We start from the raw sequence: 144179 nt of genomic DNA on the forward strand, positions 1-144179 counted from the left end.
AAAAGCAAGACAGATATTTCTGGATATCTACCAACAGTTTATTCTTTCTTAGTGTTTTGTTTTTGTATTGTTCTTGATTCCCTTTACTTATTCCAGTCTCCTTCAGCTGGACAAGCACACTGCTGTCAGAGGATTCGACTTAAAGTATAGTTCATAAACCATATCACGCTATGAAACATTAAAACATTCTCCTTGGGAAAAACATGAACTCCTTTAGATGAAACTACACGTGCTCAGAAATCATGATGCAAATGCCAAACTACTCTTCCAACTATATTTACTGTTTCTCCTTTAGTCTACTCCTACGTTCCAGCTAACTCAAATGAATACCTGGCCTCCCAAGACTACTCCCTGCTCAAACTTCTCTAGGCACAAATCTCTCCCTGCCCCACTATTCGATGGTCTCCAACCTTGAAGAACTGCTTAGAAAGACAACCATCCATTAAGCCTCTCTTGATCCCCTTGAGAAGATATGTGTATCTCATGTGCTACTAACTTCTTATCATAAAGCATCGTCTTTATTACATTCTCTTGACAATTGAATATATGTAATCTTCCATTCAAGATCATGAAGAAGGTTACTAATTAGCTTTTTAAGGTGAAAAACTTGGCAAATAATTTTGCATTTTGTTGTTTTGATCTAGCTCTTCTAAATACCCTTCCTTCTATGAAGCTCCATAATTATGTTCCCCAATAGATTTCGGCCTTTTTTTTCATTCCCAAAGCATTTAAGAAAAATCCCAGTATATAGACTGTACAAGTTCAAAAGAGGCTGGCTATGTTGATGTTAATTTTTTTTAATGGTTTTTATTTACTTTGAGAGAGAGAGAAAGGGTGTGAGTGGGGAAGGGGCAGAGAGAGGAAGAGAGGAAATTCCAAACAGATTCTGACAGCACAGAGCCCAACACGGGGCTCCATCTCACAAACTGTGAGATCATGACCTGAGCCGAAATCAAGAGTCAGACGCTTAACGGGCTGAGCCACCCAGGTGCCCCATTTTGCTACTTTTTTTTCAACCTTTAAGAGGGGGATGTGAAATACTAATTAAATGGAGAAGAGATTTATAATAAATTCAAATCCTGGTTCTTCTGTTCTTTCTCTAGTTAACAATTTGCCGACTGGGCCCTCTGTGCCATGAGCGTGACAGAGAGAAACAAGCAAAGAGAAGAAGAATGCGTAAGTAGACAGGATATCAAAACGAACTTGTTTCAGCAGAGTGGGAAGAAACTGAAACTCGCTTTCCAAGTCGTATACATTTAGAGACTTTTAAAGACTTTATTTATTTAACCTCCCTCCAGAGCTGGAATCTGACAGGACTCATTTTCATCATTGAAATAGACAAACTTCATAATAAGATAAAAATGCTATCATTTATTTCACCACCAAAACATCAATAAATTATTCACCATTACTTTAATTAAGGTAACAGGAACCAGTATCAGATTCTGTCATTTATAATGATATTCTGAAGTCGAGGAAAATCGATTCATGGGATTTTTTAAAAAGCTATCAAATTTGAGAAAAGCCCAAATTCCTAAGGGAAAAATAGAGAAAAATTAATGCAACAGTTTACGTGAATATTCATTCAGCTTTTGTCAAAGACCTAACTTTATTAAACACCAAGAATGGCAGTTTATGGAGTCAGACCCATTAAAATATTTTTGGTGGAAAAAAATAATGCAAAACAGAAAAGCTGGCATTTCCACAATGTGGACTGTTCTCCTTTAAAAGTTCAGTGACATTGATCTACAGTTCTGTTTATAGCCACATTTCAATTGTCCGAGCAAATGCAAGTGAATGATAGAAAATCAAACATTACATAAGTCTGCCTGGCAATATGATACCTAGAAATTGCACGTATATAAAATCAGCCCCCCCCCCCAAACAGTATTCCCCAATCGGCACACCCATCTCGAATTAGGCAGGTGAAATGCACTTGGACAAAAGGAAGAGGATGAATGCAGGGTTTCACAGGTGTTGCATATAATCAGGATATGTCTCCTGGTGTTTGAAAGTTAATTCAAAAATACAAGAAATAAAAGGAAAATGGCTCTTTTCAAATTAACTAATATAGTGTGTAATTATGCTTTTGGAGAACATCTTACGGAATTAATAAAGCACTTGTGTAAGTAATCTTTAAATTCACTTTATCAAAAAATATAATTATTTATTAAAATAACTGGATTTGAAACATCTTGAAACATCTTGAGAGTCTTGAAACATCTCATTCCTTACCTACAACGTGTCTCCCGATTGAAATTGGAAGGTTGATGTTCAGGTGACAGGGTCTGACATGCCAGTAAATGGAAGTGTTTAATATACTGATAAATTTCAGTAGTGGCTTTTAAGAAGCCTCCTCCAAGGGCCTCCCAGGTATGGTGGACCCCCACGATCTCAAGCTCCAGCATCCAGGGTTATTCCAAGGGCCAACAGGATGCCTCCAGGTCCTAGCCTTAGCTTCGTCACTACCTTCTCTTCTGATTCGTCAAAACCATTTTTAAGTATCTTTAGCATGACCACCGAAAAGACCTATCCTTCATTAGAAGTATTTTGCCCCTGGAGCTGCTGTGCCTCAAATGTACATAAGAAATCCATCTTTAGCAATTGACTTAGTGTGGTTGGACTTTTCATTGTTGCTAACCTCCTTTAGCAGATTTCTGGTGCAAAGATCTTTTCAGCAGTGAACCAACAGATCAGAAGCATCTGCAGATTTAGGAAGAGCTGCCTATGGACAGCTACAGGGCAAGTGGGTCACTTAATTTATTTTCCTTTGTTTTCTGTTAGAAATAAGTCTTGAGATAAATAAATAAATATGTGTATATATATATATTTATACATTATATATATGTATATATGTATATATAAATATATATATATATATATATTATAATTTTGAGATTATTCATCCAAATAGTAAAGGGCCTATGAAGATTTCTAAAAAAGAAAAAGTAACATAAACATGGTTAGCAATCTGTGGATGCATTACATTTGAATTAAAGGGCATAAGAGTTGGCCTGAGATTAAATAAATCAGTCAAGTTAAATAATAAAGGCTACATTATGACATAAGCAGTATGTATAAAATATGTAGCAAAACAATAAAAATAACATTTCTTTATCATGTCCGGTATTTTTTTTTCTATTCATCAGTTTATCAGATGCATGGAAGTGACTACGTATATTGACTTTTTTTCAATATTGATTATTCAGAATTGCTATGATAATTCTTTAACGTTTCTATCATGAAGTTTTATTTTCTTTCCCATTTAATTGTTTTTGTAGCATATATAAAATTTAATTCCTAATAAGGATGTATGCAAGTAAGTCATCTATGGGTTTGTAAAGCCTGCTTGGGTCACAAAGTTTGAATTGTGATGGACTAGATTGCTTTACTATTCAAAGGACAGAATTCTATAGAATTCAGCAGTTTGGGCGATGTTGGTAAGCAGATTGATAGTAATTCTGATTTTTAAAGTTTATTTTCTAAGAATACACATTCAATATTAAAAAGTACCCATTCACTAAATCAAAGTTTATAGAGTGTGTATATAATTCAACAGCAAGTAAATATATCATATGGTTTTACTTTATTTATATTAAACACATCATGATTAGTAAGCTTTCAGGTAGTATTTTGCGTCTCAGTATGAGAGCAACTCAGAATGGTGTAATGTGGGGGCATAGAAGGATCTGTGATTTCAAAGCATTTAAAAAGATTTTCCTATTCTAAAAGAAGAACATATTCCATAAAATTTTCGAGATCAAATTTTAGAGAAGTAAGCCTCAATTCTAAAAGACATCCTATATAGCCTAACAGGTAGAAAGAGTTGATATAAAGTGAGCACTTATGTTAAGTCAGGTGTTTTTTTTTTTTATCACTCTAATAGAAGAAAACATTTTTCTTAACTCAAGTTAGGAAATTATTATACATTTTTATATATCTTTATATCAAAAGTTACAAGTAGCAAGCATATGACACAAAGAAATGGAAGTGTAACAGCAGTATTCAAGAATGCATGCTTTTTACAATGTGTCTAACAAAAAGGATATTTTTCCAACTCAAATATTCAGTACTGACATGCAGGATAGTTTCTCACACTGCCAATTCAGTCATATTGCTAAGTGCTTCATCAAAAAACATTTCTATTGAAGGGTACGAATGGTAAAATACCTGATTTCAAAAACGATTTCTGAAACTTAGTGTCTTCCTTCGATATAGAACAAAAAGGAAGTTGGGGGAATTTGGGAAAGAACAACAACAAAAAAATGAGATGTTTCTTATTGCAGTGTAGTTATTTTTGCTCAAGACTTTCGGCTGCGTTTAATCATAATCCAACAATAGATGGTTATAGTCCATAAAACCTCTAGCTGGTGTGTCCATGGTCCATATTTTCACTTCTTAACTGTAGCATGTTCAAAATCCCTCAGGAGCGCACTATTCTCAAGCAGTCTATCTAATGAAAACAACGTACATGTAACACAAAGTTCATCCACAATCGTATTTTTCACGTATCACACAACGTACAATCATATAACGAGGACATAAAACAACATGGAAACAAAGTGAAACTAACAGTAAAAATAAAAATCGGGATGGTCTTAATCAGGAACTAATTTCTTCTTCAAGTTTCCAGTAAATCCCAAAATGTGTTTAAAACCTAAGGAGCACTTGGTGGCCAGCAACCAAATTACGAAATGAACATATCATTGTGCAGCGGGGATGTCTTGCTGAAGGAATAACAAATGTCTGCAATTCTTAAGATTGGATAAAGGCAGTGGAAATGAATTTAGAAATATGTCCACTTTTCACAATTCACTATAGAATTTTCTTTTCACAGTCCCCATCTTTGTATAAATAGTTCTTCTCTGAAAATAAAACACAGTTAAAACATTTTCTCCCAATGAAAAATGCATACAAATACATCAATTTATCAAGGTAATATAGAGCATGGAAGTGCATTCACCTAATTCAAGAATAGTTGATAGGCTTGAAGTGTTTTGAAGAGTTTAGCTGTCAAGCAAATTTAATTGGAGACAGATTAGTCTAATACAGATATAGATTAGCGAGTGCTAAAAGTAAAGCTGCTATGATATTTGATCACAAAATAGATGTACACGTAGACCACTGGTATTAATGGAACATTTTACACTGTCAAGCATTCAAATTTTATATCATAAAATTTGACTTCATAGATTTTGACGTAACATGCTACATTTAATTTGGATGAGATAAGCTATGTATTCATGCAAAAATAAGAGTGCACAAATCGCATAAGTACCACCAAATACTTAGCGTAGGAGACTGAGTAGAATATTGCCAAAGGAAATCAATCAGGAAATTACCAACTTTATATACTGACTTCGGTTATATTGAGCCAATCCTCAAGTATTTTTATTATGAAAAACTCGCATTTCTTCTGCTCTTTTTAAAGAGAGTTGACTAAGTTTCGGATTTTAACTTTAAACCATGTAAAATTTCACTTCCTGATTTCACATCATTTTAATAACACTGTCGTACAATGCTTGATGGTAAGCAGGTGAACACTGTTTTGAAAGATATGTCTACGGCAAATCATCATTCCATCAGCATTGAACCCATTATATTTCTGATTACGAAATATTACGAAACATGTACCTCAAGAAATTATGAATAAAGAGCACATTCCTTAAAATATCAACAAGACTACTGCAACAAAACAAAACAAAACAAAACAGAATACAACAAGGTGGGAGAAGGAACCAAGGACATTCGCTTACCTTGAATTTTCTTTTTAGACCCTAGTTGTGTTGTATTCAGATTCATGTTTGCTTAGAGACCCAATGAGGCAGAACCTGGAATGTTATGGCTATTTCATTCAACAAAGTAATATTTGCACAAAAAATAAATATTCATACAAATACTTACTTAAAAGCATTCCTAAAAATTCTTAAAACTGTGGAAATAGGGTTTTTTTTTCCATCAGCATGCAAAAATACTAAATCAACTAAAAATATTTTAGGTTTTAAGATGCATTAATGAATTAAAAAAGTATGTACATTCATAAAACCAACTCAATGCTAGTAAACATGCAAAATAAAACATATATAATTTGGATTAGGGGACTTAAAATCGATTTTTTTTTCTAAATTAAATTTTCTTTCCTCAAAAGTTTTACTAATTTTATGGCTAATAATTCGATACAGATAATAGTATCTTTCTGTTAAAAGGAACATGAACTAAATGTTGCTACTATTTTTCTCTACATTTAAATAGAAATATTTTGTAGTTTAGCACACCATACTATTATATGCAATTTGTAACATAAGTATTATGTGATCTGTAGAAAAAAAGGATTTCCGTAATTTCACTGTCATACAAAAAATAGAATACATTATATTGCAAAATATGCTATTTTTAATTAAAATTATTCAACAAGATGGGTTAACCATCTTGGTAAGGCAGTTACTTCCAAATATCATTTTATATCTGAAAATATATTGAAAGTTGACGAAAGCGGTATTTATGACCATGTGGATGCAAATTAGCAAGTCGTATTTATGATAGAAATTAAAACCCTAATCTGTGTAGAAGTGAATGTCATGTACGCGTGGGAATAACTGAACTACCTTTGGTCTGTGTGTGCTCACACACAAACACATGTGTACATAAACAGGGTTCAGGAAGCCTATGGATGACACGGGAAAGGAAAAGGAGAGGAAAAAACTCGAGATCCTATGGTTTGAATCATTAACAAAAAAAGAAAGTGAAAAATGCAGATCGACTAGAACACAATATTCTTGGAGGCATTTTGGTCCTCAGGTTATAGTCGTCATCAAAAAATCTACTGATACTGACCGCTGCACGGCTTTGTCGTGTCGGGACAGCCTGTGACTCGTCGTGGGCACCTCCTCAATCTCGTCGATGTCACAGGCGTCTGCGGCATCCTGCGAGTAGCTGTGTTTCATGACGAGGATATTTCTTCTGTTCATGGGCGGGATGAGGGGTTTGATGGGCTGTGGGGGCATCTCCGTCAAGACAGAAGCATCTCTTGTGCTGAGGTTACTGCGGCTGCCCTTCGTACTGGACACGTGGGACCCACAGTGGTGGTCGTGAACACACTTGGAAGAGGATCTCCGCAGTTTGTGGTAGTTTTCAAAGTCCTCTGCCACATCTGTAAAGTCAGCTGTAGCTCCTGTCCCTCTGAGAGTGCATAACTCATAATGGGGAGGTTCAAACACCTCCTGGAAAACTGTCTGGTCAAAGTCCGATTTCCTTTGCACATATTTTTTACGAGGCTGTTTGATCTGCACAATGACAGAAATGATAATAAGGATGATCACAATGCAGGAAGTCACTCCAATGACAGTCCCACTGGTGTTGGTGAGCTGGTCCAGCAGGCTGGCTTTCCTCTTCTCTACAGGTTGAGGAGAGTGAAAACAACAAACAAAACAAGAAACAATCCACCGCGTATTAATATGGTAGTCAAGGCGCATAGGGAGAACTTTAATAAGACGTACGCTCAGCATGGGACTCTTACAGGCTTCGAGTGACAAAAACAAGTCTTTAGAAATAAACAAAACCTTTCGCTTTTCACAGGGGCCCTATCGTCCGGCCTTAGAGACAGCCCTCCCACTGCCCGGCACCCCTACTTGAAACATAAATATATGCGTGGAGAAGGTCTTACAAGACCTTCAGCATGACATTTGGGAACGGATTAGTAATGTTAAAAACGGTAAATCATTTTCCTTCTCATAGGTGTAAGGAAACATCCCAAACTCCACTAGTGGGAACACAGACTTACCTATATGGTTTCGAATTTATTCCTGACATGGATAATTGAACTCAAAATAACAACAATATTCTGATATCAAAAGGTAATTCAATTTCATGACAGAACTTTCTGGAATGGTGGCATGATGTCTTCCATGGGCCTCTTCCCCAGTGAAACAACCATAACTGGTAAAAGTGATTTAAATAAATAAATATAATATATGTGCATATATATTTTTTTTCTGGAAATTATCTGGAAATGTATCTGGAAATACTATATATATGTGTGTGTGTGTGTGTGTGTGTGTGTGTGTGTGTGTGTGTGTGTGTATAGTTTCTGGAAATTATCTTAATGGAAAGAGCAAATGGAAGTACATTTATTCAAGAAAAGTTACTAAATTTCGTTAAGAACAGTGAGAGTCTGGCCTTTGAACCCATTTCTCCCAACCCCACCCCAATTCACCATGATGGACACTTAGGGAGGTTTCAGACAACAGCACAGAGTTTCCTCCTCCTAAGCCTTCCCTCCTACAGCTGCAGTGTCTCCCCAGGAGGAGCAAACCTCTAGCATTTCTCACCAGCCCCCTGAATCCCTAGTGCAGGTACTCTATCCTAGGCAGGAGATGCTGAGTTATCAAGGGCTTTTCCTCCTCTCAGCCCCCACTGGTAAGATAGAAGCTCTACAGCAGGGCAGCAGGCTGGGAATGCTTGTCTCTGAGCACACTTGCCCAAGCTCACTCGCAGAGTCTGTCCGTCTGCCTGGAGGGGCAAGCTGATAAGCCAGAGGTTACCACCCTCGGGCAGTACGCTATTCATAAAGTAGGGGTGTCACTCCAAGACAAGTAGGTCACGGCCCCTGCCTCCCTCCATCACTCAGAGCAGTAATGCAGACGTTTCGCCCACGAAGAGAGGTAAGTCAAGAACAGAGAGCACCAGAGCTTTCCCCAAAGAATGTTACGTTGTTTGGAACAGTGTGGAGAAGTTCAAGCCTAGGGATCTCCAAAACAACAGACGTTTTCTGGTAAGCGATTAAGAGGAGACGATCAAGCTCTTCAGTAGCAACTAGCCAGACCTGAGAACAGGTAGCAGTTTAACGTAAAATGTCCGGAAAATAACTAGTAATTTAGAATAAATCATAAAGGCTGAACTCAAAGACTAACCCCACAACACAATGGAATTGAATTGGGTCAGACCTTGGAACAATTTATACTCCTGGGAACTGTCCAAAACAACAGAGCAATCATTTGGCACTTGGTGGAGACTAACAGCTGGGTGTGATACCAACAAAGACACATAAATAGCACAGGCAAAAGATGGTCAGAGAGCGCCTCACTAAATCAGGACCATCTGAGACCACGGCATGGTCTCCGTGGAGGAACGTCAGGACAGACGTCACTGAAACAGGCCAGCCTGGTCTGTGCTCACAAACAAGTCAAGGAGAAAACAGAAGTAGCAATAGGCCCCGGGGAGGGAGGAATCAGTATCCAGAATTGCTACAGCACATTATTTAGCATGAAGTTTTCTTTTTTTATCTTCTTTTCTTTTTTTTAATGTTTATTCATTTTTGAGAGACAGAGACAGAGCATGAGCAGGGGAGAGGCAGAGAGAGAGGGAGACAGAATCCAAAGCAGCCTCCTGGCTCTGAGCGGTCAGCACACAGCCTGACACGGGGCTCGAACCCACTAACTGTGAGATCATGACCTGAGCCGAAGTCGGATGCTTAGCTGACTGAGCCACCCAGGCGCCCTTAACACGAAGTTTTCAACAAAATATCACAAGGCATGCAAAGAAACTGGAAAATGCAATTCATACAGGGGGGTTAAAAAGCCTTAGAGAGGGCCAAACAGCAGACTAGGAAGACAACAAGACAGTGATTGCAAAGCGGTTGTTATAAAATATGTTCAAGGAACTAAAGGAAACGATGGTTAAAGAGGGTAAAGGAAAATATGAGGAGAAACCCTCATTGTATGCAGAATAGCAATGAAGAAACAGAAATTATGAGGGGCACCTGGGTGGCTCAGTCGGTTGAGCGTCCGACTTCAGCTCAGGTCATGATCTTTGTGAGTTCGAGCCCTGCATTGGGCTCTGTGCTGACAGCTCAGAGCTCAGAGCCTGGAACCTGCTTCGGATTCTATGTCTACCTCTCTCTCTGCCCTCCCCTGCTCACTCTCTGTCTCTCCCTCTTTCAAAAATAAATAGACATTAAAAAACTTAAAAAAAAAAAAAAAGAAACAAATTCTAAAAAAGAAAAAAGTGAAAAATCTAGAGTTGAGCGGCATGGTCACAGAAATAAAAACTGCATTTGAGTGACTCAGCAGTACATTTCAGCTGGACTAGGAAAAGAACAGCAAATTTGCAGATAGGTGAAGGAACGTTATGCAATCTGAAGAAGACTAAGAAAAAAGGATCCAGGAAAGTGGGCAGAGCCTCAGAAAAATAAGACAAGCCATCAATGGCGCCAACATCATGGGATGGGAGTAAAGAAGGAGAGAAAGAAAGTGCAGGACAATAATCACACACATAAAGGGTGAGGACTTCCCAAATTTGATGAACAATCTAAAATCCAAGGATTTCAACAAATTCCAAGTAAGATAAATGAATTGAGACCCACACTCTGACATATGAGATTAAAGATGTTGAAACAGAAAATCTTGAAAGCAGCAAGGGGGAAATAACTCATCACACAGAAAGGACTCCCAATCAGATTAACAGGTGATTTATCGTCAGAAATCTTGGAGGCCAGAAAGCAGAGGGTCGACAAATTTAAAACTCTGCAGGCAAAAAACAAAACAAAACAAAAACTGTTGATCGAAATCTAATATCCAGCGTGACGAACTTTCAAAAATGGAGATCAAATAGACATCTCCAGGTAAACAGAAATAAACATAATTTAATGCTGAAAGAATTTACGGCAGTAAAGGAAATATTAAAGGAAATTCTTGGGATCGAAACCAAGCAACTCCAGACAGTCATTCAAACGCACGTGAGAAAAGTAAGTACAAAGTGAATTAAAGGGGCAAATAAACATTGCCGATAAAGGCGATCATATACGTAACTACCAAGGACAGTATAGTTGAATATATATTCTGCATTCTTCCCTGAACTTTTTAAAAGAGTAATATCATATGCATAAAATTGTACTATTGGGCCTTTAACTTGTAATATATTTGGTATTAATAGTACAAGTGAGTTTAGTAGGAGCAAAACTGTCTTGGAATAAGGAAGTGTCATCAGATGGTAATGTGAATTCACAAAAAACAAAGGAAAGAATGAGAAGTGGTAAGGAGGAAAGGGTTATATAATGAATTATGTGAATACATACTTGCTCTAAAATTATATAAAGTAACAACAGTGATGTATTCTTTGATTTGTAATGTACATAAAAGTAATATGTACAATTGTAATAGGTAAGAAGGAAGAGAGAACAGACCTACATAAACAATGTCATTGGGATTAAATTAGTATAAACCTGCAATATATTTTGGGAAATTAGGCTATATGTTATAACCCCTAAAATAACCACTAAGAAAATAACTCCAAAAATACATTAAAAATCACTAAAGGAATTCAAATGCTACACTGGAATATTTTCACTCGATGCAGAAGACAGCAATAAAGAAGAAAAGAGGGATAAAAAAACATGGGACACAGAGGGGAAAAGAAAGTACAATGGCCGATGTAAATCCAACTATATATCAATACCAGCATTGAAATATGAAGGGATTAAACAATCCAATGAAAAGGCAAATGTTTTCAGAGTGGATCAAAAAAATGAGATGCAACTATATCCTGTCTATAGAAGGCATACTTTACACCCAAAGATATAGATGGACTAAAGGTCAATGGATGGAAAAAGATTGCAATACAAACCGTATTTATAAGAAATCTAGAGTGGATGTGCTAACATTAGACAAAATACTTTAAAGCAAAAAGTTATTAAAAATAAGAAGATCATTTGATAAAAGGGTCAATCCATCAGGAAAGCACAATAATTTCAAACCTGTACAGACCCAACAACTAAACTCAAAAATACATAAAATGAAATCTTACAGAAGTGAAGAAAGAAGCAGTTCAACCATAATCATCAGAGGATTTTTTAAAAGTAGATAAAACATGGTAGGAAATAAAAACAGAAATGGAAGACAAACAGTGCTATCAACCTACATCTATCGCACAGTTCACCTAACAATGGCAAAATGCATTCTTTTCCAGGGCACAGCGAATTACTTAGAACATACTGTAGGTTAGTACATGAAACTAACTCCAATAAATTACAGGCATACCTCATTTTATCGCACTTCATCTTGTCCTTCACAGACACGTGTTTTTTTTAAAAATTGGAGGTCTGTGGCAACCCTGCATCGAGCAAGTCTATCAGCACAATTTTTCCAACAGCATTGGCTCACTTCTTTTCTCCATGTCACATTTTGATAGTGCTCGCAACGTTCCAAAGTTTTTCATTATTATTACATTTATTATGGTAACCTGTTACCAGAGATTTGGACTCGCTGAAAGGATTGATGACGGCCAGCACTTTTTAGCAATAAAGCACTTTTTAAAAAATTTTTTAATGTTTACTTATTTTTGAAAGAGAGACACAGCAGGAGTGGGGACAGAGAGAGCAAGGGAGAGAGCGAGGGAGACACAGAATCTGAAGCAGGCTTCAGGCTCCGAGCTGCCAGCACAGAGCCTGACACAGGGCTCGAACCCACAACCCATGAGATCATGACCTGAGCTGAAGTTAGACGCTTAACTGACTGAGCCACCCAGGCGCCCCAAGAAATAAAGTATTTTTTTTAAATTAAGGTATGCACATTGTTTCTACAGACATATTGCTATCGCACACTTACTAGACTACAGAATAGTGCAAACAACTTTTATGTGCACTAGGAAACCAAAATATTCGTTTGGCTCACTTTATTGTGGTGGTCTGGAACTGAACCCACAGTGTCTCTGAGGTGAGCCAGTAACAACAATCAAACCTGTAAAGGTGTGATCCCCTCTCAAAAAAGAATGAATCAGAAATCAAAATAGTGGTTCCGCCACCTGGAGAAGAGAAACCTGAAAGCTCATAATGCATATCTGTTCACATTCTCTTCTGTCCACTCTCATGTGAAATAGTCCCTATACATGTGGGAACCAATCCCGTTAGACAAATAAAGCTTAGGACTACCAGTCATTAACAGTGCCGATTTAAGATTCTACTGCACAAATTACGTAATTTCCTATCTATCCATTCAGAAGTGGCTCCTTGAATAATCACCTACTCCTATCCTCAAAATAATTGAGAGGCTGGGCCTTTCTCACTACGTCAACCAGGGCTAGGGTGGCGATGCCTGTCTGCTTCTGTCCACAGAAGATGGTTTAATAGACAACACTGGACTTTGAACATGAAAGAGTTCATTGCCTGTTCCTTTTTCTTTGCCAATCAGGTAATATTGAATGTGAGTAAAAGAATATACCTGGCATTTTCAGGTAAAACACATAACATTCATAGCCAAGCCGAGGATTGCTATCCAAGTAAACAGACCTTTGTGTACAGGCTAGAGAAGGGAGCAGGGGCGCTGGAAGGTATTTTCATGGGAAAGGAAGAAAAGCATTCGGGGAGCAAAATTGGAAGTCGAGCTAAGTGGCTGGGAGTACCTGAAAGCACAAATGTTCCTTGAACGCACTTGACCTCTAGAATGTGTGCTTACTATCCGATGAAGACATTGCAATAAGGGAGAGTTGCAGGCAGAGATGAAGGGCACCAGGTCTGATAGGAAAAACACACTGCACTAGACACACTAAACACACTGCACTGCACTAAACACACCGCACTGCACTAAACACACTGCACTGCATTTCCTCTCCATGGCTCTGCAAGCTCTCATAAAATGTCTTTAATGAGCATCCCAGTGTTAAGGATACTCTACTATGCATCAACGAATGAGGAAACCTCTGGTGAAAGCAAAGACTAGGGTTTACAAATGAAATACCAAATACACACGAAGCTTGAGACAGTTCATAGACAGTCCATTTTTAAGTCTGATACATCCAAGCACTGTAATAAACTTCTTCCCACTCTACAGGCAGAGGAATTTTGCAAATTTTAAGAACCGGTCTTTACCTTTACAATGATTTTCGTCCCAAGGATACACACAGTTCTGGAGTCCATTGCAGACCAGTGTATTGTTAATACACATGTTGCTATGGCAGAAGAATGTATTGCCTTCACAGGGAGCTAAAAATAAGAAGAAGAAAAAAAAGCAAAGAAAAAAGTCATAACGGTGATTCAGTAGTAAATCACTCTGATTGCAAATCGAAAAACAAAAAGATGAGAATGATAATTTGCCATCAAATTGAGATAAACGATCCGACATTCCATTCTCAGGGGTTGCTACTGTGGTAATTATTTCCCATGTTGTGAACAGAGCTGGCCCTTCTCTAGATGTGCTTAGCTTACAAAACTAGCACAGGAGGGTTTCCATGATAACAATGAAGTACATTATCTATATGGGTACGTTCTTTTTTTTTTGTTTTTGACTTGCTGCATTCATGTAACGAAAATTAAGTGCCCACTACATGCATAACGTTATGCTTTACACTGGAATTCTGTATGTACAAATTTAGTTGTATTATGCAAAAAGTCTTAATTTAAGTAATTAATATTGAAATAATTTTGTAAAGCATATGTTTACAAAACACGAACGAAGAAAGCAGACATTAAGCAAATCTCTCTTGCATTATTTCAACAAATGAACAAAACAAAAAATGTCATGGAAATTCAGAACAAGAGAAAATTAATCCTGAACAACATAAAAATATATATTATTCCCATCAACATGATTGATGAAATTAACCTACTTTCATGTATTTCACACATTCTAGTAACATTATGTTACAATGGTCCATGATCGCCAGATACAATGCGCATTTAGGGTGCTGGGAGATAAAGGAAGGATGCCCAGAAGGTATACAATACAAAGATAGGAGAAATAGTACAAGTTTAATGTAGCAACGTATAATGTTAGATAGGACTTCCATATTAGGAAAATACATTCCTTTTTTTTATCAGAGTAATAGGATGTTTAGAAAAATCAGTCTCTAGGGGCACTTGGGTGGCTCAGTTGGTTGGGCGACCGACTTCGGCTCAGGTCATGATCTCGCGGTTTGTGAGTTCGAGCCCCGTGTGGGGCTCTGTGATGACAGCTCAGAGCCTGGAGCCTACTTCGGATTCTGTGTCTCCCCCTCTCTCTACCCCTCCCCTGCTCACACTCTGTGTCTCTCTGTCTCTCAATAATAAATAAACGTTAAAAAATTTAAAAAAAAGGAAAAATCAGTCTCTAGAGTAATACTGAATTAGGGATTATAGTTCACAGACCGTGCTTTTAACTTCACAATGATCCCACATATCTTATAAAACGTAATTTCTGTGTTTCGTGTTTTTGTTCAGTAATTGTTCTAAGATCCTTTTAAGGATGAGTATCCTAGAAAAGCATATTAGATACAAAACACATAATTTACAGTGGTTAGAAAATCGGTCAATAAAGATTTACTAATGATCAGTATTGTCTAAATACCACAGTCATGTTGTAATGATTTTCACACCTTCAAGACTATATATCAACAGGTATTTTAGAAAGTTACCTTTTTTAGGTACATTTGCTATATTAACCACAAGTGTCACACAAATAATTTGCATAAGGCAACTTGGTGTATTTTAACACTCTTAGAGAAATCCTAACCCAAAAAACAATACAAAACAAAACAAAATGAAACCAAACAAACAAACAAAACACACTCAAGTCTTGAAAATCAGAAACATGGTAAAGATGTAGCTAACTCAAGCAAAGGGATTCCTTCTGGCTCTCCACACCCTTCCCCCTATCCCGCTTCCAGAAGACTAGTTCCTTCTTTCCTCGGCTAGAGTTTGAGTTTATGGTCTTAAAGTCTGGCAAAAGATTTAAAAAAAAATGCAAGAGTCATTTTCGGGGAAAAAACACATTAAAAGGTAGAAAATATGCAGTAGTCATTTTGAAAAGGAAGTATCACGCTTAACGTGGGCTAGTGCCTTGTTAAACATCATATAAGCCTGTTATAATATAAACTTTAATGATCTGATACATTATCGCAAAAATCTGCTCTTTAGTATGGAGCTAAATTTAAATTTCTGTAGTCAACCGTAATGGCTCTTGCAGAACAGATACGGTCTGTTAAGCAGATAATGAATGTTGTCAAACTGTGCACACAGAACGAAAAGGAGTTTTCTGCGAGTGGAGTGGTTGCAAAATGTTTTAGTAAAAAACCATGAGAAATACACACGTCCTAAGAGACTCTGGTGGTACTGAAAACAGAGTTATCAGGGCACCTGGGTGGCTCAGTCGGTTAAGCATCCAGCTCTTGATTTTGGCTCAGTCATGATCTCACAGTTCTTCGTGAGTTGGGAGCCCTCATGTCAGGCTCTGAGCTGACAGTGCAGATTCTCTCTCCCTCTCTCTCTGCCCCTCCCCTACTCTCAAAGTAAATAAATAAACTTAAAAAATGAAAATACGCTTATCCGCCGAGTGAAGAAAACCTTTAAGAGAGCATAAATACTTACTTCCCTTCCAGGATGAGTTGGAAAAATTACTACAGTTACTATTAAGTAGGATGCATTAGATTTTACAATTTTAAGTATGTGAATAAAAATGACTCTGCGTTCTGTAATTGAACAAAGTACAATAGAATACTCGTAAGAACACCAAACTGTGAATTCCAAATGCTCCAAATGCAGTTGTGTTTGTAGTTCTGCTGCTTCTTGGTTGTGAACATCTCTTATAAACTACAAATCCAGGGGTGCCTGGGTGGCTCAGTCGGTTAAGCGACCGACTTCGGCTCAGGTCATGATCTCATGGTTCCTGAGCTCGAGCCCCGCATCGGGCACTGTGCTGACCGCTCGGAGCCTGGAGCCTGCTTCGGATTCTGTGTCTCCCTCTCTCTCTGCCCCTCCCCCGCTCATGCTCTGTCTCTCTCTGTCTCAAGAATAAATAAACACTAAATAAAAAGTTAAAAAAAAACCCAAAAAACTACAAATCCATGTGCCTGTATCAGTTATGATTAAATACTGGCGATTTCACTGGTAACGGGATAGGTAATCCAGGACGGCCAATAAATCACATTCCTGACACACTTCTTTTCATCCAATGATCAGGCAAATGTGCCAGTTAACTGGGATCGTCTTGCTTTTTAAATTTTCTATTATTGCAGGTACTAGACTATCTTTTCTCTTACTTTTGCCAGTATTTACAGAATTGCTATGCAAACAAGAAAGATAAAAAAAGCAAATCTTGCAGCGGCTACGAAACAAATGTGTAACAACTTACAGTCCCTGAACAAAAATAAATGTTGTTTCATAGACAACACCAAAAATACAACATAGTGGCTTCTGAGTGTTCTCGTTATCGTACGTCTGAGTATTTCTCTCCTGTAAATGCAGATCTGCGGGGTGCCCGGGTGGCTCAGTCGGTTAAGCGTCTGACTCCTGATTTCAGCTCAGGTCACGATCTTACAGTTTGTGAGTTCGAGCCCCAAGTCGGGCTCCACGCTGCCAGCACAGAGCCTGCTTGGGATTCTCTCTCTCCCTCTCGGGGCCTCCCCCTTTCTCAAAATAAATAAACAAACTTAAAAAAAAATAAATGCAGGTATGCAATGGTTCACCAAAGATTCTTACTTCTATCTCCTGTTGAAAAGATAAAATGGCAACTTCCTGCCTCCCAAAGCAAGCTATGTTCTTGTGTTTTCAAGGATGTCTGGACACACTCTGGATACCGACCTTATTTCCCATGACCCTCAGCACACTCCCGTTATCTGTGGCTCAGTGGCCAAACACGGTTCCTTCTCTCTCTCTCTCTCTCTCTCTCTCTCTCTGCCCTGGAATATCATTTCTCCATTCTGTTATCCAAATCATATCTGCACTGTATTATCTGTACAGTTTTGAAATACTATTCCAAGCTACCGAGAAAATTATCTTTTTCTTAAATCCTATTATACTTACAATTTTAAACAGAGCTTGGCGGTTAGCATATGCTTATCATCTTTCCCACATGTTCTTTGAGACGAAGGGCAATGCCTTCAAAAATTTTTCATTTTTAAGCTTTCATACGGTTTAAGGTTCCTAGGCTTATGGTAAATATTCAACAGAGAGGTTTACTTGATTAATATTACCGAGCAAAAGGTTAAGTCCAGCCAGGGTGCTGGCTGAGTATCCCAGGAAGCGGAAGACTCCAACAGGTGTGCTGAGTGGTGGAGAGCTAACCTCCATGCCATGAATGGTCTTCAAGGGTGGTCCGATTTGCGATATTCTCAGAGACTACAGCTCAGCGTCCTCTCCTTGGCTCGCTCACCATTGCTGACCCAGACACATCCTCCCAGTTGGCGGAGGACTGGTTCTGCTTAGAACTTCAGTATACGTTGCCAAAAGCTCTTGCCTCTTAAATACCAGCTTCCTTATTTCCTAAAATTATCTGGAAGAAGCTCAAGTGAAGGGTGGGATTCGCGCCCAAAAACGCGGCAGCTGAGGAAACAATCCTTACGGTTCGGAGTACCTACGCGCCCAGTTCCCATGATCAAAAGAGTCCACTTCTTTCTGGAAGGAGGTTTTCTGTTGTCAGCGGAAGAGTAAATACAGCTTCGCGTTGGCTTTTAGAAAAGACACAGGAGGAACTATTTTCGTGGCTTTTTGTCTCCGAACTGCTTTTAAAGTGTACTTAGATACGATGACCGCGGCTCTTTCAATCTCGCTTCAGTGGAAGGGTTTATGGAACCTCATCATTTCATTACCCAGATGCAACGCTAAGTATTTCATTTTAAGAAAAGAAAAAAGACAGAAACTGAGAGTAGTGGAATATTCTAGTCGGCCAACAGAATGTCATGTGTGCAAGCACAGCGTTGCTCCTGATTTCAATCATTCAGGTAACACAGAATGGATAGTCTGACACTGAAAAATGGGTCTTGCCTCACTGTTCCCGCCTCCCTCCTGCACCAATACAGACGCTTTCGGGCAACCAGTCTTTTTTTGTTGGTTGGTCTGTTTGCCTATGTAGGAGACTGCACGTTAGGATGAAGCTTCGCCTGTGTTCTGCAGACATTTCACCACGGGATGGAAGGATCCCGACAACGCTACTGTGGGCAGAGCTGGGTCTCGGCTGCAAGGAGTGATAATCCCTGAGGATGGGCCCAGTTGTCACATCTGTAAAACGGGGATAAGGATAACACTTACCTAAGCGATTTAAGTACGCACAGAACTTCGGATAGTGCCAGCCTATGGACACAGGCGTTAGAACTGTGCGTGGAAGCTGCTCCGGGAGGGGAGCATCGCACAGGAGCCGTGGATTCACAATGTCTGAGACTGAAACCCAGGTCCACCACTTCCAGGTTGTGTGACCTTGAGCGAACGTGCCTCAAGATCCCCGAGTTTCAGTAACATCTATACAGGGGGCGAATCTTAACTACCACACACAGCTGTGAAAATTAAATGTGATCGAGCTTTAAAACCCGTAACCACTGTCGTCCGAGGCACAGTAAGCACACATTAGCTCTTCTTGAATTACGGTAATAATTCGCCAAAATTAAATCAACCAATAAAACATACGATGTTAAGGAGACACAGAATAGACCAGTTCAGTGGCCTAATATTACACATTTCCTAATTTGTGAAGTGAGGACGGTCGTTCACAGAGAGCTCGTCAACACCAAATGAGAATGCAGGCTGGAAAGAATGGAGCAGAGGTTTCACACATAACAGCGTGCAATCAATACAGTCTAAAAAGAGGAGTTCTACACAGAGGTGTTTACCTTCTTGTGTAACAAAAAAGCATAGCTGTTCTTTAGCTAATACAATGTTGTAAGAGAAATAATATAATGAAATGGGTTGTAGCTCAGAGCTCTATAAGCTATTACATGCAGGGGTGACATTTAAAATATGTAACAATCAGTTCTTCATGGGACCCGACCAGGCAGATCCAATGGACACTGACCGCCACAGCTGGGTGCACAGCCTCAGCAACAGCCCAGTTCATTCCCACTCATAAGAGACTGGGGAATAAAGTAATGCGCCACGAAACATCACTTCCTCAAAAACGACTGGGGACATTTATCTTCGTAAATTTCCCTAGCATATCGTTCTCCAGGCTGTTATCTTCTACAACCTCCATCATTCATTTACAAACATCCCGTCCCGAGTGCTCAGCGGACAACCCCCGTCTATAAGTAAAAAGTGGTTTCAAGTTGCTTCTAATATTACGTGAAGTAACGTAAGGGTAGGTAATGCAAATAATGAACCTCACAACCTGTAGAAATGAAGGCGTTTATCCCTCTCTCTCTCTCTCTCTCTCTCTCTCTCTCTCTCTCAAGCAATCATAGGAATTCCGTAATGTATTTAAATGTGAAAAGAGTCACTAATACACCACAAATCTGAAGCTCCAAGCTCTTTGACTCTATGTGACTCTAGTATTTACCTATAAAAAGGAAAAAAAAAAGTAAGTCTATATACTGTCTCCACTTTTTATAGGCAACTACGCAAGAAAGACAACTTTTTTTTTCTTTTTCAGTTTATTTATTTATTTTGAGAGTGCAAGCACAGGAAAGGAAGGAAGAGAGGGAGAGAGAGAGAATCCCAAGCAGGTTTTGCAGTCTCAGTGCAGGGCCCAATGTGGGGCTTGAACTCATGAAACCGTGAGATCATGTCCTGAGTGGAAATGCAGAGTCGGACGCTCAACCAACTGAGCCACCCAGGCTCCCCAATTTTTTTTTTACGTTTGTAAGACACTTTTCTAAGATATGTTCAGGACATTCCTGAAACTGAGCCTTGCTAAGTTATTTAAAGATCTCGGGAAGTATATCCCTTTGCTATACCCATGCCCAGTGTAAAATATCACTCAAGTTTTTAACTCTAAAAAAGAAACAGAAGACGGATTGTTTGCTCGCTAACTTCAATAAAAGGCAGATTTTAACAAGTGTTTGTACTACTTTCCAGGAAGAAGGTTTAGATGTGTGTTATGATATTCCTTGATTCGCAGGAAAACAAGACCATGAGGATAAGATGCATTTTCTAATTCCAAATTGTAAAGAGAGCTATTCAGACGCCATCTTGGAAGGCAAGAAAAGCGAGTGTGCAGAACAGATCGTGGTGTTTTGGTCCCACTATAAAATCAAGGCGTATTCTTTTGAAGTCTCTAGTGATCTTATAAACTGAGGTTTGGACATAAGTGACAAGAGTGTCCTGCAACTGAGTGACACGATTTTCAGGACAGAGAAACATGACGCACAGATGCAGGTTTCGAGAATATCTACGGGTACCTTAAATCCAGGCTTAAAATTTCAATTTAAAATACCGTAAGTGAACATTTATCCAAACATCTCATGATAAATTCTTTGGAAACACAAATTTTAATGCAACAATTTGCTCTAGCGGGAAGAAATGTATTGTGGATTAGTAAGTAAGATGAACTATGGAGCACTTCCTTCCATACACCGGCTGTTGGTGGACCCTTGTTCACAGAGCTCTTGTGCCACGAAGCCCGTTTAACTTTGTTTAGTCCAGATGACTCCAATGTCATTAGTTTACCACTCGATACACAAACCAGAACAAAAGAAAAAGCAAAATCTTGAGAAGTCTTGCCCCAGTGTTCAAAAATTATGGTGACAGATCTCTTATTTCTGAAGGGAACAGAGAATGAGATGAGAAATTACTAAGGTATAAAGTTGGGTGAGAAATGAGGACACAGATCACTGTAAATTATAAAGCCTCACGCACAAAGAGACATGTGGAAAATTTGACTGGAAATAAGCCAAAATGGTGACAATGACTATTTGTAGGATATTCACAAGTTACATTTAGCTTTTATTATAAATAATATGTAGATATATAAATGTATATATACAAATATATATTTAGCTTTTATTGTAAATAATATGTAGAAATGTATATGTACACACACACATATATATAGTAATTGGTAAAAATCTTTTAACTTTTCATGAAAAAAATAAAATAGTATTCTTAAAAATCTATTTTGTCTTTCATATTTTAACTAGTAACATAGTAGTTTTCACATAACATCTATAACTTACTATATATTTAAAGCTAATGACTGAACTTAGTATTTCACTGAATTCACTCCCTTCTTTTGGGTTGTTTTGAAATCCTCACATGTTCCCATTCTCACCACTAGGTGGCGAGCATGCACCAGATTTCCTGAAATAGCATTTGACTCTATTCTGATGTTGAAAATCCTACATGCGTCTGAGACATTTATACCTATACGTTGCTGATCTGTAAGAAATAAAAACTTCAGTAGAGACCACAAAAATAATTTTGAACATATCTGAATTAGGTAAGGGATGACGAGAGAAAGAAGAGCAGTCACAACACCAAGTGTAAAGAAAACTGCATTTAAAATTTTAATAAAGAATCATAAAACATATTGGCTGTAATGTTAAAAGTCTATTCACGAACGTGTGATCATTTTTCAGTATTGTGTCACATGTTTATAAATTTTGTTCCCTTTTTGTAATTAATTTTTTTAGCTTATAATAACTTTTGTTAATGCCAAAGTCACTAAAATTCCTTCTCACTTATTAGTGTTATGTCTCCTTAACTGCTTTCCTTTTTATTATTATTTATTATTATTATTTATTATCATTATTATTTTCTTTTTTTTATCTGTCTTTAAATTCCAGTACAGTTAACATACAGTGTTATATTAGCTTCAGGTGTACAATATAATGATTCAACAATGCTGTACATTACTCAGTGCTCATCATGAGAAGTGTCCTTTTAATCCCCTTTCCTGATTTCAGCCCATCCCCACCTATTTCAAATCTCCCCTCTGGTAAGCATCAGTTTGCTGTCTGCAGTTAAGAATCTGTTTCTTGGTTTGTCTCTTCTTTTCTTTATTCATTCGTTTTGGTTTTAAATCCCACACATGAGTGAAAACACACGGTATTTGTCTTTCTCTGATTTGCCCATTTCACTTAGCATAATATTCTCTAGATCCAACCATGTCATTGCAAATAGAAAGATTTAATTCTTTTTTATGGCTGAGTAATATTCCATTGTATATATACATACCACCATCCATTCATCCATTGATGGACCCTTGGGCTGCTTCCATATCTTGGCTATTGTAAATAATGCTGCAATATGCATAGGGGTACACGTATCTTTTCAAACTAGTGTTTTGTCTGATTGTATTCTTTTTCAATTCAGAAACCCACTAAATGCTACCCTCAGGAAATATTGAAACGAAACGGAAAATAAAACCTGGCAGATGTCTCTCTGACACACTGATATTTCACATCCTTGTGCTTTGTGGCTAATGAAACGATCAATGGTAGGTGAGTTCAAAGCCAAAGAACATGCTACTCCATCAAGAAAATTTGGAAATGGAAGTGATGCTTGATCCTACTTTTCTTTTAATAATAATATCAGCTAAATAACAGCTCAAATGCTCCCTCGTGTCTCCCAGCACCTGACCCAAATCTCATTCTCTCCATCCACATTCTCCGGCTTCTTGCCTCTCTCAGATTCTTCGGATTTGTTTAATGTGAGGTTTGTCAAAAGTTCACCGCCTCTGTGGGTGCTGCCACACGCATGCACACACACACACGCTCACACGCCCACATCACCGAGTCTTCTACCTCTGCTCACTTTTCTTTCCCATCCCTTCTCCAGTCTGAAGTTGGGATGGAAATGGTTGCAGGAATGTGTCGAGCAGCAGCAGGATGAGGAGACAGCTTAGAGTACATTGACACGTCCTTGCTTCATTTGTAGAATTCAACTTTTATCAGCCTTGAAGACATTGATTTATCAAAACTTCCTGATAGTCTGGATGCTCTAGAGCCTACCACTTTGCCTGAGAGATGGAAATAAAGCTTATGTTTATCATAAATATGGAAATGTGATACATATCTGCATTAAATATTTAAGTAATGAATTTATGCTAAAGAGCAAAATCTAGTGCACTTGGAAACGCAATTACTTTTATTCACTAATAATTTTAATTGATCTAGATGACAGAGACGATTTTCCCTCTGCCTCTCAGAACCCTGCAGTCAGGTCTCCAGGGTAATCATGAGAGGCCCCCCTTCTCTTCTCTATCCCAGGGGATCCTGGGAAGCCTGCAAAACCTCTGACACTCTATTTTCTCCTGGGCTTACCCTTCCAGCTCTGACTCCCATCTGAAGTCCAGATGTATACCATACCAGCAAATCCCGACATAACTTCTTCTTGGGATTCTAAGTACCATCTTAAGTGAAACATGGCTAGATGATACGGAAACAATTGTGACCTTACTCCTCTTTAACTACCCCTTCCCCACATCATTCTTCCACTCGCACACTTTCCTGATATTAATAAGGGCCATGAGTTATTAACATTAAGGCTGCTAAGGCTGAAGGGTTAGGGTCTTTCTTGAGTCTTTTCTCTTTCAACACCCATGTCCAAAGAGCCTTTAGTTGTGTCAGCCTTATCTATCTATCTATCTATCTATCTATCTATCTATCTATCTATACATCTATTTATCTATTATTATCTATCTATCCATTATCTATCTATCTATCTATCTATCTATCTATCTATCTCTTATCTATCTATCCATATATTATCTATCTATCTATCTATTATCTATCGATCTATTATCTATTATCTATTATCTATTATCTATCATCTATCTATCTATCTCTTATCTCTCTACCCATCTACTATCTAGCTATCTAGCTAGCTATCATCTATTATCTATCCATCTATTATCTATCATCTATCTATCTATCTATCTATCTATCTATCTACCATCTATTTATCTGCCGAGTTCTTGTTGCCATCTCCATTGGTACAAGTGGCTCATGGCCATTTTTCAACACCTGGTTTTCTATATCAGATCCATGGACAGAGCAGCCAAGGGAAATTTGGTCATTTAAAAGTATAAGTCAAACCATTGCTCACCCCTGTTTAAAACACTCCAAAACCTTCCTTTAACAGAGTGAATGCCAAACTCCTCAATACCCCCTGTGCTCATCCAACATCTCAACTCAGCTACCTCTTGAACTCCAATGTCACCCACCATAACCATGGCGCAATGAGATCCACACCCTTCTCCATCATGTTCGTCTAATTTGTTGTTTTTCCAAATACTTATTAGGACTTTAATTTATCTTCTTAAATTCACTTCTCTGTACATCATTTGTCTCCTCTTATAAAAATGTAAGGCAAAGGAGTTGTCTTGCTCACTGCTGTATAACTTGGGCTTTGAATAACAAACACATGCCATTTTGGAGGTGCTTAATAAATACCTACCAACTCACAGATATCAGAACAAAACTTTTTCAACAGTAAGATAGACATGGAGTGCCATCTTGCCATTCTATTCTGACAACGATTTTATTTTATTTTTTGAGGTTTTACGAAGTTTCTATTTTTTCATTTCCTTTTTTTATTTTTTAATGCAATTTATTGTCACATTGATTTCCATACGACACCCAGTGCTCACCCCCACAAGTGCCCTCCTCAATGCACATCACCCACTTTCTCCTCTCCCCCACCCACCATCAACCCTCAGTTTGTTCTCAGTACTTAAGAGTCTTTTATGGTTTGCCTCCCTTTCTCTCTGTAACATTTTTTTCCCACTTCCCTTCCCCCCTGGTCTTCTGTTAAGTTTCTCAAGATCCACATATGAGTGAAAACATATGGTATCTGTCTTTCTCTGTCTGACTTATTTCACTTAGCATAATACCCTCCAGTTCCATCCATGTTGCTGCAAATGACCAGATTTCAATTTCTAAGAAATAACTAAACTTTTTTAATGAATTTAATGGAAGAAAATAGCTAACATGTCAGAGATATCAATTATGAGTAAGCATCTGAGTAGGAATTCAAAGCCTTCAAAAACTGGATTGAAAAGTGTCTAGCTTGTTACGTTTGAATCAAGATATTCTAATTCCAGAAAAATATAATGTAAAAAAATAAATATATTTGGCCATCCAAATTGTCCCCAAAACAAATGTTTTGTTTTTCCCCAAATAAATGGAAAAATTTCCCCTGCCACCATATTTTAAACTTAAAATGCCCTTTAGGCTATGCAATTAGAGAAAATGACATTTTATTTGAAAAATGCTGACCAGATTTCAGGCCAGAAATAGATTTGTGCCTCTTCTCTTCATCTCCTTTATCATCTTCATATATTTTTTTTGAAAGATCAATATCTGCCTCCAAAACTCTATGTTCCAATGTGACTTAGTTATCTGTCAAAAGATCTCGAATTATTAAGATGAATTTTAATCTCTTCTTTAAATACAAGAAAATCTATTCACAAATTTCAATTTAATCCCACTCACATTTATTAGATTCCCCCAATCTTTCTGCTAGAATTGCATATTGCTACTGTCCCAAAAAGACAGCATATTAAAAAAAAAGAAAAAGCATCTTCATGAGAAAATTATATTCCATAGATAGAGATCATTTCTTTCCTCACATAGGACATGAGACACATCGTGATCTTGTCCATTCTATTTGATCCCAAGAATGAACATATATTTGTATACTATAATTATGTCTGCCTTGGGTCAGCTACATGATGATTTATTCATCGTCCCTAATTAGATAGGTCTACAATTACCATAAGGGGGATATTGCATTTCCTTGGGGTCTGTAGTCTGATTATTACCAGTACTCAGACGTGGATCTCAGGGTTTGTTTTCATGACTGGTGTACATGTCTATAACAGTTAGCTGGTTGAGACATGCTGTTCCGTTAAAGTCACTAGATTTGGTTTCATTGTTGCAAGTGCCAAGTCCCCAAAGCGGGAACTGAGGTAAATAAAGATTAGGGTGGAGAAAATGAATGGACCATCATAGCCTCAACTTTGTGATCCTCCTAGTTCAAAGGCTAACAAGTCAGAATAATCATTTTCTGTCTCCATACAACAAATACACGCAATCTACTTTCAGTGATAGACATAAACTACAACAGCTGTAAACTGAGAATCAAAGAGATCAATACATGTGATCCCCAAGGATCCTGCCAAAAACTACAAGGAATTTGCTGCCTTTATTCTTGTCCACAACATCTGGCAGACTGACAACCTCACCAAGACAACACTGATCAAAACATTTTGATGGGGGGTGCCTGGGTGGCTCAGTTGGCTAAGCGTCCGACTCTTGATTTCAGCTCAGGTCACAATCTCGCGGTCATGAGATGAAGCCCCACCTCAGGCTGTGTTGGGTGTGGAGCCTGCTTGGGATTCTTATTCTCCCTCTGCACTGCCTCCTCTCTCTCTCAAAAAAATAAATAAAAAGTTCGTTGAGAATTCTGCAAAATCTTCTGAGTAATTCAACACATACACATGGAAATCAACATTATTTAAAGGAAGACAAATATTTTAGTCTAAAAAACCATTCAATAAAATTGATTTTAAATTTTAATTATTCCACCAGCCTATAAATCTATATACATACTTAAAAAAAAGTAATTTGAGCCAAGTATTACTTCCAATATTAAAATATTTCTGATCGTTATCCTCTTTATGGTACAACTGGACTCAATCACATGCTTAAGAGGAAGGAAGGGTAGGTCCCTGGCAGACTATGCAATTTTATATTATTATCCCTTGCTCAAAATTCTCATTATATTGAAAGTAAGAAACTCCTGACTATAAAGGTTTCAGTATGTTGGTATCCCATTAATAGACACAATGGTTATCACCAACCATTTACCATTAGCTCTGTTTTGAACACATATATTTAAAACTCACAGCTACTCTATAACCTCTCCTTCATTTTCTGGAAAAGAAACTGAGGCTTAAAGTCAAGGTGTTATAGATAAGAAAGGAGAGGAATTAACTGACTCTCACCAAATGGGTACTCTTTCATATATTTTCAGACTATTTTGATTTTTTTATCAATTAAAACACTTTAAAAATTCTTTTAATATTTATTTTGAGAGAGAGAGAGAGAGGGAGAGCAAGGGAGGGACAGAAAGACAGGGAGACACAGCATCCGAAGCAGGCTCCAGGCCCTGAGCCATCAGCACGGAGCCCGATGCAGGGCTCAAACCCATGGATTGAGAGATCATGACCTGAGCTGAAGTCGGAAGCTTAACCAACTGAGCCACCCAGGTGCCCAAAACACTTTTTTGAAATGATCTGTAATTTTGTTGTGAAAAATGCTTAACATTAATTTTAGAATTCAAAACACATACATGCATACCAAAATTATATATTTATATATTTATGATACATTCTCTTCTTGTACTTTTCCTGTAGTGATAAAAACATTCAACTTTTAAATAATTTCATTATATAGAAGAATACATATTCAGTAGTAGGGCATGAAAGGGACATGTATTTAGAGACACCATTACCATTTGGCATTGTGTACCTTTGGTCTTCGAGTCCAATAAACTATATTTTTCATAATTTTAGGTGAAGAGTTTATCAATTTAATAGAAACAAACAAATAAAAACAGAATAAGAACAGCAAACCTACTGCGGTGAGCTGAATAATAGCTCTCAAAGATGCCCACATCCTAATGCCCCGAATTTGTGAACGTTACTTGATATGCAAAAGAGACTTTGCAGATGTGATTATGGGCTTCACAATGTGGAGATTATTCCGGATTATCCAGGAGGGGCCAAGGTAATCACAGGCATCTTTACAGAGGAAAGGAGGAGCTCCAAGGGACAGAATGTGATATATAACAAGGAATCCAAGAGAGACCGAAGGTGACCTTGCTGGCTTTGAAGGAGAAGGAGCTATATAACCCACTCAATGGGAAGAGCACAGCTCTAGAAACTGGGACTGGTGAGGGAATGCATGCTTCACTACGGCCTCTCAAGACAGTGGCCCTGTTGACACCATGGTTTCAACCCAGTGACATCTATTTCAAATAATACATTTTTGTTGATTTAAGCATTAAATGTGCTTAAGGAACAGCAACAGGAATGAAGCCAATGTCCCTACTTACACCAGTAGCTAATTTCTTGGAGGAATCAGAACACGATCCACCAGCCCCTGTAGATGTAACTATGGCCACACAACACGGCAACAGGGGCGGGAAAGGCCGAATTGGGAAAAGAGTGAGATCTCTGACATGAGTAGCCAATGGCTTTTGACTAGAACACCCTGCAAGTCATCAGTCACGATTCGCTATGAAATGGTCAAGAGCAACATTTTCTAACTACTGACATCATTTAAAATTAGAGCAAACTCAAAGATTCACTCATGTCACCCAGAGGAGGAAGGACCGATGTCACCTCTAGTGCTCCAAGGACATTAGAAAAACATAGGCTTAGCCATCAGCATCTGTCATGCCATAAACAAGCCATCAGGTGAGTGTCTTGAGGGTAAAAATTCTAGTGTAAAATTCTAGTCTTGAGGGTAAAAATTCTAGTGGAGAAATTCTAGTGTAAACCATGGTGATTATTTAGTCTGAAAGAACAGGTCATTAGATAGTGACCTGTCCTCACCTGTTGGTATAATTACCACCTCCCAGAAAAGTCTATTGATTAGTTATCATTTCCTGACATCATAGATGTGTCTTGATTTTCCCAACATAGAAAAGAACATCTATATTCTTGTTTTCTTGGATTTAATACATTTCTTTAGAAAGTCGTATCAAAGTTATATTTATTGCTTTTAAAAAAATGTTTACCAAAACAATAACTGTTCATTGTAGAAAAATCATAAAACACTGAGGATCAAAAAACCTCGACACCTAAAATTAATCACTATTGCTACCTTAAATGAATTGCCTTCTACACACATGCATTACATATACAGCAGACACTCTATATTAAATATTTATCACATATACTTACGATATACTTTCATGCGTGTTTTGTTTGATATTTGCTTTGAGAATTTTATTTTTTTCACATAGCTCAATGTTTGTATCATTCTAACACAGCATCTAAAGAGTTAAAAGAATATATACAGGTTCCAAGAAGCATTTAACCAAGCCACTTAATTTTCATTGTTTAAATGCTTTTAAACATACTTATCACTAATATATACATATATTTTTAGATTAAGTTTCAGATCAACAGAAGAAAGCATGCATATATTCTCGTTCTCACACCATCTACAAAACTGGGTATTTTATTATGGCTATATTTTTAAACAATTGAATAGATAAAAACAGGCCTGATTCCTACTGAAATTTGCATCTCTTTGTTTACTGACACAGACCGGTGTATGTTTCCTATACCAACAGGCCATTTCTGCTTCTCTATGAATTGATTTTTCACTTTATTTGCCCCATTTTCTTCTCGTTGGCTTATATAACTTTCTCTAATTGTCTTATACAATCTTTACGCTTCTTTAAAATTTTTTTGTTTTATTCATTTTTGAGAGAGAGAGAGAAAGAGAGAGAGAGAGTGCACAGGCAGGGGAGGGAGACACAGAATCTGGAGCAGGCTCCAGGCTCTGAGCTGTCAGCACAGAGCCCGACGCGGGGCTCAGACTCACGAACTGTGAGATCATGACCTGAGCCGAAATTGGACACCCGCTGACTGAGCCACCGGGGCACTCCAATCTTTATTCTTCATAGTTAAGAATGTTTACCCTGCTGTTTATGTTGCCAATTATTCAATTCAGCTTTTCCTTTTTTATTTTAATTATGTTTTTATATTAACGCCTATCTTACTTTTGATGCTTATATATATGATACATCCCCTAGCCACACAGTGTTTTATGTTTACTTTAGAAACAGGTGCCAAAATAGGACACATGTGCAGCAATTTTGCCAGCATATTCTGTGTCTTACTGATATTTCTATATATGCCATCTGGTATTTATGCAGCTGTATGACAGATATAAGTAAATATTTCCTGTATTAGCAAAGTAGTCTTCAATGTTTCAAAACGCACCGACTCTTAGCAGTGAGGCATGGAGATCTCTACATTAAAACATCAGTTTACGATCAGCAGCATGGCTTCCTCTAATGAAGGTCATTTTCTTTCCTGGGTGAAATGCAGGAAAACACCATGCCTTTGGATCTTATCATTTACCCCAAACTTGTAATTGTGTTGGGGCTTGCTTTTTCTAGAGAGCAAATGAAACATTATTGCTGTGAGTTGATGACCATCAATATGTTTTGGTGTGTATTCTCAGAGAGCTCCTGAGCTCAGTGCACTTGGACGCTTCTAATCAAACATCTCTGCAACTTTTCACCCTGAAGATCCGCCAAATTTAGTTTACTGAGGTCACAGAACAATTTTACTTGTATCTTGCAAAGTTGGGCATGTGCACCCCGGCGGACAGAATGTAAATTGTGGACACAAGAGACAGATGGCATGCCAAACTATGCTCCAGACAAGAAACAATAATAAAACTAAACGGTGAAATAATAATCGCTCGCTGTGGCCAAAGAGCAAAGATGCTACTAATATAAACAAATGCTGGAGAGAGAGGAAAAAAAAGACCCTATGAGAAAAGAGTAAGGCTTTTTAAAGTACAGCGTTTCAGTGGATAGTTCACTAAAGTCGATGAGGAAGTACGTGGTGACGGGGTGGAGTAGAGTGCCAGATGGAAATGAACGTGTTCTGGAGTGAGTCACACGCTGCAATTCAGTTCGAATGAGTGCAGTAGCCCCATCCCATTCATCTCTGGGCCATCAGCGGTTGGGTGCTTATGCGTTAGATGAAGGAACAAAATGGCGGATGGAGGGATTCCAAGTAAGTATCAAAATGAAAACACGGATGCCTAGGTTAATAACCTAGTGGCCACTCTACTTTTAGGGTCAAGCTGATGTTAGAGTGATTGTTTTTTATATCTTTCCTACAATTCTACCTTGCCGCATCTCCTCAACTACCAAATCTAGAAAAAGCATGAACCAGTTAATAAATCATAACGTATCAGTTAATATATGTAAGTGACACATACAGATTGACATCCGGATTATCTAGTGCCTTCGAAAGTGCATATTGTTACAACAGGAATGTGTTTTGGTTTTCTATTGCGAAGTAACAAATTACTACAACCTTACCGCCTTACATTCAGGTCATTGGGAGCACTCCGTCTCTTGGGTCGCTGGACTGAGGCTCCCCCTGTCTCCCTGGCTCTCAGATAGGCAACATTCTCGGCTCCCAAAGCCTACCCCCATGCTCTGCCACATGGTCTTCTCTACAACGTGGCAATGTGTGGGGAATAAGTTTAAGAATTCTCTGAGCTTGCACCAATGGGTTAACAAGGCTTAGGGGGGAGAGTCGCCACAGGATGAAAGTGTCCAAGCACAGGTAGAGTCGGAGAGTCGCTGCACCAGGGCAAAAGAGCCCAGGATTAATCGTGAAATAAAACAAAGCATAGAGGGAAAAGCAGCTACAGGGTGAAAGTGCCCAGGGTGAATTAGTGAGAAAAATGCCGTGTTAGTGAGGTGGCACCCTCTATCTGTCTAAGCCCTAGAAAAGTTAAAATAGACACGGTGCCCAGTGCCTGCAGTAAATGGCCGTCTTTTCACCACCGGGACGTTGTCTTGACCCTGACCCCTAACACCACATACCATCAAAACCCCTTTTCTCTCACACGCGACTTAATGATCACTGTTGTATTGTCTCTTTCTGCATGTCCATCACATATGTAAGCCTTCTGGTCCTAATAAAACAGAAACAGGACCCTTGCTCAGGACTCTTGTCTCCTCCCTGACATTAGCCTCTCTCATATTCAATTCTGTGTCCGCTCTTTTGCTGCACAAGAGAGAACTCCAGACTCAAAGTCGGTGACAGCAGCGTGCTCCGTAAATGCCAGCAGGAGTATTTGCTACAGCTTAGAATGCCTCTGACTTCTTGCATTCATGCCTTTTAGACCTTCTTTTAAAAGGGCTTAAAGACTATCACCAGTATTTTTTGTGTATACTCAGCCCCGCCAGGACAGTTTCCCTTTTGATTAATTCAGAGTCAACTGATTAGGGACCTTAACTACTCATGCAAAATCCCTTTTGCCACGAAATGTAACATGATCACGGAGTGACATTCCATGATGTTCAGATTCTTCCTGCACTCAGCGGAGAGGTATGTATAAGCTCTATACACCAAAAGGTGGAAATGTTGGGGTCATCACTGCTATCACTGCCCACTCGTTGGCTCCCAGTGCCTCACTCTTGTCATGGATGCAAAATAGATTCTCCCTTTCTCACGGCTCCCGTGAGTATCACCGCACTACAGCACTGACTCAAAGTCCCAAACCTCACACCTAAGCCATCTAAATGTGGTACAGAAGAGGCTCCTGGGTTCAGCCCTTATAGGAGTCTAGACTGTAGCCCCAAGAGACCATTTTTCCTCCCCCCGTTAGACCCCAGAACCAAAGAGACAAATCACCTGTCCCAACACTCCATCACACAATGGTGGGAGAGGCACAGCATCATGGGTATAGAGTCTGGTTGGAAATAGGGAGAATGGAGAGTAAACGGGAGTCCCTGATCCATAATAGTTTTGAAGTCCAGCAGGACAAATGCTGGATTTCTTGGTACTGTGTTTCCATTTCTAGGAAAAACCCTCTGTCTCTATGAGCTTCACCCTCCAGGCTGGTGGTGCTGTGCTGTCACTCTTCCTTTCTATGAATGGTGACATACGTTTGCAGTTGGGCACTTTTATCTGATGGCTCCATGCCACAAGAATTTGGGGGTTCTGACGATGTCTCTTCATCGGTACTCTGCCTCTTTCAGCCCAAACCAAAAGAGTTTCTGCTGAAGTGGTCTTCTCAAGAAGCCCGTGGCCCTGACTTGAAATTCACTGGGTTTTGCTCTCAGACAGATGCTCACCCAAAGTCTCTGATGCAATCCTGTCTCTCCCCATGGGTCCTGCTGAGGTGGCTGAGGGTCAGCGCCCTAGTCCTCCTGGATGCCCTCCAGTCTGGAAGATCTGTGAGCCATACCTCCAACCTCCGGAAAGGGCCCTTCTGTTACCGACACTGTGCTCTTCTGCTGTCTCTGGTGATTTAGCAGAGGCTATACGGTCACACATTCAGCCTCATCCCCTGCCATGCGTTTGGCAGTCACTTCTGACTTTTTAACATCTCTGCCACCTGGAGAGGCTGGCAGTTTTCAAAACCTTCGGGTCCTGATTGCTTTTTGCTCACGGGTTCTCCCCTCGATTTGCTTCTTCCCTCTCACAAGCTACTGTAAGCAGCAAGAGATGCCAGGCTATGCCTTCAACACTCTCTGCAGTAATTTACTTAGTCACGTAGCCAGTGTTGGTCCCTCAGCAGGTCCTGCAGGACAATTTCTCTGAGCTTTCCGCCACGGCAAAACAACGATTTCCTTCCCCCGGTTCCGTCCCAGCCCTCCCCAGCAGCCCTCGGAGTCCAGATTTATTCTGCCCATCTAACGCAATGCAGGCCTTTTCTAGCATGCTCCTCAAAATTCGACCAACCTATGACCACTGCCTGATCCCATGCCGCTTCCACGTTTTAGATATTTGTTAGGGCGACACCTCACTTTCAGTACCAAAACCTGCAATAGTTTTCCATTGATGTGTAACAAATCAGCACCAGTTTAGCATCCATTAGTCTCTAGCTTAGTATGTTCCAGAGCAGAAGTCCCTGGTTATAATTTTACTTGAGTCTAATCTTGTAGGGCATAGGAAAGTGGAGTACTGTAGGATTATAGCATGTTTGTGCAACATGTAGACAGAAGGCACAGCGGATAGGACAGAGGCATCAAAATTCAGGTTGAAAAGCACATAAACCAGTGTTGACATGTCTGAGCTATATGACTGATGTAGAAGTGTTCCCTATTGTTATCGTCATCTTTATCATTCATCATCTTTAGAAAATGGGAGCTCTGTCCATTCCTTACAAGTGATAAAGTCATCCACAAGAGAATTTATGAGCTTCAGAATCAGGTCTTCGATCCTTGCCACGGGACTGTTCAATCACTAAGCATGGAGTTTTGGGTGCGCAGGGAAAGTCAGTTTCCTTCCCTGGATCTTTTCTTATTCTGTCTGAATTCACAAAATGTTTGGGATTAGAAGAGACAGTCCCTGAGCTCTCCTTTAACATCTAAAAATATAACAAACAAAAACCAGAATCAGACCTATACGTACAGAGAATGAACTGATAGTCGCCAGAGGGGATGGGTTGGGGGGGATGGACAAAAGGGGCGAAGAAGAGGGGAGATACAGGTTTTCAGTTATGGACTGAGTAAGTCACAGGACTAAAAGGCAGAACATAAGGAACAGAGTCACTGATATTGTGACAGTGCTGTAGTAGGGCAGAGGGGAGCTACACTTGTGGTGAGCATAGCATCACGGACAAACTTGTCAAATCACTAAGTTGTCCACCTGAAACTAATGGAACATTGGGTGTCAACTCTACTCAAAAAACTACATCATATGGTCCCGACATGAGACCTTTTGACATATATTAGAATATTGTTGAATGTGCCGTAAGCACTTCTCAACGCTGCACTGGGCATACTGCCTAATAAATGCTAAGAACCAAGAAAAACGTCAAAGTGGTTTCTTATTATTTGAGTAAGACAAAGCTGGTCGTTGATTTCACACCAATAGTTTTCACTCCATATGTGTGTGGATGTGTATGGAGTAAGATTAGAGGCATGTATATTATTAATATTATATATGGATTATATAATATAAATAAGAGAGTATATTACATATAAACTATGTTTACATATATGATATATATACTATATAAATGTTATACCTATCATCATCAAGAAAACAAAAAGGTAATGCAAAATACTTTCTTAGCCACCAATATGGACTAGAACAATACCATTTGGGGAACTTGAAACGTCATAAATAGAGTTCCTTTATTTCCTCATTAAAGTCCTTAAAACGACCTAAGCCACTCAGTAGCATCACCGAAGTATTAGCACTGATCGAAGTTCATTTCTTGTTGTTTTGAAATTTTCATCTCTTATCTGGAATACCTTGACTTTGATACGGAAAGGCTTGGTCCATACCCACACACGTCATCACACAATGTCTTTGATCCTTGGCATGTCATGGTTGAAGTCCAACCAGTTTCAGCCAAAAATAAAGCAATACAATGCAAAATATCAAAAAGCTACAGAGGAAACATGACATGGACGATAAATTTGTTCTAATCAGAGCTATTGTAAACTTTATGAGATAAACACAGAGAATGCTACTGTACCACCTGTCACTGACGTGACCGTGATAAGCCATCCACTGTGCAGGAACATAAAAATTGGGGTGCTTTCCTCCTATGGAGGACGGATGCCATGGTTTTTCTGGATTCAACTTTGAAAAGTCCACCCGCTTGGAGGACTTCTGGAGATCGTTTACGTACCTGCATGAAAACTCTTTCTTTCAGCTCAAATAGAAATACTTCCAATGGCATCTGCACAGTATGACATAATGCATCGTTTCTTGTACCAGCAGGATCTTAAAGACTCATGGAACTCAATCAGTGTTAGAGTTGAACGGGATCAGCGAAGTTTACCAGTTTGTTCCCTACAAAACTCAGACATTCCCCTACACCATTCACACCACCTGGTGACCCATTTGCAGACTGACTGCCACCTAGCCAGAGCCTGTACCCTCTATGGGAATCCATTCAGTTTGGGAATACCACACATCCTGTGAGCTACACGTTTTTCCTAAGTATCGCTCCAACATTTCCCTACAATTTAACAAACAAATCTTACCTTTCAGACATCAATCCGTATCACCAGCGTGAGTCTCAGGTAGTGACCACATTTAGAACAAAACAACAACAAAATCTCTCAGATAAACTACGCCGCTCTTCCTTTGACTTTGTCTCATGATTCTAGTTGCTTCTGCATCCTGGCCAGCCACTTCCCATGGATGATCCTCCTTATTAACAATACCCAGAACAGAACAGGTGCTGCAAATCTACAGTTTGACCAGTGAGGCTCCCCAAGAGCTGACCTTCTTTGAGTTGTTTACCTACCTTTCCTTCATAGAAGCTAATACTGCAAAAGATATTTTTTGCCAATTGTTAAAAAAAAAAAAAAAAAAACAGCTTTAGCTCATACTGCGTTTGAATGACATAAAACTTTAGGAAGTCCTAGGAGGCAGGGCTCTTCTATACTATTGTTGTTTTAGTTGACATTTGAAACCTAAGGATGTATTTTTTCATTTTTACCCCCATTGCATTTTACGGTATCGTGTTGATAAAAATAGATGTTTGTGATCTTTTAAAAAAATTGATTATATTATCTAACATGTTAGCTAGCCCTTCCTTATGTGTATCATTTAAATGAAATACGAGTTTTCAACATATTATCACCCAACATTGATAAGGATATCAAATAAGTACCTTTAACCCCCCCCCCACCAAAGGCAAAACCTATTGGTGACAGTGGGGTAATCAGCAAGGACACCAAATGGGCTGACCTTGTAGTCTGAATTTCTTCCCACTCTAACCAAGAAAACGACGAGATTTTTTTTTTTTGGCCCAATATCTTGCTGACATAAAAATGCTCTACCTCTAACATTTTGATCAACTGTTGAAATGAGGACACGATAGCAACATGCTGTTTCAATCTGCAGTAATCCCAGGAGAGATAATGCACTCCATGGTGGAATCGAGATTGACACAGACTGAGACGTTTGCCACTTCCAGGGTCCCAGAATTCTCCAACTGGGTAGTCAGACAGGAATTTAAAGCCAAACCTATTCACTACCTGAAAGAATTGTCTAATATATTTCACATTTATGAATTGAAAAAATATTGGATGCTGTGCCAATCACTGAGAAACTCTGGCGATTTCAAAACTATTTTTTCTATTTAAAAATATATAGTTTCAAAATACAGGCTGCTGATTTCCTAAAGCGGAATTTTTCAGGATTATTTTTTTTTCATTTGTATAAATTTATTAAACATGAATTATTCAGGGTTTCTGAAGAACATTCCAAATATATCTATTAATGTGACTCATTATTTGTTAGAACATAATTTTCTAAAATTGCTGCGGTTTGCACATAATTCTGGATATCACCCATGGTGCCATTTTAAATATTTTCTGAAACTTTTTCTATTTACTCTCCTCCCAGGCAATTCTCTCTCTTTGCTTACTTTAATGGGAACTCGGTCGTCTCAGACCTATTTGCAATAAATGGAATTGCAAGAGAAGCTTACTAAAGAGAACCTACCAAATATTTTTATGCAGGTTTTTAAGACTTAAACTTAAACTTCATCAGAAGCTGCTGAAGTTCCAGACGCTTCGTAAGAGCTAAACCAGAGACAAACAAAATCCTCATTTCCCAGTCGAAGCGGGAACTGTCTTAACCAAGGCTATCATGCATATGCTAAAATAAGGAAGCAGAATGTAATAGGTAACTCTCTCCCGTCGCTGGATCAGAATGAAGGAAAGGGAATCTCAGTGTTATTAACACCTTGTTACAACGCACCCCACTGTGCTCACGCTGCATGGACAAAACACCATTAGCGGCTTACGAGACTTGCATCATATGACATATGTGAAGGACAAATAGTCAAGTGCAGAGAATCTTACGTTCTTGGAAGGATGTGAACAGCATCTGAAATCTGCTGTTTCGACTGCCCTCATCGGCCCACATGCGGATGACCCCAAGACCTGTGCGGAGCATGACGTCATTGGCCACGGTGCTGCAGAACTTAGCCTTCAGGTCCCCCACGGAACTGCTCCCATCATACACGGCCACAAAGTTCCTTTTGCATTCATTGGAATTCTGCATCTCGTAGTCCAAGAAACGTAGGTAGATCTGTAAAGTAACAACAAAGCCGCGGTCATTTCCGCAGATTGAAACACGCAAGTAGTTCAGTGAGTACCAGCCTCTCTCTCTAGTCTCACAAGACAGTCTTGATTACACTCAGTCTTATGATTTTTCTCCTGGGGATAGCAGGAAATAAAGATGTACAACTAACATCAAACCGTGCTTACTATTTTTTTCAAGTGTTATTTTCCTTTCTTCATGGACATACATGTAGGATAACAACTTGTTTGAATTAATAGTAAAGGAAACAGAAATGGTGTCAAAAGATAGTCTCTGATTTCACTTTGTTTAAATCCCTTCCCATAACCACATTGCTTCATTTTTCAAGTAGAGCATGTTAAAAAAAAATTTAAAGAAAGGGCGCTAATCTATGATTATTCTCACCACAACATAGAGTCAAAGCCATTTAGTTAAGTCCACATAAATAAAAATTAAATTAACATTTAATGGGTAACAATGCCCCATGCAACCTACACCGTAGATTATTTTTAAATACTCCCAACTACTCTACAAAGTTTTATCGTCCTATTCAGATGATGAAACTAAGACTCCGCTGGTATAAACTGGAGATCAGACGGGGTCTCTCTAACTCCCAAGGCTCTGACCCTTCCACAATATAACGCTGCTGCAGATGATGCGGTTTCATGGTCAACAGATATTATTTGACTCTGTTCCGATGGACAGTAAAAACTCACAAGCAGTTAATTTAGCTACAGATAAGTGTGAAAAGAAGTCATCTGTCCATGCACGCCATCAGTTTGGCATTACCTACACCCTGGCCTTTGACTTTGTCCCAGACACTGTTAAGGGCCCTGGGGACACAACAGTGAACAAAAGAGTGAGGCTCGGTGTTGAAAATGTGTGTCAATGAAACCATGACACCAGGACGTAATGTCACAGCAAAAGAAGTGATATAAAGAAAAAAAACAATCTGTGCTCTGTGACAGGGATATCTGGAATAGTTCTGAAATACAGAAGGCATCCTCACAAATACTTACTAAGTGACTAAGTGTTTTCTAACATGCAAGGCTATGTATGAGAGTTCGTCTTCTATACCCTTCTGTCATTAATGCGGTATGGATGTAAACCAAAGACACGCGTTCACCTACAAATCAATCGCTTCCATCTTTATATTCATTTTGCTCATTTATTCATAAACTCTGAATCCCATAAAACAAAACTTTCTCAGATTCAGTATGTCTGCCCTAAATTTAAAAGTTTCAATGTTTCAAATTAAAAGACATTTCTCTTCTGTCCTCAATGTTCTAACTGAATGGGGTACTGATCTTTATTAATTTCACCTTCAGAATGGTTCTTTTCCATCTCTGACAGGTCTATGATATTTCAGCAGTCTCCTGCCGGCCCTGGATATGTCCTAGTTTCTTACTTTCCAGTTCATTCTCACAGCCCGGCCCAGTCAAAGTTATATTTCTTTTTTTTTTTTTTTAATGTTTATTTATTTTTAACGGAGAGAGAGAGAGACTGAGCATGAGTGGGGGCGGGGTAGAGAGAGAGGGAGACACAGAATCCGAAGCGGGCTCCAGGCTCCGAGCTGTCAGCACAGAGCCCGATGCGGGGCTCGAACTCACAGACTGCGAGATCATGACCCCAGCCGAAGTCGGACGCTCAACCTACTGAGCCATCCAGGCGCCCCCAAAGTTATATTTCTAAGAAACAAATTTAACAATCCTACTACAATCTTTAACTACTTCCAAATAATTATATTTTTTTTAAAAAAAGCTTAAAAATCACGAACGGGCAAAGTCTTCTTCTTCTGTTTGAATATTTCACACTTACTTTACAAAATGCCATCCTCTATGCATATGACATTAGTCACACAAAAATGACCATCCCTATTTTCTGCCTACCAACCTCTTCCTGATGTTTTTTTACACACCAGTGCCGAATATTCAAGTGCCCCCACTCTCCAGCCACGGTAGAATTATTCTCTACATCCTCTATGATAAAATATTAGTTTGAATGTATTATAAGCTTTAGTTACTGGTTCTATGAAACTTTAGTGTCACTAAACCACGTGCTCCCAAAAAGCTGGGGCAGAGGTGTACGTTTTTGTACTCAAAGTGTCGAACCATGTGTTGTATATACGGGGCACTCCATCAAAGTTCCTGAGGGGATGTGCCTGTGAATGACTGACTGACTGACTGGAAAGTTCTATTTTGTCATTGACTTCACTTATTTCAGTACCCGGCAACTAGTGATTGCGTCCCTGTATACCCGACTGTTTTAAGGGCTGTAACTAATAATTATACAGAATAACTGGCCTTTTATTTCTTGCAGTAGGAAATCATACGCAAAAATTCCCCAAACAGGGTATTTTTCTTATAACTCTGAACTGTCAGAAAACCACAAGACAGTTTGTTACAGACTCATTAGGGAGAACTGACTGAACATAATAAAATGGGAGTCCCAAGTCCGGAAATACTCCTATAAATTTGAGGAAGAACAACAGAGAAATAGGGAGAAATGGACAAAAATTGAGAAACACTGGGAGGCACTTGAGTTTTATTATGCTTTGCTTGGTGAGGTTTTCACATACGCAGGCGGTCTGTAACATTACAGTTCGAGCTAATCTAAAATTTCCAGACACTTTGATGTTAACTTTAATTGCCGTGACTACAAACATAATATATACGTCCTAAAACACCTTGCATGTTCCTCCTTCCCAGTGGCGTTGTACTTTATTTTATCAGAAGGTCAACTATTACTCAGGTAACCCATCTAGGATTCACTTTTCCCAACCAAATATTACATTCCTGAAAGCCATCCAGGAAACGCCAAAATGTCTCCTTGAACCAGGCATACCTGGGAATGTTAAACCTTCCAGGGTTTTCCTAACTGCTTTGTTTTATGAGTTTCCACGTGGATTTATAACAAGGTGTTGGGTGTTTCTGATGACCTTGACCATGAAGCTGGAGTGAAGGAGACAAAAAAGTTGCTCAAGGGATGTAAGTAAATCAATGTGGGAACCTTCGATAGGAATAAAATACCTACTCCTTGCTTTACAGCTCTTTTCACTGTACTTCATCACCCCATCCTGACTAAAGGAAACAAATTGAAAGCACTATAAAAATATAAATACCTATAAAATCTAGAGATTTTTTCTTATAAGGTAATAAACCTGCTAAATGCAACAAAAAATCAAATAAATATTTTAATCTTCAAGTACCATACGGTCAACCCAACCGAGTTTCTTAGCCCTCAAAAGAATTTGCAATTAGAATCGTAAATATGCATAGTTACCGATAGGAGGAAATACTGAGTAGGGGAGGTGAAAAGATCCTTTGGAGTGTCTTGTAAAGTAACCCTTCCCTCCAGTGTCCTTCCAAAGCTATAAAAACCAAACACTATGCCCACAGAAAGAAGGAATTAATCGTTTGACTAATTTAAGAAAGACAGATAGTTGAGAGCCTGCTGTTTCCAGGTTGAATGAGTCAGTGGCCTAATTGGCCTGAACAATTATTTCGAGTATCTTTCTTACGCTGCATGTAGAAGCCCGGCTTAAGATGCTAATTTATTATTTGCATCGTGTACCGGCAATAACCTAAGACATTGCGCTGACGCATGATTTCACTCAAATCTCTCAGTAACAACATACACTTGCTGCAGCCATTTTAAAATGAAAAGGCCAAGATTGGGCGGGGGGGGGGGGGGGGGGGGGGGAGGTACAGCCAAGTCACTTTCTCACAGTGACCTAGGCCCTTAGGTAAGTCGTTGGTATTGAACTCAGGTCTGCTGGACATTTGCTACTTCTCACTGCACTGCACAGACTCCTATAATTTTTTTTTAATTATCACAGACTTATAGCCCAGAAAGAAAGTCACAAAGTTAAAGAAAGCAAACACCAATAAAATAAATAAGTGAGCAAGCAAAACCAAGCTGTTGGCAAATCCAGATAAAAACGAGGGTCACAGAAAACAAATGGGTCCCTCTGAAATAAATGGCTGTCTTAAATTTTCTTAAAAAGATTGGTTTACAGAAAAGCACTGCTCTTGTTAGAAAGGCAATTTGCATATTCAGCCCATAGTTTCTCATTTTACAGCTCTAGAGAGTTTCCACATTTTCCATGCGAGGTGACTGATGTGTATTCTTACATGAAATGGAGTGACAGAAATCTAAGCCCCTTTTTCTATTTAAAGGCCATTCTTAGTAGACAGAATACTATTTCTGGAGGAAGTGAACAATTAGTCACTGGATTTTTATATATTCCCTTCTGGAGCATTCCATTATTGTTTAACTTCATTTTTCTTAATCATTGAAGAAAAGAAGTAAAACATGCCAGCGGTTATTACCTTTACTGGGGGCAGAGCTGTTGGGGCAAAAGCCAATGTCATTAGCCAGAAAAGCGATCGTGCTTCTCCACACTAGCTCTAGGATACATCATCTCACAGCCTTCCTTATATTATGACTTAAATGGTATCTTGCCAGCCTAAGGTTTGGGCCATAAGATCACCGAGGGAAAGACTGTCACGGTTTTTATTTAAGGTAGAAAACTACAGAAAGTTCTTTAGCCTCTCTGCTGAGAAAAAGGGGAAATGATAAACAGAATCATATATAACCCCAGTAAAATAGTCAGATTACCATCTCCTCTCAGTGAATCATTTTGATGCATTCTTCTTTCTAATCAATCACCAAGAGTTTGAGCTGACAAAGTGATTTATTGAACAGGACCAGAGGGGGTTCAGAGCACATAAGTAATTTCTAGTAATATCTGGCTTCCAAATCACACTAATATGGAAAACAGAATCCCTTTTGTGCACTTAAAGCAAATAACTCTAGCTAACAATTTACTAAGGAATAATATTTACAAACAAACATTTAATACCAGCCTTTCAACCTGGTCCCTCCCCTCGTGTCACAAGGATATGCAGAACACAGACACTGTTTGGGGCAATTATTTAAGACTTGCCAGAACAGCTTTCTCCATGAAAATACACTTTAAATACACTCGGGTCTGAGAAACGCTGTCCATGGTTTCAGAACTACTTTCCACTTTGATAAAGAAAGCCACATTCTTAAGAAAAAGTGTGTAGCCTGGGGCTTCTGAGCTTGCTGTCTTATTTGTGGCCGGACATGACAGCCTTATCATTTTAGATATGACATCCCATGAATTCGGAATGTAGCAGCATCCCCTGTATTTGGAGGAGAACATCAGAACATCATACTCTTTGCTGAATCGTTGAAAAGACACACCCTACAACAAGTCCTGATACGAATATCAAGGCGATTTTTCTGGCATGTACGAGCGAGTATCAAAGCACTTAAAGTCCGTCTCCAAAATCTGACAGTGCGAAACTGAGATTTCGCTTGCAAACCGGGTGGAGTCCTAACAGGTCCAAGGGTGGTTTTCGTTGTGTTTACCCAATTTTGTTTCCGTGTTTGGAGATAATCAAGTCAGACTCAGTCTTCAGAACCCTAAATCTTATCACTGTAATCAAGGATAGTTACTACCCTTCATCTCTTGTGTTAGTTTTCTCCTTGCCCCATAACAAGTTACCAGAAATAGAGCAACTTTACTCAAGACCCGTTTCGGATCTCTGAGTCTGTAGGGCAGAAGTAATTGTGGGCTGGCCTGTGTTCTCTGCTAAGGGCATATGAGGCTGAAAACCCACCTGCTTGCCATTCTAGGAGCAAGGTCCCTGCTTTCTCGATGACCAGTTACCAGGGATCACTTTTAGCTCTTAGACAGCGTTCTTCGTTCCTCTGACTTCCCCTTCTGCCGACAGCCAGAGAAAATCCAGCTTTTAAAGGGCTCATGTGGTTAGATTAGGCTCACTTGGATAAACTCTCTTTTAATTAACCCAAGCCAACTGAGTGGTAGCCTTAATTGCTTCGGCACAATCCCTTTGCCAGGTAGTTTAACATAATCAGGTATGTGATATTTTATATTCACAGTTCCACCGACGGGGCTGGAAATCCTGGATTGTCGTATCTAAGATTCTGCCTACAATTAAGTTCATCATATAATTAACTTTAAAGCAACTTCACTATAAAATATTGACTTACTATAATTGTCAAGTTTTCCTGTTTATTTAATGCTAATTTTCTTTAAAACATTTTTGAGTCACGTGACAACACATTAAACACTAACGTGAAGTTTTAAATGATGGGTGATTACTAAAAGCTAGAGTTTTATTGTCCCAACACCTTAATCGTTAAGTTAATTATTTTCACTGCTGTACTTTTATAAGTGTTTGATTTATTTCTTTTCCTATCTTAACAAATTTGACAATTTCCCCCAAATAGTGTGGTTTTGTGACATCACACCAGACCGGGAGTCAGGATATGGAAATCTCGCCTTAGCTCTGTACTAACAAACCAAATATTTGGGCATTTATCAGAGACTCATCACGTTTTGATCTTGAAAGGAGTTTAATGTTACCTGGGCCAAAAAAATTACCTGACTTTAACATTATTGTACAAAATTTCTGCTAAACTTTATTTGGATTCTTCTTATGGATTTGATTTTGGGGCGGCTCCATTATTAAAACCAAAAGCAGAAACCCTGTTTGTACTGAATCAAAAGCTATTCTTTTTCCAGCTTTGAGCATTCAAATAAATTGTAATACTTGAAACACTGCAGATTAGCCCTTACCTGCCTGTTCGTCTGTCCTACGACAGTCCTTTAAATGTCTGAAGATGGCTACCACATCCATTTTTCTAGATACACATCAGTTTGTTGTTTTATTCTGAGTTTTAACTGAATGACAGTCATTTGGCTTGGTACTAAGTATCTAGAGATAAAGAAGGCCCAGCCTTCACGGAATTAACATTCAAATAGGTACCCTCCTGTGATCATCCAACATTCTTCCCTGTTGGTTCTTTTCTGTACCAGATCCAGAACACGAAGCCATAAGACCCTGTGGCCATCCTTGTTCTAGAATCTACAGAGAGACATCTCTGGATTCCACTCTTAACCCCGGGTAAGACGTCATTATCCTGTCTTAGCTTATTCACCTTTAAATGAGCCAATCAGTAGCCGATTTCCAATGTTCTTTCTGGCTCTAGCATGCCAAATTCTAAGAAATCTGGATGAATCACCTTCTAATTAAAGGTGATCATCTGTGTTACTATTTTCTATTTGTCAAAAAGTCTGAGAAGCAATGTAAATACTTGATATACGTTTTAGTAGAACCCCAGTGAGCTATTTAGCATTAGTTGCATTGTGCAACTATGTTTCAATCCCCAGTTATCATTCAAAAATTCACCACGGGCCACTTCAAGTTTAACTTGTGCTTTGACAGTCTAGTCTCACAAGCTGCTAGGAAGTCTGCAACAACAGAAAGCCCACATAGGCAGTCATATTCTTGCTTTTCTCCACCGTTATTCAAAGCCACTTCCTATCCTATCACCTTTAATTTCGCAGAGAAAGCCTGTCACAATAGAGTCATCTTTGTCTAACTCTGCAGGCGGCTTCCCCTTTGGGTCACAGAATGCCAAATTCTGTAACAGACAGGTACACTGGGTATTGTTACTCTGGAATTGTACAAAAGACAGCCTATTTACCATCCGGGGGGAAAAAAAAAAAAACGACATGTGTTTACACTCCCATAAAAACCCTCTCTTTAACACTCCAGGGACAAAGATGCCGGGAACAACAATGAGGTGGGGCTCAAATGTTTCCAGCTGGAAAAAAATTTTTTTCTGATCTTTCATTCATAGAGTTTAAGAAAAATGAATAGCATTTGCATGTGAACCCACAGATTATGTAAGAGAGCAATCTAGCTCCCTTATAATCCAGGCAGGGGGTTGCCTTTTATGTTGCGAACAGCCTTGGTTTTTTGTTTTGTTTTGTTTTGTTTTGTTTTTAAGGAGGGATCACTGTGTCTTTCTTCATAATACAACAAACGTTTTCAAAGATTTGGACAAATGCAAAGAGACCTGCTGGTGGAAAGACTGGAAGCAGAGCACGGCTCTGAATCTCTGTAACTGGAAGTCTGGGGAGAGGGTGCTGCACGTTCAGACTGCACGCAGACCCCAGAGACACATTGATGGGAAAGTCAAGTGAAGAAAGCCAACACGCTTCCTCAAGATCACTCTATTTTCCCCTCATCCTGGATAGCCAGCCACCAAATTCTCCTTTTTCTATCCTTTACCTGTCTACTGTCACAACCAGCCTCCACTGTGGGCATCACCTCCACCGTGGGGATCACCTCAACCATGGGGATCACCTCCACCGTGAAGATAAACCTCCACCGTGGGGATTACCTCCACCTTGGGGATCAACCTCCACCATGAGGATCACCACCACCATGGGATCAACCTCCACCATGGGGATCACCTCCACCGTGGGGATCAACCTCCACCATGGGGATTACCTCCACCGTGGAGATCAACCTCCACCGTGGGGATCACCACCACCATGGGATCAACCTCCACCGTGGGGATCACTTCCACCATGGGGATCACCTCAACCGTGGGGATCACCTCCACTGTGGAGTTCAACCTCAACCGTAGGGATCACCTCCACCATGGGGATCACTTCCACCATGGAAATCATCACCACCGTGGGGATCACTGCCACATCTTCCTACTGGGTCTTCTGCCTGTAGTGTTCAGTCTTCTGTCGCTACTTCACAAGGAAAACCTACTTTTCCAGAATGCAAATCTGATCACACCATTTTCCTGCTTCACACTCTTGCGTGTATCACTAATGCTAGTGGGGTGAATCCAAGTTCTTTAGGGTTCCTACAGAGCCCTTTGACTTAAAGACTCACCATCCACCTCCATTCTACTTGGTCACATTCAATGACTCAATTCCTAAAAAAAGCTCACTGTCCTATGATTCTATGACCCTGATGGCTATTCCCTCTACCTAGAGAGCCCTCCCACCTTGTCTACCTGATACAATACTGTTTTTCATTAAAATTCAGTGGACACCCTGGCGGAATTTGATTCCACGTGTGACTTACCTTCTGAGGTATACACGTGCTTCTCCCGCTCTGTACTACACCTTATAAACACGTCAACAACTCTGTCTCATTCCTTGGATTAGTTGGTTACATATTTGTCTAAGAATTAAACTGGAAGCATGAAGACAGTGGCCGGCATGCTTTTTTTATTTCTCCAGCGTGGTGCTCGAGATTTTACAGAGCCACTAAATCTATTAACGAAATAACCAACTGTTTCAAGCTCAATAAATAGTCAACTACAAACCCAATAAACCAATAATGCTCGGTTGAAACAATATAACTGAGGAATAACAATAAAGAGAGGAGGATAAGCAAATAATCGACAGTCTCCACCTATGATAGTGACTGACAAAATCATTCCCAGTATTTCTTCATATCTTAGTAGTAGGATAAGTATGGTTGTTCTAAAGAAGTATTTCCAAAATAGTGGCCTGGGTTTGAATCTGACCTCTAATATACTTAATTTCATAACATATACATTAACAATTTTAAGAAAGTATTGCCAGCATTTGAAACTCAAGGTAACCTACATAAAATTCCAACTCCTGCCACATTATGAAAACACTAGAGGATTTGGTAACGCAGCAATACTTTTTCATAACGACAATCGAAAGAAGCGTGATGCGGGCGCCTGGGTGGCTCAGCTGGTCGGGTGTCCAACTTTGGCTCATGTCATGATCCGGCGATCTAGGAGTTTGAGCCCTGCATCAGGCTCTTGTGCTGACAGCTCGGAGACTGGAGCCTGCTTCGGATTCTGTGTCTCCCTCTCTGTGCCCCTCCCCCCTCAGACCGTGTGTCTCTCTCTCAAAAATCAATAAACATTAAAAAATTTTCAAAAAAAAGAGAGAGAGAGAAAGGAGGGTAAGAGGAGGTGAAGTCCTGGTTGGTCTCTTTGCCTGGGCACAGACCCCCAGCCTTATCATAAGGTATTTTATATGCCAGAGATACATGATTTTACAAGTCTTGGGCAATTTCTTCCAAAGATATGGTTTTAGGTTAAAACAAGAACAGAGTGCAGATACTGACAGTAAAAGCGTATGTGTAATTATACTTAGAATCTTAGCTTACAGATAGCATTTCAATCCATTTTTCAGCGGGGGCAGTTACGTTACAGCCTCTTGGGCACACTCTCCACTACACCTTATATGTAGTCTCTTGGGCAGGTGATCAAATGCCCCCTTCAGCACCCTCTCCATGTTATTTACGACACCGAAAGTTTCCTTGGATGGGGAGAGACAGGTTGCATTTCAAAACCGAAAGAAAATGACAGCTTATGATCGCACTCTGAAACCTACTAAGCGCGTCCGGTGGGTTAAAGGCCGTGCATGTTGCAGACGCTTCCCAAGCTGACTGTCGAATCTGTTTTCCCCTTAAGACTGACCTTGGATCGTGGAGGTGCCCGGATGTACCACTTGCAATCCACGGCCTCGCTGGCAGAAGCTTTGCCTTCCTTCATAATCTGTACAGACTCCACAATTCCTTCTGGGCCGCCCATCTCAAACTCACATGCTAAATAACAAAACGCCAAACAAACATACAAAAATGGAGCTTGAATAATAAACCAAAAGTATATTTCAGAGCAGAAAACAGAGACCTCTGAACATTATTGAATATCTACGTTACGAACCTGGTAATGGTTTCAAAACGCCAAGGTCCTTAAAGTCAGGATCTTAAAAATTGAGAAAAAGATAATTAGTCTTATTCTGCATTTATTACTTAAAACGATGTTGAGTAATACACCATTACGTTATTCAGGAATCTGCCAAGAAATAGATTAAGAGAAATTAAGTGGCCAAATAAACGCCTGCATGGTAATGTTAAGACCGAAATGTTAATTTATAAAACCGAACTATTACCACAGGGTTTTTCGTCAATACGCAAGAAGCCACTTTTCAAGACCTTCCAAGGCCACTCTTCATGTAATCGTCAAATGGAAATACTGCTCACCGTTTCGGACTCCACAATCGGACACTGGTTGTTTTTGCAAAATGTATCCATAGGTAAGTGAGGCTTTGAATAAACTTCCATCTGTGACACATACAGTCATTTTGCCTGATTTAACAAATTCTGTAACTTTTGGGGACACAAATCTCTTTGCCATTGCAATACCGGGAGCACAGAGTTAAGGTGTGAAACCGAGGGCCTCTCTCCCCCAGCAGAACGCCATCATCCTGTTTCCAGCAGCCCTCTTCCCTCTTTATTCCATGCTAGCTCCCCAAGTTTTTCTCAGTAGTCTGCTGTGCCTTCTCAACCCCAGCTCTCTCCCTGCTTTTCCCCTCACACCAGGTCCCCGGGGCCAGATATGTGTCCTTGTCTGCTCATGTACTTGGGGGAAGCTTGATTTATCACAAGTCTCAGAAGCGGCCTACTTGTTATAGGCCAAGAACGGTGGTCTTGATTCCATATCCTGAAATTGATTTTGAGGTTAGTATGCAACCAGTGAAATATAATGGTGAGCCTAGTGGAAGGCTTCTGAGGAAAGTTTCTTCGAGAACAAAAAGAAACAGGGTGTATTTAGTTTTCTGGCTCACGTCATGGTCTGGTTTGTACGGGGACCCGCTGGGGTCATGCATGGCGGTCAGCTTATGAGGTTGACGGGCACTAATGTGAGAAGATGCTAACTCTTAAGGCTGAGCAGAATGGAACCATCGAGAACCATGAGTCCTTCTGGATCTCCCTGGTGCACCCTCTTCAACTACTCCATAGTCACACTTCTCTGGGCCTTTTGCTTTTTGCAACAATGTACGTCCTTATAACCTGTTACTTTGAGTTGGATTTTCCTTAACTTATGGGTAAAGGCATGAAGGCTATGATTTTTCTTGGAGACACATGGTATCCAAGTTAAAAGGTGACTTTGACATTTAATTTCTTTTTACTACTATGGTATTGGCTATAAATTAAAAATCTTATAAAGTTAGAAATATGTTGGGAGACACTGCTCATCAATAGTCGAGGACTGAAACATGAAAGGGTAGCAACTCTCAGGAGGCAATTATTTCTGGATATCAAGGCTGTGTGTGCATAGATGTCTGTGTGTATCCAAGGGCACTTCTTTGTATGTGTCTATCCTTGGATACACGAGGCCCATGGCTTCAGGCTGACTATATTACCGTACTTATCTTCATTACAGTTTTTTTTCCTAGTTTTGTTAAACAGTAATGCGTACTGATTTATTGAAACTAAACGGCCTGGATTAGCCAGGCTACAATTTAGTTATGTCAACTATTTAGACACACTTTATCGTAGAACACAATTATAACGTGGTAATACATTTTGAATCAAGATATAAATTCCTTTGTATAATTATTTTGAAAACAGTCCTCTTACCTTTTAGAAGAAAGAAAGGAAAAAAAAGAGAAAGGGAAGGACAGAAGGGAGGAAAGGAGGGAGAAAAGAAAGAAAAAGGAAAAGAGAGAAGGAAGGAGGGGGGAAGAAGTATTTGTATGCAACGTTTATGAAAGAAGCAGAAATGATGATGATCTAGTCAGTTTGGATCAGGATACCCCCAAGTAATTTTTTCCCTCGTCTAAATTAATGGATATTTGGTTATTCTTTAAAAATGTATATTTATTATCTACTTTGTACCATAAAAGAACTATGTTTTGTACAGAATTACTCAGATTGGTTGTCACCATTAAGCTGTATTCTTGGTATTGAAGACACCAAATATCTTTCCTTATGTTTACACCAACCTCGCCCACCTCAGTTATCCAGATTCTTTATTATTCATTGTATCGGTTTTACTATTTTGCATAATGCTTAATAATCGTCATCATTGATTACAATGTTTCAGCCTTGTGTGGCTGTTCTTGTGATTCTTGGGGAAGGGTAGTTGGTATTCTATTTTCTGGTTTGAAGGCTAAATTTGTCATTTTTATAACTCATGTCAGGCAACATTGAGAGAAATGCCAGTTCTGGGAGTTGAAAATTTATTTTTGTCTTTGTATTAATGGCGAGAGTGCTGATGGTTAAAAAAAAATGGGGGGGAGAAAAATAAACTTTAGGAAAAAAATCGTTTCTGCACTTTCATTTCAGTTAGCCATCGGTAATTTCACAGTGACAATAACAGATGCCCCCCCATGACCTGCAAAATACACAGAAAATAAACAACACAATAATTTTTTAAAGCAGCCTAGACTGAATTTAAGAACACGAAGGTTGATTTTTTGGTCCCAGGTTATCTGGGGGCAATGACAGAAATTATTATGCAGAAGCACAACGAAGCTAGGCTTGGAAAGCCATCTTCTACCCAGGATCTCCCCAAATCCGTTCTCCACTAAGCAATCCGAATAAGCTTTGAAAAATATAAATCAAATCGTGATACTCACCTGACATTCCATTGCCCATGGAATAAAATCACAGCTGTTTTTAAAGGACTGTAATTCTCCATGTGCCCTTGCCCCTGACCCCCTGGCCCAATGCACTGCCTGCTCTTGATTTTGCTGTCTCCTCTCAAGACACATCAACACTTCCTGTTCCTCCAGTATGTGACCTGGCTCTCTTCCTTGCCTGTACTGTCCCCCCCCACTACCACCCCGTGGGTGGATCTTTCTCCTTCATCTCATGACTGGAGTGTTGTTTTCTCAGGAAATCCTTCCTGGATGAGCCTTTCCAAAGTAGCCCTGCCTCTCACTTCCTTTTCTCCCTTCACGACTTCTTTGATCAAAATCCACTATTGTTTTACTATTTACTTTTCTTTTTTTTAAGCTTTTTAAAATTTATTTCGAAAGAGAGCAAAGAGCATGTGGGGAAGGGGCAGAGAGAGAGAGAGAGAGAGAATCCTAAGCAGGCTCTGCGTTGTTAGCGTAGAGCCAGAGGCAGGTGTTGAACTCACGAACCTTGAGATGGTGACCTGAGTGTAAATCAAGCATCAGACGCTTAACCCACGAGCTACCCAGACACCTCTATTTGTTTGCTTTTCTATTGGCCATCTCCTCCCACCAGACTGTAACAAAGCACACCCTCTGAGGGACTTCTTACCTGTTGTTCCTCTCTCTCTCTCTCCAAGACCTAGAACATTGCTTGTACATGGTGGGTGCCCCATAAATATGGTTGAATCTAACGTATTTCTTTGTGTATATATAAAAAAAATAGTTACTTAATATGAGGTTGATTTTCTTATACTGTTGACATACTACACGTATAACTACATCTTTCCCAGAGGGTCTCACAGTAAATTATCAAATTAGGTGCTATTTGAGAGAATAATCTCTACTAAACCAAACTCAAATCTCTTTCTAGGCACCCAGCTGACTCCGTTCCCCCCCCACCCTCCCTTGCAGTTGTGGGTAGCGGCGGAACCAAGTTCTGCCCAATGAAATGTGGACAAAGTGGCTGAACTTCACTTGAAGGCTGAGCTCATAAAAACTACCGGAAAAAATTCCCTCTTCCGTCTTCCACGGTCCACCTCAAAAGCCACCCAGTGAAGGTGCGGAATTGCGCCAGCTTCAGCTCCTGGAAGAAGATGTGTTGTACTGCCTCTTCCTTGACTCTGATTAGACCACAGAAGCAAGAATTAACTTCAGTTCCCTGAGATCACTGAGCTTTCCGATTTTTTATTCTACCGCAAAAGTCAAACTACGTTCATACCACTGCTAAAACGTTACCATTCCACATTCTCAGTTTCTCGGGAATGTATGGCAGTTTCCAGACATGATATGTGATGACATCATCACTATTACGGTTACTAAAATATTTGCCTGTGTTTTCAAGAACACTCTAAGGTAGTGGGGTTAGGCTATAAGTGATGTACATTTTCAGAGATTAATCCCGTTTATTCTCAAGGATTTTATTGGGCTAGCTTTAATTTTCCCTGCTGTAATCTCTGCAACCTGATTTTTGTCCAATACGTTGTTATGTTGAAATCTAGAATTGCGTCTTGGGGCGCCTGGGTGGCTCAGTCGGTTGGGCATCCAACTTCGGCTCAGGGCATGATCTCGCAGTTCGTGAGTTCGAGCCCCACGTCGGGCTCTGTGCTGACAGGTCAGAGCCTGGAGCCTGCTTCGGATTCTGTGTCTCCCTCTCTCTCTGCCCCTCCCCACTCACGCTCTGTCTCTCTCTCAAAAATAAATAAACATTAAAAGAAAATAAAAAAAAAAAGAAATCTAGAATTACGTCTTGAACTTATATGGAAGCACAACCAAAATTCAGGACATTTTCTGTCTTATTTTAGAATTACATATATGTGTAAAAATATTTAAATTTTTTTTCTAGTTTTAAAAACTGTATCTAAATGTATGAATATTCTGAAATTCGCTATTTCCCCTGAAATAAAAGAAATATATTTGTAATATATTCTTCTTCCCGTGAGGAGGGACATTTGCCAGAGATGAAGGAGACCAAGAGGCTGACTTTCTCCACCACCATTCCATGGGCTAGGTCTAAAACTGGAGAAAAGGATGACACTAATATTCCAAAGAAGTATCTTACTCATGAAGAGGAGAGGTCGACTCCAGATTAAACGGGAAAGCTGTACATAATAAACGAAATCATGACAAAAGCCATCATTCCTTCAGCTTCATACATGTGAATCATTTGTTTTATTGTGATTGGGGCAGAAAAATATTTTCTGGCAATTTTATCGTGGCAGTTTGATTGCAACATTATTTTGACATCAACAACTGTTCTAAAAAGTATTGAATATTTTAGATGTAGATCTAATCTGCCTTTTTCAAAGGTAAAAGATCTTTCAGCACCCTTTTGAAACTGAAAATGATAAAGGCCCTGAAGCATGTTGCAAAGGGAGTTACTGTCCTGCCGAGGCCGGACTAGCTCACACAAGACATGAGGGGCCTCGGGAAGCAATGCAAAGCGACCACTGCTGAATATCTACTGGCTGAATAGTCAGGAAAGAAAGAAGTCAGCAGACTCTACTGCTTTCTAACCACACAATCACCTGGAGATTTAAAGTCTTAGCCTTACACGAGAAGAAAGAGTTAATACCTTGTCGACAGAATTTTACTTCTGGGTAACAAGTAGATGTTCAGACATGGCTGAGCTGCTGCTTTTGCTCGAATTCATCCAGCGTCAGTGTGAACCAATCACCAAAGGCCTCCTAAGGAGCTGCTTGCCAACAAATGCAAGTCGTGCTGAAATATTCAAGTTGTTAGCAAACTTTTGAATGTTCTGAGTGATGCTGGAACATCTGTGTTGACATTTGCATTGACGTTGCAAACGCAATGGTAAATAAAACTTCTGATGCCTTAGCATGATTCAAGACAATGGTACCAAACCACAGCCATTCGTATTCGTTGTATAACTCATCATTACACCTTTGTGCGGGCAAAGAACTGTTTTATTTCAAAATCTCCTTGACAAAGCACTAAAAATTGCCACTCTTTTTAATCGAAAAGTTTAAGGGCCTGTCTTTTCTGCAGAACGAACAGAGTGAATCTGTTGACTTTAAGGAAAACAGCTGATAATATTTGCTGCCAATGATAAAATTCAAGCTTCCAGCAAAGAAAATCATATCCATCACTGTGCATCTGACAGCTTCTCAATACTTAAAGCATTGACTAAATGTACAAATATAATTTTTGGTGTGCAACAATGGACTGGGTCAACATTTGGAAGATCTGTAAAACAGTGATCCACTAACTGTCAAATGTTAAAAACTCAGGCATGGGTAAAAAAAAGAGATATTAATGTAACAGAATACAAAAAAAAATCACTGATATGGTCTCACCTTCCTCACTGCAACTGACCTTTAAGGAGCTATTACTTTCTGAGGTTTGAGGTAGAATCTATCTGAAAAGTCTATGAAAACACTCGTCTCCTTTTCAGCTACATTATCTCGAGACTGAATTTTCTTCATATACTTCAACCCTAAGAATACAACGCAACACATTTAATGAACAAGTAGATGTTGAGAATCCAGCTGTCTTCTAAGAAGCCAGACATTAAACAGAATTCCAGAAACATAAAGCAATGTAATTCTTCTAAGTATTATTTCAATATTTATTAATTAATATTTTAATTTCAATCGATGCTGTTAAAAATGCTTTTAAAATAACACATAATAGGTTTATTAGTGTAATTTTTCTATGAATTAATAAATAGATATTTAAAATGCTATTAGCTTGAATTTCTACTGTAATGAGCATTGAATGACACAGCCATATAAGCCAAAGCCCTATGAAGTCTTCAGTTGTTTCCTGAGAGGACAGATGTTTTAAGACCAAAATATTGCAGAACTTCTGTCCTGGCCAACCCCACCTTTGTATCGTGGGTCAACGCCTTCTTGCAACAAAACTCGAAATTGCAATTTATTAACTCGGGGCCATGCGACACATTTATTTCATACTCGAAAGAGATTTCCACAATGCCAGCCAGATTGTAGACGGACTTTCAGTAAATGAATATTTACCCGATTAGACTACAACTGAGTCAAGTCAGAGGCATATTCATCTTATAAATGAACAAAATGGAGGTTCAGTTACTATAGAAAATGCAACTTGTTTTGAGCTAAAACCTAGAAGTTTTACAGCTAACTTACAATGTTAAACCAATCATTCAATATGTCTGGAACGTATTTTTTCCTGAGCTGAAAATGTGGTTGGTCTAGGCTTTTTCCAGGTCATGGATGCCATGATATCACAAAACACAGTGGTATTCCTCTAACAACAGTTTATGGGAGAATGTAATTGCCTGACCTGGCCGTGTAAATAGAACTATAAAACCCTCTGATTATAAAACTCAACTTCGATACTTTGATACGTTTTGCAAGGCACAGCTCAACTCCCCAACAGGATCATCTTGGAGAAAGTTAACCAATATTTCCCTCAAGCTTCCATAATTTCACACATCCTGAATTCTGTCATAAGCTATATAATGTCTCCACGTCTCACGTCTATTTACTTTGGAAAGTCCTGTAATATCTGTGGGTATATCTGCATTCAATCAGCTCTCGTATGGAAACTAACTGCCATTCCAATGGCCGGGTCACTTTCTCTAGCATTCCCTCCTTGTCTGTGACCCATCTCAGCGTTGGCTCCCTGTTTCCTACTCAAGATTGAAAAATACTGACTTTGTAGTTTTTGCAATCAGTTAACTGAATTTAAGATGCCGTTTTTAAAAGCAATTGCAAAAAATCTTGACAGTGCAGTACTAAAATAGCTTACATCAACATATTATTTTAATAATCTGATTCCTTTGAGTCTTGTCTAGAAGCAACATTGCTTTAACAGAGAATCCATAGTATAATATTTTAAGCATTTTCCAAGGTTACTGTTATCGATACGTATGAGGCTGGCAGTTACAACTTCACAATAGAGTTTCTCTTCCCAAGGGTTGTAAGGTGGGCACAGAGTTTGCATATCATGACTTCCGGTTTAACATAAAATTTACTCATATATGGGATTTAGAAATGGAAACCTAAAGAGTTTCAGGAAAGAATTTTACAAGCCCTTTAATATATTACCGATATTTGCACGGCTTGTACAGAAGTTTTGTTTCCTCATTTTACTTATTAAGCTGTAACACAGGAAGCTTTCTCACGATGCTTGTATTCACTCACAGTTTTAAATAAATTGAGAAGACAGAACTCTCTTTTACAAAATGTATGCAAAGAATATTGATTTTGCTCATGCTCTCGTTAAACAGGCTTTTGCAAGGTTTGTTTTTGATAGATAGTCACAAGATAGCAATATTCTTCTATGGGGAAAATGCATTTGCCATGTAGAATAACAAAAAAAAAAAAAAACTTGCAGGACGAAGGGAAGAAGAAATCTTCAGAAAAGCAAAAGAGTAATGAAGGCAATTAAAAAAAATCCCCAATTGTCCAAAACGTGTTTGGTGTTTCCATACTGAACGCAAAGGAAACCAGGCAAGTTCTTGATCATTAGCAACGCCCGCCCCCCCAATTCTCCCAGAAGCCCCTGTTCCCTCATCCAGCTAAGTACCTCCTAAATCACATGAAAGCTCAAATGAATGAGTCCATCTTTCGAGCCATCTTTTTCACAGACCTGGTTTAATAGGGCATTTCTTGCTGGCACAACAAATGCTGACCCTCCCAGCAAATGGACACCCCCAACGCCCTCTTCTTTCTCAGTCACTTCACGTTTCCCGTTTTCCCAACGCTCAGCAATGCTTATCAGTACGCACAGGGGAGATACAGGCTTCTGGTTCTGGAACGAGTAAGTCACAGGAACAAAAGGTACAGCGGAGCGAGTACAGTGGATGAGGCCGTAAGAGAGCTGCACGGTGACAGGTGATAGTTACGCCGAAGGTGAGTGTGACATAGCATATACAGAAGTCGAGTCACTGTGTTGTACACAGGGAACTAATGTCACCTTGTGTGTCAACTCTATGGAAATAAAAGAACTTTTTTACAGAAAAAAATGTTATTTCATAGTAATCAGGGAGGGACAGGATTCTTGACCATAGGAGAGTTTGGAGCAAATACTATGACAGGGAGTACGGCACTTGCCTCTGAGGCTCACACCTACGAGAGAGGAGCAGGAAATGACGTCTTGTGGGTGAACTTGAGAGTTTGGGCCCGGGCTAGCAGGTGTGATACTCGGCTACCGAGGAGGAAGATATTCCTGGCTCTGACATGCCAAGAATTGAACGTGCGGGTGGCACCACAAGTTGTGTGTGTGTGTGTGTGTGTGTGTGTGTGCGTGTGTGTATGCTAGGGGATGGCATTATCCTCGCATCAGCCTCTTTTATCCCGCTGTGTCACTGTAAGCTAAACAAATTGTCACTGAAAGTGAAAAAAAAAAATACGTTCGCCAGAAAAAGTTACGTTTTCCCAAATCTTTTTTGAAAATAGCAATGCAAGTACCGTGAGAAAGCCTTGTAAGTGACAGCTAACTAAATATGCCGCGGACGGAATAAAGGTGTGCAAGCCGGGCACGTGTAGCTTCAAGACAAGACTTCTCGTGCTTCCACTCGACTTGATGAGCCTTAGCAGGTTCTAAATGGAGCTGGAATGGCCTCTAGTTGGAGACCGCGGGAGCGTCCTCTGTTGGTGCCCTTGGCAAGGACTGTGGAGTTTTTATGCCAGGGGCTAGCAGTGCACACGGGCAAGCGGAGCCATCGCGGGCTGGGAGGGGGAAAGAACAAATGCAAAATGCCAAGCGCTGGCCCTGCCAGTAGATTCTCATGGGAGCATGCGTGATTCATCCCCTGATCCGTCCTGGGGATGCTCAGGGGATGACATAACAGCACGAACTGTCGCCCATCCGGACGAAGAGTTGGAGCTACTATGTTCTGTCTTCGAAAGGAAGCGTGTCCTAGTTTTAACCCCCAACTCTCATCTCCGTTGACCCAGGTCAGAATCAGTGAACTCTAGCCCTCCTTCTGCACTTTGAACCCACAAAACCCAGCTTCTTCTAAAAGCCATGTGTGCGTGACGCATCATGTGGGGTGACTGAGGTTAAGAGGATCCAAAATGATTCTCCAGTGAGGCAGTAAAACATGGAAGAAAAACCCTCTGAAACCATATTATGTTAGAGGAAACGACCCTAAAAGCAAAACCGAAACATACAAAACATCAGAGAGGAGGTCAAATAGGAATTTCATGAGGAAGAAATCACCAGAAACATTGAATGATGCTAAACCTGTGTGAGGTAGCACCGATTCCTGAGAGAATTCTACCTTCTAAGGTATCAGTTGCCTCCTTTCTAATAAATTAAGGTAGCAATATCAACTGTACAAAGCAGAGAACTTACGAAAATGAGCCAGGTAACGGATAAGATACAGATTTCCTAAAGTGCTCTATACGTTATTCTGTTCATGTACACTTCAGAATTTCAGCTCCTGGGTGGTAAACGGATATAGTAATACCTAAACTTTTCAAAACTTTTTAAAATATGCCTAAAATATTATCGTTGCTCTAAAACCATATTTACAAGTCAAATCCCACCGTGTAACCTCACTGTCTATTCTGCATATTGTACTTATTTCTATTAGAAAGCATCTTAGCTTTGGGGTTCATGAAGAATGACTCTCGTTTCCTCAGATGCCTGAGGTCAGATGGAGAATCCCTGCAGAAAACTCATAATGCAGTTCTTGATGCATATTTACAAATATCAAAATAAGGACAGATACCCAGTAAATGCCCAGACATCCACTTTTCCTTTAACATATGACAACATATACTAGGTATAAAAAGCCCTTTTATGTTAATTTAGCTCAGAATCTATACCCTAGTTTTAGATAATGGTAGAACTGAGCTCATTTGAATATGTATGAATCCATTTACAAAAAGCATTATACCTAGTATCACAGCTGGAGATTTCAGAGACTTCTAGATGCATGCACCTGTCTCAGAACTGGAGAGCCCACCATGTACTTCCTTCTTCATTAGCAGGTGACTTCGGTCCATTTAAGTATAGGGGGATTAAACAGTTACAAAAACAAAACTCCTGAATCATTTCATCTGCATTTCTTGCATTTCTTTTCGTCCCCCTGGAACTAATTTCTCCAATATCACAGCAATTCCTAAGGTTGGAATGAGTGGCTGAAACCGGTGGTTTTTAACGAGCATTTCACTTGAGAACACAAGGGATCAGTCAACACTAGTTTTGAACCCAGGTTAAGAAAATTAGACTACGGCTTCTTAAATTCCTCGGCCTCTGAGAAAGAATTATTTCTCGAAAGTTTAGCCTCCATCTTGGGAACCGGAAAGGATTATAGATGCGGGAGCTCCAGACAGAGCTGGACTGTCAGGGTCCACTTGGACCCAAATCTGTCATCTAAGGGTTGCAAGAATCAAACACGTTTCCAGGGGCACCTGGGTGGCTCAGTTGGTTAAGTGTCCAACTTTGGCTCAGGTCATGACCTCACAGTTTGTGAGTTCGAGCCCTGTGTCGGGCTCTGTGCTGACAGCTCAGAGCCTGAAGCCTGTTTCAGATTCTGGGTCTCCCTCTCTCTCTGCCCCTCCCCACTCATGCTCTGTCTCTCTCTCTCTCTCTCTCAAAAATAAATAAAACATTAAAAACATTAAAAAAAATCCATGTTTCCGGCCTAGGTCAAACACAACTCGATGTGTCTATTGAAATGTAAGTCTTAGAACATTTAATAGTGCTATACTGACATCTCTTTCCATTGGCATTTAAAAATTTTTTGTGTAACTGTACAGCTGGTGCTATGTTACCAAACCTTAAATGCTTCGCTTCCCCTGAAACTGCAGTTAAAGACTCAGCGGTGTATTGAGACACTTGAGAAATCTGCATTCCCTTTGCTCATTTTTCTGTCATTCAAATATAAGAGCACTAAAGCTACTTCATTAAGAGGTGTGAAAATAATGCAAGATTTCCCCAAAGCAATGGTCTAAAGCAATACAAATCAATATCATAATTCTTAAGTTGAAAGCAGAGAATTAGGTCTCTCTTGTTTAGTCAGAGAGCGTAACTGATAGGGGATTCTATCAATTTTATTCCTCTAGACTTTTCATTTTATCCATCACTAGACTTCTCCTGATTACCTGAGCTGAAAACTTCTAAAACAAAATGAACTTGACTCCATCACACTTTGGCTTTCACCAAAAAAAAAAAATACCAAGAGCTCTCAAACAGTCTTTGTAAAATGTCTCACTACTAATCTGCCTTTCCAGTCTATCATGGTCTTCTTACTCCTGGCCTTCTTCACCTTAGGGTACCAGAATCCTAGCCAGTCTCTTTGCCTTAGCCCCCTTCCGTCCAGTGCTTTGTGTATAATATTTGAGCTAAAGTGACACACAAGAAAGAAAGAAATCCTCTCATCTACGGTCATGTGATTTTTGCCAATGGTGCCAAGACACTTAATGTTGGAAGGGCCGCGTTTTCAGCAACTGGTTCTGGGAAAACTCAATATCCATGTGCAAAATAGTGGATTTGGACCTTTATCTAGCATGTACAAAAATTAAGTCAAATACATCAAAGACCTACATGTAAGACCTAAACCTATAAAACTCTAAGAAGGAAACATTGGTTAAAATCTTGATGACACTGACTTTGGCAAAGATTTCTTGGATATGATACCAAAGGCACAGGAAACAAGAGAAAAAAAAAATAAACAAATTGGACTTCATGAAGCTCGAAAAAATTTGTGCATCAAAAGAATATCAACAGAGTAAAAAGTCAACCCACTGAATGAGGCAAATATTTGCAAAGCAGGTATCTGATAAGGGACTAATGTCCAGAATGGGTACAGAAGTCCTAAAATGCGACAACACCACCAACAAAAAAACAACAACCCACGATTCAAAAATGGACAAATGACTTGAAAAGACCTTTCTCCAAAGAAGATATACAAATAGCTAATAAACACATGAGAAGATGCTCAATATCACACATTCATCATTAGGGAAAAGCAAACGAAACTACAATGAGATATCACCTCATACCCATTAGAATGGCTACTATCAATAAAATAGAAATGACAAGTGTTGGTGAGGTTGTGAAGTAATCAAATCTCTTGTGCACTGTTGGTGAGAAGGTAAAGTGGTACAGTGCCTATGGAAAACACTATGGCAGTTCCTAAAAAAATTAAAAATATAATCACCATATGACCCCAAATACCACTTTTGGGTGGGAGCAAAAAACAAGGCAGAGTGGGAGATGCTAATCATACCAGATTTATAAAAAGAGAAGAAAATGGAGGGCATACAATATTTAAAGAGACAATTTATTCAGAGTTTTAAAAGCTGTTGAGAGACAGAACATATTTAAAACAGCCCAAGAAAAAGAAAAGCAATTTCTTCAAAGGAACTAACACTTGCATTCAACAGAATCCAGAAGACACTGGAATGATGTATGCAGCATGCTAGAAGGTGAGTGCCAACTCGAGTCACACCTGCAAGAAGATATTATCAACACATATTCAAATCCTAACATCCAGAGTATCTACAGACTGACAGTATGTGAGAGACAACATAATATAAAATGGGCAAAAGTTCTGAACAGGTATTTCACGCAAGAAAAAATCCAGGTGTCCAGGAAACATAATATAAGCTACTTAATCTTCTTAATAATCAACAATTGGACAGGAATTAACACAACTATGTCATCCCATTACACAGTTACTAATCAGAAACACAGATTAAGATTGACATCAAGTTTTGGTGAGGGTGTGGGATGAGAGCTCTCGTCCACTGCTGATGGAAATGGACATTGTTACTCCTCCACTGAAAAAGAATTCCATTTTCTGCTTTGGAACTGGGTAGTCAGTTGGAGGTCAGAAAGCCCTTGAGAAAATTACCAGTGGTGGCTGGAAGGACACTTAGAAAAATCTTACTGGACTTTTACAGACACCTGTGTTATTTCATGGTGGAACATGTGGTGACACTGTTGCCTGGGTAACACGGAAAATGGCAATGCAGTCCATGAACTTGGGGGTTTCACTGAGGCGATTTCTAGAAAAAAAGCTGAGCGTCAAATGCTTTCTCTTAGGTGCATATGATAAGGTACAGATACAGATCAATGTGACAGGAACTTTTCATCAGAATCAAGGGGAGACTTTGCCAACTCAGGACTCCATTATCATTTGTCTATTTCTTACTCCTCCAACTTGAAAATTACTCTAAAAGTAAAATCAAAGTTGGGGGCAATCAATCCAGAGTGCCGACAGTGGACCCTCTCCTTTGCGGGAGAGCAGAACAGTTCTGTGACTGTTGGTTAACTGCAGAGAGAAGGGGCACCTCAGGTGACTCCTCAGCTCGGCAGCTGTCTCAGAGGATCTTAAGCACATTTCCCCAAAGCAAGCTGGAGTGGATCATGTTGTGTGACACAGTAAACCTCAAAGTCCTGCTGACTCTGATACCAGCTTTGATTCAAAGGGGCAGAGAAACTTCAAAATGGAAAGAGGCCTCCAGGGTGCTAACCTCCTCTAGTCAGGAAGGATGCCGACAAGCCTACTCCCTGAGAACATGGACTGCTTTGAGGGGGAAGGAAGCCTCCAAAATCAGAGCTCCGAGCCCAGAGTCCAGAGCCACTGCAGGCACCCAAGGGGAAAGAGCCCCAAACAAGGAAAATTTCCTGCTGCCAATCGTAGGAAACGGTAACTCATGGCAGGCTGGATTTTAGAATTACTATGAATGACAGTACTGGGAACCTCCCGATATTCCTCTTTCTAATGGGAGGTTTCTAATTATGGTTTTCCATACGGGTCTCACTGTTGCACGTTGGGTGGGAGGGTGGGATGGACAGGAGCGCAGATAATGTGAGTTTTTAGTTTACAGGCCTGGCCACGCAGGGAGCTGCATTTGAACAGCTGTGCCAGTGGGGTGCTGACACGCCGTGTCATCTGCGCTTGGACCCAATATGTAGATGACGGGATACTAGGCTTCAAGTTGTGTCATAAGAGGTGACACTTTGAGGCTCCCGAATGGGGTGAGCACCTTTAGCTTGTGGCAAGTACGTGGATAGTTACAGCCAGGGGTCACACTGGGGTAGCCAATCTTCAAAGATGCTCTCCAGCAGAATTCTTCTTCTCCAGTTATAGAGATGACAGTTGCCCATCAAGAGGTGGACGTTATGTGCCCTCCCTTTGAACCTGAGGTGGCCCCTGTGCTCAGAAACGTGTGCCATCCTGGACTTCTGAAGCTAGATGTTAACAGACCGGCAGTGTCTACTTCCTTCCTCGGAGCACTCACTCTTGGGTTGTTCCCTCTTACAGAGCCCAGCACACATACCGAGAGCAAAGTCAACAGACTACATAGAAAAGCCACATGGAAGAGAACCAGGTCTCCCCAGGCAACAGCCCCAGCTGAATTCCCAGCTTACGGCCAACACCAACTGCTTGGCGTGGGACTGAGGACACTGAACCAACTCAGTGCTCAGGCCATCATCACATGAAACAGAGGAACCAATTAGCCAACAAAAATGTGAGAGATGTACATTGTTATTGTTTTAATGCACTAAACTACAGACCTGTGTGTTTGTGTTTGTTCTTGTTTTTATTCCAAAGGGTTGATACAAATACCAAAGATTAGTGATCTATGAAACCTACATACAGAGATTCAAACACCACGCAGTAAGTAGCCTCTAAGAATGCCCCGCATGTACCCCCCACCCTTGACAGCATTCATGTCCTTGGTGTAACTGCCTCCCCTGCAGTGTGAGCTACACCCGTAGCTCACTTCTAACAAATAGTGACTCACTTCCGGCAATAACAATGGAACGTTACTTCCAAAATTTGCTAGAGAGACAGTGGCTTCCATCTTGTTCTCTCCTTTTCCACCCTTTCCCATCTCTGTCTCTCTCTCTTTCTGTGTCTCTGTCTCTGTCTCTGTCTCTCTCTCTCTCTGTCTCTTGTTTGCTCTAATGGAAGTCAGTTCTCATATTGTGAACTATAGGGAAACCCCAGAGCAAGGAAATACTATCTCGGACCAACGGCCAGTGAGGACTCGGCCGTGTCAATAGCCACGTGAGTAGCCATGCGATGCATCCTTCCTGAGAATTGCCATGTGAGCTGATAAAGATGTTACCCACTGAGCTATCGATCTTTCTGGCATGCGTCTTAAATAACATTAGCCTTTGACTGGCCCCACAGTAAGAAAATCCAACCTTTGTACTTCTTGATTTTTAGTAGTTATCGTTAATCAGAAATATCACACAGTGATCAAAAACAAAACTAAAAGGGTATCAATATATTTAGCAGTAATTGTCTGGAAATTAGCAGGAAAAACACATACAATGGACTTGGTCCCACCATCTATTCACTTTTAGAAGACTCCTGAAATCAATAACATTTTCAAGCAGAAATATAAATTCTCTCAGGCACTTGTCTCTCGCAACTTGAGGATATTAAGGAAAATATTGACAAGAGCATATATGCTGGATTCTGCCTCTGGCAATAGGCTCCTCCATATTTAAGAAACAGTGTTAAATCACAGGGAGTAATTTAGGACATTCCGTTATGGACAGCTCAAATCCTTGTGTGGCAAAAGCATGCTGGAAAGAGTGTAGCCGCTTCTCGTGAACTTCTTCCTCAAAATAAAAATAGACAGTTTGATCTTCAGAGCAAAGTACTCCTTTTTAACATTTTAAGCCTATTTTGTAGTAATCAAGACCTTATTCAGCTAGTATTTTCAGATTTTAAAAATTAAACACGAGGCATTTTTTTTAATCATGGAATACCCCTGGCTAATTGAGATGTTATAACTGACTTGATAAAAATATTTATATTACAATTTGGGGGAAAAAACGTATACCTTATTACCACAACTTTACAAAAAACATTTTATTGTTTATCTACCAAACAAAGAAAATAGGTAATACATTCTTTTGAAACGCCCATGATAGCTATTGCAATTATATGTATAATTTTCCAATATTAATAGCGCAGAAAAGTAAAAATTAGCTAAAAATATAAAAATGGAAGTGTGGTTATATATATACATGCCTATATATATGTGTGTATATATGTGTGTGTGTGTGTGTGTGTGTATATATATATATATATATATATATATATATATATATATATTCTATTCCTAAAACACACACATGCCTCTGTAATGAATTCCATTTTTCCACTAGCTTAGATGAAAATGTTTTTGCATAAACTCCACTGCGTTGTCCTTTCTTCCATTTATTTTCCATCTGCCATCCACTTACGAAGTCACAGTCCATCTAAATCACTCCTCCTCTTTCTCCCTGCTCCTTCTCATCTTCCTGTCTCCTTACTTTCTCCCCTTTTCTTTGTCTCTCAATGTTCTTCCCCACTTGTGTTGAGAACTATCCTGGAGAGTGTTAACATAGGGCCTCAGGAATCATGTGGCAATCACATCCAGCCAACAGAGATAAGAGAGGTCCTGCTACATAAAACTGTGCCACGTTCCAATCCGGTGACATATATGCACTTATCACAAACACTAGTTAATTCTTATATTGGATGTGGCTGCTTTACAGAAATGGACAAGCTTCTGAAGGGCTGTTATGTTTGCTGAAATTTTGAGAATTGATTAATATTTTAAAATTAAATGATGCTATGATTTCAAAAACATTGGACATCAATACTGGGTTTATTTCAAAATGAGATATTTCCATAACATTCTTAAATTTTGTCCTGGCCATAAAGCGTTTAATTCGTCTTAGGCATGCGAACACTAAAATATATAAAGAAATCTGGATTTAAAGAGGCTCATTTAAACTGATACGAACAGATACTACACTCGATCATAGCCAAAAGGCCGAGAAGAGATACAGTTAGAGACGGAGAGAGCCAAACCATAAGAGACTCTTAAAAACCAAGAATAAACTGAGGGTGGATGGGGGGTGGGGGGAGGGAAAAGTGGGGGGATGGGCATGGAGGAGGGCACCTGTTGGGAGGAGCCCTGGGTGTTGTATGGAAACCAATTTGACAATAAATTTCGTATTAAAAATGAAATTAATTAAAAAAGAGGCTCATTTAAAATGTTTGAACACATTAAAAGGTGTAATATAATTGTACTTTCATTCCTTCACACGCATGTTAAAATTCCTTCCTTAAACACTGAAATTCTGATCATGAAAATTTTCACACAATGAGACATGCAGCAAACATAAAATAATCTTAGGCAAAGGCAACGATGTTACGTGTAGATCGATTTCTAAATAAAATATGCGGAAAGTGAAAATGTATACTCTCTTCTTTAAAGACATAAAATTAATTTTGAATTCTATTTGATGTGACAAAGACTGTATTTAGGACATGAAATTTAAATACTATATCAGGACCTAATTTTTCTTAGCTCATTCGATTTAAATATTCTCAGTCTCTATTTCAAAATTTATTTTACTGGTGAGAGACACATGCAACTGAAGCTCAAACATGTAGATGGCGATACTCTGGGGCCAGAAAGACTAAAAGGTTTCTATTTTTGCTCTTGTACTAGAAGGAAAGACTACATTTTATATTAAAGCCACATAAGTGGAAAAATTCAAATTCATAAGCTACTCTAAAAAATTTTAAAGAGGCTTTCTGATGTATGGATAGTCCATTAATGATCATTTAATTTGTATGCAGACAATAAGAGAAGGATAAATGATCTTTTATATTTCAAAAAAGAATAACAATATATGTATGAGAATTAAACTTCATAAGCTCCTATTTCTCATGTTTCACCTTCAGCATTACAATGCGCCTCAATGTGGGGCAATTAAACAAGGAGATTAACATGCGGCAAACCACCAGGCAGACTGGAAAGCAAAATCAATTACAGAATACACAGACCCGCTTTCCCCTTTGCCACCTTTACCTCTCTAGGCAATAGAACTCCGTGCCTCTTTCCACCCCGGCCCATTCATTCTCCTCCTGGTAGTGCCCTTTGTTCACCAGACATCTGACCTCCTTGCCACAGCTTTGAAAACATGTAGGATGGTGTTAACTTGACTGGGCCACAGGGTGCCCAGACGTTTGGCCACACATTATTCTGAGTATCTCTTTGAGGTTATTTCTGGATGAAATTAATCTCTGAATCTGTAAGCAGCGTAAAAAGACTGCCCTCGCCAATGTGGGCGAGCCTTACCCACTGATTAAGTGAATTCCAGAATAGAACAAAAAGGGAAACCAGAGGGGAGAGCTCCCGCCACACTGCTGGGCTTAGGCAACAGTTTTCTGCCTTTGGACTCGAACTGAAAACCTGGCTCTTCTTGAGTCACGAGCCTGCCTGCTCTGGACTGTAACTGTGCCAGTGGCTGTCCTGGTTCCCAGATCGGTGGATACAGACTGGAGCTAAACCATCAGCTCTCTTAGGCATCTAGCTTGTGGGCTGTAGATCTTTGGATTTCTCAGACTCCATGATCATGTAACCCAACTCCTTATAAATCCATACACGTATCAGTATTATATACCCTGTATATGTGTGTGTGTACTGATGGCACAGAGCCCTTCATGATCTGCCCTACATCCCTCTCCTGCCCACCTCCTGCCTAGGAAACAGCCTTAGGTCCCCCTGTGCTTCCTGATCCTGAAACAGCTTCCCCTGGCTGATGCGCACTACATCCGATCATTTCCCCAGCTCCTTACTTGTCTCCCGGAGATGAGCTTACTTTGCCCTTTATGTCCTCCTTTTAGATAAATCAATAAACGTGTGGGAATATCTCAGAAGAATCATATAATATTTAGCAAGGTCTTACTATATGCCAGGTCCTGGGTAGGAACTTTAACATTGATGATCTCATTAATCCTCAGAGGGATACCTCTCTCGGAGGGCAGTTATCATCCTAATTTTTAAAGTTGAAGAAAGTGAGACCTCAGGTTCCCGAGAGGATTGGCGACAATCATGCTGCAAACAGGTGGCAAAGCAGGAACCTGAGTCTGTAGGCAGAGCCCATGGTCTTACCTGCTCCACAGTTAAAGTGGAGCATACTAAGATTTAGTATGAAGGAATTAGAATGGGAGACGTGTGAGGCAGTCACAGGGCAGTTAACTCACTGCCCACCTCAGTTGCCTCCTGGACTTTGCCCTGCTGGCAGCCTGTGAGTCTTCTAAATTGTCCCCGTGGAGGTAGAGGAAGAGAGGGGAGGAGTGGAGGAGCTGATATTCACTTGCGGGGATCCGATCGAGAAGGAGTGAGCCCCCGAGGGGAGAGGAGCAAGGGTCTTTACCCACCACTGGATTCTCACAGCTGCCGGGGAATTTGTATGTGACCCACAGACACAGAGAGGATGGCAGGAGTTCTCTGAGAGCTCGGCTAGGACTCCAGTCTCAGAGGCCGGGGGTCTGGGGGGGGGGGGGCACCAGGGGACTGTGGCGCACGAGTGAGTCAGTGGACTGGAAGAGGGGGCCTGACTCCCCTAGGCTCACGATGCCAGGACGCTGCAGGCTGTCCAGGGTGCTATGGAGGCGAGCCAACCAGGGGACAACCGAGAACACTGTTCAGACTGCAATGGTGACAGCTGCATGCCACAGCACAGAAAATGACAGCAGGACCGCTGCCGCCCTCATGTCCCCTTTGCAGGACGTGGGGAAATGGAGCAGAGAGCAGAAGCCATCTGCAGAAAGTACATCAAAAAGAATTGGGCTGAATCTTGAATATGACTTAAAAAAAAGAGAGAAAGAAAGAAACCTCACTGGAAGGTTGACAACCGTCAAGCACAACTGTGACCTCAGAGTCCAGAGCATAATTTTAGTTATGAAATAGAGTGACATTTTTCTGCCCCTGAGTTTTATGCATCTTGTAACTGCAACGTAGAGAATAATTGTGCTACTGTTATCAAAACAACACGGACTGCCAGAGGAACAAAAGTTGAAGACTTGTGAAGACTTCCATGGTTCCGTCAGCTGTTTTATAAATTATCAAATTTGCTTACACTGTCAGGTTTCTGGAAGCAAAATCAGCAGTAGCAACAATTTTCCAACCTCCCTCCCTCCAAAAAAAAAAAGGATATTCCAAACAGCTTCTAGTCCATCAATAAGTTTTACTGGAACATTCTATGCCCACTCATTCATGCCCTATCTGGGGCTGCTTGACTGCCACAAGGGCAGAGCTGAATAAATGCCACAGAAATGGTGTGACCCCAAAATATTTACTCTCTTGCCCTTCACCAAAGAGGAGCTTAGCAATGGAAGAACTCTTATCGAAAAAAAAGAACCAGTAGACGGATGTATGGAAGAGTAACTTTGACTATATTTTTCAAAGATCACTCTGGCTGCTATGTGGAAAAAACTCTTTTGGGAGCAAGGGCTTGACTTTATTATACAATTTTATGTCTGTATTACAGCATTTTGTTCTACAGTAATAATGTTTATTCAAGCTGAACTTCTAATGGATTAGATATGAACTTTGAAAGTGGGTAGAGTTTTCCGGTTTGTTTTCATCTCCGTAAATATAGTTCTCAGAATTCCGAACATTTAGCGGGTACCCATGCAATAATTGTTAAAGAACTAATGAACTCAAATCATGGGCAGGGACGTAGCTGAAGGTAACTCTATTTTTAATTATATTTCCATGGCGTTCTACTATTAATGTGTTGCTTTTCTCATGAGGTTTTTGTGAGCCTCAATATTAAAATTATGATCTCAAATTGAATTTATAATTACCTGGCTCTGTATACTTGGTACAGATGAATTATATATCCCTTTTGAACAATAGCAAATGTTCTGAGAAATACTCATTAACTACGGAGGACGTCATAAGATGAGAATAGCTCTGAAGTATCTATTTCGTTTCTTGGACTAGAAAGCAACTTAAGTGACCATAAAAGAGATTTGGGATTAAAAACAAAATTACATCTTAATTTTAGAATAATAGAACAAGAAAAGCTGTCAAATGTTCTTGTGGAAGTTCTAACCAGTAAGAAATCTCCAGCCATGGACTCATAAGCCGATGGTAACATCCATGGAAAGAGATCAGAAGTAGATAGTTTTCTTTTAGTTAATGTCTATCTTTTTATATTCCTTGATTTTCAGCCCTCCTGCAGGTAGGCAGGTATATTTTAAGGTAAGGTGTGTTTTTGTAAGTATTATGGTCCTGACATTTTTCCTTAGTGGAATCCACTTCTCCCCGTTTTGTTTTCTTAATTGGAGAGTTTATTCTATTTACATTTATATTGATTAGTGAAGCATCTGGGTTTATTTTTACAACCATTATTTTGTGTTCACCTAACCCTAGTTTTTTGTCTCATTTCCTTTTTCTTATTTTCCTGTTTTCTTTTGATTTATAAGATTTGTTTCCCGTTTTATTCTTTGATGGTTTGGAAACGATAGACTGTTATCTCTGTAACGTTAGTAGTTACTATTTTGTTCTCAAATTTGTGAGTTATCTATTTCATGGAAACTTTCCCATATTTGTAAAGGCTCAGTAGTAGGTTGGTAGAATTTTATATTTAGTCCTTTCATATTCTCTTGATCTTTAATATATTCATAATAAAATAATTACAGCAAAATCTTGGTTTGCAAGCATAATTCGTTCTGGAAACATGCTGGTAATTCAAACCACTTGTATAACAAAGCGAATTTCAAGAACCACTGGGTCAGTTGTGATCATGTGATGTTCGGCATCGCGTCCTACTCGTAGTGCAAGACATCGCTCGTCGATATCAAGTTAAAATATATCAGAAACCTTTGCTCATCTTGAGGAACATACAGAACAAGTCACTCGCAATCCAAGGTTTTACCATATTTGAAAATAACTCTGAGGGCTTCTGTGTCTTGTAATACTAGCGATTGGGAGTTCCGAGAAGCACCACACACACACGTATGCACACACATGCACCATGGACATGTCCACACACACATGTGCACGCACTCATGCAGACACACTTCCCTAACAGAAGTCCTGCCAGTCACACGGAGGCCTCACCGGTCTCAGTAGGCACAAACGGTCTCAGCCCCAAACAATCCTAAAACCAACAGCTGAGCCCCTCTTATGCTTGGATCCTCGGCTGGACTAGCCGTCGGTAGCTGGGAGAAAAAACACCTGGAATCCAGAACAGGCAGACAGATCCAGAGGAGGAGGGAATTCGGGGAACAGGAGTGTAGGAAAATGGTCTGAATGTCAGGGCGTCCTGAAATAGGTGGTCTCTGATACGTGGTTCTTCCAGCAACACTTGTGAACTTTGGAAAAGAACACAAGGAAGCCAGGCCTGGGCACCTTTTCTGTACCGACACTTCTGGGGGTATCCTGAAATGGGACTGGTCCAATGTTCTCTTCTGCTACGGGGAGAAACAAAGCAGAAGGATACCAGGTCATCCTTGGAGGAAAGTTTCCCCCAAATTAGCACACATTAATGGGAATAGATCTAAAGAACAAGAGCTTACAATAAAAGGGGGGGGATCATTAGAGTTTGGAGTCATCAAAAACAGAATATACTTTTTATGGATATGTGTGCAACATTTTCAGGAGTGGAATCTTCAAAACTAAGCGGACAATAAGAAATTATAAAAAAAATACAACAACAAAGAGATCAAAAATGGAATTTCCATATACAACGTTGTTAAAGAACAGAATTGACATTTGGCAATATTTAAAGAAAGAATAGCTACAAATTCCTGAGAGCTGGTGAAAATATGCAGCCATTGATCTCAGAGGTAGAATATCTTCCATGGGAAAAAAAAAAGAAACACAAAGAAATCCATGCCTACAGACATGGCAATGAAATCATAAAGCAGAAGATGAAGAGGAAACCTTGAAGAGGCAGAAAGAAAGGCCACGTCAATTAAGGGAAGTGACAGAATGATAGCAGACATTCCAATGGCAAAAACACAAGTCAACAGACAGTCAAATAATATCTACCAAGAGCTGGGGAAAAATACCTGTCAACCTAGAATTGTCAGTGAGCAAAAGGATCCTTCAAGGATGAAGAGGGAAATGAAGATATTTAGAGAGTAAGTAAACACTGAGGGATCTGATCTCTAAGAGGCTGGTCTTAAAGGAAATCTTGAGGTAGTTCCAAAAGCAAAAAAAAAAAAAAAAGAAAAAGATCCAATAACAGTCTCAAATGCAGGAACGATCAGTAAACAAAATGGTAACAAGGAACACTCCACATTTTCTGATCAGAATACAATTTAAATGAAAAGTTAATAGCAAAAAATTAATTTCCCTTAGAAGTTGAATACTGCCATTTGTGCAAAAAAGAAAAGGGGGAGGTCAAGAGATTTTAAAAGACTTACTGAATGGTAGTGAAAGGCACCAGGTATGATGACCGAAATAAGAGGAGAGACACAGCACACACCATGTTCATTAAACACAACACTAAACATACAAATGATGCTAGCTCCCCTGGAGTCAATCTACAGACCAACAAAAACCCCAACAGCGATTTTCTTTAATGAAATGTGACCAGCTCATGCTCTCTCTCGCTCTCTTTTTTGGTGGAAGAATATAGCGTCCAAGATAACCAAGACACTCGAACAAGTTACGAAGTCCTACTACGAGGTCTGTTGTTATTATCATCACTGCTAGATTTTCAGTTCTAGCCCATTCCCAACACACCTGCCGTATTCAAGTCGGTGAAGCCGAGATGCGGATTTGAACATCCAGCTTCTACTGTAGGGGTTAACACGGACCTACGTTTATTTTACTCTAGCAGATGTTTACTTTTCGAAATACAAGCAAATTATTTGCTCCTCTGCCGGAAAGTTGACTAAGAAACAAATGCAACGATAAAAACAGAATTGGAACAAACGGTTTGGCCGGTTTCTCTCAAACCCTGCCCGCACCAGGGCGCTTTAGTTGGGAACAAAAGAGAGCCGCTCGCTGTCCTGTTCTATCACATCCTTGCAGCTCCAAAGGCAATACGTCCATATGTAGGGATAAACGTTGCCGCGCTCCAGCTTGAGCCTAAAGGACATTACCCTAGGATTGGCCCAGGCAGGGCAAGACATTTCTGAATCTATTTGAAGCGTACCCACAGGGGGAGTAAATAAATCTCACTGCAAGAAAAGAGAGACTTCAGGGTGCACATATCAAGAAGACGGGTGACTCGGAAGGTCATAGTGTATGTCTCTGAGATTGCCTCAATGCAGTCTCCAGATCTACACACGCAGCTGAAATCAAAGGAAGTACCAAAAAACCTAGTGTCTCATCATGCCATCATATGGGGAGTATGAGGCATCCAGGGACTTGGGAGAGCGCTGTGTTGGCGGAGGCGAGAGAGGGCGGAGGCGGTGTTGCTAGAATTGGCAAAAACGAGCTGTCGGCGTCCACACTCTCAGCAGCCTGGACGGTGTCCGAACGTCAGCAAGGGTGGCTGCAGCGAGGTGGGAACCAGAGACATCGCTAGCACCACTAGCACCGCTAGCTACTGTTCTGTCACCTCTACCGGGCACTGGAAGGGACTGGGGCATCTAAATAAGGATCCCAAGCAAGAAGTGATAAATGTGATGAAAATAGCAAGGGTCCCGGGCTCTGAGAGTTGGCTTGCAACCCCTCCCTGAGTCGGTATAATAAGGAAGACTGAGAAAGTGTTTCAGGAGCACATTTTATTTTGGGGGTGGCAGGGGCCGGGGGGGCAGGTGGGTTTCACCAGGTAGAAGCCAGGCATAAGGAAACCTATCTTGAAGCTAATCCCTTGTGGAAACAAGATTTGCATAAAGAAAGGACAAAAAGTGCAACTTAAAAGCATCCCCTTGACTCTGCACCACCTCTCAAACTCAACCACCTGCCCCCTCTCCCTTCTTGCCATCACACTATCGCTTTCACAGACAAGGTTCTGGGGGCGGGGGTGGTAGAGAGGTTCCTGCACTTCCAGGTTCCAGCCCTCAGTTTTGTCCATGGCTTAGTTCTCAGCAGTCCGAATTCTACCTTAACCACCGGGAGGACCCTGTATTTAGTAGGAATATCAATAACTTCTTGTAACCTTAAAATCGAATGGATAATCGCATTCCATTTTCTCCATCGCAAACTGACGTGACTTGAATACGTCTCTTTCCCTTGGTTTCCAGGACCCCTACTGTCCCACCTGAAGCTCCCTTTGCCCTGACACCCACTAGCCACCCTGTTGACTGTTGACTTTTGGTTCGTCTACCAGCGGCCTGCCTCATCCCTTGCTAGTATATCCATTCAAATGTTCTGTCTTTATCTTTCTTGGCATTTCTCTGATGAGCAATGCTGTCCACACCCATGGTTTTTACTACCAACTCCATGCCAAGACCTGACGGGATGCCCCTGGCTGGATCGCTTTGTAATGTGAAACTCTGTTCAAACACAGGAGCAACAAACAACAATGAGTTAAAAACGATCTATTTCTTCAGAGACTTGCGGGCTGGTGTGTCAGAAAACAAAAGACACCGGATTACTCCACTCCGTATTTCAATGGCATCTCAAACTGAAGTAATTCACGGTCTTCTCCTTACATATATTCAGAAAACATATACTATAGGGGCACCTGGGTGGCACAGGCAGTTAAGCATCTGACTGCTGGTTTCAGCTCAGGTCATGATCTCACGGCTTCGTGGGTTTGAGCCCCCCATCGGGCTCTACGCTGGCAACACAGGGCCTGCTTGGGATTCTCTCTCTCTGTCTCTCTCCTCTCTCTCTCTGTCCCTCCCCCAGTCACGCTGTCTCTGTATCTGTCAAAGTCAATAAATAAACAGACTTAAAAAAAAGAAAGCACATGCTATAAATTTTAAGATCATCATAACACTAGAAGCTACATCTTTCCTGTTCACTTCCTGTGCTACCACTGGAACCGATATTCATTCACCTGGACACCTTTTACAGCGTCCCAATTCATAAACAACTGCAGCCTCTTCCAATGAACTATCTTGTGATCTGGCGGTGTTTCTGTTTCAACTACGCTCACATCCATATATAAAACATTTTGGTGGTTTCCACTGTCTCGTGACTAAATTCAAATACGTTAGCGTAGCAAATACGGACTTTCATCTTGGATAACTTTTCCAAACACATCACTCGTTATGTTTTTGTGCACAGCCTTTATCTCAACCAAGCCAAATCACTTGCAATGTCTTTGGTAGAAAAGCAAAGATAACGTCTCTGTCTTTGGGCATTGCAGTCCTAGAGCCCGCAAGCCCGGTTCACACCTTCCTCACAGTGATTCTTCTAAATGCCTCGAGATCAGATACGGTCTTACGTCCTCCATGTTTCTCTACCGCTTGGCGTCATCAGAGTTCAGGGTGTCTTACTTCCTAAAGACCACATGTTACCTTTATTATGACATATCACATTGTACCCCCTCTCGCCAGGGAGGGTATGAGCAGGTTTTCGGTTTTATTTATTTGTCACCTCCGGTGCCAGGCACATGAACAAATAAATAACTGACAGATGAACCGGGTCATAGCTTTAAAATGTCTGCTAGCTCTCCAATGTGCTTATTCTTAACTTTGATGCAACGTAGAGTGTTCTGTAATTATTAGAAAATCAAATAAAAATGCGGTCCCTGAAATTCACTTAAAAATATTTCACGACATCACAGAAATTCCAGGATGACGCAAAATATTTTTAGGAGAAACACTATTGTTTCCATAGTTAATAAATCTGAGGCCTGAAATTAGAGAGATCTGCATCACCCTCATAAAGATCAAGTTTCATTCAGGGGAATATAAACCCTTCAGATTTTATTTACTTATATTTATTCTTCAGGAACGGCCACTTCTAAATCATACTGCAGAAGAATTAAGAAATAGCCGCATAGTCTTCCTTAGGCTTTTATGAACCCATACGCTGCACTAAGCAGATCTTAGAACTCTGTCTCTGGAGCTCGTGGGTAACATCTGGCAGTTAATGTTTATAAGTCCTGTTACGCAACATCTTCTGGCTTCCTAGTGTCATCCAAGGGATTGATGTGTGACTAGACTAACCTAATATATTCTGCCTGCTGCTCTCACTTCCACAGGCTGTTAGTAATGCATAGGCTCATCTATGGTTTATTACAATTCAGTCTTCCATTTAAAACTTTACAGTTTTGGTGTTTATACGTATATTTTTACTGATGTAGTAGGGTAATAAAAGCTGTTTTTAATATTGCTATATTTTTGTTAGCAAGTGATACTATGCTGTTCGATTTTCTAATGTACGATTTATAAGGCTGGTATCTTGAAACTAAAGTAAAAGTAAAATAAGGTAAAGTAAAGTAAAATAAAATAAAATAAAATAAAATAAAATAAAATAAAATAAAGTATTAGAAATACTCTTGGATAGTTTGAACATTGTCTAATGTACATAATTATTATTAATTTAAAAAATTAAGTATTTATTCCACTTTATTTTCTTTGGTCATAAACCCAAAATCATTGTGTATATATTGATTCCAAAAGACCCATGGTGGGCATTGAATAAGATACAGCCTCAGAACAAAGGATGTTAAACCTACCTAGGAATATTTAACACATCTACATGCAATAAACACTATTACCAAATGTGGGGATAGAGTCCATAAGGGGAATGCTACAAGAATTTAAAGCAAAGATAGGTCACCAAGGTAGGAAGATTTAGGAAGAAATACTTTATGAGAGAAGTAGAACATTTTCTCTCAACAGGGTAAAATGCAGGGAGAGCTGCCCTTGTGATGATTAATGGTGAAGAATCTGAGAAAAATACAGCCAAGGTGGTAAAAAGCTTGTCAGAGTAAACAAAAAGTTACTGTATTATCACACTTCCCTTCCTTCAGTTCTGTTTCTTTGGTGGCCATGACAACCACCAAGTTAATTTTGATATATAAAATCAAAACAGAGAAGAATAAGACAGGATAATCACTGATTGAATATGCAACAATTTGTAGGTTGCACTTAGCTTACGACTAAAAGATCCCACTAGAAAAATTTCTTCTTGCTCTGGGGACAGATCTAATCATGCTTCTTGCCCAAATATTCATTGAAGATTCAGGTGTTTACACCAAATCTGGAGAAGAATAACCATTGTAATAAATACTTATATTCCATACGATGTTCTGAAAACTTTGCATGCCCCTTACTTGTTAAATTGTCACCGTAACCTGATGAGCTTAATATGGTTCCCATTTTATAGGTGAGGGATCTGAAGGTCTCCAAAGGTCACCTGGGTACCAACTTGTGGAGCCGAATTTTAACCACACTCTCTGAGGTGAGACACTTCCTTCTGAACCACAGCTTATATCCTGATGTAGCAAAATCTTTAGAACACCAGTTAAAAGGATCGAAGTATGGGTGACTTTGTGCCAGATCTTTAGTATTTATTATTATCAATGTTCACATAAACACAGGCTATGCTAGGCAATAAAACATGGAAAAAATATGTGGGCCCGAGCCCCAAATTCTATTTTAAGTTATATGATATTTTTAAGTTAATCAACTCTTCTGAACATAATTTCTTTATGAGTGATACAGAAGTACTGAAGAAAACTTAGTTGTCAATTTCATTGACGTTGTTCAGATCATAACGAAGTTGAAGACAGAGAAAAATCTGTGTTTTCTAACTCATTAATGTATTTATGTGCTTATTTTTGGCCCTGAAATCATCTCCAACTTTCTCATTGACTAGAGAAATGAAATATCATCTTGAGTTTTTACTGGTATATTGTTTGAGTGAAAACATGATCAATATATGGCAATGCTCAGGTACTGCTGGTAAAAACTAAGGAAAAAGAATGAAGGCATAATTTTCAAGCTGAAGAACTCACAATAAGCTGGGCGGGCAGTGTGGGGAGGTCACAACTCTACCATTATAACAGAAAGATCACAAATGCCAGAGTAGGGATAAGCATTAACTTTATAAACTTTTTATAAAGTACCTCACAGAGGAGGGTGGTCTTCACGTGGACTTTAAGCTAGGAGTTGGAATTTGCTAAATGGAACTTTCGAGATAGAGCAACAGTGTTGTCAGTGGCACAACTGGTGGTCCATTGGGTGTTCTGAGTGTGGGTCAAGATGCCCAAAGTCCAGCCCTGGGGCAGTCGGAGATCACAAAACATGCTCTATGTTCTGCTAAAGAGTTTCTATTTTATTCTGCAGGCAGAGAGCTGCCAATAAAGGACTTTAACTAGGCCAGCTTCAGGATCAGATGTGAATTTTAGGAAGCGCATTCTAGCAGATGTTTGGGTATTATGGGACGGGTGATCTGAAGTAGGAACACAAGCTCAAGATCTGTTCTAATAAGCCAGGTAAAAAAAAATAGGAGCGCCTGCGATTAGTGTTGAGATGGGGTAAGATACAGATTCATTAAGTCATCAGAAGGCATTTTTGCAGAGTGTGGGGGTAAAGGAGAGGGAAGAATGGTGGGTAATCACAGTTCGCTGCTCGATGGACCACGGTTGGCAGCGTCATGACCCCAAACATGAAACGCAGAAGAAAAACTTAGTTTTCTGAGAAGGACATATGGACACTGCTGAGTTTGAAGAGGAAATGGGGCAGGCAAGTGAAAACAGCAGTGCGTTGGGAAGTAAATGGGTGAGGAGGAGATAATACTTGAAGCACATTCTTCCATATGTTGACACGATAGCTAATGTTTGGAACACAAATGTGACTCACTTACTTCCTTATGAATCTCACAGTTTAGTGGGAGAAAAATTATGTAAATAGGTAATTACAATGCAATGTGAGAGAGCAAGAGAAGGATATAGGTGCTTGTGCGCGTACGTGTGTGTGTGCGTGCACACACACACACACACACACACAGACTGGAATGTAATGTAAGGATTCCTCTCTGCCTTGAGACGGGAAGAGGGAAGCTGAAAAGAGAAAGCAATTACCCAGGAGGCAGTATTTAGAAATGATTCCTCAATGTTCTCACCACAGAAAAGAAATGATAACCATGTGAGGTGACAGAGGCATCAGATAAGACCAGGGGGGTAATCGGTGATCAAGGTAGAAGTGTATCAAGCAATGCAACGTGTACCTTAAACTTACACGACGTATATGTCAATATAAACCAACAAAAGTTTACCGAGTAGACCTGAGAGCCAGAATAATCTTTTTAAATTACAGATCAAATTATGCCACTCCCATATTGCTAAACTTTCAACACTTACTCATTTTCTCAGGACTTAAACTAAAATGGTTATCATGTTGTTCAAAGGTAGGCGTAGACTTGTTCCGACTCCCTCACCTGCCACGACTTCATTTCAGTGAGAGATGAGGACTTAGTGAGTAGGAAAGAGAAAATCAAACGTGTTTCATACAACGTGGACTTGAGTTTCTGGGTGAACCGTAGTGCTGTTGAGCAATCACAGACAGAACTTGGCTCGGGGAACGTTCAGCGTGTGGTGTTCACCGGGGGTGTGGAACCAATGAGCTCAAGTTTGGACATCAAGCACAACGTCTAGCATACATTTAAAGGATGCTTAGTAAGTAGTTCTGAACGCAGAATTGGATCTCCAGGGAAAGCGCAGTAAGACAAGTGAAAGCATACCAAGTCACCTGGATTAAGAATAAACAAGCATTGCGTTACCCAGTAAAGGAACAATGGAGTCGGAGTATTGTTCTTCCTTACTGTGAAGATATCTGGAAGGGTCATCCGTCATTTTAGGTTACATAGTGAGCACTGCATAGGAGTTAGGGTCTGACCACATGGGTCTTTAATTTTTCTGCTGTAATTTGCAAACGGACCGGTGCTGGGTACATTTTGCAACTTTTGTTAAGCTGCCATTTTCTTCTTTCTAATAGAGGAATACAAATACCTAACTGATTTGCTAGGTTTGTATCTATGAGGCTCAAAAAAAAAGGAATAATCTTACTTTACTTTATTTCCAACTCTAGCCTTTGATGGAGAATTTCCATTCCCTGTGAGTGAACGAGAGCTTGGGAGGCTCCTACAGCCTTTTAATTTCTAAGAAATTTCCTGCTACTCTCATTAAGACTCGATTTCTTGATATTTCAGCTGTTGAAAATCCAATAGTTGTGCACATCACCAAAACATCATCTCTCCCCCATCTCCGTCCCTAACACGTGTCTCTACGAAAACCCTGCAGAGGGAGAAGGGAGACAGGTCCTTCTTTCTTCCTAGTTCCTTCACCCCTCCCATCCTCTGCAACTGTCTGGCTGAGGGACAGGTTAAAGGAAAAGGAGAAGTTCATATGTTTAGCTATTGAAATCTGGAGCCCTCTCTTGACTGTTGATGAATTTCTGTGAAAGGGAGGCATTTAATTTAAAGAATGGTTCTCACGCAGAGGTCACAGTTTCCTGAGCAGTTTGGACCCTTCTCCAACTTATCTTCTTTGATCGTTCCTTGAAACAATTCTTGCAACTCCACTAGATTTGGCCTCCCTCACATGCCACCTGGCTGGGCAGGGACCACCTGGCCCGGGGAAGCATACGTTCTCCCTACGCCAAGAAGGGGGAGTGCAGGGGTGACCCTCTTCCCTCCGACATCTCTGCTTCCATCACAAGCTGCTCCAGCCAGACTCTAGCCTATGAGGTTCTTCAGGTAGAAAGCAGACAGCATTCCTTTTGCTTACATATGCTGCAAACTCCTGGGCACAGGCGTCCCGGAACTCTCCAGTCACCCTGGGCCAGTTCATCCGCATGTGACAAGGTCCTAGCCTCACTTCCTGTGGGAACCCACAGTTTCTAAGACTGGTTTTCTTAGAGAATCCCCAACCAGGATAAAAATGCTCCTATTCTGAGACGTTATGGAGCTTCAGGTTTCTACTTAGCAAGGACTGTTGGCAAGTCGTGGGTGAAATACAAACCACAATCTTGGTCCCTGAGGTTCCGTGGGAAGAGATCCAACAGTGGTCTTTAGGATTTAAAAGTTTTTCCTGACCTATTTTTCTCAACTGTAAGGTTCTGACTGCAATTTGCGGGCAACCGGAAAAAAATGATAGCCGGTTTTGTCTGGAATAATGCTGTAGTTCTTAGGGTTGTCGTGGAGGTTAAAGGCAACAATGCAGGAAGGACCTAAACGGATTCGCCTATTGTTACTATTATTTTTTTCTACTGTTCCGCCAAGTACTGACACAGGACCTTTAACAAATGGACATTTCTGTTACTATAATGTCAAAAGAGTGTAAATAAAATAATCGCCTTATTGCAGAGCTCTTGTATGGACGACGCCGTGTGTCACGGGGTTCTGCTGGGGATGGGAAGTGAAGGATATGAATCTGTTGTCTCCTTATTTGAATAAAAAGAAACCGTGTAGAATTTAGAGCCAGCAGTGGTGGCTGTCACTGTCAACCCCTCCAGTTCATGGGACCTTAGCGTGTACAAGGCACTTAACCGCTCGCCTGTGGACTGAAGGTTTGTGCCCCGCCCCCGTCCCGACCCCAGATTCCTCTACTGGAAACCTAATCCCCAAGACGATAGTATTAGGTGGTGGGCCCTCTTGAATGGGATTCAGTCGTGAGGGCAGAGCCCTCGACAATGGGGTCAGTTTCCCCTTTAAAGGGACCCCAGAAAACTGCCTTTCCCCTTCTCCATGTGAGGACACCATGAGGAGGTGTTGTCTGTGAACCAAGAAGTTGGTTCTCACCAGATACTCAATACGCCAGTGGCTTGATCTTGGCCTTCCAGGCTCCAGAAGCGTGAGCAATAAACTTCTGTTGTTTATAAGCTGCCCAGTCTGTGATATTTTGCTCTAGCAGCCTGAACGGACTAAGACATGTTCCAAAGTTCAACCTGCTCCTCTATAAAACAGAGGAACAGGGGACACGGTGCAAATTTGTTTTGCAAACTCAGGCGATCAATGCGGCGAAAACCATTTTTGATGGCATGGGACTGATTCTACAATTTTAGAATGTGAGAGCCCCAACAGGCTGGGATGACATCAAGTTCTATGCAATCCTTTTATAAATGAGCAAATAGAGACCAAAATGGATGAAGAACTTGCCCAAGGTCACACGGCGTGCTCTCAGTCCAGGGCCCATCGGACCTGGGTGTTACGTAAGCGCCTTCAAGGGGAGATAACCTTCCCTCATCTTACCAGAACACCTCCGATGCCTTTAAAATGCCTACTTCTTTAATTTCTTTTCACACACAAAAAAGTACACACTCTCCCTAAGGGATACAGAGAGTGTAAATAGAGAGATATTATCCACATTAAAGGAACAGAGAAGGGGGAAAGGTTAATTTTTTTTCTGAGGCTCCAATGTCTAAGCATATTCAAGAAAGGTTATTATTAAGCTATTTCTGTTTTGAATTCAGCCATAGCCTTTGCATTCGCCCTGACCGCATGTGTCTGTTTATGTCTCACTCCTGGAGGACAGTGACAGCCTCTGTATCTGTTTTTTCCTGTGCCTAACACAGAGGAGGTGCTAAAGGAACACCGGTTAATGAGTGCCGTCCATGAGCAATGGACCTTCCATGCCCTCAGAGCCAGAAGTTGTTTCTTTTCCTGCAAACTCTTCCCACTTTGTCCTTCTGCCTATAAGGTGTAAGTTGCCATTTAAAATGCAGGTTGCCCTGTCTGGGTGAGTGCAATTCCTCATCCGTAGAGACTAGTTTATAGGGCCATTCTCCAGCCAGGACAGGAGCTCAGAATAAATATCTGCCTGAAAGAGACACCAGGTCGGATTCTAAGATGAATTCTCCACATGGACAAGGGGAGGGAAGCAGGGCAGATGGAGGTAGGAAAAGGCAAAACTAAAAGCTATGAGCGGACTGAATGCAATTCTCCTTCTCGATGCTCAGCTTTTGCCTTTTATTCTCACAGGAAGCAAGAATGTCTCTAAAGTAGGCATCTTCGGTCTAGTAACATTCCATTTCTATGTGTACAGTTATTACCCTAGATCTGGAAGCCATTGAACATAATATCAGAGAGCCAATTAAAGGCACACAACCCAACAAATGCATTTTTAGGTGCTGGTCCGGCATTTCATATTTCAAGGATCATTCTTCTAATGATACAAGCAACAGGGGAATAATTACTGAGGATGACTTAGAAAGATCTCAGAAAGTCTACTAGTGGCCTACAAAAATTTTCCACAAACGTGCATTATGTAACCCCAGAAAGGAATCTGAGTTTGCTCCAACAGCAAATTCAAAGGTGAAGGGGAAAAAAAAAAAAAAAAAACAAGGAGCTTCTTAGAAATTACACTCTGGGATTTCACCAGTAATACAGATATAAGACCGAGACTGATGTCAGTTTCAAGGAAGGTAAATTTGCTGGTGAGATCAGTGTTTGCTTTAGGGGTTTAAGGGCCGAATGGCGGACACAAGATGTGGTCACAGTGGGACAGTAATTAAAAGCTTGGTAGACACCAGGCAGAGCAGATGAATGGTGACTGTAGTACAGTTAACATGAGGTTATTAACTACCTTTCGCAGTGTGCCTGCTAACTGTTAGAGGCCAGGGCAAGGAAGGAACCGTTTTCCAAAGAAGGGTGCCCCTTCCTCACCCCTACCATCAGCCTACCTTTAGGGAACAACGGTTGTTGGTTCTTTAACGGTTGCCAGCCTCCTGTGTTGGTGACAGTTCTTCTGGCTGTTGTTTTGATCATCAAAAGGATGGAGGGGAGGGACTTGGGAGGGAGAATCTGAATCAGACTTACAGAAAGATACAATCTGAGCTAAGGGAGAGGAAAAGAGTATTTGGAGGGGAAGTAGATACTTCAAGAAAACATTTAGGAAATCTGCTTTTTGCTATCCGAAATAATTACCCAACCCAGCTCCTTGAAAAACCTTTAGTAAATTTTGCACTGCGGATCAGTGACTTTGCCATGATGTTTGTGGCTTGGGTACGGAGCGACGGAATGGTTTCCAACAATCTACGATCAGGCCCGACGCGAGAGAAGCTGCAAAGTATCCTATCAATTGGGTTACACATAGATTATCTGACTTAGTCCTTGCAAAACTGGATCAAACAGTCATTATAACAAGCGCTCGGCAGACAAGAAATCTCAAGCTCAGGGGGGCTAATGGTTTTGTTTTAATTAGTAGCTGGATGGTATCCTAACTGCAACGTAAACCCAAGCTCACCAACTGCCCAAGACTGTTGTCAGATTTCCCAGATCTGAAGTCTTAGCCTCAGCCCGGCTGGCACAAAAGCTGTGTTCTTCTAACTGTGTCACAGGGCGCTCCCACCTGCCACCACTAACAGGGGCTATACCACTTTTGACATTCAGGGTCAAGAAAGTGCAACAGACAGAAAACATATGGAGCTCTCTCTGAAGTTTAATAAAAAGGGAAAGCTGATTGAGGCTATTTTCCCACTTAATAAAATGAATAAAATATAGAGAGCAAAGGTTTGGAAGGGGAAGGAAGATAGTTTGTACTTGTAATTTTTCTCTAAGTTTGAAATCGCTGCACAACTGTCTTGCAAAGTACAAAGAAATATAAAGCAGCACCTGCAGAGGCGAATAAATATGGCTGAAGTCCATTATTATTTCAGCATTCGAAATTGTCATTCCCTATATTTTTACTAGCTGACAACACATAGATGGAGTGAATTAGCCATTTTCTATGGCAAATACGCATTACAATGTACTTGAACAATATGAATATTATTTTTAGGGGCTTAAAATGAACTCATAACATAAATTATAAGCAGTGATATTATTATTCTTGATTACTAATATTTGTGACTAATAGGATGATGATGATGATGATGATGATGATTATGCCAATGATGTTAAAATGTTATAATTACAATTTTAAAAATACACGGCAAATATCTTGCTTAATTATGATACAGGAGGAAAATACTGCTGTTGTATGAAAGATGTTAGACTCTAATGAAAAGAGAAATTCTACGATCACCAAAAACATCTCAAAACTCCACAATAAAATTATAAAGGGTGAAAAAAAATCAACGTTTTTGAGAAGTTAAGCCCTGAAGCAAATGCATAATTTGTTGACAGTAGGGACTAATACCTAAATATATACACTTCTTGTATTCAAGTCTCAGCTTTGCTAGGGAGATGACCTTGAGCACAATATTTGAACATTTTTAATCTTTTTTTTCAAAAATCCAAGAGAAGAATGGCAATGATATAATACCTGTAAAAATCAAATGGGATCATGCAAGCAAAGTGCTTTGAACAATGCCTGACATATAAGAGGAACTCAATAATTCATTATTTTTATTAAGATGGATATCTTATAATAAGATGGTAGAAAGCAAGAATCACCACCTAATTATACCATTATTTCATTGGAATTAATTTTGAATGACTGCATTTATCATATATTGTTATGCTGGATAATGTCATAGAGAAATCTGGGAGGAAAGTGTTTTACCTAGTAAAAAAAAAAAAACACTTTTCATAAGAAAAAAGCTATTTTTTTCCTGTAAATATGTAGGATATATATATGAGAATATTTTGCAAAATAGTTCCCCATTTCAGCCCAACCATCTAAATTGTAGTCAATGCCATTTTACATTGTTATAGCTTGCAATCGTAATCGGTGTAAATCCCAACAGAGAAAATCAAGCAACAGATAAAGTAGCAAATATTGGCTGAATAAGAAGAAAATAACTCAATGAAAAGAGAAAAGTGACTCTTTTCTTTTCCCTTTTCCCCGCCACCATACCCCCCATTCTGTTAAGTTGGACCAAATGTATTTCTTCAAATTTTGCAGAACACCTGCAATCATCCTCATAATAGAGATAGTATATTTTCAAAAGGAAGTATGAACAAATGAGGTCGCTCCTAAAAGGAAGTATGGCAAAGTCATACCAGAAGAAAAACCAAATGTCATTACACCTGCTCATCTAATAGGCACCATGGCTCAGCTCTACCTCCGCACCTTTCAGACATCCCAGATAAGTCTGCTTTGTGTAACCAGTCTCCTAGAAGTATTTCTCTCCATAATTCAGGAGGAAGTCCCTAGCGGTGGGAAAGCTCCAAGCATGGGACCAAAGAAGTACTCTTCCCTTCCTTCCTCCCAAAATAAAAACTATCCCTCAAGTCCAACTATACCCATAGACAAACTGGTTCCAGTTGATAACCTGCTGAAACTATCCATAAGAAAGAGGTCAGGACTGAATAGCATCTAACATTCCCAAATACTCAGTGTTGTGTTCTAATTTACCTCAAGGAGAGTATCGGCTCAAACTCATCTTAGGTTCCACTTTAATATGCGGACGTCATAATTAGATGGGGTTCTGCGCTTAGTTCCCTGATCAGCTGTCTTCCCCCTCCCTGGCTGCTCTTCCTTGGTCCGGCTCTAAATTGCCAACAGCGTGTGCATCGCGTCCTCAAGGACACCACGCTGGTATCTCTCTTTGGATACTTTAAATGCAAACGTACCGTTTCCTATAATTTTAGTCTCCAACATCAGTTATGATACAACCCATCACCGAATCACGGAGGATAGCGACCTCAGTCACGTCCTCGGCTCTCACTCATGCACACCCGATGTGTCTCTAAATCTTACTGACTTCAAATTTGCTCTTCCGTTATAGCGTCCCACACACTACTCCCTCCTTGGCTCTCGCAATGTCCTACTTGCAGTGCCTGCATTGTTTTATCTTCATTTTCTGGTCTTCTTTTCTCTCTCTACTCCATCCATCCACTGCGATTCGATTTAAAATAGTAGTACATTTCTCACTTCTCCTGAAGCTGTGTTTGTGTCCATGGACACAGTTTACAGAGCCTTCAGTGTCCGAATCAGAGGATTCTGCTGATCTTATCTCAACTCTCCTCCTTTCCAAGTCACACGTCCACTTTCTGAAGGGTCTGGAATACCTGCTATACAGTTTACCAACTTTTCCGGACCTGGTGTCTTACCCCTACCTTCTTGGATTACTCACCTCCACTCATTCACTCATTCATTCGGTAACACATCTGGGTATTTTGTTCATAGAAATTTCAGTAAGTGTCGCTGAATGCTAGGCGCTGATAAGGCACTGGAAATTTAAAGGGGCACACCAAAGTGCTTCCTTTTAAGAAGTTGGATATTAACAGAGAGAAGGAATGTTGCTGTAATGAAGTCAACAGGGGCATGCTGGAGTTATGGCTCATGTCACATCGAGTGGCTCCCCTCCTTATCCATGGCGTTCATCACATTGGGTATAAGTATTATTTCTCAAGTACACCGCAAGCTCCATGAAAACAGAATCTGAATCTTAATCTCACGTCTCAGTATTTAGGATAGGGCACGTTTGGACCAATTATGGGCCAGGGTCAGTAATCTTTTATTGCCGTTGAATTAATCTGTGAAATAAGGAATAATGAAATAATGAACCAGGGGTTTAGATGTGGTCTTGAGGAGTATCACGCCATGTGAGAAGTAATGTCAGTATTTTGACGGTATCCTTGGGTAGCAAAATCTGTAATGGTAATGGGTCAAATGCTGATCTCATGAGGCCACTGCAGCTAAGAGATTAAGCAAACTGCCAGAATTTGAACTCAGAGAATAGTCTAGCACTATGACCATGTTTCGTAAAACTATTTTGTGTGTAGACGTACACGCAAGTTCATATGCTGTATGAAATTATGAAAAAACTGATAAAAATGGATTTAGGAAGAAATGGAAAACTAAAGACATATACAAATAGACTATGGCAATGATTTGGCATATTGCTAATAGTCTTTGAAAGGAAATGAGTAGCTTCCGATATATTTTAAGAGAAAGACCCCAAATAAATTGTTTTTAGTTCAATATCTATTAAAATGACAGCTTCAATTATTAGTAATTTTTTTCCCTGATGAAGAAATGTAAGTTACATTGAAAACAGTTGGAAACCAGAGAGGAACTTCTCTAGAACATGGCTACTTTTAGGCATAAAGGAATATTTCATCCAAAGATAATCAGAAAAACATACCAAATCACATTTCTAAAAAATTTGACTTTTACTTATTTATTTTGAGAGAGACAGACATGGCATGAGCAGGGGAAGGGCAGAGAGAGAGGGAGAGAGAGAGAGAGAGAGAGAGAGAGAGAGAGAGAGAGAGAGAGACTCCCAAGCAGGCTCCACACTGTCAGTGCAGACCCCCACCTGGGGCTCAAACTCACAAAACCATGAGAGCATGACCTGAGGTGAAACTGAGAGACAGACACTTAATCTACTGAATCACCCAGGCATCCCATACCAAATCACATTTTTTGAGCAGCTTTACCTTAACAGAACGTTGGTTTTTATTGTGGATTACTTTATGTTCTAGAATAGAACATGTAAGTTGCTGTTAAATGAAAAACTGTATCTAATTCGAGCTCGGCAGCAAAAAGCTTAGCACCATGAACATAAATGCCAACCCTGACATTTCGAACAGAAAACTAACTACCATATTTATTTATATAATTGCTACATTTCTCCTCTATTAAGGGTTCATAAACGGTTCAGATGGAAACAGTATCCGGATTTTTTTTTTCTAGAAAATGTGGAAGGAAACCAGGATATAAATTAAATAAATAAATAAATAAATAAATAAATAAATAAATAAATAAATACGGATGGGGCCAGCAGGTCAAGAAGGACAGTACAGAGCCCAGAGACTCGACAGCCTAGAGAAGGGGTTAGGTAAAACGAACTGGGAGACACATCGCCAGGGAGAGGTCAAGGAAAGAGGTACACAGCCACTGCAGGTAAGTGGAAAACAAAACAAAACAAAACAAAAAAAGCTAGAAAGACTGGCTGATAGGCAGAAGCAGAGGAAGAATCCAGGAAAATAACAAACAGTACAAAAGGTAAAAACAGTTGTCAGCAAAAAAGCAGCATGGCTGTATTACTTTTCAGATGATCGTTTTCTTTTCAATGTAAAAGGGAGAAAGAAATACACTTTGCAAATTATCGTTAAAAGGAAGCAAAATACACATGCAACCAAAACCGGGAATGCTTTTCTCACCAGTTAACCAACGATCTATGGCAGAAGGTCTCTGCAAAGTTAGATTCACCGCAATGCCCGGGGAAACCCTCAACTTCAGACTTTACCCATCATTGTCATGACAACCGTCTTCTTCCCTAGTTCCATCAGCACAGCCATTGGCCATTCTACCAATTCCACTTTGTTTGCCCGCCAAATCTGCTACACTTTCCCCTCTGACTGCATCAGCAGGCGTAATAGCATCTGGGGCGGTGTTAAGGTAGCACCGATTTCTGTATCACTCTTCTCTCTGAATCACTTAGAGAACCTCCTTGGGGCTTTGAAGTGCAAATTTCAGAAGAGCCGTTCCCAGGGAATAACACAGTCTTCTGATTTGGGTTATGATCAACGGAGAACAGAACAGAAGTGACATATTTATGACTAATACGTCTTCCTGCTTAAAGAAGTCAAATTTCGTTCTTTGGTGGGTACGTGCCTTGCTGATGGTGGAGAGTCCTACTGGATTATAATCACTCTGTAATTCTTTGTGGTAGTCTAGTTGAAGTGAAGTGTCTGGGAGTCGCTGGGAAGGGAAAATGCCATAAGGATGTACTGAAGCAGAATTTCAAGCATCTCAGCACAGCCGTGGAAATGGTGGGAAGCCGGCCAGCGGAGCAAGCAGGAACAGACAGCGTAGCCCTTTTGAAGCAGAGACATCAGGCAGATACACCGTGAAGAGGCAGAGGCTTCAAGAGTGCCAGGTTCTACAAATAGCTATTATTACCACCAACAAAAATACCACCATCCCATGCACATCTTTGGGAAGGGTTGCAAGTCATTATTTTGTTGGGGTTTCAGCCATATTTATGCATAAAGATGGCATTCACATAAAATCAAATGATACACACACACACACACACACACACACACACACACACGGATACATCCACATAAAAACAGAGTGTCAATTTGTGTGTAGGAAAGTCAAGCGGAAAGGCTTGGGTAGTCTGCATTTTGACCAAAATGTATTTTAAAATTTTGAACTGAGAGAATCAAAAAGTACTACGTTCTTCATCCCGACAGTGAATTCTTACATCGCTTACTTACTTCCTTTCTTTCAAGATTTTATTTTTAAGTGATCTCAGCACCCAACATGGGGCTTGAACTTAACAACCCCGGGATCAAGAGTCACATGATCTTCCCACTGAGCCAGCCAGGCGCCCTCCCTTTGCGTACTTTCGATATCACTTCCCAAATTCCAAAACACCTTTTGAAAAAATTAGTGACATGCTAAATTATTGGTTTCCTTTTGCTCCCATAACAAATTATCGCAAACTTAGTGTCTTCAACACATATTTCTCATCTTATAGCTCTGGATGTCAAGTCTGAAATGGATCTTACTGAGTTAACATCAACGTGTTGGCAGGGCTGTGTTCCTTTGCCGCACGCTCTAGGAGAGAATCCGTTCCTTGCCTTTTTCAGCTTCTAGAGGATTCCCACATTCCTTGGCTCACGGACACCTTCCACCTTCAGAGCCAACAATGGCCACTTGAGTCTTCCTCATGAGCATTATATCATTCCAACACCAATTCTTCCACCTCCCTCTTCTGTATGGAAGGACCCTTACGATTACAGTGGACCCATCCAGATCATCTGAGATAATTTCCCTATGTTTGGATCAGCTGATTCGCAACTTTAATTCTATCCACAACCTTAATTTCCCTTTGCCATGTAACACACCATATTCTCAGGTTCCAGATTTCTGGATGGAGACACCTTTGTGGGCCATTATTCTTCTTATCATGGTCTAGCTTGTGGCCCACCAAGATTCAAGTCCATCCCACATGCAAAATACATTCATCCCATCCCAAGACACCCAAAAGTTTCAGCCCATTATAGCATCAACTCAAAGTCCAAATCCCAGCAGCTCAACACCTGCATCATTTCCGTCAGGTATGGATGAGGCACTGGGTGTACATTCTATCTGTGAACCTTGAACTCAAGAAGGAACATCTTACTCGTTCCAAAAACACAATGGTGAGGGAGACATACAGTAACATTTATAGACATTTCTTTTCAAAAAGGGAGAAAGTGAAAGGAAAAGGAAGTCCTTGCAGTCCCAAGCAACCATGAAATCCATATGGAAAATTCCACTTGGCTTCACGGGCCTGGAAATGATCCTCTGTGTTTCTTAACTCCACCTCTGGGCTCAAGGCTCCATGCTCTGGGCTTGGGGCCGTCCATCTGAATCAGCCTTCCTTTTTCATGGAAAGTAGAAAGTGTGTAGCTGAGGACTTTTATCATCCCGTCTCTCACCTGTAGATATTGGGGGAACTGACCATTTCCTTTCATTTCATCCCGTCTCAAGACCTGAAGTTCAAGATGGCACCGTTTCCGCTGATGTCACACTTTCAACCACCTCATGGGCCTCCTGTTTATTCACGAGATTCACTCTATTAGCCAAGAGTCTCCTCCACAGGTCTTTTCTAGATAATCCCATCTCGATTTTTGGCTTTGCTGAGATGACTGAAGAGATTTAGGAGTCACACACTTAATCATTTGAAAGAGCCTTTTATGAGACTGAATAGTTTGATGTTTTTATCTTTCCACAGGGTTAGCAAAAGGTTGCCCAGCCATACCTTCGTTTTTCTCCCTACGGCATGTTTTTCCAACCCCATCCCAAGAAGCCCTAAATTTCAATAGGCAGTGAATCTCTTAATTTTGGAATTGCTCGTAACCTAGCAAGTCATTAAGCCTCAATTACTTTTGGTTTAAAAGTTCGTTCTTGAAACAGTCTCTTCCCTCTTGTGTTTTCCTAAAGCACGAGAAGGAAGAAACCAGGCTGAACCTTCAACACTTTGCTTGGAGATCTCCTCAGTTAAATACCCAAGTCCTGCTCTCCATAGGACCCCAGGACTCAATTCTGCTAATCTCTCTGACTCAACACGACAAGAAATTCTATTCCTCCTGTTTCCAAGGACACCTTCCTCATTTCCTTCCGAGTCCTCAAGATTGGCACCTTGAACATCGGCGTTTCAACCAGCAGTTTGCTTATGATGACATACGTATTCCTTAAGGCATATATGCTTTATGTGCAATACTCTTCATTTCCTTGTGAGTCCTCCTTGGCCAAGTTGTTATCCATGCACCTCTTAACAGTCTGTTTAAGGAAAGAGAAGCTTTTTCTGTCATGCTTCTCCTCGAAATTCTCCCAGCTTTTGCTCACTGCCCAGATGCGAAACCACGTCCACATTTTTTTCAGATGAGTTTGTACAGCAGCGTTCTACTCTCAGGCATGACATCTCTATCTGTGTCCACTGCTGATGTAACAAACTACTATGAACTCAGAGATTTAAACAACACAGACGTATTGTGTTACAGTTCTGAATGTCAAAAATCGAAAATGAGTCTCACTGGGTTGAAATCCATTTGACGGCAAAGCCTTTTTTTCCTTTCTGCAGGCTCGAGGGGAAAATCCATTCCTTGCCTTTTCCGGTTTCTAGAGGCTCCCACACTCCTTGGCTGATGGGCCTTTCCTGCACCTTTAAGGCCGGAAATGGCATTGGATTCTTTCTTCCATCACATGGTTCTGACACTGACTTTTCAGCCTCCCTCTTTCACGCTGAAAACTTTGGTGATTATATCAGGCCCTCCCAGATAATCCAAGTTAATGTCCCTGCATTAAAGTAATCTTTGTATCCTTGATCCAATCTATTATCTTGATTCCCATTGCCAAGTAACCAAATATATTCACAGATTCCAGGGATTAGGTCATAAACATGTCTTTTTGGAGGGAGGAGGAGATAGGGACATTGTCTACTACAGTCTATCTGATTTTTGTTTTCTTATAAACTATAAACTCATTGTATGGAGGATAGAGCCTTGTATATAGTGAATTTCTACAGGTATATGTATCTTAAGATACAAGTATATGTACAGATACAAGTATATGTACATATGTACAAGTACATGTACATATACAAGTATATGTATCTTATATTTACTGCATTTTTACAGCACATTTGCTGAATAAATGTAACTGCAAATACAGCCTGGTGCAAACTGTTATTCTGTGCATTCACTTCAAGAACAGCTGCATGAGGGACACCCGGGTGGCTCAGTCGATTAAATGTCGGACTCTTGACTTTGGCTCAGGTCGTGACCTCGAGGGTTCGTGACGTTGAGCCTGGCGTTGGGCTCTCTGCTGGTAGCACAAAGCCTACTTGAGATTCTCTCTCCCTCTCTCTCTCTGGCCCTACCCTGCTCACGGTCTCTCTCTCTCTCTCTCTCAATAAATAAATAAATAGACTTAAAAAATAATGTAAAAAATAGTTGCATGAGCTATACATAAGGAGCTATAATGGCATACAAATTCTAAAATAAGGAGACACTTTTGGTCCAGAAACTAATAATGCTGGGTTGCTGTCCTGAAAATTCCTTGATTTTTTGCATAAAAATAAAATAACAATAAGCTTCAAACTATATACAAATTGTTATGAAAGAACATGTTTAAAAAATTAGGTAATAATATTTTCTTAGGCAAAATACATCAGATGTTTGGAATCTGAAATGCATACTTCTTAATATACAATGGTAAGTTAAATGGTAGAGTTTTCTAGATTACCAAGAAGCTGAGCGACTACAGACACCCCGCCTCTCCCCAAACCGTGACGATGCAAAATGGAGAGAAAACATATGCTTTACTTCTTCCTTTCGCTTTGTGTTTTAAATGTTCCCCTTGCTTAAATGATAGGATTTATCTCTAGAAAATAGTCTCTAGGACTATTTAAGCGAAAGGTGGAGGCTGGTCCTTTGACGTTGGGACTACCGTGTGGGTACAGAGGTAATGCTACGCTCGATCGAGGCATGGCCTCAGCCAGTCCCTATGAGGCCTTTGTGCAAATTAATAAGTGGAATTGATTTCAGGACACAGCTCTGCCCCCAGGTATCTGAATGTAAGTGGGATCTGCCCTTCCTTCTCCTTCAACTGGGGGTCCTTAATGTGCACAACTGTATACAGCAGCCCCGGAGAAATAATGGTGCTGATGCCTGGAACCAACTAGCTTTACAAGAAAAGGTCAACGAGACAAGCATTAGGAACGAGAAGAATTGTGGGAGCCCTGGGAGAGAGACGCTGAAGATCTCCCTGGAGTATTTAGCTTGTGGGCCTCAGATTTCAAGTCATGAGAGCATTCTGCACGCAACTGAGCATGTCAGTCATCGCAGATATTTGAGCACAGGAAATGAATCACACACTTCAGGCTCAGATGGGTGGAAAGGGCAGTGTCTTTAATGCAGGTAGAGGGGGCAGAGGCAACTCGTTCAGGGTCTCTTTGGTCATTGTGCATTGAAAGACATTTTAGACGGCACGACAAAGATGGATTTTTAAATCCAAGCACTGGTTCCTGGTAAAATGTGAGGGATGCAGTATTCCCCCTTAATTAAACTTCCTACTATAACGGTACTAAAAGTGCTTGCAGTATGTGATGTAATTAAAGTCATAATCTCTACCCTTTGAAGAAGGTGCATCAGCATAATTGTTAGGTAATAGACAAACAAGGAGTAACTTAACCTCTACACAGAGTCATAAACCCGGGCAGCAGATTTTATCAAGACCTTTGGTATCTTCATCTATGAAATGAAAAGGCAGAATGAGGTGAATTCCAAGGAGTCTTGCAGATCTAAAGAAAAGAAACATCTACAACAGAACTTATGCCTGAGTCTCCACACGGTCCAGTCCCAGAGGTACCATGTTCAAAATCATGTGCCAGCAACTAACCCCTAAATAAATATAAACAACTTAAAACGTTTTTCTCTGCCTCTCCAGGAACGAAGTGGAAGAAGTCGTTCTTTCTGTACAGGAAACTTCGTAAAAGTCTTCTTTCTCCTTTGTTACTGCTTCCAGTATTCTCTGCACAGATGGCAGCTAATCCTGGAAATCCTCTCTCCCACTCTCAACTTCTCTCCTGAACACCCACCGAGCCCAAACAGCATTTTGTCTCTCTCTTCATTCCTCATTCTTCCCCCTAACCCCTGTATTGTACAGATCAGATTAACCAAGTCATGGGCTAGGTGGGAGCGAGGGATGGGTAAAACTGCCCCCGCACGAATACCCTGGGACGCATTACACACTTAAAATTTTTGTCACTTCTGTGACTCACAAGTTGTAAATTCGATTTCTTAAAAAATAACCACCCCCCCCCCAAAAAAAATGTGAGATGTGGTTCAAGATGATGTCATACGAAGACCCTGAACTCACCTCTCCCAGGGACACATCAAAACGACAGTCACATACAGAACAATTCTCTCGGAAAAAGACCTGAAAACTACTGGGACAGGTCCTCTACAATAGAGGATAAAGAGGCCATATTAAAAAAGGTAGAAGCAGCAGAGATATGATTTCACCCAAACCCCCCCAAGCACAGCAATGCACGAGCAGGAGGAATCTCACAGACACAGGATGTATCACTGAGGAACACGAAGCCTGAGCCCTACATCAGGCATCCCAGCCCCTGGGACCTGCACTGGAGAGATGAGCCTCCGAAACATCTGGCTTTAAAAATCAACAGGGCTTACATCCAAGAGGTCCAAAGGGCTGTAAGAAACAGACATCCAGGTCCAGGAGTCCCAGAGAATCCCAAATAAGATGATCCCAAAGAGATCAACACCGTGACACATCATAGTTACATCTCAAAAGTAAAAGATAAGAAAGAATCTTAGAAGCCGCAAGAGAAAACAACTTATCACATACAAGGGAATGTCTGCAAAACCATCCACAGATTTTTCAGCAGAAACTTTGTAGGCCAGAAGAGCCTGTCATGTTCTGTTCAAAGTACTGAAAGCAAAGAACTTCTAACCAGGAACACTCTATCCAGCAAGGCTATCATTCCGAATTGAGGGAGAGATACCAAGTTTTCCTTAAAAACTAAGAGAGTTCACCACCACTAAATTGGCCTTATAAGAAATGTTAAAGGGACTTCTCTAAGCAGAAAATGAATAGCGTTAATTAGTAGCAAAAAAACATGAAATTAAAAACCTTACTGGTAAAAGTAAACACCATGGACTACTTAAAAAGTTAGCATGAAGGTTAGAAGACAAAAGTAGTAAGAATAACCATAACTACAACCATTAGGTAAGGGATACAGAAAAGAAAAAGATGTAAAATGCGACATCAAAAACACAAAGCATAGAAAAGAGTATATACATAGAGCTTCAGGATGCATTCAAACTCAGCCTGCTCTCAACTTAAAATAGACTGGTACCTATGAACTGATATGTACGTTTCACGGTAATCACAAGGCAAAAACCTACAGAGCCACGAAAGATACTAAGAATGAAATCTGAGCATCCCACCAAAGAAAGACATGGAGCCACAACAGAAGAGAACAAGAAAAGAAGCAAAGAATAGAAAAGAACAACAAAACAAGTCTCAATAAATTTAAGAAGGTTAAAAACATATCAAGCATCTTTTCTGACCCAAAATGTATGAAGCCGAAAATCAATCACAGAAACAAACCTGGAAAAATCACAGACACGAGGCGATTAAACAGCATGCTACGGAACAACGATGGGTCAAAAAAAGAAATCGAAAACTACCTTGCGACAAATGAACATGAAAATACAACTTACCAAATTCAACTGGATGCAGTAAGAGCAGTTCTAAGAACTCATAGCAATTCAGGCCTATTTTAAGAAACAAGAAAAATTTCAGGGGCGCCTGGGGGGCTCAGTCAGTTGGGAGTCCGACTTCAGCTCAGGTCATGATCTCGCGGTTCATGAGTTCGAGCCCCGCATCGGGCTCTGTGCTGATGGCTCTGTGCTGATGGCTCTGTGCTGTGTCCTGCTTCAGCTTCTGTGTCTCCCTCTCTCTCTGCCCCTAACCCACTCACATTCTGTCTCTCTCTCAAAAATAAACAGAACATTAAAAAATTTTAAAAAAAGAAAAATTTCAAATAACCAATCTAATGTTACACCTAAAGAACTAGAAAAAGAAGATCAAATGAAGCCCCACATTAGCAGAAGAAAGGAAATAATAGAAACAGAGTGGAAATAAATGAAATAAAGACGAAAAAGACCAGAGAAAAGAGCAATCATTTCTGGGAGCTAGTTCTTTGAAAAGACCAACAAAATGGATCAACCTTTAACTCTACTCACAAAGAAAAAAGAATGAGGGCTCAAATAAAAATCTGAAATGAAAGAGGGGAATTACAAGTGACCAAAGAAATACAAAAGATCATAAAAGACTACCGTGCATAGTCATACACCAACAAATTGGGCACCCTAGAAGAAATGGATAAATTCCTAAAAACATACAGTCTTCCAAGATGGAATCATGAAGTAAAAAATCTGTATTGACCAATCACTAGCAAGGAGAGGGAATCAGTAATCAAAAACCTCTCAATGAAGGAAGATCCAAGACCAGATGGTGAATTCTACTAAACATTCAAAGAAGATTTTATATCTATCTTCCAAAAAATTGAAGAGGAGGAAATGCTAACTGATTTTATGAGGCCAGTATTACCCTAAAATCAAAACCGGATAAGGACACCCCACAAAAGAAAAAAAAAAGGAGAGAAGAAAAAAAAAGAAAGAAAGAAAGAAAGAAAGAAAGAAAGAAAGAAAGAAAGAAAGAAAGAAAGAAGAGGGAGGAACAGAGGGGGGAGGGAGGGAGGGGGGGAGGAAGGAAAGAAAAAAAGAAAGAAAGAAACAAACAAACAAACAAACAAAGAAACAAGGAAACAAAGAAAGAAAGAAACAAAGAAAGAGAAAGAAAGAAAAAATTAAAAGTCATTATCCCTGATGGACACAAGTGCAAAATCCTCAACAAAATATTAGCAAACTGAATTAAGTAAAAATGATCAGTATATAACATGCCCAAGCGAGATTTATCCCAGAGTTGTAAGGATGGTTCGATGTCCACAAACCAATCCATATAATTCACCACATTAACAAAATAAAGCATAAAAATTATATGATCATCTCAAAAAGATGCAGAAGAAGCACATGACAAAATGCAACATCCACTTATGATAAAATCTCTTAACAAAGCAAGTAAAGAGGGAATGTACATCAACATACTAAAAGCTCTATATGACAAACCCACGGCTAACATCATACTCGATGGTTAAAAGCCAAAAGCCTTTCCTGTAAGATTGGGAACAGGACAAGAAGGCCCACTCTTTCCATTTTTATTCAACATTGTGTTGGAAGTCTTATCTGGAGCAAAAAAAGAAATAAAAGGCATCCGAATTGGAAAGGAAGAAACGAAACTGTCACTACTGGAAGGCAACATAATTGTATACACGGAAAGTGCTGAAAACTCCACCAAAAAACCGTTAGAACTAATTAATGAGCATAGTAAAGTCACAGCATGCAAACTTAATAACAAAATCTGTTGCATTTTATACACCAACAACACACTGTCAGAAAGATAAATTAAGAAAAAAAAACCTTCATAATTGCTTCAAAAAAATAGCTAGGAATTAATTTATCCAAGGAGGTGAAAGCCCGATACACTGAAAACTACAAGACATTGATGAAACAAACTGAAGACACAAATAAATGGAAAGATATTCTGTGCTTATGGATCGGAATAACTTATATTGTTAAAATATCCATATCAGCCGAAGTAACCTATCCATTCAATGAACTCCTTATCAAAATCCCACTGGCGTTTTTCAGAGAAAGAGAACACATAATCCTAAAATTCCTATGAACCACAAAGGTCCCAAATAGCCAAAGAAATCTTGAGAAATAAAAACAAAGCTGAAGGCATCACAGTCCTTAATTTCAAACTGCATTACAAAGCTATGGTAATCAAAACAACATAGCGTCGGCATAGAAACAGACACACAGATCAAGAAACAGAACAGAGAGCCCAGAAATAAACTCACACATATACAGTCAATTAACTTATGACAGAGGCAAGAATATACAATGGGGAAAGGACAGTCCCTTCAATAAATGGTGCTGGGAAAATGTGACAGCCACACACAAGAAAGCAACTGGACCCTTCTCTTACACCATACACAAAAAGTAGTTCAAAATGGATTACAGACTCAAATATATGCCCAGAAATCATACAACCTTCTAGAATAAAACATAGGTAGTAAAACCCTTGACATAATCTTTGGTGATTTTTTTTTTTTTTGGCTCTGACTCCAAAGGCAATGGCAACAAAGGCAAAAATAAACAAATGGAATTATATCAAACTAAAAACCTTGCAATGGCAACAAAGGCAAAAATAAACAAATGGAATTATATCAAACTAAAAACCTTCTGCACAGTAAAGTAACCATCAACAACATAAAAAAGCAAGCTATGGGTTAGGAGAAGCTATTTTCAAATCATGTATCTGATAAAGGGTTAATATACAAAATATATAAAGAGATCATACAACTCAATAACAAAAAACAAATAATCTGTTTTTTTTTACATGGGCAGAGGAGATCTGAATAGACATTTTTCCAAAGAAGACATACAAATGGCCAACATAAAAAGATGTCCAACGTCACTAATTATCAGGGAAATGCAAATCAAAACCACCATGGGATAGCATCTCACATCTCCAAGACTTGCTATTATCCAAAAGATAAGAAATAAAAACAGTTGTTGTTGACAGGAATGTAAATTGGTTCAGCCACTGTGCCAAACAGTATGAAGGTTCCTCAAAAAACTAAAAATAGAACTACCATACGATCTAGCTATTGCACCTCGGGGTATTTATTTAAAGAAAACAAAAACACTAATTTGAAAACATATACACCTCTATGTTCCTTGCAGCACTGATTATAATAGGCAAGAAATGGAAACAACCTAAGTGTCCATCAGTGAATGAATGGATAAAGAAGATTGTATATATGTGTGTGTGTATACGTGTATATATAATATTATAAAATTATGTATGTAATAAAGAAGATGAATTCAAATACACACACACACACACACACACACACACACACACACAGTGGAATACTACTCAGCCATAAAAAGAATGAGATCTTGCCTTTTGTGATAACATGAATGGACCTTAAGGGCATTATCCTACGTGAAGTAAATCAGACACAGAAAGACAAATACTGTATGATTTCACTTATGTGTGGATTCAAAAAAAAACACAATAAAATAAAACCCAACTCACAGAAGCAAAGGACAAATTAATGGTTGCCGGGGGTGGGGGGGCGGATGGGGAGGGGATTTGGGGGGGTGACATTTGAGAAGGGGATCAAGAGGTATGAACTTCCAGTCATAAAATAAATGAGTCATAGGGATGTAATGTATACCACGGGGACAGTAGTCAATAATAATGTATTGCATATTATATAACTGTATATGGTGACAGGGAAACTAGTCTTATCATCATCATTTCCCAGTGTATACAAATATCAAATCATTATGTTGTACATCTGAAATTAACACAATGTTACATGGTAATGGTACCTCAGTAAAATAAAAGAGGAACTGTGACTCTGTTTCATAACTTTTCTGTCTGACAGCCTTTGCTGTGCTGAATTTAGACTATTTCGGGTCTACAGTGTAAATATAATAGAAAGACCACACAATGCTATCTGATCTAAACTCATTCAATCTTGTATTAATCAAATCAAGCCCTTCTTTCAACTTCAGCCTTTTATTCTTTCAGCTCTTACTGCAAAATTAAAATTCAGTCGTTGAGAAAATGATATAGATAAATAGATGTAAGCACTTACTTTTTTTTTCTTTCTTACCAAACCATGTATCAGAACTCTGATTACATAGAGAAGAAAATTTAGGAGCTGTCAATATGGCTAATACTCACACATGCATTCACATTTCAAATAAGAAGAAAAGCACCACACTGGATAATAAAATAACATCGAGTCCATGACAATATTTTACCTAATAATATATTTCGTTTAACATGCGTAGAAATCTTAGAACACTCAGTTTAAATCACTGCACTGCACTGCGTCCTTTCCATTGCCTTTGATGTCAATCGGCCTGGAGTCTAAGAAGAAGCTAGGAATTGGGCAGAATGTTCCTCAAACACTCTGAGCTCTCAGATGAAAGCTTCTGTTTAAGTACAAAGTATCATAATAATTGCAATATATTTAACAACACCACTCCCTTCCATGGCAGCACCTGACTACTGCACCTCTCTCATAGGGCATGTAGAGGGTGTGTTTCATATAACCAGCTCAGAAAAAAAGATCGGCAAAAGAGGAAGATTTCACAAACATTGCATTATATGCCTGTGATTAGCAGAAAATGTCTCCACTAGAAAGGAAAGTTCAAAGCTCACAAAAGATAGTTGTTCCTAAATAGAGATTGGAAGGATTACTTTCCCCAAGAGATAGCATCCTGCATGTTTTTCTTCCTTAAGATTGAATAAAGTCCCTCCTAATGCTACTGGGCTGGGCACAGAGCAGATGTTACAGGTTTCTCCTTTGTTTATATTTTCCAGGGGTAAAGAACACTGAAGCATGTAGGCAGCTGGCTGTACTGTAAGGGAGAATTATTTTCTATGCGGAAAGCATTCTCAGTTTGAGTTTTAAAAAAATGTGGATTACACAGAAAGGGTATTCCTCTGCTCTGAAAACTCATTTAAAAATTACCAACTACAGTATTGTCTCTTTTTTTTTTTAGCTTGAGTACTTGTATTTGTCTAAGTAGTACCAAAAAATACAGCCTCTTTTTCAAAAATGAAAGTGTTAATAATAGTGCTAATAAATTTTCACTGTATCTCCATCTCGGCCCGTTCAATTCTTCCTCGTTCTTCCCCACCCCCCACCTAGGCTAATCATTATTCATTTTTCTGCAGGACATTTGATTTAAATCTTTAAGATTAAAAAAAAATGTCCTATAAGATGAGAAAACGATATCATTTTATTACTATGAGCACTTTTCTATGTTTTCTCACTAAATTATCTGTGGGCTACCAAACTTCCCATCATGTGGCTTTTAACATTTTCAGGGATTCTGAACTCATCCCTCTTCTCAGAAGTGGGAGAGTATCAGTGAGGCCCCTTTGTCCTTCTCCAGGCCTCACCCTTGTCCCTGGTTTCTGCAGATCCCAGGACCAGACTCAGCCGACTCCTGTGTCATGTTGCCCACCCTCACAACCCTATGTGTGCTCGACTACTCCCTAGGTGATTCATCAGTGCCCTGTGGCCTGGGCACTGACACAGTATCCAAAAGTAGCCATAATCCATGAAATAAAAAGTGAGGACTAGTTCAATGTGTCACAAGATATAGGAAATAACCCCCCCCACCCTTTTTTTAAAGGAAAGACAGAGTGTGAAAGAGAGAGAGGGACAGATGGAGAGAGAGAGAGCAAAAGAGAGAGAGAGGGAGAGAATCCCAAGCAGGCTCTGTTCAATCAGCACTGAGCCCAACGCGGGGCTCGATCTGAAGACCCTGGGATCATGACCTGAGCCAAGATCATGAGTCTGATGCTCAACCGACTGAGCCACCCGGGTGCCCCGGAAATACCCCTTTAAGAGTGTTTCCATGGCATCGTCCCTGGCTCTGCCCTCCTACACTGCATATCCACACATGACCTCTAGGTAGCCAGCTCCCATCCACCACCAGTCCAGAAGCAGAGCTACTAGGAACATAAGAGTCCCAAACTAAAAGGCTGTTTTTTTTAAAGCCGTATAGGAAGAAAAGTCAGAGACTCAGATATTAAGAAATAGAAACATTTCTATCTGTTTCTGTGTATGTGTCTATGTTTGCTTACAAGAAAAACTGGGCTGTGTGATTTGAAGCATTCTTATTAAAAAGGCATATATTTTTACACATGTGTACGTGTGTGTGTGTGTGTACCATGTATCAACGTGTACACAGACATATGTATATTCAGCCTTTTTAGCTTGGTTGATATGATTAATTCCTAAATGTGAGTACATTCTCAGTGTGTTGACTTCATGTTTCTGAGACTATAAATTAAGACTGAGATTCCAGATCCTAGTAAATTCATAACAATAATAAAGACCACCTGGCCTTCCCACTGCTATTTCTTCTTTGACGATTTTGATGACTTGCCATCAGGCATAACTATAACCCCCACAAGGAGGCCTAGACCCACATAAACAAGCTAACAAGGAAAAGTAACATCTTACAGGTACTACTTTCGCACATTCACTCCCCAAAGCAGAGAAGGAGCAGTTGTAAATGAAAAATTCAGGGATACTTGTTCTCCCAATAAACGATGCCAATCCCTACTTTGTTCTTAAACAACACATGATCAAATTAATAAAAACAATAGCTACTGATAGTTGAGATCTCGTATTTGAAGTGAAAAATCCACAAGGATGCATGGGTTGGCAGGCGGCCAGTGTTCAAACAATCCAAAAAACAGGTGGTCAGTATTGTCCCTATTTTATCAACTGAAATTTTGAGGCACCGAACATTAAGGATCATGTCCACAGTTTACAGCAGGCCAGAAATAAGAAAGCCAGGGCTGAGGCCCGATGGCCCCAAACCAGTGTTCCTCACAGCTGTGCTGGGGTCCAGCTCTGCAAGTGACCTGGTGGGCGGGGCTCTCCCCTCCAATTGGTCCATTTGGATGCCTTGGTGATTGCGGCAAGGCTTTCGACTTTAAGTCATGACGCTGACTTCAGGAACTCTATGGCTTTAGTTTCGCCAAATCACCACTTAAAGCATCGTCCCCAGTCCAAATTAACCCAAATTAAACCGAAGCCTGCCTGACCCCCTATTCCCTAAACGCTGTCTAAATGATTACTAATCCCTGCCCCCTTCCTCTTTCATTAACTAATTGGCTTCCTCAATACTGGCTCTTTATGGAATGAGTAGCAGATTACTGTGCCACTCAGGCAATGGCCTTGGGCCACGGAACGTCAGAGTCTGCAGTCATGGAAGTTTTACAAGTCTCCCTTTTATGGTCCCACTGTTCCTTCATATGCCAAGTGTGCGCCTCCCCCTGCACTTAGTTTACTCTCCTTTATCTGAGTGGAAACAGAAGCCTCAGTCCATCCGTAACTCATCCTCAATTTCACGGAACCATCTCCTTTCGTTCCTTTCTGATCCAGTCCTTCATGGCAGTGAAATCCCCTTTTGTATACAGATAAAGTAAAAGGGGCTCTAAAGAAACAAGGCACAAAGAACATTGCTCAGGGAACACAGTGGCTTTTCAAAACCCTTGGAAAAGCAGACTGGGCTCCACCATTTATGTGATCTCCGCCAGAGCTAGAAATGTGGATAGCCTCGCTTAACACTGATAAAGTGGACCCGACAACTTTCTACAACCTGAGTCTTAAGTCCTAGACACTATCCCCCTGATCTCCAATCCCAGGATGAAAATATAACGTACAAAAACCTAGACCTATCTTTAAGTCCTGGCTGTGCCCAAAATCATCCGTTAAGAAAAAAAAAATGTATTTCCATTCACAACTCAAGCACTAGTTAAAGTAATCTCAGCGTCTGCAACTTTTTGGAGCACATCAAGCTAGTCTGATCGCCAGGGTGAAATACTCCTGCTTCCTGTGAAGGATCCAGTATCAACAAAGCACAATTAAAACCACAATATCTCTTAGTGATACTATAAAAACATTCCTAATGCTTGAGGTTGATACGTACAACGCTGTCAATACATGACCTATTCGACATAAACCATAATATCATAACGACAGTCATCGTTAATCTCATATTAATTATTTTTAAAATTGTAGCGCTTCACCTGAGCAGCAGAACCCTGCTCTTATGTTACCTGTGTAACATAGAATAGAAACCCCAACAAATTTTACGCATCTTCCAATGTCACCTATGCCTGTTACCGCCTCAGTAAAGCAACCCACACAAACTAAAAATATATGTAATCATATAGAAATAATGCGCTTCAGGTAAGTTTGAGTCATCTTTCCATTAAAAAAAAAAAGGACTGTACTTCATCAAATGTCAAATCGCTTCAGCCTGACGCTGCAATTTAAAAAGGTGATAACCAATTTTTATTGTAATAAATGACAACTCATCATCAAGTGAGCCAGTCAACATCATAGACCCTTTTTTTTTTTTTTTTTTTTAATATTAGCAGGTGAAAAGGAAAATGGACCCAGGATGAATAATTATATAATGACGGATAATGTCTGCAGCAAATGAATATTTGGCTGCTAAGGGCCTCTGGCTTTCATCACAACTGTTAGGAATTTGCATTTCTAAAAAGGGATTAGACTGCTTTATGCTAAGATCCATTTGCCTTAAAAATTATAATTTTCAGAACAAAAGAATTTTTTATTCAAGCTCTCCAAAGATCATTTAGATGGATACATTTTACACTACAATTGTCTTTTCAAGTTTATAGGGATTCAATGTATACTGTAATTAGTTTCTTTATTACAAGTCACCTCTCAAATTACACATTTCAGCATAATGGAAGTCCATTTAATTAACTGTGCTCCTGATGATCATACAGACCCCTGAGTCACTACACTTCACCTCTAGTGGAGGCTAAATTTTAAGGAAAATTTATTTTCCGTTCAGGAAATTTCATTTCATTACAAAATGAAAAGAGAAAGCACGGTAGGTGTGATGTTGAATAGAACTAGAAAATTCTTTGAAAACCTATGAAGCCGTCTTACAAATGTTCTTATACTATGAGGACAGAAAACTAAGGAAGAGAAAAATAATTGTATGAAAAAACAAACAAACAAACAAACAAACAAACCCTTACTTACCAGGTGTGAAATTGTATCGAGCTGAAAACCCCATAGATTCCAGCTCTCCATCAGCGAAAAATTTAATCCATAGAAATCTTCCACTGGATTTTATTACAGGTGGGTTTTGTTGTCCACAAAAACGTCCAATTATTGGAGAAAATCCGAAAGGTCCATCTCGAACTTCAATATGATCAAATTTGCACTCCCAAGACGGCTCAATAGAGTACTTTTCATCAAAGTAAAGTTCAATGCACTGTCTTGGGGCAGCTGAAAAAAAGGAAAGAGTATGTCTAGGAGGCCGTTTTTTAAGTCTTTAGTTTGATTTCTGTGACGCGACTTCCAATTTTATCTGTAGATCTTCTATCAAACTCTGAGTCTGACATCATGGGAGCACAAAGCAAGTCTGTCACACTTAGCCTTCTAAGGGAAAACGTTCCCGTAAGAATGTCTCAGGGATGCTCCTTAAAATTGATGATGTTGCACAAAACATTATTCAGACACAAAATGACCATTTAGATATCTAACACAGACCCGATGATCACCGTGCTTTTGTGAAAGACCACTACCATCGGGCTTAGTAAACAGAAAGACCTCTTTCTGTCCCTTTTCCCGTATTTGCCGAAGTATCCAGTTTTGAGGTCAGAAACCACTTAAGAATCGTTCAGCACAGAGTTATCCAAACATTCGAAAAGTCCCCGTGAGATGTATCGATTGCACCCAAGCGCACATACGAAGATATTAAGAGTAGTTTTTCTACAGCACAAACCTTACCACGGCACCCGCAGGTTTAAACTTATTCAGCAACTCTCTATCAGCTACAGGAAAAAGATCAATGCACTTGACATGCAGGACCTTTACGGGTCCTACACTTCACTCCTCCAGGATCTTCCCCTCCAGACACAGCCCAAGCTGAGGCCGCTTGAGGCACAGGTGTTTTCGAAGGCCTCATGCTCTTTCAGACTTTCAAGTATTTTGCCACTTTCTGGAGTATCGGTCTCCAATTTCGCCAACTCCTGTTTGTGTAGGAAACTCTTGCTTTAAAGAACCATCTCTCTAAATATACTCACGAAAGACAAAAATCTATTCACCTTCGTATTTCAGCACTCAGCACAGTACTTATCATTGAGGATTTCTCAAAAAAAAAAAGAAAAAAGAAAAAAATACCTCTTTGGGGCAGAAGAGTAAACGAGCTTATCTCCATAACCGTTTTGATAGCTCTCTTAGGAAGAGCCTCAGAGGGCCAGTGGCTCTATAAACCTCTACATGAATGCATTTGCTAGCACCCTTCCATTCCTCCCTTGTCATGTCCAAAACAGCTCAAAATCCTGGCACTCCAGATTGATATTCAGCCAGGATACCCCAGAATGGCCATAACAGTTGTCGAAATATCCGCACATATTTATCCTAGTTAGTAAACAGCTGTTGCCTCGAGTCCTTTGAGTGTTTCCCTGCCATGTGGCCCTCTTCGGGGACCAACGCCCTCCAGAAACTTCAAAGTTAAGACCTGGCACAAGGAAGGCCTGATCCCCATGTGGTCGGTAATGATTCCAAACGACTGCTGTCCCCACCACACCAGTTCTTAAATATGTATTGAATATCACCCTTGATGGCTTTAAAATTAAAGCCTTGTGTGCATGGATGTCAAAAATTGATAGAGAACTGAGATACACGATGACTTGGAAATTAGAGACTTACAGAATAAAATATAACCCTGATGATCCCCGAGGATAAAACTGAAGCTCATTTGGTTAAAGGTCAATGCGTGTTATAAGACTCTTTTGGGGATTATTTTTAATCTCTAAAAATGTTTATGAGTCTTTGGACATTGAAAAGAGACATTTACTGCTCTTACCGGCAAAACCAGGGATGATTTTATCTACCAGTAACATATATTCACAAAGGGCAACAAATGTAGTTACTACCTAATGACAGATTTGATGAAGTTCCAGTGATGTTTTTTTAAATCTATGAATTGGAAAATATCCTAAGACATCACTTGGAAAACTATGTTTTTTTCCCTTCAAGGTTATTAGTTCAATCACAAAAAGGCAAAGGCTTAAGACACTGGACCCATATATGTATTAGCATTCAGTATAACATTTATACCTATTACCATCTTATAGAATGTGCCTGCTGGTTCATTTCCTCTTTGGCAAGGCAATATAAGTTTCCGAAGGAAATAAACGATTTCAGAATATAGGATATTTCTTTCTGATGTGAATAATGTACGGCTAGGGAACCTTAAAGCAAAGAGAGCAGCCCTGTGCTAACTTACTTAATAAAAATCTGTTGATCAACAAATATCCATCTATTTTTCGCTATTAAGAAATGCATGGTCATCGAACACGAATTCACTTACATTTCCTTCATTTTCATCGTCACTGAAGTTCCCTCCAACGTGGATGAACAAACCTCTCAATGTTCCATCGGGACACATACCAGCGTTATGGCTTTCCCTAGGCAGGACTACACGCGGACAGTTCACTTTCCTTTGGTCCATCGTGCAGACGTCAACCACACGCGCTCATACACGAAATCCCACTAACTGAATTTTAGAAGGCAGTAAAATAACGTTTTAAAAAGAAGGATGTCATAGGGGCTCCTGAGTGGTTCAGTCAGTTAAGCGTCCGACTCTTGATATCAGCTCATGTCTTGAACTCAGGGTCCTGAGTTCAAGCCCTGCATTGGGCTCCACACGAGGCGTGGAGCCTACTTATAAACAAACAAACAAACAAACAGCACGTGGTTGTAGCTCAAGACAACGGCTTATGGTGCACGTAAGCCATTGGAAGCTAAGTCCAACTCCCTACACTTACATGTTGTTTCCCTTCAAATCTCTCAATTCACGGCTGTCTTTCTCTGTAACATCGTCTGCAAGTCATCTGGTATGTAAATCGGAAGTTCCTTTTCGAGAAGTCTTACCGTGTCATTGGGCGCGTTGAAAACTCTGGACGCTTTCACCTGAACATAGGTACAGAATATGGCCTCTGATTGGAGGGAATTCTAGGACAACCTGAGATCCATGCGAGGAGTCTTCCTCTCTGTGACTGGGACGCCACCTGTGTTTACCAGAACCTCACCTTACCTCCAGAAACTTAGCCAATCCTTTAGCCCTCTCTTGTACTTTCAAGGCACCTTTTCCTACAGAACAGGCTCTTCCTTTCAGAATTAAGTATGACAGTCTGCCCCCGCTGCAAGAAGACGGAGAGACGAAGAAAGTAACTGCCTTTCCACCTTGGGTCCATCAACACCACCCACACCCACACCTCCGTCCGCTGGGAGCCGGCCCCCACGCCTGCTAGGGCACCGAGTGCACACCTCCTCAAGTGTCTCCCTAACAGCGTCTCAGGGGCCTCATGCAATACATGTGTTCGCTTTTACCTCAGGTTTGCTGGCCGTCACAACTGGCACCTCGGCTTCTCCCTTCTTCCTGAAATGTCACCTGCACTAGGTACTGAGGCCTCTTTCGCCTCGTCTCCGGTCCATCTCCCTGGCTTGTCCTTCACCGCCTCCCTGTCATCCTTTCCTTTACTCTCCCATCCCCCACACGCTGTTTTTCAGAAGACTATTCCCTTATCTTCTTTCTGCTCTTTCCAGACCAGTGCTCTGGGGCCACTGGCATCCCAATGGAGAGCTATCGCAACGTAATGCTACCTGCGGCTCCAGCAAAGACCAACTGAGCCAGAGTTCTTGGGGGCAGACCCGGGCATCGGTATTTTCTGAAAGATTTAAAAAAGAAAAAAAAAAAACCAGTGCTCCAAATGCTCTCTCTGGATCATTTCATTCATACTAAGAGCCTCAACCACAGTCTATATTTATGACCTCTAAGTATCTATTTTCGGCAAAGAGCTCTCCAGTGAGCTGAAAACTCACATACCCAATGTCTTTATGAGGCATCTCCATAAACACCAAAATGGAGCCCATTAATTTTCCTTTAAACACTCCTTCTCCACCCGTATCCTTTACCTCCCTCTATATGTCTCCAAGCCAAACACTTTGGAATCGTCCTGGGATTTCCTATCTCCCATCCCTACCTCCAGCCACTCACAACTCAGTTTCCTAAATACCTCTCATCTCTTCCTTTGGTGCCACAGCCAACGTCACTTGTGCGGGTCAGGCTTTTCCTGTGGCTTACGTGGGCTTTCACAATAGTTCCTGCTTGCTTCTTTTCCTTCAGTTACTTCCCCCAAAGGGCGGGTTCGTTCTCTACGTAATTTATTTCAGTGACATCCCACTGTCTAGAATGTAACGTTCAGACGTCCATGGGTAGAGCCAATGGAGTGCCAAGTTCTCCTTCTCTGAGACCCTCTGCCTCCTGAGCCCCTCTTCACTGCCGCTCCGCTCACCCTACGCAGAAGCCCACGCGATTCTCCCTGTGGGTCCCAATCACACCACATCTCAGCACATCTGCACCTGCCATTCTGTACAGAGAATTCTCTCCTGGAAGTTTTACAAAACTGAGTGAAAACACCTGCTCCCCCTTGTAGCCTCGTCTTCTTTCTCCTATTCCGAACAAACACTGCTAGTTTGGGGGGGGGGGGGTGCCTTCAGATTTTTGACTGGAAGGGGCATGGTCCCCAGACCATATTATAAGTTCCACAGGCAAGAACCGTGGTTGTTTTGTTAAAGGCTCTCTACACTGTGCCTAGAAGAGTGGCTACTTCTTAGTAGTTGTTCAAAAAATATCTGTTAAATAAATGCATGGACGGAAAACCATGGCTAGGATAGAGTACTTCAAAAAGGGTGTAGAAATATAACCAATAGCCACGGGAGCTTCTATCCACTTCCCAACTGTAAGTTTTGTCCTTGACATAACTAAGAATGAATGTGACTATGCGCATGAGATTGAAATGCGAGCAATGTTTTTTAATAGGCATGAAAGCACAATTAATACGCAAAACTTTCCCTCTGAATTAATCCTTTAAATGAGAGAAGTCATTGATTTTATTCTTTTTAACAATTCGAAGTTTTAAAATACTGATTCTTCAAAACACGAATTAGGTGAATTTAACCAAGACATTTAACCCCTCTGTGCCTGTTTCCTTGTCTATAAAATGAGGACCAAAAAAAAAAAAAAAATACTTACTCCCTAGGATTAAATGTTTTACCCTATGATAAGGTCTTTGAAAATTTTATATACATACCTATGCATACATGCACATATACACATAATAGATAGGTAATACTAACTTGATAAAGGGAACAACTAAGTCTAACCCAGAATTTCCATATTTCAGTTTCCTTTTCTATCAATCATCTGAGGAATAAAACTGCCAGAGCCCACATTTCTCAGTTTTAGCCTTTATGATCAGAGCTGAGTCTCTTTCCTTCTTCGTGGAGTGCAGTGTATCTTTGCTAAAAGTTCAACCTCACGCACAAAAAGGAGAAGGGCAATATCCTTAGCTTAAAAGTTACAAAAAGATAAAAGAATCATTTCTAGATAGAAGTTCTTTTTTTTAATTTTTTTAACGTTTATTTATTTTTGAGACAGAGAGAGACAGAGCATGAACGGAGGAGGGTCAGAGAGAGGGAGACACAGAATCTGAAACAGGCTCCAGGCTCTGAGCTGTCAGCACAGAGCCCGACACGGGGCTCGAACTCATGACCTGAGCCGAAGCTTAACCGAGCTTAACTGAGCTTAACCGACTGAGCCACCCAGGTGCCCCTCTAGATAGAAGTTCTTGAAAGCGGTTAAACAGAAAGCCTCTTCTCTGAAACATCTACCAAATGAACATGCCCCTCATTTAGAAGCAGATATTGAACATATACTGTCTTTTTCATTAAGGTAGACCAATCTGTCTGTGCCTGTGTGGGCGGGAAGGGTTGCAGGTTTGGGGCTATTAGGTATTCACACTTGTGATGTTGAAATCTTCATCACGAGATGAAATGATCATTTATTTTAGAAAGCTGTACTTAATCGAGTGGTGTCTACAAGGGTAATGGAAATTGGAAATGTTCGAAGAGAAATGAATCTCTTTTTCAGCACTATTTATCTTTTGAGTCAGGAAAGAGAATGATGAGAAGAAGCATCATAATTCGGAATCCTGACTTTGGCATTCAAGTATGATAATGTCACTTGTTAGCACAAATTAAGGCAACTATCATTCAGATTGTTTGGGACCATGATTATAGATTTATTTTTGACATAAATATGTATTTTTGTATTTTATTAACGAAACACTAACAACTGTACAGGTTATTCTACTAACTGTTGGCCAATGAAATACTAGTTTCAAAACCATTGTACGTTAGGCAATATTATGCCAACCTGTGCCTCCATTCCACTAATTTAGAATTGTGGATCAATTAAACCAACTGCAAAATTAACTGTTATTGATTTGCTTTTATTCGCCAGACTCTACTTATCTTAACCCATTACTAATAATTTCAATAATTAGCTTGATTCCACATTTTACAGTTTCTTGATTCTTGAAGAGATATTTATGTGCATGGTCTCGAAAACCAATCTTTGTGATGTCTTGGGGCATTCTGTCCGCCCAAAGCATAGTAATGGCCAGGTCTGGCTCAGAGCTCTCCCCAGCCCTGATTCTTTGCCCCTTACCTTCTATGATGTAGATGCACTCTCGGTCAGGGGGGTACTTGCTGGGGTAGTTGGGAGAGGTAAAAATACCTCCCTCTGCATGTTTTGTCCAAGTCCCACACTGCACTGACTTCTGAGTTTCTGAGGTGGTTTGCTTCTCTGTAAAAAATGAAAACAAGAGGCACCATCCAATTTTCTATAAGACTAAAAATAGAGAGGACATTCTTATAGTATCCATTAGTAAATTAATTTTGAAATGTTGTCTTAGTCAAAATCAATCAATTAGACACACTATAAAATGTTCAGATATTCTGGAATATTAAGAATATGAGAAAAATAGCGAAACATAAGTAATTAGAGGTCCTCCACTGCGTTTACCCCCAAAAACACACCTGTTCCTTTCTTGGTCGCCCCAGACAAATGGAAGATGATTAAACTTGCTACAACTGAAACAGAAAAGAAAAACGAGAAAGAGATCATATTAGTATACACTGAGATGATCATATTCGATAACCCCAGAAAGCTCAAATAATATCAAAGCATATTAAGTTTATTACTGCTCACTGTTCCAAGCTAACTCAGAACATGCCCCAACTGGTTACAAATGTACAAGTCAGGACAGTTAGTGCCCAGAACTGATGCAAGTTAAGACTGGATGGGACCTGAGCTGCAAATGTGCTCCTCAAGACTTCGGAGGGGATGCTGTCATCTACTAATGCCACATTACAGTAGGATTTCGGGACCCGCATTGTGTCCAAACTGCCCTTCAAGAATGGCTTTGCTAGCGTCTCTGAAGGAAGAGCGTAAGCCAGGGGAAAGTCTGAAAAGGCAAACAAGGAGGACCAAGAGGGACCAGAACGCACTGCCAGTGTTGTTGTATTTTAGAAAATAAATACTCAGGCGAATCTTATGGCAGGTGGGGGAGGGGCACAGGGGAAAACCGATGGATGAGAATTGGAGGCACTGGGCAGCAGGATAAACACGTTTCTTATGAAAAGGTACTGTCCCATCCAGCAACCCCTGTCCTCAGCATTTTCTAAGCGAAGAAATTAATTCCTTCTAACCTTCACGTTGACTTCATATTTGGTATTACCCAGAAACAGATTCTTACTTTGAGAAAGGTGACTTCTAGAAGCATTTTATTGAGCCTCTTTTTCGGTTTTATTTACTGCAACAAGAGTCAATCTGCAAAGGACCATTTGAAACCTGAACTTCTGTTTTACTGGCACATCTTGACTGGCTCAATATTTTTGTAAAACCGGAAGCTAGAAAAGTCATCAAACAATCTGGTCCTCACAAGGTCTGCTTTTTCCTCTTCCACTTCATCGTTGTCATTTATTTTCTGCCCAGTTGCCTAAAATCTCTAAGTTCCATTAGGTGTATAATCGCATCTCCACTTAAAGATGAATTGGGGGAAGGGAGAGTATCATTGACAGCGATTTCCTAAACCGAAGCACGCCGGCAGGGGCTTATAAATTTACGTTTTAAGATTATTCCAGGAAAAGCAGTAGGCCTTTTTATTAGTATTTGAGAAAGTACATCAATTTTATTACTTTGTGCTTCTGCCTGGTCATCTTTTAGAGTGAAACATTAGTTGTCTGTTTAAACAGAAAAATATATATATATACATAGATCCTCTTATTTTAACTTGCCATGATTCTATGCACACGCAGACACGCAGGTGCACAGCCACCAATATCAGGCTGTACGCGCCCTGTGTCTCTACTTTGCTTTTCCTGTTGTGGTGGAATCACACGTTGGAGCAAGTACCATGCCTAACGCGTCCACAAAGCCGGGCTTCTAACTGCGTGGCACAGGATTCGCACCGGAATCCTTGCTTGTTAATAACAAATTCCCACCGCACGTTTTTCTTCTATCGCCGTTTGCTCCGTGCCTTCCGAGGCCATTTTCCCCTCCACTGCACGCGCTACCCCGAGAAGGCACCCCGAGAGGTCTTGGGGGCCACGGGAGTTGAGGCTGGCACTCGCCCTCCCCGCAAGCGCCGCGTTCAGGTGCACCGCGCACTACCTCCTGGAGTGGAAACGTGGGCCCGCGGAGCTCCAGAAGCCCCGGGAAGAGGGCGATTCCCTGCATCCCCCCGGCTGGCAGCCCCGCGCGCCGCCCCCTTCCACCTGCGCCCGCACCCGGGCCCGCTCCCGGCCGCGCCCGCACGTGCTCGCCTCCGCCCCCGGGACGTCCCCGCAGACCCAAAGGCTGCTTTTCCTCCGCAGAGTCTGACACCCAGCGACCGCCGGCCGCGCGCCGCCCCCACGCCCCGGCCGGCCGTGCCGCAAGCCAGAAAGTTTACAGGTGCCCGGACTGGCGGGGACTGCGGGGTCCGGCTGGAGTGCGGCGGCGAGGCTTCTCCCTGCGCGTTCGGCCACGAGGGAGGAGGAGGGCGGGAGGAGGGACGGCGAGTGGCCCCGCGCGGCGGCGGGAAAGGTACTCACTGTGAAACAAACTGCGTCCATAGATCATGTCTGTTCCTTACACCAGAGGCTCCGATCTCCACTAATTCCATTTAGAGACGGGAAGACTTCCAGTGGTCGGGAGAGGACGGAGTCGGGGGATTTTCAGTGTGCCAACCGAGAACCGAACGGAGTGGGGGGGGGGAGAGGGGAGGGGAGAGAGATCCGAGCCCACACAGCAGCCAGATCCGAATTCCGGCGTCCTCCGCCCCTGGCTCGCGCTCGCGCTCGCTCGCTGTCTCACCGCCGCGAAGCCAGCATCCCCACCATGACGCTCGCATCACACCCGGGCGCCGGTCGCCACCATCAGCACCGCCGGCGCCAGCACCCTCCTCCTTTGCATCATCGCCGCCGCCGCAGCTGTCAGGAGGACGCGCGGGCAGTCGGCGCGCGGGCGGCGGCGGGCGCGGGGCGAGCCCCGGGGCGCCCGGGCCGGGACCGGGGCCGGGGCCGGGGCCGGGCGGCGGGCGCGGCGAGGCGGGGGCCAGTCCAGTCCGACGGCAGCGACGGGGCGGGCGGCGGCGGCGGCGGCTGGGGCTCGCTCAGTCCCCGGTTTCATACACCCCGAGCAGCAGGTCGGAGCAACCTCTCCGGGAGGATGTCCAGCGGCAGCCCTCCTCTCTCCAGCCCTTGGGGATCTTCCGCTGAGGCATTGAAGACAGGAGGAAGGGGTCCGTCATCGGCTCGCCGGGCTCCGCGCCACCTCTGCGATCTTGCGGAGAGCTGAGCGGGTGGGTGGGCGTCTGGGAGGAGGGCGTGAGGGTGGCGGAGGGAAGCGGGGGGGGGGGGTGGCCGAGGGGGCGGGGAAGGGAGGGAGGGGGAAAGGAGCAGGAAGATGGCAGAGTTACCAAGTGGGCGCCTGAGTCATAGCCGTGGGCTGCGCGACCCTCTGGGAAGCCCGGCGCCGGGGCAGGACTGGGCAGCACCGCGCGGCCGGCGCCCCCGGGGCTGGTGCGCGGCGGAATGGGGAGGCGGCGGCGGCTGCAAGGACATCACACCCGCTCGGATCCTGGGGGGGGGGGGGGGGGGGGGGGGGGGAGGGGAGAGGGAGGAGGACCGGGCTGGGAGCCGTCACTCCGCCAGCCCCGGCCGAGGGGCCCCGGAGGGAGCAGGCAAATCCCGAGCTGGATCCCGAGGCCCCATCCAAGGCGAGCCAGGGGGAGGGGCCACCGCGGGAAAATTCCCTTTGGGGTCCGGTTACCACTTTTCAGGGGTTGGAAATCGCAGCCGGGGTGTCTGCCACCCCTTACACTGCATCTGCCCAGAGCAAGCGGGTTCCCTCTCTGATCAGGGGTCGGGGGGGAAGGCTTTTGCCACGCGCTGCGCTCGCTCACAGGCGGGGAGAGCGGGCAGGGGCGCGCCGGAGGCAAAGGCAGCCCTAAAAGTTTCGCGGTTAATCGCCCGGCCTGATGCGGAGGTCGCCCGCACCGAACGGCTTCCGCGAAGACACCTTCCTCTTCCCCAAGATATTTAAATCCCCCCAGGCAGACGCAGAACACCTCCTACCCTACCGCTACGGGCACAGATGCGCGCGCGCGCGCGGCGCGTTAAACTCGGGGGGTGGGGGGGTGGGGGGGGGACAGAGTTGCTGGGGAAACAGCTCCGGGAAAGCCCCAGCTTGGAAAATGCGAATAAACGCACGAGAAGGAACAGCAAACGGCGGGCGGCCCCGCGGAGGGCCGGGGCGCGCGAGAGACGGGGGGAGTCCCTCCCCGGCCGCCGCGGCACCTCCCCGTCCCCGCCGGCCGCGTCCCGCCCTCCCCGGCCGCTGCGGACTGTCCGCGCCACCACGGCCGCCGGCCGGACCTCGCGGCTACCCCGGGGCCGGCCGCCACCCCCACCCCCAGCCCCGGCCGCCGTCCCGGCCCCCGGGCCGCGGCGCCCCGGCCCCCGCTCTCCTCCGCGTGCGTCCTGGGGGCTCCGGCTGGGGACGGCGGCGGTGGGTAGACGGGGTAGGAAGGACTAAGGGGGAGAGGCGCGGAGCCGCGAGGGCTGGGACCGGCTCAGAAGGCCGAGGAGAGACGAGAGGGGCGGGAGAGCGAGGGCGCCGGGCTGCGGCCGCCGCGGGGCTCCCGGCCCGGCCTCCACCTCGCGGCACCTGCTGCTGCTGCTGCTGCTGCTGCTGCTGCTGCTGCGGCCCGGGGCCGCCCACGTGGGGGCGTGCGTGCCGGCGGCGGTGCCCGCGCCCGGCCCGCCTGCCTCCGGCGCCGCGGCCGCGAGGGGAGGTGCCGGGGGGGTGGGGGGGGGGACGGTGAGGCGACCCCCGAGTCCGGGGGGAGGGGGCTCCCCGAGCCCGGACGCCACCTCCGAGACACCTTGCACCGAGCTTCGGGTCTCTGGATTGCAGGCGGCTGCAAGTCCCCGACGAGGGTAAAAGTGGGTAAAAGGTGTGTGTGCGTGTGCGTCAGTGCGTTTCCATCCATGCAGTGAACGGTGGGCAGCTGGGGCAGGCGGGAACGGAGACCTGGAGTGTCAGACAGACAGACAGAGACTGCGCGGAGACCCAACTCCACTGGGCGGGCTGGGAGCTGGAGCAAAGGGCAAGGAGTGAGCAGAGGGACGGGGAGCCAGGAGGAGCGCCCCCCACCAACCCGGGGTGGAGGCGGCCACGTGCGTACCTGTAAAGGGTCTAGAGGCCAAGCAGGAAGAAGGCCCCGCGGGAGTCACGGGGCCCAGGAGTGATATTGTGGCAGCGCGGGGGTTGGGGAGTGGATGGGAGTGGAGTTGAGGAAGAAACGTCCCAACTGCAAAGCAGCACAAGCGACCAGCGGGCGACCAGCAGCCGGTTCGAGCGACTAGTAGGTTTGTGAATAAAATGACAAAGGTTCAGGGGCCCGGTGGTGGGGGAGGGTGCTTGAAAAATGGTCAACGCTGCACGTTGAGAGGGGAATGTTGACACTTTTCAGAGGGGATGGCAATTCTGTTTCGCATCCAGAAGACATGCTTTCTTTAGGAGAGTGATAAAACAATTCCATAAAACAGTAACAACGTTAAAAAAAAAAAAATACCTACAGGGAAACTACTGTATTCTCAGTTGCCTGTTGAAGATAAGAGAACAGAACCTTGGTCTTTGCTAAAATCCATCCACTCAAGTATGTCTAACATGTTTCATCCTCTGTGCCCGGGACCGGTTTCCCAGGACCCAGATTTTGTTACTGGGCCAAGGAAGTGGCCACCGAAATTTTGCTAGACAACTGGTTCTTGCAGGAAATTCAGGAAGGAAATCCCAGAAGAAGAAAAAAACAAAAAAAGAAAAATCGAGGCGGGGTGCTGGAGATCCAGACTTTTTATACATTGTCTCATTCCTCTGCACAACCTAGTGGCCAATATGTCTGTGTTTGAAGTCAAGTTCTCAGAAATAAGGGCCTCTTTGCCTCTTTGATTTATGAGCTACAGTCCTCTCTGGGGAAGTGTCTGGGGCTGTGAGGTCCCTTTTCTGTGGCCTCAGTGCTGAGGGCATGTCCTGGACCAGGTCCTCTGTTCACTCACCCAGAGACTGAAACAGATGATGATGTGGCCTTTGCACCATGGCCCTGATCCTCCCGGGCTGTGGCTGCAACTTTTCCTTGAAAGTTCTCTTCATTTTCCTACAGAGACACACAGAAAGACTTTTAACTACCCACCACATTCTGCTCTCTTGGCAAATCGCCTTCTCACTTTTGAGACCCACCACTTGCCAAGTAATGTTCCTTCCCTAATGGAGACCCACCAGGCTTTTCTTTCTGAGAAACACCAACAGATGGGGAAAGTTCAGCTTCTCCAAGGAAGGTCATGTGCACACATATGGTCAGATTTCAAGACATGAGCATTTTGAAAGGGAGTGGTTATAAACTGATCGATTTCGTAAAGTTAAACGGGCTGGCCCGGAAGAGGGTGCTTGCCACAGTCCTTCTAAGTTAGCATCCAAATAGAGGCCACGTATAGAACATAAGGTAGAATTCATACTTTTTGAACCCAGTTAAGGTGACATTGGCTTCCTTGCCCTTGCACCTGATCACAATGAATGGTTAGGAAAGATCCCCAGAACCCTTAAAAGAATTGGAGGGGGGCACTTTCTCTGATTCTGTGCGCATGCTCGTGGTTCTGTATAGCAAATTATAAAACTGCAGATGCTCCAGGACTCTTCCATTAATTCCTCTGCAGCGTTAGCATCCTTAAGGTTGGTTTTCTCTGGCTGTAACAGGTGAGGTTACAAAAATAACTGGAATAAAATAGCGCTTCTGACCCACTCTGCATTACGTAATTTTATTTTAAAGAAGTTATTTAAATTTATTTACGTAGTTACGTAAAGCTGTTTTTTCCATTTTATCAGATCAACAATCTACACATCATAGCATTAGTTTATCAAAACTTGTATTAATAAATAATTTGCTGCCAAATATTGAAATATCTTTAAAAGTTATCTGCCATTCTCCAACGTGAAACTTGTTTGAACCAACATGGGAAGCCGTATTTCCCTTCAACAGCCTGTAAATATGTCAGGAGTAGAAAATCTTCATAATAAAGAAGAGAGTTAAAATCATTAAAACCTTATATTTAGACCAGACAGGATATCTTATGACACGAGAAATAAAAGTTGGTCTTCTCAGAAGCATGAATACGTTGTATTGTCAGGTATCTCACGAATATTAGCCTCTTGTGGGTGAGAATTATCAGAGCACTTCATTATTCAACCAATTTTCATCAGTACTTACAGACGCGTGGTCATTGTCTACGTTGTTTCATTTTAAATGATAGTCGTGCTCCGGGTGTGCTCCGGGAACAATGTGTTATTATCTCTGTTGGGGGAAATGTGAGGCGAATAGAAATAACTCCACGATCCACCAGTCTATGCTAAAATTTAGAAAAACTCTCTTTTCCTCCTGATTAATGTTAGTTGACAGTGGCTTATAAAAATAACATCAAGATTTTGTAAACAATCAGCAGCCTAATTAGTAGCTAGGGTTCTGTAGATCGGCACAAACCAAAAGAACTTTTATAAAGATGCATCCTGAGATAGAAAGATACATCGCCATCGTCCTGAGTTATGCGCAGAGTACGCTCACTGTTAGTCTGGGGAGAAAACCACCTGTAGTGGAAAAAGGAATTTAGCCCTATGATGTAAATGAAGCTGGAGAAAATGTCTATATTTTATGAAAAAACCTCCATTAAGGAATACAAAGTTTCACTTAAAGTTACTAAATGAGAAGGATAGGGGACGATTGCTTATGTGGCCATACCATTTTTGTATTCTTAATTATATAACTCAATAGCATCACCTTTGTTTATTTCCTTTGTTTATTTAGGGCATGTCATATTATGATGATGATTTAGTCAGTGTTATTAGGTGATTTTTAGAAGATAATAAAAACCAACATTTGCTTGTTGAAAATAACCCTGAATGTTAGGCTAGGACAGGACTTATGTCTGACTCATGAAATAATTCTGAAGAGTGAAACAAGCTTCTGTGCGTGGAAATAAATGCTGAATGAAAAATACTGGGTTTTTTAAGATATATATAATAGCAAAGTCATGTAACCTTCTTTCCTTGACTGTCCAGCCGCTTTTATACTCAACATGTATAAGGAAACATCTCACACATTTTCAAGAACAAAAATGTGAAATAGCTCTTTCCCCCAGTTTTAGGGCAGACTGAGTTGCAAAAAAAATTTTTGAGAAAGGAGTGATACTGCAACCGCATTTTTGCCAAGCAGTGATGGCTATGATCGTTTAAAAACACCAAGGGGAAATGCAGTCGACGCTTTTTAGTAAATGTATCATTTGAAATAAAAATCTTCAAAAATAGTTTTCTAATCGACATACATAGCTAATTTTTCAATATATCTCTCGTGGAAATCAAGGCTTTCTTGTAGTTATGACTGGCTGTGCGCAATGCATGCCTTCGCCACAGCCACAGTTCTTCTAGAAGGATACCTTCTCACGGAGGCGAAGGAAAGGAGAGCTGGTTGGAAATGATATAAAGTAGAAACATTCCGAGGGGCGCTGAGAGCGGCCTATATCCGTGGTTTGCCCAGCGCCGGCCTTTGGCAAAGGAACAGACAGGGAAGGGAAAGCACTGACCAGTAAGGATTGTCCTATATGCATAGGATACAAATTTGAATATTTTATTAAACAGATGTTTGATTTTAGGTTTCACTTACATACCATAAGGTGGGTGACATGTTTGGCATTACAGGAACCAGACATTCCCACAAGGTCAGAGTATGAGAACTGAGTAATATCTGAGTAATAATTGAGTAATAACTGAGTTAGCATCAAAGAGGACTCAGTTAAAATTATTTTAATTTGGGGGCGCCTGGGTGGCTCAGTCAGTTAAGCAACTGACTTGGCTCAGGTCATGATCTCATGGTTTGTGGGTTCGAGCCCCGTGTCGGGCTCTGTGCTGACAGCTCAGAGCCCGGGGCCTGCTTCGGATTCTGTGTCTCCCTCTCTCTCTGCCCCTCCCCTACTCGCGCTCTGTCTCCCTCTGTCTCAAAAATAAATAAACATTAAACAAAATTTAAAAAAGAAAAATAAATAAAAATGGGGGTGCCTGGGTGACTCAGTCAGCCGAGTGATGGACTCATGATTTCAGCCAGCGTTTTGGGATGGAACCCCAAGTAGGACTCCACACTGAGCAGGGAGCCTGTGTGGGGTTCTCTCTCTACCCCTCTCCCCCACTTGCACTCTCTCTCTCTCTCAAAATAATTTTATTATTTATTTTAAATAAAATAAAATGAAATGAAAATGCAGAAAATGAGGCCAAAGGAAGTGCAGTGGTTTCCACAGCGTTGCTTTATCTGTAAGGTGGTAGCTGTTGGAATCCCAGATCTTCTTGCTCACAGGGAAAAACAAAAGCAAAAACTAACCTCGCTGTTCAATTTGAATTGTTTCACCTGAGCTCAAAGGAAGGCCCTCGTGTTTTCTACCATTGTCCCACTTACTCACTCCAGCCGGAGTAGGCATGCCCCCAGAGCCACCACTGCTGAGCCTGTGTCCGTGAAGGCTACTCTTGAAGAAAAAAAAAAAAAAAAAAAAAAAAGAATTCAAAGAGCAATTAATATAAACAGCAGGTGCATTGTAGAAAACACCAATAGGGAAATCAAAAGCCTTGGCACGCAGAAGGTAAAAAGTGGCGATGGCAGAGATCATTGATGGAGCTGTTTTCAAGTCCTACTGGAACAAATGAGTAATATTCATTCATACAGACACACACATGGACCAAAAAGAGAAAGCAGGTGGATACACCTGACGGACGACCACGCTAAATAATATCAGAAGTTTCTTCTGTTAGAAGAAATGGCAATGCCTGAAGAAGATTTTTAGTGTTTAAATGTGACATGTGCCAGTTAAGAAGATTGGAGTCAGGAACTTCTTTCTACAATGCCAGATCTGTCGATTAGTAGATGCATCCAAATTATTTAAACTCTCTTAGCCTATTTCCCTCACCTATGAGTCAGGAAGGGTAACATACAGAGTTGCTTCGTAATTAGATCGATTTACATATAAAGCACTGAGCAAGAGATCGGGAAATCAAGGTGAAAACATTAGGGCTTTCCTGTCCTGAGACATACTCCAAACTCCCATCCCCTAAACTCAGGTGGAGAAGAACCAACTAGGACTTGGGTGTTTGCTTTTTCTTTAATAAGTATCATATCAAGACAGCTGCTACCCCCAAGAAAATAACAAATGACTTTGTGTAAGCACTCTGAAAGAAAGACAAGATATAATACTTATACCAGTGTAAGAAAAGGTGCTCACCGTAAGGGAAGGTTATTGAAAACTTTAAGAAGTTACAAAGGTGCAGTAGAGCATTCTCATACATGGCTACCATAATTCCTTCCTCCCTCTCCGCACAGTCCTTTAAAATATGATGGTGATCCTCCCCCCATAAAGATGTTGGAGTTCATTTCTCCACCAATCTAATCTGGTGACTTACTTTAGCTAATGAGACATTGGCAAACATGTTATGAACAGAGACTAAGCAAGTGCTTACAAATTCGGGCTCAACTTTCTGTCAGTGAGAAGTCTTTCATCACCATTGGAGAACACTGACAGCCTCGTGAAGAATGATACCACCCGGAACATGGATGAGCCATCCCAGTGAAGGCTGCTAGAACACCAAACCCCCAGCCAACTGCCAGAGCCGTCTCGAGGACATCTGCGCGAGATCATCTTAGACGATCCGACACTGGTTGATCCACCAGTTGAATGAATGACTTCAGATAAGACCAGCTGAAAAACCACTCAGCTGAGCCCAGTATAAACTGCTAACCATGAAACCATGTGTTAATAAATTGATTATTATTTTAAGCCACTAGGCTCTGAACTGCTTTGTTTTATGGCAGTAGATAACTGACACAGAAGGAGAAGACTTTGGAAATACTGGGTATAACAGTGATCACTGTTGAAACGTTAAAAAAAAATAATGAATATATTGATACGATCAAAGTTGAAGTACTTTCCTGGAAGGCATCAAGAAAATGTTAATAGGTATGGAGGAGAGATATGTAAGGTTATGCATACATCTCAGAGTGAAAGAAGGGTTAAAAAATGACAAAATATGAGAAGTGTTTGAAGTTAATAATAACATAATTAAAGAGTGCTGTCAGACCTCAAACCAAGAACGCATCTAAGTACTGAACAGCGTTTTTCTGGAGAAAAAAATAAACAACTTGAATTCCAATAATAACATTTAATAAAACCAAATATAAGAGAAGATTCTCAAAGATTATACAGGAAAGAAAAAGAAAACAAAAACACAGCTCAACAGAAACAAATATAGATCACTTCAGAGAAGTGGGGTTATATTCATAGCGTTCTTTTGAAAAGTAACACTGGGTACAGAAAGTCAATAGAGCTGTGCGGTCAGGTTTAAAGGAAGCTCTCTGCATTTAAACTGTTGCTTTAATTCAAGAGGGAAAAGAAAGATATTTTTAGCATACTCAGTTTTGAAGAACACATAAAGGATGTGCTATAGCAAGAAGAATAATGACTTCAGGAGGATATATTGCAGTATGGAAGTAAAGGTGAGGAAAGTCTTAGGAAAATTTATTGTTCTCTAAATGAGCGATTGACATATATTGTGTATGGGGGAAGATGGGAAGAACAGAGAGTTTAAGTGTATTCTGAGTTTCCTGTCTGGTTTGGATAAAAAATAGAGATATTGAATATCACAAGCCATTGGTAGGGAACATGACCCTAACTCTAAATAAATAAATTAGAGGTAATCACTGTATGAGTAAAAAATATAAAAGGTTCATGTCAGTTAAGAAGTATTCAACCCAAAAATGTTCACGTCGGTGAAGAAGTATTCAACCCATCCAATGGAAGATGTAAGTGAAAACAGATAAATAACTAAATAAATAAAGCAAGAAAGCAAAAGAACACTATAATTATAATAGATTTACAATAATTATTTAGATTATAATTTAATTTACTATAAACCTATAGGGTTAAACATATCAGTGAAAGGAGTGTTTCTGATTCGATATCAAATTTTATCAACTAAAATAAAATCCATCAGCAACGTATCTGTAAGGGAAATATTTCACATAGTTTATAGACATAGAATAAATGATTAGCAAAAGGCATCCCAGTCAAATATGTACACTGGATGACAATTTTAATTTTCAGCAGATAGAATCAAAGCAAAATAAACATCTGGAAGGAAAAAATGTTATTATGTATTTGCAGGAGAAAGAGTATGGCAAACTGATACAATGTTCCTGAACATATATGCAGCTAAAATATAGCCTCAGATTAACATTTTCTTAAAAAAGGATAAATGAAAAAACGGTGAGACAATTATATTAAATAATAATTGCACTGGAAAATCCTTACCACAATCCTCGTAGAAACTGATTAAATATATCTAAAGTTAGCAAAGATTGAGAACATATGAATATAAGGTCAATGTATTTGATATGAGCAGAAGTTTTAATTCAACAAAAATAAATACTATTTATTTATTTACTTATTAAAAGTTTTTTGAATTATTTTGAGAGAGAGAGAGCACAAGCAGGGTGCAGGGCAGAGAGAGAGGGAGAGAGAATCCCAAGCAGGCTCTCCACACTGTCGACACAGAGCCCGATGTGGGACCCAATCTCAACAACCTGTCAACCTGTGAGAACATGACCTGAGCCATAATCAAGAGTCAGATGCTTCACCGACTGAGCCACCTGGGTGCCCTTAAAAATAAACACATTTTAAACTTCTATTACATGTTTATTAAAAATAAATACATCCTATGCAAAAAAACAAAACTGGTAAATTGAACGAATAAGCATACAGACCTACTGACAGAATACAATAACATAGAAACTAATATCCAAAGTATAGTTTCATGTCACATGTCTGGAAACCAAAACAATAATACCAACGACAATAAAAAATATTTCCATTTAATGCCTGGCTCTAAGATTAAAGATGAAATTATGAGGGAAAGATCAAAATCTAGAACTTCATGACCAGGGTAGAAACAAATCTCTAAATCTGTGGGTTGCTATACAGCAAGGTTTAGAAGAAAATGGGGTTTCTAATACCAAAACAAAAACAAAAAAAGCCTAGATATAAAACACTGTATGCTCAAAGGAAGAAAAGACAGAAATAACAAAGAAAATGCTAGAAATCAGTGAAATAGACCAAAAGAGTCAGGATGATTATTAAATCCAAATTCTAGTTCTTTGAAAAACCATATTCAACAGATAAGTCTCTGATAAGATTGGTCAAGAGCAAGAAAGGAAATAAGAGGCATATAAACAACGCAAATAACGAGAAGGAGAAAAATAAAAATGGAAAAGAAGCCAGAGAATATTATGAACAGCCACATACAAACCAATTTGAAAACCAAGATGAAATGGACAAAGTCAGAGTGAAACCTCAAAGGCAAACGTTTGAGGAAGCATTCTCCCAGGCTACCTCTCGCACAGCCAGCACCTGCAAATGGCTTTTCTACGAGCTGCCTCTGGGAAGCTCACTCTTGAGTACCTGTCAGCAGGGAAAGGTGAAAGCAACCTTCAAACAATGACTGTTAGGAGCTGGTCTCCTTCACCCAACCTGTAGTGCAATCCCAAAGTGTTTGACCTTGGCTTCCAGATTAACCAGCAGGATTAAGGACGAGCTGCCCTCAGCAGCGGCTTGTTGGATAACACACACTTACGTGGCTTCTTTCCTTTCCTAGCCTAAGTGCCCAACACCCTGACAATAATTCCTAGAAGAACCTCTAAAATAACCACTTATGTACAAGGGGGCCTGGGTGGCTCAGTCAGTTAAGAGGCTGACTCTTGATTTCAGCTCAGGTCATGAGCCCACGGTTTGTGAGTTCAACCCCCGCATTGGGTTTTGTGCTCACAGCAAAGAGCCTGCTTTGGATCCTCTGTCTCCCTCTCTCTGTCCCTCCACTGCTCACGCTCCCTCTCTCTCTCAAAAATAAATAAATGTTAAAAAAAAATTTAAAAATAAATAAGATAGCCACTTATATATAGAGTCTTAACCCAGAGATTTTTTTTTTTTCGTCTGTTTGTTTTCTCCCAGGGAAAGGCAAAGAAAACAGTGCTCTTGGTATCCAAAGTGTTCCGAGGAGGCAGATTCTTAGAATGGGATTCTGGATTTGAATCATTCACTGACCATATAGTAACAAATACTCCACTGATGGGCGGTCATTCCTTACCTCCTGGCAAATGCCACGAGGTTGATATTTGCTTTCTCAAGGTCTGACCTCGTCTCCCTTCACCAATTGTAGGTCAGTTACTAGGTTAAGGTCTCAGCGTGGCTTCACTGGGGAAGTCTTGTCCCTGTTCTGAGACAAACGCGATTAGCGGAATCTGTGAATGGATCTTGAGGGTGCTACCCACCCTTGAAAGCAGCATCCCCAGGTGACTCATCGCAAGCCATTCTTTTCTTCGAGGCTTCAAGGGAACATTCCAGTAGTTTATTATTCGTACTTGCTTCAGGTGTCCTTGTCAAATCATTCAATTCTGAGTCACGGGAAAGTTCCTTCATATCAAAATTGCCTTATTGATATTTATAATTTGTCCCCAGCCTGGCACCTGCACATTAACTCCCAGGTCTTGCTAATAATTCTGTTCCTCTCAAAACAATGACAGGACTTCCCCAATTAGGACGTGCTGATCCTTGAACCTCATCATTGGTCTAGAATCAACGAGGGGAAGGGGGGAAGTGAAGTTTCAATTATAAGTGATCGTGTTATCTTCAGGATGGAAAATAACTGCTTTCCTACATTTGAGCAAATATTAGAGTTTGAGGGTTAAACTGAGTTCAGAAATAATCAAAGAAAGCTAGTCATATTTTTTGTTCACTGAGTGCATAGCCTGCTAGATTTATACCCAGTTCTCTCCCTTTGCTCTGCAAAAGAAATTTATTTCCAAATTTGTATGAAGCATCCCTCGTGATATGCATGTAGCTACCAAGGAGCTTCCTCCTGAAATCTTACACTCAATACAAAATTTTTTCTCAACACTAAAAAAAGGAAAGTTATCTGTAATAGATGTGACCGCTATCGAAGTCTACAACACATATTAAGGATGATTTGAGAGAATTCAGGGGGATAGTCAGATTTATGTCAAATATATTATTTGTGCAAATTTGTGGTTGCAACAATTAATCTCTTTGTTTGTATTTTGGAGTTTCTCCCAAATTATTTTTTTTCAAAAGACAAAGTCCTCAAGGGAAGAGTGTAGCTCTTAAATAAAGTCTCTTCTCTTCGAGTTCCTATTTTCTTTTTCAAGAAGATTCTGTGTTGAATACACAGAGAGTAGATTTGCAAGGCAGTGAGAGAAGAAGGTCAGATTGATTCATGAAGAGTGGACGTGCTGTGCTAAAGTAACACTTCCTACAGCCAAAGGGTATATTTTACAAAACGTAGGCCAGCTGAATTACCCAGTGATACAAATAGTGTATCACTTTTTTTTACCTTCAAAAAGAATAAAAGAGTTATAATTTTGCTCTCCCCCAAAATAGGAAAAAGGCATTCAAAAAATGAAAATAGATTAGATACACAGATGACAGACAGAAAATAAATATTAAATGTTCATGTTGGAATTTAATACCTTATTTTTATCTATCTAGAATTTACTTTCAAGTACCATAGTATCCATCTTTCTGAAATGAAGGATTTGCCTTTCCTTAGACCATCTATATATTAATTTAAAGATGGAACACATTGTTCTTGTTACCCTTAGCAATAAGGATTTTTTATGATTTATTCTTGGTATATACCTTTGACTCATATTCTTTTATTTTAGGCACACAACTCAGGATTTGTAACGACATACATATGGCTAGAGGTGCTTGAGAAGAAAGTCTGCTCTTCTAGAATACTAAGTGCAAAATACAGGCCCATCACTCTAAGCAGAATCCGGGGACTAGAAATGGAAGGCGGAACACAGTTTTCAAAGGGATTATTAAAATCTAACAAGTCTGCATTTTGCTCAGACCATATAACACATAAAAATCTCTCATTCCACTCCTGCCTCCAGGGCTACAGGATGATGTAAGGTCAGCCAACCAATGCAGTAAATTTGGTGGCCAGAGTGACTGGTCAGGGGTGAACATGCGACCAAGACAGTGAGATATAATGACACTATTTCTGTTAAATATTCAGATCGAATCCATTAGTCCAAATGGACTAGGAGCCAAATGGATGCTTAGCTTAGGTCTTTATGAATATGGTTATGTTGTCTGTTGAGTCTTAGTGAACCTACTGCACTACTCAAGAATGATAATCATGTACCAACCTACTATCTGCCTGTAGTATATAAGATAATACAGATGTGCTAGGAAAGAAGCATGCAGGCTTTCAGGGTGGGACCGCTGCCAGAAAGGAGGACATGAGCCTGAGAATGAGAAGGAAGCTCAGGAAAAAAGCCAAGAGCAAGAAAAAAAAAAAAAGGGAGGGGGGTGTGCAGAACAGAAACAAATTATTCCAAATAATTTGAGCTTCTGGATTAAATTGTGTCTAAAGTACTACTCCTGGGCTTTTCAGTTTTACGAGTCAATAAGTCCAGTTTGGCAAAAGTCAGTTTACATTGATTTATTGTCATTTGCACAAGAAAGGAGTCCAGATTGATACAATATGCTTTAAAGCAATTTTGTCTGATGAAATCTCATTCCGGTCACGTTGGACAGCAAGGAACGGCAGCACAGAGCCCAGGCTTTCGGGATGCTGTCCGGCCCCGAGTGGAAGCAGAAAATAGAGAGTCAGATCTTCAGCTGATTGTTAGATTGCGTGGTATACACACCCAAAGCAAACTCAGTTTTTCTGGGGTTGAATGGATTGAACTGACTTTTTTTTTTTTTTAATTGCGGTAAAAACACATTACATGAAGGCTACCTTCCAACAAAAGCTTAAGTGAACGGTGCAATATTGTTATTTTTACGCACATTGCTGCAGGACACATATCGAGAACTTTTTCATCTTGCACGACTGATACTCCGCACCTGGCCAGCAGTCACTCCCCGTTTGCATTCCCCCAGCCCCTGACGTCTCCAGGTGTCCTTTCTGCTTCTATGGCAGTGACTGTTCTAGGAGCCTCATGTCCATGAAATTATGCAGTATTTGTCCGTCTCTGGTTTATTTGATTCAGCATAATGTCCCCAAAATCACCTATGTTAGCACATATGAGCAGGATGCATCTCGTTTTTAAGGCTGCCTAATATTCCATTGTGCGTATAAATCCCGTTTTTTTTTTCATCTGCTTATCTACTGATGGACACCAGGTTGCTTTCAATACTTAGTTATTGCAGATAACGTTGCAGTGAACGTGGGAGTGCAAGGATTTCTTCAAAATCTTGATCTCCGTGCTTTTGGATAAATATCCAGAAGTTAAACGGCTGGATCACTTCTTAATTTTGTGACGAAACTCTATCCTGTCTTTCACAGGGGCTGCTCAGTTTTCTATTCCCACCAACACTGTTCAGAAGTTCCAGGTTATACCCCCATCCTTACCACACTTCTTATTTTCTAGTTTTTGTTTGTTTGCTTCTTTGATGGTGACCAGCCTACCAGGTGTGAGGTGATAGCTCATTGTGGTTTGAATTTATGTCTCCCTGATGAGTGACGTTGAGCGTCTTTCCCTATATCTGTCGGCCACGTGCACGTTTTCTTTGGAGAACTGTCAACTCAAGTTTTTTGCCCATTTGGATCAGATTATTTGTTTGGCCATGGGTTCTGCTGTGGTCGTTGTTTATTTCTTTGCTGTTACGTGTAGGAATTTCTTACGTATTGTACATCTTAACCCCTTATCCGGTATGCAGTTTGCAAATATTTTCTAGGTCACGCGTCTGCCTTTTCACTCTGCCAATGGTTTCCTGCACGATGCAGAAGCTTTGTTGTTTGATGTAATTGCCCTTGTCTATTTTTGCTTTTGATGCCTGTGCCTTTCAATCATACAGAAACAATTAAATATTGCAATTATGAAACCAGGGTGTCTTTTCCTTCAGTACTATTTTTATTTGCATTTAACTAAATAATAATTATTCTTGAGAAATTATTGGGAGCCATGCAGTCTCCTAAGCAATTTGCATATGGTAATTCATATAAAAAGGATAACCCCATGAGGTATGTGCATTTTATTCATTTTTTCCAGATAGCAAAACTAAGGCACAGCAAGATTGAATTATATACCAAGGAGTGGATTCAAGCACGGGCGGTTTTGCTGCAGAATCCATAGATTTAAACATTAGATCCTGCGGCCTCTGCCCTATGTTACGACTTGTGTAATTGAATAAGTAAATATTAGTGTGTAAATGAAATAATGGCTAAGTTAATGAACAGAGTATTGACACGATAAGAAATTACTAGGGTTGCCGTTTAGAAATATTTTGAGAGTGAGACCTAAGTTTGGAGATTTGAATGAATCAAAATATTCTTTATATGAGAAAGAAATTCTATATTTATTTGCTTATTTTATTTTATTACTTTATCTTATTTTATTTTATTTACTTTGTGTTTATTATTTAGAGAGAGAGAGAGAGAGAGAGTGCGGGAGGGGCAGAGGATCTGAAGCGGGCTCTCAGCTAATATAGCAGAGAGCCAGGTGCGGGGCTCGAACTCATAAACCACAAGATAATGGTGACCTGAGCCGAAGTCGGATGCTTAACCTAGTGAGCCACCCAGGCGCCCCATATTACTTGTTTATTTTAAGAGCTAAAACGTCATCTCTGTATCTTAGTTGGCTCTTGATAAATACTGTTTTATAGGACCCAATATTGAACAATAAGATATGATAACCTATTATTTTTTAACTTATTATATCAGCCTAGAGGCAAACTCACAGCAAGTGTGAGCTTTCTCATATAAATCTTTTACAAGGATGACTCCTGGGACGTGTAAAGACATGGCCACGTGGCCACTTTGACCAGGAGGGGACAAGCTTAAGGCTAATGTCAATATACTACAGATGGTGGTATAGAAAGAACCTCTTTGATGATATCTCTGGGCTGTTGAAATTACCTCCAGAATTTCTAGTAAGGGAGTAATCTATACCGATATTGTTTAAGTCATTTTACTTTTCAGTTAAAACGCACAATGATTTTCTCTAACACACACTAAAATTTTGATTCTGATTCTACGGCTTTTAAAATCGTGTCTCAATTTGTTTGTACTAAAATCCAATAGGTGTGATGAAAAATCGGTTCAAATATATTGGTACTTTTAGAAGCACCCCGTGACATTTATAGAAAAAAGGACCGGGTAGCAGAAAAACAAAGTGCCGAATGCATAGTTTGCAGCTAGAAATTCCGGAAGTCACGTCATTCTTCACCCATAACCCTTTCCCTAGGTCAGTTTCAAGAATTATCAAATAGCAAAAATATCCCTGAATAAAGTCATTGGCACAGGTCGGGGGTGGTAGAGACTTGGTGGGAGAGGAAACAGGTGCCTGGAGAAGCAGAGCAGGTGGAGGGGGGAAGGATCCCACCAGGAAGGACTAAGACAGGCTGCGGCACTCACAGAGGTACTCACAGACGGGTGCTCGCCAGAAACAGGTGGGGCGTCAGCAGGATGCAAGACACTCCCTCTCTCTCTCCCATCTTTTATAGTCCCCCACAAGCCGTGTGCTTCTTTCTGCGACGTAACACATCCCTATTTTCTCATTCAAGGTTGCTGGTTTTGTTCATGTAAAGCTATTCAAATTGTAGGAAAACGAGCAGATAAACTAAGTGTGACCTTTTTTTGTTTTCTTTTTCTGTCACTGTTACCTAAAGACAATTCCTAGTATCTGGGGGGAAAGTGAATGGCAAGACTGGGTATGTCATTTTGTAGCCGAGAGAAGAAGCCACCAGAGACCGCATGGATATGATGCTCACACCCCCCAGTTATCCACCTTATTTTCTATGCTCAGCTGTTGATCTATGACATCCAAACTTGGGCCGTACAAACTTTGGGCCAGTGACAATACCAACCCGTGGTAAGAAGTTGGTGTTAGTGGAATGCAAGAAAGAAAAAGGCTGTTGTGTTTCCAAATTGGTTCTTGGCTGTATTTTGTTCAGAAAAGTAAATCTAAGGAAACACACAAATGTACAGATTATTGAAGACTTGAAATAACAGTGAATAATTCTTAACTTAGAAGAGTCTGTGATTCTGGAGTTGGCATTGGACAAATAGAGACGCCTTGAACTTCTCTTCACAAAGCTAATTTTTCCCAAATAACGTATGGATAGGGACAAAAAAAACCCATAATCCTGAAAGACTTTTACTGAAAAACAACTCCCTCCTCTTTTCCTTTTTCCCTCTTTCCCTCCCTGGCAACTGAGTTTTCATCCTTTACCTTTTCATTCGGGTGGTAACACCCATATCTGTGAAGTTACATAGTCTATTGTATCTTAAGTTCTCAAAGGGAGACGCGATCTATTTACTTCTTGTTATGGCAGCTAAAGATTTATCTATAATCTTCACCCTGCTTCATCCTTGGGTGAGCTTTGTAGTATATTTACTGAAATAAAAATGAATATCCACTGTGTAGACGATCCAATGATCGTGTAAATGCTGTTCACTCCAAAGTCAAAAGGTGAGCCATGATTATATTCCTCTCCCTTAGAAATTTTGTTTTTCACTAGAGTTTTTGACTTTTTCTTACTGTAATGTCCTCTTCCTAACAAAATTGTTTTTAAAACGTTTAACCTAGCGAGTGTTCTAGTGGAATTACATTTTGTTCCCTGGTAATCTCTAACCTAAATGTTCTCTCTGCCAGCTCCCGACTGATGCTTGGTAATCTCTAATCTAAATGCTCCCTCTTCCAGCCCTCACTCATTTGTTCTTCAACGCACTATTTCTTGTCTCTTCAGTGTAGTGGGTATTCGGTATCTGTCGCTCTGTCAGCATCCATAAAATCTTTTGGGGGAATCGCCTTATCCCGCTCTCAGAAAATGTGATTTCACTGAAAATGACTTTCAGAACAAGAGGTGGATTCTGAACAGGTTAAACTGTTTAACTAATTCTTCTTAATGCAGTTTTGCTGGAGTAACCACTTTGGGCCAAGAAGGGTGATGAGGCTTTATATTATTATTATTGTGTTGGCGGGGGGCAGGGGGGAAGCTCTCTTTTCTCCTCTGAACATCAGACTAGGGGATGTGTCTGGATCTGTCACATTCTCTTGCAGTCAAAGGAAGAGAGAATTGAGACAACAGGTAGAGGAGTGGCCTAAAAGATGGAGGCAACCACTTCTGGAAAGCATTGTTTGAGACCAACACCACCCTGGACCCTAAATTGTTATACAAATGAGTAAAGAAGACCCATTTCATTATTATTATTGTTATTGTTATTGCTGCTGCTGTTGCTATTGTTATTTGCTTGTGATAGTTTATTATTGGTGTTCAGATATTTAAAATGAAAAGTGACCTTGGGGTGCCTGGTGGCTCAGTTGACTGAGCGTCCAACTCTTGGTTTCAGCTCAGGTTATGATCTCACGGTTTGTGGGTTTGAGCCCTGCACCGGGCTCTGCATTGACAGCGTGAGCTGCTTGGGATCGTCTCTCTCCCCATCCTGTGCTTCTCTCTCTCTCTCTCCCTCTCTCTGTTTCCTTCAAAATAAATAATATAAATAATTAAATAATAATATAATTATTATTAATTATATATTAATTATGTATTTAAAACTAATTTAAATAAATAAATAAATAATACTTTTTTAGAAGGTGAAAAGTGACCTAACTGATACAGCAGATCCCACACTTTTTAGTTTAATATTTTGTTTGGCTGACAAATTAGGCAACGAGCCCCAATGTCCGTCAACTGATGAATGGAGAAAGAAGATGCGGTTTATACATACAATGGAATACTACCTGGCAATGAGGAAGAATGAAATCTTGCCATTTGCAACACATGGATGGAACTGGAGTGCATTGTACTGTGTGACATAAGTCAGCCAGAGAAAGACAGATGTCGTATGTTTTCACTCACATGCGGAATTGAGAAATTTAACAGAAGACCACGGGGGAAGGGAAGGGGAAAAAATAGTTTCAAACAGAGAGGGAGGCAAACCATAAGAGACTCTCAAATACACAGAACAAACTGAGTGTGGATGGGGGTGGCGGGGAGAGGGGAAGGGTGATGGGCATTGAGGAGGCACCTGTTGCATTAAGTGCTGGGTGTTGCAATGAATCATGGGTACCTACCCCCAAAACCAAGAGCATACTGTGTATATAATGTATGTTAGCCAACTTGACGACAAAGTACATTAAAAAATGATAATAATAATATTTTGTTTGGCTGAAATGTTTTGTCATATAATTTCCTGAGAAAAGCTTGCAAGGGGAAGAAATTGTTCAGTTCCTCCATGACTGGAAAGTCTCTTATTTGACTTTCATTTAATTGATAGTTTTGTGAGGTATAACATTTTAGATTGAAAACATTTTTGCTTTCACATTTTGAAAGCATTTCGAGTCCGGTACTGAAAATGAGAAGTAAAAGGGAAAAAATTCTGAAACTCTTTCTAGTGTAATTTAACAGCATTTTTATTTCCGGAAGCATTCAGAATATTCTCATTATTCCTGATTATCTTAAATTTTATGAGATTTCACCTTGGCATATTTAGTTGATTTTATTTTTATTCATCTTGGTAGAAACCTCAGTGTGTACTTCAATGTAGAGCCTTTCTCAAGTATCTGTTTGTGCATATTTTGTTTTATATTTTTAAAGAGTAATGTGATTAAAAGATAGTGGGAAATTTGGATACATTTATAAGACTTGTCCATTGTCAGATTTGCTTACGAATGATTGGAAGCAAGCTAGATATAATTACGCTGAGAGATAACCAAATTCTAGACTACGGATTACTCTTCTATTAAGGAAACTTAATTTCTCCAGGGATGAAAGCTTGGATCTCCTTGGGAACTCGGAAGGAAGACAGACGCCAGACATGCAAAAATCTGTGCATGAGTGCAGGGAATGAGTCTACAATTGTATATAAAGACTTTCAGTTAATTCTCCTCTTTTCAGCCTGGATGAATGTCCACCCTTCTTTGTACTGTGCATCTCCGGCCCTAAGTGAAGTCGAAATACCAGAATCACGTAGCAGATGCTGGCCAACGAATGGAAAGGCTGAGGTATACGGGCACGACAGAGTGAGTGTACTGTGTATGACCTGCAGGGGCGCCCTATCCACAACATAGTCCGAAGGGCCTGCCATTAACTATCAGCTCAGTCCCATCACGAGGAATGAGCTGGTGACAAGGGTGCAGGCATCTGCAAATGTTTATTTGTAGCCCTCCTCCTTATGCCAGGACACGTGGCAAGAGAGGGCACTGCAGAATTATACACACTGATAGCAACGGAGATAACAGGACAGGACCCTACAACAAAAGAAGACAAGTGGATAGCGCATCACCATCATCATGATGGAACGAGAACGGGAAAGAAGGCTAATCCACTGAAAGTTACGGAGCTAATTAATAGAACGCAGCAACGCTAAGAACACCTTGGGTGGGAAGTCAGCAGGGCACTGCTGAGTTTGTACTATCAGAGGACATCAAGGAGATATGCCCAGGATGCTGAAAGTCCCCCCAAATGCCCAAATCTGTTGCTCCATTTCTGGACCCGAGCCAGGTTTCTGAACGAACCCACTGACTGAAGGGGGGCCATGTCTCCAGAAGGAAGGACTCAACATGCCACTTGGCAATGATTCTTCTGTCCTTCAGCCACGGGCCCTCCAGTCATCTCCATGCGTGAATGAGTTCCAGGTGTATTAGTTTCTAAAGGCTGCTATAACGAGGCAGCTTAAACAAGATAAATTTATTCTCTCACAGCTCTGGAGGCTAGAAGTCTCAGATGAAGGTATAGGCATGGTTGACTCCTTTTTGTTTGTTTGTTTTGTTTTGTTTTAATTATTTGAGAGTGAGAGTGCACATGTGAGCAGAGGAGGGGCAGAGAGAGAGAGAGAGAGAGAGAGGGAGAGAGAGAGAATCCCACGCAGGCTCTGAGCTATCAGTGTAAAGCCTGACAGAGGGCTCGAACCCACCCACCACCCACAAGACCATGACCTGAGCCAAAATCAGAGTCTGATGCTTAACCAACTAGCTGCCCAGACGACCCCGGATTGGCTCCTTCTGAGTCGTGAGGGAGAATCTGCTCCAGGCCCCTCCCTCAGCTTCTGGGAGCTTGATGGCAAGTTTTAGTGTTTTTCAGCTTATAGAAACAGCACCCCAAACGCTTCCTTCATGTTCACATGACTCGTTCTGGGTTTTTGTCTGGGTCTAAATCTTGTTTTATACGGACACCAATCAGATTAAAGCCCACCCTTTCCAGGATAGCCTCATCTTAATGACTGCGTTGGCAATGACCTGTTTCCAATTAAGGTCACATCTGAAATACTGGGGGCTAGTATTTCAACTTATAATTACTGGGAGGACACAGTTCAACCCATAACACTGAGAAAAGAGTACTTCAAACCATTGTGAGGACTGTTGGACACAGGTTCCAGGTTGAGGTTATTATCTAAAGACCCCAGGTATAGTCATGACCCCTGTTAGAATGGGGCACATGAGAGCCAGGTAACAAATGTCACTCATCGTGGGAGGGCCAAGAAGAAGCCTGTGATACTGTCCCTTCGCCCTCAGCCAAGGTAGTGACTCAAAACTGTGCTGCACCAGGGGGAGTGGAAGGTGACAGAAATCAGAGCCACCTTTAAAAAAATAGGGGCACTTGAGTGACTCAGTCAGTTGAGCTTATGACTCTTGAATTCATCTCAGGTCATGATCTCAGAGTCATGAGATCGAGCCCTACTTGGGCTCCATGCTGACTGTGGAGCTTGCTTATGATTCTCCCGCTCTCTCTGTCCCTCTCCCTGCTCACACACACTCTCTCTCTCTCTTTAAAGTAAAATTAAAAAAATAAATTAAAAAAAAAAGAATATCAATCAGAGGCAAGCAAACTACAGCCTGGGGGCCAAATCCAAACTACAACCTATTATCATATGGCTTATACGCTAAAAATAATTTTTATGATTTCAGAGGATCCTGGGACCCAACGACAAGAAGAATATGTCACAGAAATCAGAGTTGGCTGAAAAATCCCCAAACAGGTGTGCCTGGGTGGCTCAGTCATTTAAGCATCGGACTCTTGATTTCAGCTGGGGTCATGATCTCACAGTTCATGAGATCAAGCCCCCTGTGGGGCTCTACGCTGACAGCGCTGAGCCTGTTCAAGATTCTCTCTCTCCCTCTCTCTCTGGCCCTCCCCCACTCACACCTGCACTCTCACTCTCTCTCAAAATGAATAAATAGACTTTAAAAAGAAAGCCTAAGATATTTACTATGTGATCCTTTAGAGAAACCCTTTGCCATCCTGAGCTCGATGATTCAGAGCTCCAATATATTGCCATTTAACTACTACTGACCATCCTGGTCCCTAGAGACAAAGAGCAGGTGCTGGAGAATCACGGAACACTATTACAGCCATGACCCCAATCGCTAGGGCCTCCGTTACACGCCATCTGTCAAATCTATGATTTTCTGTTCCATCGGGAGATAGGACGCCATCAGCAGATAATATCCAGATGTCAGCTCCTTCAGGATTTGTCTCAGTACCTCACTAGCTGCTTCCCCCGGGTGTACTGCAACCAATTAAACCTTCGGGCCAACTCTGGCCGGCGGGTTATGCTCCTGAACGTCCTATGGGCTTGGCTGAGGCTTTATGGGATCTACACGGTACTGTGCCTTTCCCCTCTAAGCCGCCTTGCTTACCATTTCCTCTCTGGTACCCACAGTTATCAACCCCTAATAAATAGCCCTTGTTCCACAGGGCCTCTCGCCTCTGCTTCCAGAAAAGGCGACTTATGACAGTCACCAGTTGGACTTTACGTGGGCGACAGTTACCCTTCTGCTCTGGTTTGGGCTATAGCAGCTGGTATCACCTGAATAGAGAAGCTTATAATGTATTAATCCAACTGAAAAAAATAATGGAAATAAATCCAACAGGAAGCAAATAAACATCTTGCCCGGTTACGGCAAAGTAGTGAACATTCCTTCAGCCTGTGGGTGTCTACGTGTCTTGCCCTCCCTTTGACCCAGGTCAAGCCATGAGCTTTGCTGAGCCGCGTTCTCTTGTCCTGTAAAATGCCAGGATTCGCCAGATTGCCTGTGGTTCAGATCAAGCACTCACTTGAAGTCTCCAGATCGAAAATATATGCCTCTATTCTTCTCGCTATAGTTTGAACAACATCAAAAGAAACTTTTTACCCCCCAAATCAGGATGTTATGAGCACAAAACGTTTCCTAATGCAAATTTATAAATATTAATCTATGACTACAAACGTGGAATGCCCCAGCTGACTTCAGGACATTCTATTCCCATATGTTTTGTCACGAATGTGATTTGCATGGAAAGATGCATGCTTTCAACCGGGGATGATTTTCTGACATCACTGTTGTCCACATCCTTGAAAATAATTACCAGGACCTTAAAGAGAAATGCAGATGACAGACCTTGATCACAGAGTTTCCCCAAAGGCACATTTTATTGTCTTTCTTTTTAAAGTCTGGGGTAGAATCTTGTTGCTGTGTTACTGAACGCTGGTAGAAATTATTTTGTCTTTTTGAACTGAAGAAAAGAAAATTGATACATCACATGATTTACATGCTGGCTTTTTGTTTTCCAAGTCTGTGCCATGAAAACGCCTGGTCACACGGGTTTGCACTGGACACAGACACAAAACCACCTCGTGGCTTGAGCCACAGCCACTCTGTGTCGGCTTTAGGTGGCCACATACCAGAGTCCTGGAAACGCGTTCTTGACAAACTACCCAAGAAGGTGAGGCTTTTTCCCTTTGTTGTGTCAGCCAGAGGAGAACTTAATTTGGAATGAAGCACATTTCATTCTACTGATATCCATTACTTTTTTAATGTTCTCTTTATTTTGACCAAACCCCAACTTCTTTGATTACAAAAAGGTACACAAGCAAATCCACTCCATATTATATAGTTCTAATTAAACGCAGTTAATTGAAAAACCTAACTAAGTTTTTATTTGGCAAATTTTATGACTCGAGCATTTTAATTAAGTAGAATTTCCAAGGAATATTGATAACAGAATTCGGTTTTAAATTGAGAACAAAGTCTCCTAACCTCAGGAAAATGAAAGGGGTAACTGGAGACCATATTTCTTTTTTCATTAATGAAAAATCATACTGACCCGGTTCATAGGACACCACAGTGCCACAGATATCCAGTGTATTTAAGCCATCAGACGCTGAAGTAGGGAGATGACTTCAGGCAGGCATGGGTAGCAGGTGGTTTAGGAAGAGTTGGCTGATTCCGTTACTCGTCAAAGTCGTAACCGCTGCCAATGCGTCCATCTTGTTCTGAAACTGCACGTGCAACCTGGAAATCAAAAAGTCCAAGAACAATAATTCTCAGCCACTGGTGTTTGGGGAAAGGTGCTTCTTGGCTTGCTAATTTCTATACGTGCCTCTCTAATGGAGGCATTCATCAAAATAAACAGATGGCCGGCAAGGTTCTAGAATCATGCTTTTGTAAAGCTCACACTTTTCTGTGCACGTGCAGCTTTGTTCACTGCCCGAGCTCCTGTCTTGCTCACTTGCCCATTGGGCTGGGGAGAGGTCAATCCTTCTCTGTCACCTTTGTCCTCTCGGTGCGCAAAGAAAGGGCTGAAGGCATAAGTGACGTGAGCATGATGAACAGAATTAGGTGATGGAGGGAGAGCGGATGGTTCATCTCTACCCAGAGACTTGTGAGGTGGAAATGGGAGGAGAGAGGACCTCTATTCCAGAAGCTTCTGTCAAATGTTTCTGTTTCGAAGTCACAATGGGTCTCCATTGATGTAGGAAACTGCAACTTCATTCTAATTTTCAAGCACTGATTTGGATAAACAAATGGGTGACTTTGAGTGCCATGATGTCTCTCCCCTTCCTTTCACTTGTTTTGATGAGAACCCCGAATGAATATTAAGCATTATTCATTTTCAGTGCCAAAAATTCCTGCTCATAATTTCACGTGTGATATAGTGTGGCCTGACAGTAAAATAAAACCTGTATTTATATGATAGCGTGTTCAGTGAATGTCGCATTCTATGAGCGTATTGTAAAGTTATTCTTTAGCACTTTACAGAGAAAAAAGGGGTTTTGAGCTTCTTGCTGTAACTATGGAAACAGTATAGTCTTAAAAACGGTAACAAACATTATCAGAATATAAAGCAAATCTATTCTATATTCTTTGTGTCTAAACATAATAGACACTTTACAACTCTGAGCATTTGTCAAAAATGCTACTATCTACATACTAACAATTACATTCAATAGCCTCCTTGAGTTTATGACACTAATATCATCTAGCAGGTGGGACAGTGAGATGCATTCATGAAAGTCACAATGTGAGCTTTGACAGGAACCAACGTCATTGAAATTAACGTAGTTATTTTTAATATTTTTAAGTGTATCGAGTATATGTAATAGCTGCTTCCCTTAAGAGACGTTCAGTTCTAAATATGTTTATTCTATCTATTAATAAGACTTTTAGTAGCCTACAGGGCAGGATTCTAATTAAATTACTTATTCGACATAAGGTTGAGCATTGAGAAAGAGCGAGTGTGTCAGTGAAAACATTCAGAATTCAGTCAAAGATACGTGTTCACAGATGAAAGGCTCTTTACTCCAGGGGAGGAGGCTTGCAATAGAGAATTACGGATATTTTAAAGTCCTGGTCAGGATAAAATTCAGCATCATTAAATTGTTAATGTTAAGTGAGGTCAGATATCTTTCTACCCATACTTTCCCCTTTCTATGCCATTTTTATTTTAGACTCAAGTACACAAATGTAGATGTTATGATTTTTATGTTCGAGTGCACAGTATGCCTTTGTACGTAACAGTTACAATCCAATCTACTCAATATATTCTGCATAAGTAATCCAAAATAAATAGCATTTTGTCTTATGCATTCTTTTCCTATGGACCAAACAGTATGTTAATAAAATTAAGAAGCAGTCCAACAAATAATTACTTCTGAGATTCAGAATAAATTGCTGTCTCAATTAAAACAATTATAAATGCTAATGGATTGCTATTCACTACTATGCACTTACTAAGAGTTCCCTGGTCATGAGAAAGTCATTTAAAAATATATTATTATCTTAAATTAATATGCTCAATAAACCTAGAGAATCAGCTTCTTGATAATCCTGGTTTCCATTAAACAATAAAGGCAGGGATTCTATTCTTTGTATTTCCTCTGCTTTGGAGTCTGTCTGACAGATTTCAAGTTGAACTGAACATCTTTCTCCCCCATCCCAAACCTATTTCTCTGTTTTGTTAGGGATCTCACTATTCTCTGCTTTTCATGGCAGCTTGAATGTTCACAATAACGGCCTAGTTCTATTGTATGAATACACAATAATTTGTTTACTCATTGACATGTTGATGTACATTTGGGGTGTTTCCAGTTCAGGGTCGTCATGAATTAATTTGTTATTAACATTCTTATACAAGTTTGTTTGTTTGTTTGTTTGTTTGTTTGTTTTAACAAAATGCCCTAGTTCCTCAAACTTTCAGTCCATATCTGATTACTACCTAGTCCTGATCTGAAGTAAATATCTGGCAATTATCCTTCAGATTCGGGAAATATTGTCAGTAAAAGCAGATGTGTCCCTTGTGTTTTGGCTGTAAAGTCACTGAACTTTTAAATCTGTGTCTATTTCCTGCCAGACAGTGCGTTGAATAGAAGATGGCCATTATGAATTCAAAATCTGCTGAGTGGATTTATCTCTTTAGCATCTGGTGAATAGAGTGCATTATCTGTGACAAATGTTGCTAATTTTTTATTTGTCTGGTGGGTGGATGTAGCCCATAAACCATTCTGTGGTAGCAACGTGTGATCTAAGGGAACAATCTTTGCGATAACTTCATGTAGCCACGAAGCATCCAAATCAATGATCCTGATGCTTGTATTTAAAGTATGGGGTTGTCTATTTTCTTAGAGAATAACATTTTTTCACTTATTGGCCTTTAATGGATCACTGTCATAAGGATCCAAAAACGTATTCTAAAAGGCATTAAATAGAAAATGCAATCCTCTAAACAAATGAAAGCATGAACATGACTCATCACTATTAATAAACTCATCTTCATTACCGCCACCAGGATGGCACAGTTTACCAGGATGAGAAAATAAACCCTAATTTTTACCACTATTTTTCAAGGAAATATTATAAGCAGATTTTAATTGTAATTAATATTCGGTCTCCTACAAATTATAAAAAAGGGCAGGTTATTAACACAATAACTGCAGTTTCCATCATAGAGGATAGAAATATGTGGTTGAGGGGTTATAATTTTAAAATAAAAAATTTACATGGCACTTGGGTGGCTCAGTCGGTTGGGAGTCCGACTTCGGCTCAGGTCACGATCTCGCGGTCCGTTCCGTGAGTTCGAGCCCCGTGTCCGTCTCTGTGCTGACAGCTCGGAGCCTGGAGCCTGCTTCGGATTCTGTGCCTTCCCCTCTCTCTGCCCCTCCCCTGCTTGTGTTCTGTCTCTGTCTCTCAAAAATAAACATTAAGTTTTTTTTAAATAAATAAAATAAAAAAATTTACTCGGGAATAATTTTAGATTTACAGAAAAGCTGCAGAAGTAATACAGAGAGTCGTTATCAGCCCCTAGTCCAGTGTCTCTTGATGTTGACAGTAGCAGTTACACTCGTCACAACAGGAAACCAACAAGTCTCACTATTGCCAACTCTAGTCCAGGCTGAATTTGCATTTCAGGACCTCCCCCCCGCTTAGCGCATTTTATTTTTCCTTCCAGGACTCAGTCCAGGATGCCACATTGCATTTAGACCATTCTGATTCTTGATAAATCCCTATAATCAAGCTGAAAATGTGTGTGCATTCACAAAATGGACTGCAAACATGATGATGTTATGTAGATATTTAAATAAAACAAAACAGAATGGGAAGTATTAAACTGTGTAAATTTAAAATAGTAAGGAGTAAGATTCTTCAAATAATTTCGAAAACTGTTTAGAATCTCTTCAATAGGTTTATTTTTATCATTTCCCTTATTATGTCTTTCACATTTCCCTTTTGTCATATAATTTTTGGTCAAATTGGTTTCCGTACGATACCCAGCGCTCATCCCAACAAGTGCCCTCCTCAATCCCCGTCACCCACTTTCCCCTCTCCCCCCACCCCTCATCAACCCTCAGTTTGTTCTCAGGATTTATGAGTCTCTTATGGTTTGCCTCCCTCCCTCTCTGTAACGTCTTTTTCCCCCTTCCCCTCCCACATGGTCTTCTGTTAAGTTTCTCAAGATCCATTTCCCTTTTAATACGTTTTCTTCTTACTATACATATTTTGCTATAAAATCTAAGAAATGGTTTTGGAAGGTCTGTGAAATACAGAAGAAAATTCAGTTGTTTAGCCTACAAAATAACAACTAATTTTTAAAAACTAGAACACTTTTCCTACATAGCACTTCCGACTGCAGAAAAGGAAGTCACAGCTGTAATGGTCAGAGAGGGAACAGTCATCCAAAAATGACGTATTCATGTTGCACGCTATAAAACTCACGTGTATCGGAAGCAAAATCGTTTTACTTTTGAAAAACCTAGATGGAAGCTTTGTCTCCACTTGTAAAAACCTGGGGCGGAAGCTGTATTTCAATGAATCGGTCTTTCAAATGTGATACAAGAGGAGAAATTATGTTTTCATCATTCAATCTG

The 144179-nt window shown here is 40.8% G+C and overlaps 1 protein-coding gene and 1 pseudogene across 2 annotated transcripts; both read right to left on the minus strand.

The window, feature by feature from the left end:
* Positions 1-5756: 5756 nt before the first annotated feature.
* On the minus strand, positions 5757-115036 carry NETO1 (neuropilin and tolloid like 1). Of its 2 annotated transcripts, XM_042910586.1 has the most exons (12): positions 115001-115036; positions 112943-112996; positions 112572-112709; positions 106028-106276; positions 49020-49061; positions 48774-48901; positions 48531-48612; positions 47313-47317; positions 38222-38450; positions 13859-13972; positions 6835-7393; positions 5757-5831 (listed from the first exon to the last, which is right to left on the minus strand). In XM_042910586.1, exons 1-12 carry the CDS (start codon positions 115026-115028, stop codon positions 5771-5773), a joined length of 1689 nt encoding a protein of 562 aa, XP_042766520.1. In that variant the 5' UTR covers positions 115029-115036; the 3' UTR covers positions 5757-5770. The 2 variants fall into 2 exon arrangements, with proteins under 2 accessions (XP_042766520.1, XP_042766521.1); XM_042910587.1 differs by lacking the exons at positions 47313-47317; positions 48531-48612.
* Positions 66394-66521, minus strand: LOC122204323 (annotated as a pseudogene).
* Positions 115037-144179: the final 29143 nt, after the last annotated feature.

The sequence above is a fragment of the Panthera leo genome, chromosome D3 (assembly GCF_018350215.1).
Source record: "Panthera leo isolate Ple1 chromosome D3, P.leo_Ple1_pat1.1, whole genome shotgun sequence".
Classification (NCBI taxonomy): domain Eukaryota; kingdom Metazoa; phylum Chordata; class Mammalia; order Carnivora; family Felidae; genus Panthera; species Panthera leo.

What these genes read in the sequence shown, in the direction of transcription:
- NETO1 (XM_042910586.1), bottom strand. Translation starts at nt 115,028, where the DNA reads ATGATCTATGGACGCAGTTTGTTTCACA. An exon ending in GTGCATCTACATCATAGAAG is followed by an intron (nt 106,277 to 112,571) that starts GTAAGGGGCAAA and finishes CCTTTTTTTCAG; the next exon opens with CTGCCCCAAGACAGTGCATT. An exon ending in TCGATACAATTTCACACCTG is followed by an intron (nt 49,062 to 106,027) that starts GTAAGTAAGGGT and finishes TCAATTTTTAAG; the next exon opens with ATCCTGACTTTAAGGACCTT.